At 36.0% G+C, this 144,179-nt stretch overlaps 3 protein-coding genes across 5 annotated transcripts; 1 reads left to right on the top strand and 2 right to left on the bottom strand.

Moving 5' to 3' along the window:
- Positions 1-2,974: 2,974 nt before the first annotated feature.
- Positions 2,975-49,379, bottom strand: NUP37 (nucleoporin 37). Of its 2 annotated transcripts, none has more exons than XM_001497500.6 (10): positions 49,290-49,379; positions 47,766-47,986; positions 38,710-38,834; positions 30,021-30,093; positions 28,884-28,978; positions 11,206-11,296; positions 6,825-7,006; positions 6,299-6,349; positions 3,954-4,047; positions 2,975-3,238 (listed from the first exon to the last, which is right to left on the bottom strand). In XM_001497500.6, the coding sequence occupies exons 2-10, from the start codon at positions 47,919-47,921 to the stop codon at positions 3,125-3,127; spliced, it is 981 nt and encodes a 326-aa protein (XP_001497550.1). In that variant the 5' UTR covers positions 47,922-47,986; positions 49,290-49,379; the 3' UTR covers positions 2,975-3,124.
- An 18-nt stretch (positions 49,380-49,397) lies between these two features.
- Positions 49,398-113,300, top strand: PARPBP (PARP1 binding protein). 2 transcript variants are annotated; one of them, XM_001497513.6, is made up of 11 exons: positions 49,398-49,516; positions 53,177-53,332; positions 62,248-62,481; positions 70,448-70,555; positions 84,187-84,357; positions 85,501-85,655; positions 94,423-94,606; positions 97,249-97,427; positions 99,750-99,831; positions 111,096-111,231; positions 111,720-113,300. In XM_001497513.6, exons 2-11 carry the CDS (start codon positions 53,180-53,182, stop codon positions 112,055-112,057), a joined length of 1,740 nt encoding a protein of 579 aa, XP_001497563.2. In that variant the 5' UTR covers positions 49,398-49,516; positions 53,177-53,179; the 3' UTR covers positions 112,058-113,300. The 2 variants fall into 2 exon arrangements, with proteins under 2 accessions (XP_001497563.2, XP_070110141.1); XM_070254040.1 differs by lacking the exons at positions 99,750-99,831; positions 111,096-111,231; positions 111,720-113,300 and adding an exon at positions 99,874-100,063 and having other exon boundaries at positions 49,400-49,516.
- Positions 112,229-113,647, bottom strand: PMCH (pro-melanin concentrating hormone). The gene is made up of 3 exons (XM_014736773.3): positions 113,302-113,647; positions 112,757-112,955; positions 112,229-112,471 (listed from the first exon to the last, which is right to left on the bottom strand). Exons 1-3 carry the CDS (start codon positions 113,548-113,550, stop codon positions 112,422-112,424), a joined length of 498 nt encoding a protein of 165 aa, XP_014592259.2. The 5' UTR covers positions 113,551-113,647; the 3' UTR covers positions 112,229-112,421.
- Between the last annotated feature and the right edge of the window lie 30,532 nt (positions 113,648-144,179).

Below are 144,179 nucleotides of genomic sequence, written 5' to 3' on the forward strand. Positions count from 1 at the left end.
ATGCATGAAAAAGAAATAGGTTATGTTGAGTTTGAGTAATGGAGATGTCATCAAATGGGTATTTGTTTTTCCTTTTGTAAAATGAGATCCTCAAAGCTGATATTCTAATTATTTTGTTGTATTACTTTGCTTAGTTAACAAACGGTTGCTATAAATTAAAATCATGTTAATAATAAAAAACCCCACATCTACGTATGTCTTAAAGGGATATTTCTTGAAATGTATAATTAGAAATGAATGCTGTTTTGAAATTCTTTTCCAAGGCCTGTTAAAACAAATGTTTTTGAATCAGCAAGGTGTTAGATTAAAGAAACAGAGTGTTCTCTCCTGTCCCTGCTACTGAGCACATCGACAGCTTGATGAAAGATATGCTGGAACAGAATGCTGCTTCTGAGGACTTGACCAAGCTCTCGTGAGGAGTATCTGGAAAAGGACCACCATAATGGTCATTTTTACTTCACAAATTTTATTTGCGTTCAGAACTAAGGCTATTACTATTATGGTATACAGTTGGGTTAAATTGAGTTTAACTTTTTGAGCTACAGAAAAACATGGGGAATAATCTGGAGCAAATACTTTTTCTCTCCTCAGAAAATAGTCTTGGGCACAATACCGTCTCATAACTTCCCAATCAGCATTTCTGGGATAATGTCAGATTTTGGACAATTACAAAAAACCAGACATAAATGTGCAAACCAGATTTCAATTTCTTCTCTACTGACATGAGATTTAAAACAGCAACAGGAACATTTCTAGGTCAGTGTCAATATGCAGTCACAAATTACCAAAGTAAGAAACAAGTTGGAGTGCATGGGTGTGCGATTTTGTGTTTTGGCATGGGAGATATTTAAATATTCACAATGTACAAGCCAAATCATAAAACTAAAATGGGACTTATGATCCCATCATTTTGAAAGAACAGGATTTAGTTCTGACATCTTGCAGATTTGTGATATCCTGACTTTTGCTTCAACAGTCCTAAATAAGAGAAGTTTTAGAACATGAGTACAACTTTTTTTTCTTTTCACAATGTTTGTAAGTGAAGCAATCCAGAGGAAAATTGAATTTCAACATAAGAAAAACCTTCTTAAGACATATTTGTAAACAAACATGGAAAAACTAAAACTAACTGGGACACACATACACACAATCAGATCTCATGTTATTTATCAGGAATTAGAAGTGATGACCAATAACTAATTCCCCATTAAACATTTCTGCCTGTCTTAGTCTAATTTAAACACAGTTTACTAAGAACAGTTTAAGGACGAAAAAGAATATCATTACACCACTTAAAGTGATTGAACACACTAAAGTAGAAGTGGGAAAATGTTTACCTGGTCTTAGGTATGATCTAAAGAAAGAAAGGGAGGTTAGCATTCTCAATGCTTACTCAGGATACAATGTATATCACTCCTGAAAATAAGAGGTAAAGACATCCCTCCCATTTCCTGAGAATGTCTTATCTTAGTCACCATATTAATTTACGAATGGAACCACCATTTTCTCTCTTTGAGGGTAACATTTCTTGCCTCTCTTTGGCATAACTGTATTTACGTGACCACTAAGAGTTATCTTTTCCCAGGACAGCTTCCCTTAACAGATAGTAGTCCTATTGGGTAATTTTATCAGACAAGCTTTTGCATCTGGGTCAGCTCTTATTCCAGAGAATCCATTTCCTAGACAACTAAACACCCAAGCCCAAAATACTCAATCTTCAATCTCCATCCCTAAACACAACTCACTCAATTCCTAAGTCAACTTTTCTAAGACAATTTTCAAATCCACTGTCATTTCAGGATGTATCCCCAAAGAAGGGAATACATCCTGAAATGAGAAATTCTTACAAATTCTTCAGCCTATCCTGATGCTTTTAGGGTTCTCTGTCCTATCACAGAGACTGTTAAAGAGGGCCACATCAAAATTCCCTGTCCTTTGCCTTTTGAATTTCAAGAGCTGCTTATGAAGGGCTAAAGGAAACTATTTCTATTATTTGGTAATAATATTTTACTGTATTAAATAATTGAGTTTGAAATTGCTATGCAAGTTTTCATCTGTACTTTAAAGCATATACGAGTTTATACCAAACATCTACATGATCACAAAATTTAGTGAATTTTCAAAAATTACTTGCAATTTCCCTCTCTCTTAAAGATAATTTTCTTCATTCCATAAGATACTTATTATAAGACATCTTGCGAATAGAAAACTTGAGTAAAAAATATTTATTGATATTATTAATTAAAAGTAAATTTCTAATTCCTCAGAACTAAGAACTACACATCCCTGAAATAAATTAGTAATACCTACAAATCCCTAAACTGTGTGGCAGACACTAGTTAGGTATTTTCATTCACTTTTACTTAATCCTCACAGTAACTTGATGAGACAGTGATTACTGTCTCCATTTTACAAGAGGAAATGCACTTGAGAGAGGGCATTCACGCACAGTAACACCGAGTCTGCAGGAATCTATTTAACTCTATACCTGACCGACAAGCAGCTACTCTTCTGATTACATCATGCTGTGTCACAGAATCATAATACGGCTTCCTTACATAATGCTGATTTCCGTGATCTTTGAGAGGGTGAATACAGTACTACTGCCACTAGGTGCCATCTCAAAACCATTAAGTTTCTTGCTAAGAATGGTGAAACTTTATAAAAGGCAGAGGCTGTTAAAGGAGTTAAGTTTTACATCATTTTTCAAGGTAAGCTTTACCCCATATTCTAGATGTTCTAAGAATGTTGAGACATCCAGTCAAAAGGAATTTGTGCCCCTGAAAATTAGGAAAACAGCATATATTTAAAGTATAGATGATAGAATACATTTTGGATAATTCTGTGATAAAACCAAAAGCATTATGTTTCCCTAGTCAATTCTTTTATGGAGCTGCTCAATCAATTACAGCCTAAAAAAAATATATATATACACACACACAGACACGCACATACACAGAACAAAACAGGAAAATAATTTTTCAAATCATCATTTTATTTAACAAAAGCAACAACTGGGACATTTCTAGAGTTTACCACATTTTTGATATAAAAATAAGGAATTCTCCAAAATATGTACTAAAAATACAAAATTTATGGATCTAAGGTACACAAAAAATTTATCTTACATTTCAGTCACCCAAAACAACAGCTTGTGGTCTCCTCCAATTGCACATAGTGGCAGAGTTCTATGCCAGGAAAGGCCAGATCCAACGGCTACAGAACCAATGAGGATGGGCTATAAAATATGTGAAGAATTAAAGAAGCTCAATAAATCAGCACAGCTGACAAATGAAAACTACCCTTCAACAGTAAGAATGCACTGATAAACTGTCTTTGTTTATAGTGGAAACAGGATTAAAAAATATGCTCCTTCATAGGTGACATACACATTATTCGTCTGCAGCTGGCTGGACTGAGGGATCCAAATGAGCAATGAATAACTGATGCAGCCTAGACTCAAACAGTTTTGCTGTCTAAACCAACCAAGCAAGATTATTATATTTAAATGAAGGAGGAAACATAAGAAATATTGGCAAAAAGTCTGTCACTACCAGTGATTTCTTCTTACATGAATATTGGCAAAAAGTCTGTCACTACTGGTGATTTAAACATCGAAAAATGCCTTCTCTTTCCAATTTAAGCAGATAATAGACAGTCAAAAATGTCTTTACAGAGGGGCACATATGTATGGTGATGGAGAAAAATGAGATTACTGGGGGTGAGCATGATGAAGTGTATTCAGGAATTGATAAACAATAATCTACACCCGAAATTACACAATGTTATAAGCCATTATAATCCCAATAAAATTACTTAAAAAAAATAAAATAATGAGCACACTAAAAAAAAAAAACCAGTCTTTACTTACACATTACAAATTTGGGGGCTATAAGGGGAAAAGTAGAAAATACAAATTTAAAAACACATGTCACAAAATGTCTCCACGTTACCTGAGGGTGTCCTAAATGATGGATTTGAAACTGGCTTGCCATTTTGCCAGGATAACCAGTGGTTGCAAACAAATTCTCATTAATTGTGGACCACCTAAGAAAAGACAAGGAAAAAAAATAAGTACAGTATCCTACAGATAACTACAAGCTTTTCTGAAACAGGTTATTTCTTTCTGCACAAAACAATAATTTTATAACCCTAAATTAGTTAATATGGCTTTATAATTAGACTGAGAATTCCAGGGAAGTTAGCAGTAAGTATTTTCTCATTCTGTGAATATTTATTAAGTGCTTATTGTGTGCCATTTTGTTAAATTCCAAAGTTACACAAGGTTAGCAGTTCCTTTTTTATAAAGAAAGGGCTGACAGTGTGGTAGGAGACACAAAGAAGGCATGAGACAGATACAAAATACTCACAGTACAATACATTAAAAAAACCCATTTAAGGTTCCTATTGACATTTGTTATAAAATTATTGATAAACTTATGTTTAAACTCCTTGGGATGATACAAACACCTAGAATATTTAAATATTTAAGTTTCTAGGCATCTTAGATACTGGAATACAATGAATCAACGAGTCACCAGGGGTTATAATGAAATTCCAACAACAGGCCCAGCATTATAATAAATGCAGTGGGGAAGATATAAGAGAAAAGAATTCGTGGACCAAAAAAAATGGCTCCAGTCTAGCTAATATTTTTAGGTGTAGCAGATATTATTAGTTGCTTGTCCAGTGTTGTTCTGCCCTTTTTCCATGTTAACTGAACTCCAACTATGTTTGGCACAGGGTGTTCAACTCCAAGGGATGAGACATAATTGGTTTAAGGCAATGATAGGAATCCCCATGAAAGGGGCTGCTTCCTCTCCTTTTTGGACAATGTGGCACGAGACTATGATGTCTGGAACTCTGATAGTCATCTTGTGACTGTGAAGCAAGAAGCCCAAAGCCTTGCCACTGAGGATGGCAGAGGGAAAGATCTGAACTCTCTCTCGTTTTTTTTAAAGATTTTATTTTTTTTCCTTTTTCTTCCCAAAGTGCCCTGGTACATAGTTGTGTATTTTCAGTTGTGGGTCCTTCTAGTTGTGGCATGTGGGATGCCACCTCAGCATGGCTTGATGACTGGTGCCATGTCTGTGTCCAGGATCCCAACCAGCAAAACCCTGGGCCACCGAAGCGGAGCGTGCAAATTTAACCACTCGGCCACAGGGTTGGCCCCTAGGTCTGAACTCTTGACAACACTGATGAGCTACTAAACCAATCCAGAGACTGCCTCCTTCAGACTTCTTGTTAAGTACCATAGTTCATTGATTTTAAAATGAATATTTGCTCACATCTCTGAAATTAAGATGCATCTGACAATCTATGGCATTTTTACACTTAGTTGAACATATTTTTTTCTTAGGAGTACATAAAATAACAGTGTCCCTAAATTCTACAATTTTATTGGGAGTATTTGAAATTTGATTGAATATTTTGTTGTTAGTGCTGTCCAGTCCATTCTGACTCCTACTGACCCTGTGTACAGCAGAATGAAACCCTGCCCAGTCTTTTTGTGCCATTCTCTTACCTTACAGTGCTATAATAGACAATGCTCTGGTGCTATTCATAGGGTTTTCATTACCGGTGGTATAGCTTTCAGCAGCACAGTATCACAGTAGCCACCATATGACAACTGACAGTCGGCGGGTGTGGTTCCTGGACCAGGAAGCCAAGCCATGGAGGTGAGAGTGCTGAATCTTAACCACTAGACCACCAGGGCTGGCTTGATGAAAGGAGCACATAATAAATGTTCTACTGCTTTCAGTCTCTTTGTTAATAAGCTTTCCTATTTGCTGAAAGTACCCTAATGACTACACTGTGCAATGGAATATTATGCAAAAATGAATGAAAAAGAAAAAGATAAACACGTATGTTAATTTAAGTGGAAAAAAGTTGCAGATATATACTATCGAGCGTGTTCTCATTTAAAGCACAGCAATGAGGTTTATATGCACAACATGATCCACCTGTATTTTACATCTGATGTCAGCACAAAAAATAAGGAAGCATATGCTTCAAATTATTGGGGTGGTATTGGTGGAGTGGCAACATGTTTCGTGTTTTATAAAATTTTTCAAAGAAAATATTGGAAAATAAATCACTCCCTCGCCCAGACCAAAAGACAAAAGCAAAGACTTAATTAGAAAAGCAAAATAACCATTTATAAAACAATCAGAAAAAAACAAAACAAATCCCAGTGCAAAGGGGAGGAGTGGGAAAGTATTCCAGGTGGCGGCACAGCACAAAAAAGTAACCAAACTCAAAAGATCAAATGATAACTCCAACGAAAATGGTACATCACCTGAATAAGCAGGCTCGATCCATGTGCACAGGTCTCTTATCTTGAGGGTAACTAAAAGATAATATTTTGCAATTTATGTATTATGGGCTGGTCTCAAGTAGAGGAACTTAAAGTTTAAGAAATATTTTCCCTTTAAAGGATACACTGCCCAATGTAGTTAAACTGTGACAAAATTCCAAATAGGCCCTGGATTATAATTGATGAAATATGATAAAGACATAAACGTGATTTAGAAGCATTACAGAACACCATCATTCAACAGGCCAGTGTTTTTCTTCTTTTTTAAACATAAGTAAACACTCTCAGATCAAAGATTCCTCCTCTGCCTTGTTCTTTCTGGTTACTCTCAAAGTAAACTTGCAAAGCATGGGTACCCCTCTCTGTTATGTAAAACCCCATAGCTTTGGACAGATTTGAGTTTGCTCGATCCATAGAGAGGCCCAGATATACAAGAATGGTCAACAGATCATTTAGCAACAGAGACTGATTTTTTGGTAAGCAACAGATAAATATACTAAGGAAGTACCTGGACCGAGTAATATCCCAAATTAACCAATCATTCCCGGCAACAGCTCCAACTCTGAAGGTGTTTTTTAAGCACCAGTGTGCGGACATTAACGGCATCTGTTCTGATTCAAGAGATAAAATAGCCTGTTGGGCCAAAAGATCATAAAACCGGATTGTTCCATTCTTCTCTGCAACCATCAGCTGTAAGAAAGAAAAATAGAGAAAATTCAACTACCTAATTCACTAGCAAAATATGAGAAGTAGGCACAGATTCAATGTTATATAATAAAATATATATATAAAATAAAATTTGCATATATTACAAGTGGGAGATCAAATGCAAAGGAAGTAAGAGAAGCCTACGTAAAAATCTCTATCAAGTATTAAAAAACCTTACAGAAAATTGGCAAAAGAAAGCCTGAAGAACATTGTGTACAGTTTTAAATGACAATGTATAGTCACCAGGAAAAAGTGATCAGGCTACAGATTCATTCTAGGGAAAGTTACCTTTAAGTTATGTTGTCTAGAAAGGACAGCTAAGTGTGTTTCTCTCAACAGAGATATTCACGTGTTACACATCCTTATGCAATGTAAGTTTGTTTCCTGAAGGGAAGGCAGCATGGCATAGTGAAAGAGCAGACAGGCCTGGGGAGCAAGGCCACCTCCTCCTCTTAAAAGCTGAATGACTTGGCCAAGTTACAAGGCTTTGATTGGCAGCTTCCTCATTTCTAAAATGGACATGTGAGGATAAGAGTAGCCACAGCATTGCTGTCATGATTAAATGAGTATTCTATGTAAAGCACCCGCACAATGCCTGACACATAGTAGCCACTCTCTCGATAAACAGTAGTTACTCTTACTTTGATATTTCCTTTATTCTAAAATACTACTGATTTAAGATGTTCAATAAATTAATTAGTTCCCTTCCTTCCTTTCCTTTCCCTCCCTCCCTCCCTAAGAAATACTTTATCAAATGTATAAATAATTATAAATTCCAATTTTACAAAATATTAAAATGTGAAAAAAATCTGTCTCTTAGACTCAAAGAAGTATAGCATTAGGATACCCATTTGTGGGAGTGAAGATACAGAGATTGCTGTGAATACATAAGTGCAAGGGTAGTTGCTGTCCGAACAAAATGGTTTGAAAAACTCTACATTTTCTGTAAATTTCTTACTTTTAAAGAATGTTCTTTTAATTATGCTTATATTAAGGTGAAAACATTCCTGAAGGTGTGAAGTAGCAGTGGTGGCCTGGAAAGAATGTGAGACTTAGTGTCAAAAATCACTTTTATATCTTTTTGTGACTTTTATATCTTTTACTATTAAATGCTAGCATTTGCTTGGAGCTATCCAGATATATGTCTCTTTTGTGTAGTTTATATCTAATCATGGACCCATCTCTCTCTTTCTTCTCTGGCTGCCTCATTTTTGTCAAGACCAAGCATAACAGAACAAAAATTCTGGACTTGATCTGATATGGCAGACCACTGAGAACCACTAGATTGTTCTAGTACTAATAATAGCGTCAACAATGACAAGCAGCTAAAACTGAGTGCTTATTATGTGTCAGGTTCTCTTTTAAGGTCTTTATACTACTCACTCATTTAATTTTCATGAGCTCCATTTTACAAGATGAGCAAGTGCAGGCAGTGACTGAGAGAGCTTTCCTAACTTGCCAGAGATCACACAGCCAGTTAAGTGGTGAAACTCCAGGCAGTTACCTCCAGAGTCTATACTCTTAACCACTTCTCTGTCACCTTTCTTGAGTTTTTGAGTTTAGTAGTGACATGATGAAACTGATATTTTAAGACTAACCTAACTAAAGTAGGCATGAAGAATCAGAGTGGAGAGCCAAAGACTTTAGAACCAAGCTAAGGTTTGGCAAAAGTTGTACTTGTAAGAACAGAAAGATGAAGAATGCAACTTAAAGACAGAGAGGAATGTATTCTAGTAACAGTGAAGGAAAAATTAAAAGATCTGGAAAAGTTTGCGTACAGGGAAGGAAGATATCAAACATGATTTTAGGATTTTGAATTTACATGATTTCGAGCAGGGACTTTCAAACATTCTGAAGCCATGGAAACAATAAAAAAAAAAGGAGACGGGGTGGGGTGAAATTTTGATGATATATAGAGGAAAAATAGAAATTACATTCAAGCATATAGAAGAAAGGGATATGAAATAACCACAAATTCAGCATTAAGATATAACTTTTGGGATAGAGGTTGTAATAAATGTTTTCATTTCTCATCTAGGTCACAGCTTTTAAAAAATAGCCTATTGTATTTATAGGGGCTGGCCCGGTGGCGCAGCAGTTATGTTTGCACATTCCGCTTCAGCGGCCCAGGGTTCACCGGTTCAGATCCCAAGATGCGGACATGGCACCGCTTGGCAAGCTATGCTGTGGTAGGCGTCCCACATATAAAGTAGAGGAAGACGGGCATGGATGTTAGCTCAGGGCCAGTCTTCCTCAGCAAAAAGAGGAGGATTGGCAGCAGATGTTAGCTCAGGGCTAATCTTCCTCAAAAAAAAAAAAAAAATAGCCTATTGTGTTTATATATGGTGACATTAATATTTTGGTAGAATCCTTGATTATGCTTCAAGTGGACTCACTGCTACAGGGGAGAAATCTAGGCATAAAATTAAATTTAGAACCTAGATTCAGAAATAATACATATGGAAATAATCCTGATATATGTGATATGAATAAATTAGAAAATTTCACTCATGCACATATACAGAGTATAATTCTACTGATGAAAGATCTAACAGGCCTGAAACAAGTTTCCATGGAACATCAGGGCTCAGACAGCACACTTACATAGTCAAGGACATCTCAGCTCAGGATTACTTCCTCTGTGAAGGCTGAGAGCAGACCTGATTAAGGCTTCTTGATGTCATCACTCTACTTACTAGTTTTTTTATTCCAACACTTAAAATCTGTGCTCCTGTATTTCCATGTTTTTCTTCCTTACAGGTCAGTGTGTAACTTAAGGGCAAGGACTTTATTCATTCTTTTACCCTCTATTACAATAAAAGGTACAGTGTAGGAGAGAACTACCCCTTGTAACAATTCACAAATATATAGTGAAAGAAGAGTTGGCAGAGGAGAAAGAAAAAGGGAAGACAGATGCAAAGATGCTCAAGTGGACTAGAATGCAGCTTTAAGATCAGCTGAGCAGGGTTTCAAGAAAGAAATGATCAACAGTATAAAAAGCTGCCTTAAGATTAAGAATGGAAGAAAAGCCCACTGGATTTTTAAAAAAAAATCATTGATGATTTCTGAGAGTAGTGGAGACTGAATGAGATTACAGAGTTAGTCCAAGAGACGGGGAATGAGGAACCGAAGTTAAAAGTTATGGGTGATGGGTTCAAACATTTAGAAATAAAAGGTTTGAAGAAGATAGATTAAAATTAAAAGGGAAGACAGAAGAATGTAATGGTCAAGAGCAAGAACTATGGAGCAGGCTGCTTGGGTTCAAATGCCAATTCTTCCAGTTAGTAGCTGTGTGGCTTTGGGTATGTTACTTACGTTCTCTGTGTTTTGGTTTCCTTATCAGTAAAATGAAGATCATCACAGTACCTATCTCATAAGGTTGCCATGAGGGTTAAACGAGCTAACATACATGAAATGCTGACAACGGGCCAAGGATACCTAAGTACTACGTACGTGTTCTCTATGATTGATCAAACTTACCTTTTTGTGCAAGTACAAGGACAGAAAGGAGTCAGTGTAAGAGAAGTAGGAAGACGCTAGAGGACTATGAGAGCAGGATGCGTAGGAACTAGCATGAGTCTAGGCAACTGAAGGGTTAACTTTAAGAAGACGAATGCCGTAAGTTCTTAGATTCCAGGGAAAGATAAAAATAGAGGGCTGCCCAAGAGACAATACTGGGAAATGAGAGAACTCTTGTTGAAAGGCTCCCATTTTCTCAATGAAATAAGAGTGAAGGCCAGTTGATAATAACTTGCTGTGTACTTTAGAACTTTAGAAAGCTCTACTCTGAACAGGAATTGAATACAATCGCAGCCAGGTCAGATTTGCCTTACATCCACTGGTGCTTTCTGTTTACACACATGGCGCACAAGCATGGATTTAACATTTTTTAACAAATACTGCTACTCGATAGTCTGGGCATCAGTTTTCAGGTTGTAACCTGTCAAAGGGCAGGAAAAGGATATTGTGAATAAAGGCCACTTATGGATGATAGTTGTCAAATAAAAACTTAATTATAGAGGACTTTTAAAGTACAGACTTCTAGACTAATCCAAATGCATTTGTGCCAATTAGAGACTCTGAGGTGGAAAAAGTCATTGATTAGTCTCCTCTATGTGTGCATGTATTGTATGTGTATACGTCTTTTCAGCTTGATAAAAGAAAGCTAAGTTATAAATAACCTTAAACGTTTCCTCAGGATGCCAGCACACACTCATCCCAGGGGAATGGAGAACAAAATGAGCTATCTGTATTCCTTCCAAGTTCCAAATCCTAATAAAAAAATAGGAGAATAATGTTAAATATCTTTGATATATCACTACTAAAAAATAAAATTTCCACGAATTTATTCAAAGCTATTAACTAGAGATTATAAGGTAGATATTTGTATTTAAAGTATATCTTTTAAAGAATATTATAATTACAATTATTTCAGAAAATGTGATAGAAGTATGAAGAATGTAAGTTTAACCATTACCACATTTTCTCTCTAATTAATTTAACACAGCAGCACAGTAACACAGTCACCAAATTTAATATACTCTTTATTTTGTGGACAGAATCTTGACGTTTCTAGGTTGCATTCCTACTTCAATGGTCATTTCAATTAACAATAATGCCTACCAGGGGTGCTTAAAACATGCCCTCCAAGTCCTCCTATTTTCAAAATAACATATAAAGAAGCTAGTAGGAGGTGATGTGAATTTAGGGAGACAGTAATTTTCCACAGTTGCTTATTCCTCATGCCTTTGGGTTTCCATGGCAGGGGCTACTTCCTATCTTATACCTTTTCTGATCTGGCTTACTTCCTCATTCTCTTTTTCAAAGGTGGTCTTGATTGACAGCTACTAAATTAAGGGTGGTGTGAAGGAAGAGGCACTTGGTTCCTCCCACTCTCCCTCTCCTCAATACTTACAAATCCATAGTAATAAGGATCAAGTTACTCACTGGCATGGCTTCCCATCACAGTTTCTTTCCTATCCCCAGAGTGGAGTCAAGACTCAGAAATCTCCACAATGGCACTTTGTTGTGAGAAGTGCTATCTCCCACCCAGACTGCTAGTTCTCCAGCCCAATCTTCACACTCAGCCACTGTACATCTCACTGGTACAGCGTGTGGCACAGAGTTGGCATGGCAGGAGACAGAAGTTGGTGGGTGGTTGGCAAAGTGTCCACAGAATTCTGATCCCTAAGAATTGAACTAATTCATTAGACATCTTTGGACTTTTTCTTCTAGGTTCCACAGATCACATCTCATTATGGACCATAAAACAATTTCAATAAACTTAAGGAAAATGTCTTTAAAGTCTAGGCAAAAACTTATTTCAAAGAAAATACACACATTTATTGGACAATGCTACTCTTCTGTGCCAAACCACACTATTTCAAATACTTTTTCTGCCTTGTAGAAATTATAGAGTCTCAAATCTTGAAATATCATAGCTAAACATGTAAACTAACAAAAGTTCTTCGAAATGATTATCTACTTGATTAAATAATTTAGAAGCATACTCTTTTCTCTTGCCAATACACCCTTTTAACAGTATTTACCATAGAAAGGAGACAATTACAATTTAATTGAAGAGGGGAATCACATTTACCAAGGGTTTATGCAATTGTGTTTTACTCCCCACAATGACTAAGATTATTAATTATGGCAACTGAATATTTCTTTCTTCTCTATTGCCTTTTGCATAATAAAGTGCTGGACTAGCATATATTTTACTACTTTTGAAATAGTAGGAATCTGTCTTGCGAATTCAGTGAGTCCCATGAGAGAATAGTTTAAAGGCTCCATTCTTTTGATCTTATTCTTTTGATCTAATTCTAATATGTATTTGACTTTTGTTTGCTGTTATATAAACTGAATAAATACATACTAGAATACTTTCATGATTTTTTCCTTTCAAATGGAGGAAACCAAAGAGGTAGAAAATATAGATAAAGATATTCTATAAAAACAGGTCAATTAATGAAGTGTATTCCTGCCCAATGAATCAAATTTTAGTTTAATTTTTAAATATTATTTTATCCTGAACAGAACCTAACATTAAAAAAAAAACTGACTTAAAAATGAGGAGGGTGATCCAGATTACTTTATAGGACTAGGGTAAAATGATTTATGATTTATAATTATATGCTTATTAAATAATTCTTAGTGGTCACACAATCCAAGTACTAAGTATGCAAAATACAACAAATTGGGTTGAAATGAGTTATCATAACTAAATTAGCTACAGATGGTACATATTACGTTGCTGTCTTATTTCCCCTTTTGATAGATTCCATAATTAAGCTCTTCTCAAATCCTTTTGTGGAGCTAAACTCATTTTTCTGTGTCTTTACTACATGGCTCATGTAGGTAATATTAGTTCCATCAGATAAAGTCACATGACTTTTACTTTTTTGATACCTTTTTTTGCAGTGCACCATACATAATAAAAACACAAAAATCTTAAGCAGACTGCTCAAAGAGAACAGCACCCAAATTAAGAAACAGAGTATTTCCAGAACTCCAGAAGCCATCTTGTGCTTCTTTCCAGTCATATTTCCGTGCCCTCTCACAAAAGGTACCCACTACCCTGACTTCCAACACCATAGCTTACTTTTGCCTGTTTCGAACATCATAAAAATGAATCATATGTATGTTCTTAGTCTGGCATCTTTCACTCATCATTAGATTTTGTGAGATTTATCAACATTGTTGTATCTTATTATACTTTGTTATTCTCATTCTGTATATAATATTCCATTAATTAAGTACACCGCCAATGTATTTATCTATTCTACTACTGACAGACATTTAGGTTGTTTCCAATTTTTGGTTATTACCAATAATGCCACTATAAACCTTACTGCACATGTCTTTTAGTGAATACAGACACCCACATAGCTACCCCTCTACTTACACACACACATGCACACCCACCCACCTGCTGGGTCCGTACCAAGGAGTGGAACTGCTGGATTATAGCTTACAATTATGTTCAACTACAGTAGGATTTGTCAAATTGTTTTCCAGACTGGCTGTACCTCATTTTTCTTTTTGTCTCTCATATTTCTTTTTAATTATCAACTAAAAAAGCCTAAACTTTCTCTGATAAATTTTCTGACAAAAATAATCTTAAAACAATCAATTTGTCTGAATGGCAAAAGGTACAACTTTTCAGTTGGTCTTATTTGTAAGGCAAATTTTTTAAATCATCCCTTTTTTCTTGTATTTTACATTATTTTCATGTATCGGTGTAAGGATAAATTGGCATCCGTTTTAAAATGTAGCGAACACAATGTGTAGTAAAAGCTCTCTTAATTGACCTACTTCTGACACACTCTTCCTTTATTCCTCTGTAGACCTGACAAGAACAAGAAGGCTATTTTCTAAAAGGCTAACACGTGAGTTTGTTGCAGGCTCATCAAGAGGGAATAGGGGTTTTTTGCTTAGCAAAACGCTGCTTGTAAGTGATGTAAACCCATGCTTATTAGTGTAATTACATAATTAATATTATATAAGCTAACAGAATATGAATTTGAAAGAGCTGTTTCAATGAAACTAAATTGATGGCAACTAACTAAAGATGTTTCTAATTGAAAAAAATGCTCTTAAATTAGGTATGTGTGAGTTACAAAAGATTAAGCAATAAAGATCATAAAAATCTACATATATTGAATTAAGACTGCTTTAGCAAGTGTTGTTTTCACAGTAGACACTGTATTAGGGGTGTGGTTCATGCAAAAAAGAGGTCCAATGCTAATCAATGGACTCCTAACTTAAGAAGAAGAAGAAAAAAGTCTTGGCCTAATATCAAAAGATTGGCATGATGGCAAATTGGTATACTTTGATATACATGTTGTACATGAAAATAATGTAGGTAGTCATTCTGACATTCTTTTAAAATGATTTCCTGAGTTTACTGACTATTTAGTTATCAAAGGAATTATGGGTTTAGACCATATCGGATAAGAGAGTTTCCATTGTAATCGGAAAAAAACCCCCAGAAATTCAGAAATTAAAATTTTAATATTTCCAAATTTATTGCTAATAAAGCTGTTCATATTAAATAAAATTACCTAAAAGTTAATTATAACCACAGAAGCAAACTTTTCAGGAAAGTGGTATATCACAGAAAGAGAAAAGCTATATGAGTTCATAGCCTTTGTAATACACATAATCAAACATATGGAAAGATAAATGATACCACTGAAGAAAGTATAAAAATATAACATTATCAAGTTAAACTACCTTGACCAAAAGGCAGGAGCTTATATTAAACATATATAATTATTATATATGATATATGATATATATATATATCACCTCTTTACAGATTTGCAAGGGAAATTTCAAAGAAAAAGCTTTTAAGGTAAAGTTAATCTGCCAACATATTAAGAAGCCAATAATATAGACTGAATCAAAGGGCAGTGGAGATAGACAGCATCACTCTTCAAGTAAAATAAAATGACAGTTTTGATCCAATCTGACTACAATTAGAACAAACATCCCCATCTCTCCCAACTCTGTAGTCCTAAGTAGAACTTTCAGATTTAGCTGTAAAATGTACAGATGAAGAGCTATCCAGATCTAAGATTATGAATTACACTTACTTTACTTTTGGTAGTTTATTGTTAAAATTATTGCCTCATTTCAGGCAGAGTGCTTTTCAGCAGAACATTAAGTATCCCTACCATATGGTATTTAAATGGAACTGTCCCATCTAATTAATAAAAAGGTCCCATAATTTGGATGTTGGCATACTGGGAATATCCTAGATATTCTCAAAGGTCTTTTAAGTTGACAATTAGTAGAGGGAGATGTTCCCTGTGAGAATTCAAAAGGAAATTTCCTCGCTAATACTCTGTTCTTTTTATTTGTTTGTTCTCTATTTTTTAATTGGTAGCTCATTGTCTGTTAGGGAGTTCATTGTAGAAGGAAATTTCTGCTACCAAATGTTTTTGACAACAGACAAAAGAAGGAATGGATGACATTAAATGACACATCTGTATCCACTTGGCCCTCTCTAACTGGTAAAGAAAAATACAAACCACAATCTTTCTAAAAGACATGACTGGATCACATGAGTCACTGTATTGATTAATTAAATATGAAAGCAAGAACAAAAGTAATACCGGGTGTAGTTACAAGGATGAAAAGGCACTTTACAATGTTACTAGGTGCAGGAAAGTGTCCTCCAACATTTTTAGACAAGAAACACGGTATTCACTGAGTTCATGATAGCAGAATGAAGAGTTTCCTCTCTGATTTCCAAATACTCAGTCACTAAGTTACTCATCATGCTATGAATGACTGAAAAAAGGGAAAGATGGTATATTTCCTTAGTAAGTAAACACACAGGAAGAAAAATGAAACAAATTACAAAATAATTTAGTGCTACCATATCCGATTTTAAGTGCAAAAAGAGTCAGAGGTAGGGAATCATATAAATGAAAACCTAGGGATTAGACAGACAAATCTTGACAGTCGGTATGGTAGGTTAGAGTGGTGACTAAACAAACTTTCTCAGCTTGTGGCTTAGACTATGGGGAAATTTGATAGCCAGGCAAAGCCTTAACAGTGGAGGCAACAAAATAGGACGATAGTAAAAAATAAGCATTTTGTAATGGGTACTTTCAGTATGTGTCAGTATTTCAAATATATTCAGAAATAAGATTAGACTAACTCTTTTTTTTTTTTTACTACTTGAGACTACTAAGCAAGTAGTATTAATGATAAAAGAAATGGATTCCCATAAATTTTACGGACTTGAGAATAAGAAGAATTATAAGGGTGAAAATGAGAAATAATTTCATATGCTTAATATTTTACCCTTCAGTAATTAAAAACGAGTCAAAAATAGAGTCGATAATCAAAGGCTGTGTGTGTTTTGGAGGGGAGAGGAAGTGGCCTGTTTCATACATAAGACTAATAAGCCAACTATATCATACAAAAAATAATGTACTATTGTACGTCTTCATGAAGCCCTGGAAGGGTTAAAAAAATCCTATAAGCTTACATGTTGTTGCTGCATTTTGATTTCTTGAAATTATAAACAAATTCAGTAGACACTAAAAGTTTATTATCACCGAGCTGAGAAACTACCTGAGGCCATCCCAGAGGAGAATTAACATCTTATTTAACTAACTTACAATTACACAAACAGATAGATTTTTGAAGGATAGGAATTATGAGAAATTTCATCAGATTTAAAAATAAAGCTCAAAATTAAACTCTCAACTGCAAAGAAACACCAGAAGGTAGTTTTCAAACAGATCATACGTAATGATTTCATCTTCAAGGAACTCAGAGTAAAAGAACTTTTCCTTTAACATAAACCTTAACACAAACATCAGTAATACTACTCAAGAAATATTAGCATTCCATTATTTCCAAGAAAAATTTTGATAGACTTTACAACTTAAAATTTGAACATATGCTATGAATGAGGCAAAGTAATCCTTATCAGTCACATAAACAGACTTTCAAAATAAACCTAAGAAATGTTTATGGATATGATTCTCATTTATATAATTCACTTACTGCAACCACATGAGGGCCACATGAAGCAAGCTTAAATTACTGCAATCACTGATATGGTAATACACTTTATGAAGTATTGGTTTCGTATTTCATCTACAAGGGCATATGAGAGAGAATAAAGAGCTGAATACCAGAGAGTGGTGTTACCAGTACACGATCATATACAATTTCAGAAAACTCTTTCATCACATTATAACTTTTACTCTCTTAGAAGCTTTCATTAACAAACTATTTCATTGCATTGAATTAAAAAAGTCTGCAAATGTGATCAACAGGTTTTAGTACAAGTTTTGGACAGTTCTTAATAAAGACACAGAATCTTTATGTTCCACTCGCTGGAGGGAAATGATTACCAAACTCAACACAAACTGCCTATTTTATCCCATTCTTAAAGCTCTTGTAAGAGCTAAACAATAATTGATCTTGATTTAAAATGTTACAAAAAATTAGAGGGAATTTTAGAAGACAAGCAGAGAACTTTATTTCTGAAATTCTTTAACCACAACATTATAATCAGTCATATAAATTCTCCTGATTTCACTTTGTACCTGGAATTATTGAGGTGCAGTTTATTTGCTTCTCAGTGGGGATTAACCTTCCAAGGAATGCTTCCTCAGCCTACCTTCAGAAGGCTCGGAGGCCCCTTCTTTTCTCTGTTTCCCACAAGGACTATTTTTTAAAAGATCACATGTTTTGTGATCCCCGTTGGGGCATGGGTGGGAGGGGAACACTCGATCCTAACTATGGATCTTGAAGACGCTCGAATATACATGAAGAGAGGTAATATAGAAAGAACTTAGCTAGCACAGGGCACACAGGAGACATCTGATAAACATTCTTTTTCCTGTTGTAAAGTTTCTCAAAAAATAATACTTTTGGCTTACTGAATATCTGAGATAATTCAGTATTCCCTTATCCAATGATTTGGTTATATTCCTGAAAAAAAATTTTATTCTTTATTTTTATATACCTCCACTTCTCCCAGTCTTTTTAAAAATGATGGCAGCTAGAACATGACAACTACTAACATCCCATGTTTTATGGACGAAGTGAATGGCACATTACATACCTCTATTATTTTAGTCTTAAACTAAGAATCCCTTGGTTTCTAGAAGCCAATTTTCCTTCACCATAAATTTTGTCTAATATTTTAAAAGATTATTAGGGAGGAGGAGGAGAAAAGGGGTTTACTTCTGACATCCTTTGTAGTTACAGTGAGTACTGGGTCTTCTATTTCTTTTGTATCCCCCAAAGTACTAAGTGTTGGCTATAGTAAACGTGTTTAATAAATACTTGTTGATCTGACTTGTTCTTACAGAACGGTACTGTTTTTAATATACAAAAACATCTGTTATTTGGCACTGACTGGGAAGAAGATGTTCTGTATTAGTGAGTTTTTAAAATAATAAACTTAACCCATTAAATACTTAAATACCATTTTTATCTTCTTTTGGAAGTAGGGGATAATAAATCTTTCTAAATGAATATGCACTTATTTACCTCTCAAATATAATTTTAACCTTCTTTTGATGATGCTGGGTCATAATTATGAACCTACTATTTACATTTTCCTGTGTATATGTGTGTATTTGTATATGGTGAACATGACGAGGGAGCATAAAGGAAATGGTGTAGAACATGAGGCTGAATGGCTAGCAATCCCATGATTTACTTGGGAATTTCTTTTCTTAAATACATCTCTTGTTGGATGCTTGCTTTGATAATGGCATCATTTTTATAAAGGCGTGGTGACAGATACAGAGTTGTATTCATTCTTTCACCTGCTCAAGCACTGAGCACTCTTCCACAGGAGCACTCTTCTAGGAGTTGTGATGACCTAGATAGTAAAGCATGGCTGACCCTGCAAAACACCTTATTAGTGAGAAGGTCAGAGCAGTCTACCCTAGAATAATTTCCCTCATGCTCTAGAAAAGTCTGTTTCTTTTTACTCTGCTTTGTCATCTGAAAACTGGGCTAATGAAGTATGAATAAGGAACATGACATCTTCATTTCAAGAATTGGTACTAGAGTGCTTCAGCAAAGATATCTTTCAAAAATTACAAATTCTTCACAAGCAGAAGATGGTAGTCATGACGCTTGCAGGTTATTGTTTTTTTCCCCTGACTTTTGACAGTTTTATTATCATGCGTCTTGGAGAAGGTCTTTTTGCATTGAGATAATCGAGTGTTCTATTAGCTTCACAGATTTGTATATACAATTCCTTCCGCAGGTTTGGGAAGTTCCCAGCTATTATATCTTTAAATAAGCTCTCTGCTCCCTTCTCTCTCTCTAGCCTCCTTCTGGAATACCCATTATCCTTATGCTGCCCTTCCTAATGGAGCCGAATAATTCTTTGTAGAATTTCTAATTTTTCAAAAACATCTTATTTCTCTCTCCTCTTCTACCTGCACCATTTCTATACCTCTATCTTTGACCTTGCTAATTCTCTCTTCCATAGGGTCTGCTCTATTTCCAGTGCTTTCTAGTGCATTCTTCACCTCACTTGTTTAGTTCTTCAGCTCTAGAATTTCTGTTTGGTTCTTTTTTAGAGTTTCTATTTCTTTGGTAAACTATTTCTTCTGCTTGTTGATTTTATTCCTGAGCTCACTGAACTGCCTTGCTGAGTTTTCTTGTAGCTTGTTGAGTTTCTTCATGACAGCCATTTTGAATTCTTTATCATTTAGATCACAATCTTCCATGACTTTGTTTTCTGGAGGACTGTTATTTCTGTTTTGTGATACTGTGCTATTGTGGCTTTTTGTGGGGACCAGTGAGTTATACTTCTGCCAGCACATTTGTGTAGCAAACACTTTTCTTATTTAGGTATAGCTTTGTTTGTTTTGATTCAAACTTTTAAACCAGTTGGAGATTAGAGGCCTTTCTTTTGTTTTTCAGTAGGTGGTGCCATAGTGCTAGTTTTTGGTTTCTCTTGCCTGAGCTGCCTCTGGCTACAATTGAGGATCTACACATTCCACCTTCCATAGTCTCTATCTGGGGTGTTGCTGGTACTCTCATCATCATGGCCTGTGCCTCTGGGGGTCACTGATGCCTTACTGATGACTTGCTCTTGCCTGCACTGCTGTGGTGCTGGCTTGTCACCAGGTGTACAGGGATGGCTGATGCCTCTGCCGTGCATCTGGATCACCTGGGTTGAAAGCTTTGCTGGTGTGGTGGGGGCAGGGGCAGGATGGGGAGGGAGCCAGGTTTGTGGGGCACTGCCTCTGTTGTTGCCTGTTAACTTGTGGCTGTAGGCACTGCTGTGGTTGGGATGAGTCCTGCATGCTTTCCATTGCTGCTACCCAGGCTCTGAGTCCTGGATGAAGACAAATGGATCCTCTCACACTGCCATGATGATGATGTCTTAAACACAACTCTAAGTACAATTCTATCAATTTTATTAAGCCCTATGTATCACTTGATTTTGACCAGAACACATAGGTAATATGAACATCTGCTTTTTCAATAATATAAAAAGATTAAAACTTCTTAAAGAACCTTAAAGTAGAAACAGTATAGCTGTAGTGCTTCAGAGCCAGACTGCCTGGGATCTGCAACTATAAAAAGGGAATAATAGGAGAACACACCACAAAAGGTTTTTGAAGATTAAATGAATTAATTCATATAAAACTTAGAATAGTGCCTGGTCACATATTATTATCTGAATCAATGATTCTCAACAGAGGGTGGTTCCAACACCAAGGGGGCATTTTTGATATTCCTAATGATTGGGGTACTACAGGTATTTAGTGGATGAGAACCAGGAATGCTAGTCTGTATGACTTTTGAATGTCAGAGTGAAATTAAGGAATACCTTAAAAGGTGGGGACATTTCAAGATAGGAGATGTTTTTGCAGTCTTTGTTAGTACTCCATCCCGTGGCATACCAGTGAATTATTTTAATGCTATCCATACAAAAACTGGCTGATTTGCAAGAATATTATCCTTCCTTATTTTTTTAATGTGACATCCTATAATTTGTCTTGTCATGTTATTTCTATTTTGGTTAACATTATTTCCCTCTTTCACTCACCATATTTAATTATTTTCTATTACTACTGACGTAAGTTTTTATTCTAACAACTGCAGTTTTGCTCAGGGCTATGACACTGCAGAACTCCAGATGGCACTATTTACATTGTGCTCTATGCAAACTACATCCCCGGAATTGTGCAACTTGGCAGCCTTGCCTCTACCTTACATTTTCCTGTTACTGTATTTTTCTGATATTCAAATTTATTCACTGTAAAGATGGACAAAGACTACCTCACTATGTCTTCTTGTATAGTTGTATCTGAGTATATACACACTGCACTGCTATTCTATAACAGTTTGTTTTCTTTTTATAGAAATGTATAGTACAATTCAAGTACTATAATAACTTTTTATAATTATGTATTTTGATAGATTATATTTTTTATGAGTTTAAGTTTATATAGTAGGCATTATAAAAGGTTTGTTAAAAAAAGGGAGTATTGGGGGCAGGCCCAGTGGCGCAGTTGACAAGTTCTGCTTCAGCAGCCTGGGGTTTACTGGTTCAGATCCTGGGTGTGGACCTTAGCACCACTTGTCAAGCGATGCTGTGGCAGGCGTCCCACACAAAATAGAGGAAGATGGGCGCGGGTGTTAGCTCAGGGCCGGTCTTAGTCAGCAAAAAGAGGAGGATTGGCAGCAAATGTTAGCTCAGGGCTAATCTTCCTCAGAAAAAAAAGGGACAATTGAGACTGATAATCGCTGACTTAAACGAGAACTTAAACTTCTTATAAACTTGTACAGATTACAGAATACTAAAACTAGATGGAATCTCAGATAAAATTTAATCTGTCATCTTCTATAATAACATTTTATATTATGAGTAGCACCTTGCTTCAGTTTGAATTAATTAAGTTATATTACAGAATGCAGAGAAGTAAGAAAGATCTAAAATATTCTTGTCTACAAATACCACCTTCTCAGGATGAACTTGAAAATTGCTACTCAGGCAGAAGACAGAAGGAGTGAGTTAGGAATGTAGGTACCAGAGCCAGACTGCCTGACATTCTGCTCCTCTATTAACAGCTGTGTCCCATTCTACAAATTACTAAGACTCTATGCCTTGTATCCCCATCTTATAAAATGAGGATAAAAACAGTACCTAAGAGCTGTTGTAAAAATTAAATAAATTTACAAAGGCAAGGCACTTAGAGTGGTGGTTAGCATACAGTAAAGCACTCAATAAAATATTTAGTAATATTTACTTATTAATATTATAACTCATTTACAGAAAATAAAATACCTTTGTCAGTCTTAGAGAAGCCTGAAACGGTTCTGAAATGTTTATTCACAGGTTTAAAAATGAATCATAATTACCGAGAATCTAGCACAGTGCCAGGTACATGGATACTTGATATTTGCTGACTGAATGAACTAGTCTATACATTAATTTATTCTCTATACATTTATTTGTTGTCTATTATAAGAGATAAACAAGTGACAATTTTTTAATGGACAGACTGACATACTAGTACAAGTGAGGACTATCTTTGTTCTGATTTAGAATTTGGCAGTTTTCAATAAAATATATAAACTTTATGAACCTGTTCAGGGGATAGATTGATTTGAAATGGTATCGCTAAGGCCACAAATGTCCTAGCTGATCATAATATTGTGTCTCTCTTGAAAATGCCAAAGCCAAACATCAGAAAACAGGCATAGATCAAAATAATGAATTTATTTTAAAAATTATTATTTTTTTAAGTTGTCATCGAGTCAGAGAGAAATATTCCTTCTGCTCTTTATAGGACAAAATGTTAAGAATCCATATTGTAGGACTGCTCTTATGATATAGTCTCTTTTGTTAATATATATCTCATAATGTAATATTCCTTTGCACTAGGGTATAGTATTTTACATCGTAAAGCTTAGTATTTAAAAAAAATTGTATTCACTTATTTTACTCATTTATTTTATTTACTCACCATCTTAAAGTGTACAATTCAGGGGCACTTAGTACATTAACAATGTTGTGCAACCATCACCCCTATCTAGTTACAGAACATTTTCATTATCCCAAAGGGAAATACCGTACCCATTACGCAGTCACTCCTGTTCTCTCCTCCCCCCAGTTCCTGGCAACCACTATCTGTTTATGGATTTGCTTATTCCTGGAGATTTTATATAAATAGAATCATAGAATATTTTATGTCTAGCATCTTTCACTTAGTAAAGTTTCATCAACTTGTAGCATGTATCTGCACTTCATTCCTTTTTATAGCTGAATAATATTTCAATGTATGGATATACCACATTTTGTTTATCCATTCATTCACTGATAGACATGTGGGTTGTTTCCACCTTTTGACTACTGTGAATAGTGCTGCTAGAAACATTCCGTTATAAATTTTTGTTTGAATACCTGTTTTCAATTCTTTTGGGACTATACCAATAGGGATAGAATTGCTGGGTTACATGCTTAACTTTTTGAGGAACTGCCACACTGTTTTCCACAGTGGCTGCACCATTTTATATTCCCACCAGCAAAGTATGAGGGTTCCAATTTCTTCACATTCTTGGCAACACTTGTTATTTTCTGTCTTTTGTTTACAGCTATCCTAGTAAGTGTAAAGTAGTATTTCATTGTGCTCTTGATTTGCATTTCCCTAATGACTAATGATATTTGGCATCTTTTCATGTGCTTGGTGGCTATTTGTCTATCTTTGAAGAACTGTCTATTCAAGTCTTTGCCCACTTTTAATAAGGCTTTTTATTGTTGAATTATAAGACTTCTTTGTATATTTTGGATATGAAACCCTCACCAAATATATGATTGGCAAATACTTTCTCCCTTCTGTGAGTTGTCTTTTCACTCTCTTGACAGTACCCTCTGATGCCCCCAAGTTTAACATTTTGATGAAGTGAACTTATCTTTCTTTTGTTCTGTGTGCTTTTGGTGTCATATCTAAGAAACCACTGCCAAATCCAAGGTCATGAAGATTTGCCCCCATGTTTTCTTCTAGACTTTTCTAGTTTTAGCTAGATGCTGTTGAGGATTTTTGCATCTATATTTGTGAGGGATATTTGTCTGCAGTTTTCTTTTCTTGTGATGTCTTTGTCTCGCTTTGGTATCAGGGTAATGCTGGCCTCATAGAATGTTAGAAGGCGTTCCATTCTCCTCTGTTTTCTGGATGCATTTGAGAGACTGGTGTTAATTCTTCTTTTAATGTTTGGTAGAATTTCCCAGTAAAGCATCTTGTCCTGGGCTTTCTTTGTTGGGAAGTTTTTAATCACTGATTCAATCTCTTTATTTGTTATAGATCTATTCAGATTTTCTATTTTTTCTTGAGTTTTGGGAATTCTATGTTTCTGGAAATTCGTCCATTTCATCTAGGTTATTTAATTTATTGGTGTATAACTGTTCACAGAATTCTTTTATAGGGGCCAGCCCGGTGGCGCAGCAGTTAAGTTCGCACGTTCCGCTTCTCGGTGGCTGGGGTTTGCCAGTTCGGATCCCGGGTGCGGACATGGCACCACTTGGCAAAAGCCATGCTGTAGTAGGCGTCCCACGTATAAAGCAGAGGAAGATGGGCATGGATGTTAGCTCAGGGCCAGTCTTCCTCAGCAAAAAGAGGAGGATTGGCAGTAGTGAGCTCAGGGGTAATCTTCCTCAAAAAAAAACAAAACAAAACTCTTATAATCCTTTTTATTTCTGTAAGGGTGGAAGTAATGTCCCCACTTTTTCTAATTTTACTAATTGGCATGTTCTCTCTTTTTTTGTTTGTCTAGCTAAAAGTCTGTCAATTTTGTCATATCTTTTCAAAGAACCCATTTTTGGTGTCAGTGATTCTATTATTTTCTATTCTCTATTTTGTTTATCTCTGCTCTAATCTTTATTATTTCCTTCCTTCTGCTGGTTTTGGGTTTTCTTTCTTCTTTTTTTAGTTCCTTAAAGTATAAACTCAGGTTATTGATTTGAGCTCTTTCTTCTTCTTTTTTATTTTTTTTAAGGAAGATTAGCCCTGAGCTAACATCTGCCACCAATCCTCTTCTTTTTGCTGAGTGAGACTGGCCCTGAGCTAACATCTGTGCCCATCTTCCTCTACTTTATATGTGGGATGCCTGCCACAGTGTGCCTTGACAAGCGGTGTGTAGGTCCGCAGCTGGGATCCAAACCAGTGAATCCGGGGCCACCAAAGCAGAACATGCGAACTTAACGCCTGTGACACCAGGCTGGCCCCTCTTTCTTCTTTTTTAATGTAGGTGTTTACAGCTATAAATTTCCCTCTCGTACTGCTTTTGCTGCATCCCATAAATTTTGTATGTTGTGTTTTCATTTTCACTCATCTCAAAATATTTTCTAATTTCTCTTGTGATTTTCTCTTTGATCCATTCATTGGCTGTTTAAGAGTGTAATGTTTAATTTCAATCTATTTGTAGATTTTCCAGTTTTCCTTCTGTTACTGATTTCTACTTCATTCTGCTGTGGTCAAAGAAGATATTTTGTGTGATTTCAAGCTTCTAAAATTTATTTAGATTTGTTTTGAGGCCTAACATATGGTTTATTCTGGAGAATGTTCCGTGTGCACTTGAGAAGAATGTGTATTCTGCTGATGTTGGGAGTGTCTGTTGTATGTTTGCTAGGTCTACTTGGTTTATAATGTTGCTCAAATCCTCTACTTCCTTACTAACCTTCAGTCTAGTTATTCTATTTAGTTTTTTTTTTTTGTGGAAGGAAGATTCGCCCTAAGCTAACATCTGTTGCCAATCTTCCTCTTTTTGCTTGAGGAAGATTGTTGCTGAGCTAACATCAGTGCCAATCTTCCTCTATTTTGTATGTGGGATGCCACCACAGCATGGCTTGATGAGTGGTGTGTAGGTCTGCACTCAGGATATGAACTGGCAAAACCCAGGCCGCTGAAGCAGAGTGCATGAACTTAACCACTATGCCACTGGGCCAGCCCTAGCATGTTTTTTTAAAGCATGGTATCATCTGCATATAAAACAACTTCCAAGGTGATACAGGCTTTGACTGTGATTGGACATGGATTTCACTAATGTACCTTTACCATCAACATGCAGACCCAGACTACAGCAGGCATTACTTTAGTATAGCGACAGGAATGATTCCTGGGATGCAAATGGCTATTTCCACTGCCCAAATTGTACAGTTACCATTTGGCTAGTGTCTTTATTTGTAACTTGGAAATTCTATACTTTGAGTTAATGAGGATAGTTGTATTGAAATGTTTTTCTATTGTAGTCTGTCCTCTTAGAATTCCTTCTTTCCTTTGTTACTAAGAGAATTTAAGATATTTACTACTCTTCCTTACTTTGAACTTCCTGATTTACTTATATTTCTGTTTCTCTTTAAAATCTTATCTATATTGCTTAGCTTTTGGCCCAAGCGGTTCGACTTTAATACCCAATTAGAATTGTCCTTTACTTCTGGTTGGCAAACTAAGCCGATGAATTCTAAATTTAGCTCCCCAGCTACCACTGCAATGATGTTATCAACCCCCAAATCCCAGAGGCTTACAAAAAGAAGAATAAATTTCTTGCTCATGGGTCTGTGGGAAGTTCTATTTCATAATGCCAGATGGGTCCATAACTGCTCCATGTGTTTCTCATTCTAGGACCAGGAGCTATCTAGGACATACTCATCTTATAGCAGAAGACAGAGGACAGTAGGTCAAGACAAACCAAGTAAAACATTTAAAGTGTCTGCTTGTGTCACACCTGCTAACATTACATTGGCCTAAATAAAATCACATGGCTAAGCCCAACAGAATGGGAAAATCTCCTCTTTCCATGGGAAGCGGGAAGAGAGAATAAGTATTTGCTGAACAATAACACCATCAACCAGTCTAGCAAAATAAGAAAATTAGGGGTGGTGTAGTGACTTTTCAAAGTTAAATCTATTCAAATTAAAGGACTTACTCTGAAGTTAAGCTCTTTTGCCTTTTTAGAGTAATAATGTTCTCTTTTAAAAAATGAAGGTAATAATAGAACGCAGTAGACCTTTAAAAATTCTTATTACTTGACAAAATAAAAAGTTGGCAACCCTCTGTCAGTCTCCCAAAATTTTAGGACAATTTTACTAGTCTACAAAAATCCCAACGTCTACAACCAAATAAAAGAATCACAGACCACTGACTGTAATCCCAGGTCTCCCTGGCTGTTGTTCACTATTCAGAGGCTATTCTTTGGCTTGCAAAGACACTCATTTTCCTCCCTCTCAGGTTTCATTATTCCAAATGTTTATGATTAGGAAAGTCCATGTGTTAAAGAACTAAAATGTCATTATTTATTTCTAGTGATCTAATCTTTCACCTAAAAAATGGTCCCATTCACTCTTCAAGTCTTCATACAAACTTGATTTTGTAACACTTGGGGCCCTAGAATCTTAATGTCAGTAAATCTTTCATGTCCCTGACATGAAAATTTTAACAGGCAGTATGTAACGAATAATGGCCAAAGACTCTATAACTTTAAAAAGATGAGCTATTAAGAAGATTAAAATTTAAAAAGTAGCTAGTGGCTTTACTTCCAATGTGAAAGGGCACGTATTCAACAGTTTTATATGTATATAAGTGTTTATAAATACTAAAGATTTTGTCATAGCCCTATCAAACATTCAAATCATGCAAAACTGCAGAGCTGTGGTTTTTTTTCACTCACAGTTCTGTTAAAGCAAATGAAGAAATTGGCACTCCTCTAATGACTGATGCCATCATTTCACTCCTGACTCCTCAGCTTATTTCCACCTCCCACTCTTGCTCTTCATCTTGTTCCTCATTTGTGATATTCTCCAGCTTTAGGCACTATTAAAATGTTATAGTTACCTCATCTGTTCCAAACTAGGGAGTGGGGTGGAAGAACGTGATATTGAAATGTATTATATCTACAGAAAACCTTATACAGAGACTTTCGAATTTGTGAAAACACAAAATTTCCCATCAGTCTTGCTTTTAACAAATGAGATTCGCAGTTCATTATTACTTACTAACGTATCAGACAGGATCTGTGAAACGACTTCACAATATGGCAACTGCCTTTCGTTATTCTACTGATCTCGTCCAATATTGGAGAATTTGACCCAATGTATATTTGGATTTCATAAATGTGTAAATCACATCCATGAATCAGCAAGGGAAGTTTGCATTAAATTGGAGGAAACTCAACTCACTGGTTTTGAAACTCATGTTTGTGCCATACTTACAATTTAAATAAAGTACGCTTCTTTTACAATAGTTTGTGGAGTATATATAGAAGTTATATTTCCTCTAATTTTTAAAATGGAATTCTCATTAAAATAAGATGAAAATTCAAAAATGTGGTGGTAACATAAGCAACATACCTGCAGGTATGATCATCACTCACACTTGCAATTTCTTGGCCTTCTTTGGGATCAAACACCAAACCATTAATGAAGTCTGAATGGCCCTCTAAAACCTGACATAAGCGGAAAAGTTAATAAGAACACAGGAAAATAATCTACAATGTTCCCACCTAATATTTTTACCTTGCTGCCTTAAAAGCTTTCACTGCATGCTTCTCTTTTCTATAAATATTCCTTAAGCAATCTGCTATTTTTAAAGCATGATTTATTCACCCACTTTTCTAGAAGGTTTATCTTGGGAAGAAGCTGATCATTCAACACATTGCTATTAGCTTGACTTTTCTTCTCTAGTATGCATTTCTTACAAAAACACACACACTTTTTTACTGTACCTGTCCTCACATCACCTCCTTTCTCACTTATTACATAAAGCTTAAATAAAAATTAAAGCCAAAAGAACTTTCTGGGGCACTGCGATAGAGTCCCCCTCGACTTTTTACTTCATACTTGCTATGCTGCACCTAATAAACACGGAGTACGGACGTCACCTTCTAAGGTCTTTATTCACGTGCTCAGTGGGACTGCCAGTACTGGCGACAGCTAGTACTGTAGGCCCATCATCACAACAATCCAGAAATCCTCTTCTGGCTACAGAAGGAACAAATGGAAAGTTGCAAGGTAGAGGCCTATGTGAGCAGGCAAGGTTCAACTAGTCTACATCTTTATCCTAAACAGCCTGTCAGATAGCAGATATTTAAACATTTTAATGGATATTGTTCTTGCTTCTTTGCTCTTCTCTACCTTGTAATCCTGCCTTGCTCTATGCTGTACTGACCATTTGTTCCCTTGAAGTTTGACTCTTACTCTATGTGTGTTCACGTCTATTAAACTCCTACTGTCCCCAACTGTGAATCTCTAATTCTCCCTCATTTGCTGTGCTTACCTAAATATTTTAATTTACTAAGTGATATCAGGTTTATAATCTTACTAGAACCTAGTTACTATAGCCTAAAACAGAGTAAATGAGACCCTAAATTACATACTTTAAAGATGACGATAAAAAAGTCACTTTAAATTGGGATAAATCTAATTAAAAAAGCAAAAAATAATAAATATGTTTTAAAATAGAATTCTGAATTATACCAGTCAACATACCTTGTATTCATTTTTATCTTGAAGATCTGAAGTAAATAATCTAATTTTCAAATCAGCAGCTGAAGTACAAAATCTGGAAGCAAGAAAAAACAAAAACAAACCCATTTTCAGTCTCTGTTAAATGAGAGTTCTCCCCTGCTTTTGCAATCATGGGTTTTTTGGGGAGGCAGAAGGAAGATGCTGTGGTTCTTGTAAAAAATGTTATATAGCTATTACAGACAGTAGGAGGCACTTAAAATTTTTTTGGAAAACAACCAAAAATTACATATTTTGGATTTTTCTCTTCAATAATAGAAGTATAGAATTTTATTATAAATCACCACATGAATTTAATTTTTAACTTTTCTTAAAAGTTACACGAGGATGGATTAAGGAAGTATCTTCATTTTAGCTAGGTCAATATTAGATGTTAAACATATTATTACACATCTACCTTAGTCTTTGCCTTCTTCAGTTATCCAGAAGCCTTCTTACCTTTTCTATTCCTCTAAATAAATGAGATGAAAGAAGATAATCATTTTATAACTATAAAAGCTGGTATATTTCTATCTCCTAAAAGCCGGAGTATTATTTGTACTAACTCTAACATTTAAGATACTTTTTAGTAGTTCATCAATGTATGTCACATTAAAAAACAAATCTAAGGGGCTGGCACCATGGCTGAGGGGTTAAGTTTGCATGCTCTGCTTTGGTGGCCCAGGGTTTCACAGGTTTGGATCCTGGGTGTGGACCCAGCACCGCTTATCAAGCCATGCTGAGGCGGCGTCCCACACAGCACAGCTAGAAGGACCCACAACTAGGGTGTACAACTACGTACTGGGGGGCTTTGGGGAGAAGAAGAAGAAGAAAAAAATCTAAGCAATACACAACTATCTTTTAACTAGTTCACTTTTGATCCTACAATTTTTAGGTTCTCAGCATGTCAGATTATGGCTGGGGAAGAAATACAAATTATATTTATATAGTGAAAAATAAAGTTTATTTCCAACCGTTTTTAGGTAAATGAGTATCATGCAAATCTAAATTTCTTTAGTTCTGACTACCTTAAAGTTAACCATCTTTTTCTCAACTAATAAATTTAATTTAAATAAAATTTAAGTTAAATAAAAGCAAAGCTTCTAATCTATAGACCCAGATGTGCTGGTAGATCTCTGCTGCCACACCTCCCTTTAATGATTTGTCAAGAGTGATTGGAAGAAACAGATCAAAGCCAGCACGGTAACTCCCTCTTCTGCCCAAGGCTTTCTCAGAGGGGAAATTAAAAATTGCAGTAAAATAAGGTAGTCTTCTTCTCTCCACGATGGGGACTATGCTGTTTTGAGGTATTCATAAACAAGGCTCAAATTTTCCAGTATTTTGCGTTTCCTTGAGTTCAGAGGGGAAGATGCATAAGCAAGGTAGGTGAGAGGTATGTGTATATATGCGTGTGTTATCTGGGTGCATGACTGTGGCGGGAAGAGTCTTAGGAAACATCCACATTTCCTAGAAATAACACTGAGTAATTTAGAGGTAGCTTTGTAGTTTTTAATTTTAGTAGTTTCACTATATACTTTCCAAACAGGAAACAAATTTTAACAAAGATTACTTTCTAGTGAGATTCTTTTTTTTTTTTTTTAATATTCAGAAGACATTTAATTTCTTTTTCTTTACATTTTTGAAATTATTTATGATTACTATGTTAACTTTTTAAAAAACTGTGGTCAGAAATACATAAAATTTGCCACCTTAACATTTTTAAGAGTACACTACAGTAGTGTTTATGCACACTGTTATGAAACAGATCTCTAGAGCCTTTTCATATTGTAAAAACTGAAACTCTATATCCATTGAACAACAGCTCCCCCTTCCCCACTTCCCTAGGTGCTAGTAGTCACTATTTTATTTTCTATTTCCAAGAGTTTGACTATTTTAGATACTCATATAAGTGGAATCATGTAATATTTGTCTGTTTGTGACTGGCTTATTTCACTTAGTATAACTTCCTCAAGGTTCCTCCGTGTTGTAGCATATGATAGGAATTACTTCTTTTATACACATATACATATATATACACACACACATACGCATTCTTCATCCATTCATCCGTTGTTGGATAGATTGCTTCCACTTCTTGGCAATTGCAAATAATGCTGCAATGAACACCAAAGAGCTCTTTGAGACCCTGCTTTCAATTCTTTTGACTATATATCCAGAAGTGGAATTGCTGGGTCATATGGTATTTTTAATTTTTTGAGGAACTGCCATACTATTTTCCATGGTGTGTGCATCATTTTACTTCTCACTAGCAGTGTACAATGGTTTCTATTTCATCACATCCTCATCAACACTTATTATTTATTTTTTATATATATATATATTTTTTAATTTTTTTTAACACATTATTTTTTTATAGTAGCCATCCTAATGGGTGTTGGTGATATCTCATTGTGTTTTTGATTTGCATTCCCTAATGATTAGTGATGTTGAACATCTTTTCACATGCTTGTTGGCCATTTGTGTATCTTCTTTGGAGAAATGTCTATTCAAGTTCTTTGTCCATTTTTTTTTTAAACATTTTATTTTTCCTTTTTCTCTCAAAGTCCCCTGGTACAGAGTTGTATATTTTTAGTTGTGCGTGCTTCTAGTTGTGGCATGTGGGATGCTGCCTCAGCATGGCCTGATGAGCAGTGCTGTGTCCGCGTCCAGGATTCGAACCAGCGAAACCCTGGGCTGCCAAAGCAGAGCACGTGAACTCAACCACTTGGCCACGGGCCCGGCCCTTCCTTGTCCATTTTTTAAACAGGTTATTATTTTTTGTGATATTGAGTCGTAGGAGTATAACTCAATTATACATTTTTGGAGATTAACTCTTTATCAGATACATGGTTTGCAAATATTTTCTCCCATTCTCTAGCCTCTTCACTCTGTTGATTGTTTCCTTTGCTGTGCAGAAGCTTTTAAGTTTGATGTAGTCCCACTTGTCTACTTTTGCTTTTGTTGCTTATGCTTTTGGTGTCATATTCATGCAATCACTGCCAAGACCAATGTCATGAAGCTTTTCTCCTATGCTTAATTTGCTAGGAGTTTTATAGTTTCAGGTCTTTAATCTATTTTGAGTTAATTTTTGTATATGGTATAAGGTAAGCGTCCAACTTCATTCTTTTGAATATGGATATCTAGTTTTTCCAGCACCATTTGCTGAAGATCATTTAACCATATATGTGAGGATTGGTTTCTCAGTTCCCTATTCTATTCTATTGGCCTGTATGTCTGTCTTTATGCCAGTATCATACTGTTTTGATTATTGTACCTTTGTAATACGCTTTGAAATCAGGAAGGGTGAGGCCTCCAGCTTTCTTAAGTTTTTTTTTTGGCTATCTGGGGTCTTTTGAAGTTCATTTGAATTTTAGGATTGTTTTTGATTTCTGCAAAAAATGTCACTGGGATTTTAATAGGGATTGCATTACACTGTAGACTCCTTTGGGTAATATGAACATTTTCACAATATTAAGCCTTCCAATCCATGAACATGGGCTGTCTTTCCATTTATTTGTGTCTTCTTTAACTTCTTTCAGCAATATTTTGTAGTTCTTGGTGTACAAGTCTTTTGCATCCTTGGTTAGCTAGTGAGATTCTTAAAGGATTTATTTGAAAGGGTACACGACGTTACATTAGTACACAGTCTATCTTGCATTTCTATGTATTTATAGAGTGCATATGAATGTTATCATCTGCAGTAGGTTGAATAGTGGCCCCCAAAAGATACGTCCAGTCCTAACACCTGGTACCTATGAATGTGAACCCATTTGAAAACAGAGTTTTGCAGATGTAATTAAGTTAAGGATCTCAAGATGATCATCCTGGATTTGGGGTGGGCTCTAAATCCAGTGATGCGTGTCTTCATAAGACAGAAAAGGAGGAACACGGGAAGTAAGGAGACGTGAGGACAGAGGCAGAGACTGAAGTGATGCATCAAAAAGGCCTGGTGGCATAACAGTTAAGTTTGCGTGTTCTGCTTTGGTGGCACAGGGGTCGCAGGTTCGGATCCCAGGTGACCTAGTACTGTTTGTCAAGCCATGCAGTGGCAGTGTCCCACATAAAATAGAGGAAGATTGGCACAGATATTAGCTGAGGGCCAATCTTCCTCACACACACACACACAAAAAGGGCAAAAAACATGAAGGACTCCTAGCCACCACCATAAGCTAGGAGAGAGGCATGGAACGGATTCTTCCTTAGAGCCTCCATGAAGAACCAATCTTGCCAACATTTTGATTTCAGACTTCTGGTCTCCAGGACTGGGAGAGAATCATTTGATTAATCCGCTTGGCCTCGTCTTGCCATTACCACTCCCTAGCTGTGTACCTTGAGGACGGCACTTACCTGATCTAGGTCTCAGTCTCCTCTCTTATAAAGTGAAGGGAATTCATTGACTTCTAATGTCCTTTCATAAACGTTTAGTTCATAAACATAAGCACGCTATTAATTCTGTTCTAAAATGCAAATGTACACCCCCATCTTCACTTTCCTTTAATTTAATCAATACCTGTAATTAACGGTGAATTCTGAAAACAGGTTCTTTGATTTCGGACATTATAGGCAGGGGAAAAAAAGGAGAGGGCTGAAATCAAACCATGTTCACTTAATAATTTAACTATGGTCCTGATGGCAACTAACATATTTCTTAAAACCAAAAACTCTCCTGTGCTGCCTTTGGCACACACGTGGTGTCATAGGTTACTAATGCCCAAGTTTTGACATCAAGGACTTGTCTAAATCAGCCCAACACCCCCAAGTCTAGGCTAGCCAACTTTCCTTTGACTAAGCCTAGGAAACTTTCAGTCTTGTCAGTTCATCACCTTATCCATTCTTCACATCTCTGTTGCAGATGGAAGAGACAATGAAAGGGAGAGGAGAAAGGGAAGGCCTAAGAAACACTGAAGAGACGTGTGCTAACTGCTACGGGAGAAGTATGTTTTGGGTATGTTAAGGAGATAATCATTTTGGAAAACAGTTTGGCATTATCTACTCCTAAATATATATTTAAAGAAACGTGAGCACATGCACACTATGATACATGTAAAGGGATGTTCAAAGCAGCATTATTCATAACAACCCCAAACTGGAAGCATAGTAGAATAAACTGTAGTTTGTTCATAATGGAATACTATATAGCAATAGAAACCAATAACCAAAGCTACAAGTAGAAACACAGATGAATCTCACATATACAACGTCAAGTGAACAAAGCAGGACAAAAAAAGGATATTACGATTCCATTTATAAGGAAGTCCATAAGTATGTAAAAATAAACTATATTGTTTAGGGATGCATAAATAGCTGAAACACTATAAAGAAAAGCAATAAGATCATTTTCATAATAATCATGAGAAGGCTTATCTTCAAGGGGAAAGAAGGTTGAATAGGGAGGGGCACATGGGGGGCCTTGGGCACTGGCAATGTTCTAGTTCTTCACCTGGGTGATCATTACATGTGTCTTTGTTTTACAATAATCACGTTAAACTGCACACATATATTCTATGCACTTTTTGGCATGTATGCTATATTTCAAACATGCAAATAAAAGATAAGAAAACTAAAAAACAAAGCTTATTCTACCTAATTCTCTTCTTTTGAATTTGTCCCATTATCGTTTTGGGTATTCATTATTTCCCTAGTCAGAGGAAACTCTAGAACAAATTTGCTACAAGAACATTACTAACGTGAGGTCCTCCTAAAGCAAAGTTCCTCACTTATGTCCTAAAGAAATCATTTAAAAATCTCTGTTCAAAATATGATCTCTAGAACATAAGGTTTTTATAAGGTTTTTATATTTTTATAAGGTTTTTAAAAGAAATATACCAAGAAAAAGAGTTTGTAAAGAAGGTATTACTAGCAGAATGAGGCTAAGTTCAGTAAAAACATCAGAAAACAAGGGAGTTACAGGGGTCAAAGAATATTTACTTAGAAAATTAATGAAAGAATCTTATTAGGATTAAAAGAAAAACAGAACCACAAAACTTTATGGCCAACCTTGTGCTGTTCCTTTTTTCTCCAAATCTTTGCTGCTTTAGTTTATACATGTTGAGGGTATTTAAGTCACCCTTTAATTAAACCAGAAAATATCAGAGAATTGAAGTAAGGTGAACAGTCTACTCTCTAGCAAGTGTAAAAGAAAAGCAAATGGGGATGAAATAAGAGTAGAAAGGCAGAGTGTGAGAGAGAACAGAACTTAAGGCAACTAAATGCTAAAGATAAAACATTAGGAAGAGTTTCTTTTTAACTGTAAGATAAAAGGTAACGATGGTAAGAGAGATATGAAGTTATACCTCAGTCATCTTGACAGACAACTATTTAGTCATGAAAAAAATACTGTTTACTTTAGAATACTATGAAAAAAATGTAAAGTTAACTAAGAAGTATAAATAGGGGCTGGCCTGGTGGCATAGTGATTATGTTCCTGTGCTCTACTTCAGTGGCCTAGGGTTCGCAGGTTCAGATCTTGGGTGTGGACCAATGCACCACTCATCAAGCCATGCTGTGGTGGCATCCCACATATAAAATAGAGGAAGATTCGCATAGATGTTAGCTCAGTGACAATCTTCCTCAAGCAAAAAGAGGAAGATTGGCAACAGATGTAAGTTTAGGGCCAGTCTGCCTCATCAAAAACAAACAAACAAACGAGTCTAAAAACTTAGATATATAGCTTATATAGTTTAATCACAATTGTGTAAAATTACTTATGAAAAAAATGGAAAGGGTATTGGGATGGCATTTTAAAAATATTTCTGTATATTCTAAATTTGATATAATGTGTATTATTTTTATAATAAAAATACATAATTTATTTGAAAACAACAAAATTGTGCTGTCAGCTTGCTTTAAAAATACTCTCTTTAAAATTAATGACCAATTAATGCTTTGAATTTATTATTTATATTTGCATAGTTCCAAAAAGGATTTGAGGCAGCTTATCAAAAAGCAACAACAATAAAAGATGAAATAATACAGCAAATCCATTAAAAGGCCAGAAAAACAGGCACCAGGCAAAACCACAGGAAGTAGCTGGTTTCTATAGCTTTCAAAATCTGCTGCAGAATGCACAGAGACTGACTGACTCTTGCTTAGCTCCACATTCTGTGAACGCTTCCTTTTAATATAAAAGGAAATGAATAGCACATTGGCTGTTGACAATGACATATGTATGTTGACAAGAGCTGTTGTGCAGATTATTTAAAACTCAGTTAGCTAAAACCTGTAAAAGCTTCTAGAGAAAAACAAAGAACATCTTCACAATCTCGTTGTAGGCAAAGATTCCTTAGATAGGAAATACAACTCACATGAAAGACTGCTCAACATCATTAGCCATCAAGGAAACATCAGTGTGGTACCAACCAGAATAGTTAAAATTTAACAGATTGACAGCAATCAATGTTGGAGAGTAGGTAGAGCAAGCTGAACATCCTTAGATTATTGGTGAGAACATAAAATGGGAGAAGCACTAAGGAAACTGGTACTTTCATAAAACGTTAAACAGACATCTACCCTCTGATTCAGCAATTCTACTCCTTAGAGAAATGAAACCACATATCCACTAAAAGCCGCACAGAGGGATGCTCATAATAGCTTTAGTCATAATAGCTAAAAACTGGAAACTGCCCTGGTGTCCATTTATAGGAGAATGGATAAACAAATTGTATCATACACTGTAACGGAATATTCCTCAAAAATAAAAAGAAATGAACCATTGGTATACACAATGTGGCTAAATCTCAAAAACATTAAGCCAGATACAAAAAATACATTGTGAATGATTCCACTTATATGAAGTTCTAGAATAGGCAAAACTAATTTCTGGCAATAGAAATTGGATCAATGGTTGTCTTGGCAGGGGATGGCTGCAGGGACTGACTGGGAAGGAGCACAAAGAATCTTTCGAGGTAACAGAAATGTTATGTATTACCAGAGTGTTGGTTATACAAGAATGCATCAGCACTGACCACACTGTACCCTTAAGAGTTGAGAATTTCACTGTATTTAAATTATTTCTTAATTAAAAAAAATTAGATTAGTAGGTTAATTTAAAAAAACTAGCTCAGTAAGAGCTAACTTACAGTTGCTAAATACTGTTTACTAAAAGAAGACATATCTTTTAGATTTGACATTTGTGGAAGCAAGGTTAGCGTTTTGTAACAAACCTTAAATAACCTGACATATTACTGCCCTTGTGAAGAAGGCCTCAGCAGGTGGTGATACGATTTTTCTCAAAGAGCAATCGTTCTTTTCAAATGCTGTCACAAAAACTGAAGCCTAAGCATTAGAGCTATAGTTTCATGTACTGCTAAACATGAAAATGTGACCTTGGCCTATGTATGGGGCAGTAAGGGTGATTAATGACTCAACCAAATTTAGTTATTTTAACGGAGATGTACTTCAATAAGTGGTAAACTCAACAAAGAATCTGTGAAAACTTCAAACGATTCAGATGAATCTCAGGTGAAGAGCTTTGTTCTTAGACCCAAACACACGTTCAAGGTGTATTTAAATCACAAATTCAGACAATAAGCCTAAATTATGAAATAACAGCAAATGTTAAAATATCTAACATCTGGAGTTGGGGAAGACGGAAATGGAGGAAAAAGGTCCCTATGATGAAAGTTTCAGATCACTTAACACAAATAAATATTGCACTTGATAATTTTAAACTTACTTGATTACTGGAGGCAATGAATCAAGTCTAGTCTCTGGGCTCCAAGCTATGCCATCCACCCTGACTCCATGGTGAAACGTCCGTAGTGTTTTATACTGAATTCCTTCAATGTCTGCTTCTTCCTCCTAAGCATACACAGTAAATGTTTTAATAAATTATAAGAATAAACAATATAATACTATTTCATTATAATGAATTTATCAGGTCATATATATTCCTTTGAGAAGTTCAAAAGATTAGATACTGAGATTTACTTGGTTCACTGAACAACAACAACAACAATATCCAAAGGTGTCTAAGCATCACAAAATAACTTCCTAAGGCAACTAAAAACACACAGTAAACATGTTATACTTTTTATCTTACTCAGGAGACATCTTAGTCCTAATAATAAATCAGAGCAAACACAATGAAAATGGAATGCTCTAAGAATCAGAATATTCTAGGCAAATGAATTACCATACATGGATTACCAACTGATAATATAAAAAAATATACAATGAACATAAAGTTTTGATCATGTGTAAGATCCTTTGGGACCATATGATGCCTCACAGTCATTATAATGAGTATCAGTGACTTTCATATAGTATTATATATGGCGTTATACATGGGTAAGATGTTACAAATTGTCCATCTATACTATTATGTCTATGAATATGAATATGCAAATAACAATCTGGTTAACATAGTCGTTTGGATATTCGACTTGATGTTTAATAAAGTCAGTTTATTTGCCTGGTTCAGTACCACTAAAATGATTTCAGTTTATCCTCATGGGAAGATGAGGGGGAAAAATGAATTTTGAAAAGTCAAGTCATCTAAGTCTACCAATATGGACAATAACGCGAAAAGCTTTCCCACTATAAAAACAATGTAAAAATCCAAATCTAGAGAAGCAAGCGAGCACCAAGGCATATAGCTATCTCAAGGACATTTGCCCACATCCAATAACTAATAGCTTCAGTTTGCAGGGGACCGAAGACAAAGCTTAGCGCCTGCACAAGGAAGGATGCAGATCAGAGATCTCGGCATAGATCCAGAACCTTTAAAGGGGAAGTAGGAAGAAACCCCAAAAAGCAAAACCGTCAAGCAAAATACCTACCATGGGTGAGGGCCAAGAAAAAGTCACTTGGAGAAATCTCAACCATTTGCTGGCCCTAACACGAGTTTGAGGTTGAATTCATATTAACTATGTGCTCCCCAAAATGACAATGTATTTCCAAATGGTCCTATGTTGGTAGTAGCCCCAAGCACTTGACAGACAAAGGCAAATTCTCTTTGGATGAACTACCTCTACCCAGGAATCAAAAAGTTCCCACAGATATAGTTCAATCAAATATGATCTTATATGCATGCACTCCTACACGAAAACAAAATACCACAAACACAAACAGAAGAGTCAAACCTGCAAAGACATTAGATAAAATAATTAGAGACAAGAGGGCCTGGCCCTGTGGCATAGTGGTTAAGGTCGGGCATTCCACTTTGGCAGCCCGGGGTGCACGTGTTTGGATCCCGGGTGCAGATAGAGCAGCACTTGTCAAGCCATGCTGCGGTGGCATCCCACATAAAAAACACAGAGGAAGACTGGCAGAGATGCTAGCTCAGTGACAATCTTCCTGAAGCAAAAAGAGGAAGACTGGCACCAGACGTTAGCTCAGGGCCAATCTTTCTCACACACACATACAAAAATCAGAGACAAGAACAGAGATATTTATAGGGAAATAGAATAGATAATCAAAAATTATGAATAAGCAACAAGTAATTATCAAAAATGACCAGGCAGATTTTAAAAAGAACTAAACAAAACTTTTAGATGAAAATACTGTAACAGAAAAAAAGAAAATCAATGCTTAGAGCAGCCAAAAGACAGATTTGAAAAAAATTACTTGGAATGTAGCAAAGAGAAGACAAAAAGAGATGTTAAGAGGCATTCACTGAGAAAGTTCCACCATATATCTAATTTGGGTTGTAGGAGAGAATAGAGGGAATGGGGGAAGAGGGAATATTTGAAAAGATAATGGCAAAGTATTCTCCATACTTGATGACAGGCACCAATACATATTGTTAGAAAGAACATTAAATCTCAGGCAGCTTAAATAAAAAGAAACCTGCAGCTATACTGAAACTTCAGAACACACACAAACTCATCATATATATATATAGATGGAGAAAGAGGGGGAGGAGCGAGGGAAGGAGATTGAATGAGAGGGAGAGAGAGGGAGGGAGGGAGAAAAGGTGGAAGAGAAGAGGGAGAGGAGAGAGAAAAAGAGAGGTCCAGGGAGATGGGGATCTTAGCAACAGCATCCAGAAAGAAAAGACAGGTTTCCTATAAAGATATTTCCTATAAAATAATTAGAACAACCATCGACTTCTCACCAGAAACAACAAATGCAGGAATAGAGTGGAATAATATCTTCAAAACGATGACAGAAAAAACTCTAGAATTGTAGACACAAAAAACTGGTTTTCAAAGATGAAGCTGTAGTAAAGATATTTTCAGAAAAACAAAAACCAAGAGTTAACCTCAATAAACTCTCACTAAAGGATCACCTACAGCAGGGGCTGTCAAACCGCGGCTCATGAGCCCAATCTGGCCCATGGCCTGGTTTCATATGGCCCACGACCTGAGAATCACTTTTATATTTTTAAGGAGTGGCAAAAAGCAAAGAATAATTTGCAACAGACACCTTAAGTGGCTGGCAAAGCCTAAAATATTTACTATCTGGCCCTTTAGAGAAAAAAGTTAATAGTAAACTTTTTTGTGTAGTAAAGGCTGTGCTTTCAGGTGAAGAAAAATAACCCCAGAATGAAGGCCTGAGATGTAAGAAACAGCGAGCAAAAACTCAAGGGAAGACAGGTGGGGAAATCTAAACAAATACTAGCCACATCAAACATCAAATTTATGGGTTAAAATGAGAAGAAAAACGATAGAGAACTAAAATATGACAATAATCTAAGTCTAGAGAGGGTAATAACTGTTCAAGAGTCAAAGGTCCTTGGTTTGTTCATTAAGAAGTTAAAGATATTAATTTTGGCTTTGTCTAATTAAGTATACATATTGAAGTGTCTTTGGTATAAAAAGAAGAGAAATAGCATGTAAAACTTCCAAACTATCAGGGAGGAAAAAAATTAAAGGAGGGGGTAACAAAACGCAAACAGAAGACATAAGAATATTCATGTTGGTAATGTTTTCAATTAAAAAACTGAAAACAAATGAAGTTTGGCACAAATTTAACAAATACAGTGTTAATAGCAACAAACTGTAGAAAAACATAACACAAAATAGTTTCATTGATATAAAGTTTAAAATATGAAAAACAATATATTGACTTGTAACACTTCCACATATGGTAACTCTATAAAGAAACACAGGAATTACCAACACAAAATGCCAGACATGGTTACCTCTTGGGGGTGAGAAGGCAAGGCAGTAAGGGAGGAATATCCAGGGGGCTTCAAAAGGAATTATATTCCATTTCTTAACGGAACTAGGTAGTAGGTATACAGGGATCTGTTTTGTTATTATTCTTCATATCTTATATAGATAAACATATTTTAAAATAATTTTATAAGCTTAAAATACTACAATTTTAAAAATAAATAAATCATTGTTTTGTTATTTAAATCAATACTCTAACTGGGTCTAGAGACTAAACCAAAACTTCTGCATGACAAATTTGCCCATGGAATCTTCCATATTAAGTGACCACAATTATTTTCTATAAAAGTTTATAAGATTATAAAACATCAGGGAAAAAAATCCAGAGCAGGTGAAACTTGATAGTTAATGGAATACATAGTCCACATAAATAGGAATTATCTGAAGTTCTATTCTAAGAATTCAATTCACTCTGAATCTAAATGCAGTTTTATAATGTATACTTTAATTGAATCCTAGTAGATGCGCTGATTTTTCCAGGATAGCCTTTGGGATCCTAGCAAACAGATTTCACAAATATGTTATACATGGCTTTCTCTACATAATTCAGATAGCCCTTGAAAATAACTTTAAATTTCAGGTGGACTTAGAGTTAACAGCAAAAAGTTTTTCCATAAATGAAAAAAGGAAATATAAATGCATTTATCAAGGAAAGAAAAACACTGTCAAATTTTATTACTTCATAATTAGTGTGTATAATAACTGTATAGCTAACAGCCAGATATGCCAAGGCAGCGACCACTACGCAATTTAAAAACAAGGTTAGGAACCTAATCATAGCTGACTTCATGGTCTGCGTTACACCTATATTTCCACACTTGACAAATCAATCTTCTAAAAATGAAGTTTTTACCATCAAAATACACATTAGTTTGCTACTGTAACAACAGTGTTGACAATTAGATCCTGAAGTTTGTTATCCAAAGTATATACGAATTTAATGGGTGGTCGTGGGGATAAGGAAATCCCAGGGACTGTATAGCCCGAGCTTTATATATTACCAATGAAACCTTTTTTCCTGGCAGCAATGTCTGTCGCTGAGCCAAGTGAAAGGCTAGGGTGTGTGTGTGGTATAGGCAGAGACGAATGCTATTTTGGGTTCAGTTTGGGGTGTAGGCAGTATTGTATAGGCAGGAAATTAAGATACTTTGGAAAACTTGCTATAATACAAATCATTATACAGGGCTCTAGCATATTTGAGGTTGGGGCAAAGCCAGGTTGATGAAAAGGCTATTCTAAGGGTTTGAAATTGGCAGGCCCTCCCACCACACCCATTTAAGGCCAAATACAGAATTTTAGTTAGATGAGACTGTAACGTTTACCTAGTCCACTTCTTCCATCTAACGCTTGAATCTCTAGTAGAATTTCTGGAAAAAGAGTTTGGACAACCCTTCTCTGAACACTTTCAGTGAGAGGGAACTAGCTATTTCTTGGAGGAGCTTATTCAATTTGGGTGTAGTTCTAACTATTAAAAGAGTTCTCTTTAACATAGTTCTAACTATTAAAAGAGTTCTCTTTAACATTAAACCAGGGGGCCAGCACCATGGCCGAGTGGTTAAGTTCGCACACTCTACTTTGGCGGCCCAGGGTTTCACTGGTTCGGATCCTGGGTGCGGACCCAGCACCATTCTTCAAGCTATGCCGAGGCAGCACCCCACATAGCAGAGGCAGGAGGATCTACAACCAGAATATACAACTACGTAGTGGGGGACTTTGGGGAAAACAAGGAAAAAGAAAAAGATTGGCAACAGATGTTAGCTCAGGTGCCAACTTTAAAAAAGAGAAGAAAAACAGAAAAAAACTAAACCAAAATCTCTTTCCATGTAAATTCTATTCATTGCTCCAAATTCTGCTCTCTGGAACCATAGAGAGTAAGTCTAATTCAGTAATGGCAAATATCTGGCTGCAGCTCATCTCCCGTAGGTGAATACATTCAAGGAAGCACTTTCAGCATCAATCTTAAAGCACTATAAGCAACAACTCCACTCAAATAGAATTGACAAATAACACAAAATATATTTACCATTGAGTTTAATTCCTCTTCCACGTGACAGTTTTAAACATTTTAATATCACTCTGAAATCTGTCTTCAAATACATTATCCCCTTTGAATCATAACACACTGCTGAGAACTGAAGCAAACATTAAACACTGCTTTCAATCTACAGAGGATATAGAGCTGTGGTAGCCACTAGCCACATGGGGCCAAGAAGCATGCAAAATGTGGCTAGTTCAAGTTGAGATGTATACACTTTATAAAGTGCCAAATGCACACCAGATTGTATAAAAAGAATACAAAATAGCTCATTAATAATTTTTATATTGGTTACATATAAAATATTTTGGATATGCTGAATATATTATTAAAATTAATTTCATCTGCTTTTTATTTTTCATAATGTGGTTACTACAGCACTTAAATTTATATTTGTGGCTCACATTATATTTCTATTGGACAGCACTGAACTAGCTCCCTTTGGTAGTTTAATCATTGCACTGATTCTGGTGAACATCCAGGTGACTAAAAACCGTAAGTCACAATTCTCCCTGGTAGCTCTAGCAGTCTACCATTTTAAGACTTTATATTCATCTTTATTAAATTTTAGCTTGTTCAACTTGGCCCATTAATCCAATCTATTAAACAATATTTGGATGCTGAGCACACAGTCTGGCACCCAACAGGTGCTCAATAAATATTTGTTAAATGAAGTCTGTCATCCAAGCATTAGGTATCCTTCTGTTTCATGTTCTATATAAATTGAATGCACTTGCCTAAATCAAGTGTTCTCATCCAAGTCCCAGCAGAGGCCTTGATTCATTATTGACGACTTTTCAAAGACTCAGAAACCTTCATGCTCTCTCTGCCCTTTACACATAAGACTTTTAAAGCTGTTTTCTTATTGCATTGCTTTACATTTAAACACCTCCTTGAAGGCAGGATGCCTGCTTGTTTTTTGCTGAGGAAAGTTTGCTCTGAGCTAACACCTGCGCCAATCCTTCTCTACTTTGTATGTGGGATACCTCCACAGCATGGCTGATGAGCAGTGCAGGTCTGCACCTGGGATTCGAACCCACACACCTGAGCCACTGAAGGGGAACTTTAACCGCTGGGCCACAGGACTGGCTCCAGGGTCCTTGCTTTTTTAATGGATGCATTACTAGTTCCCAGTAGCTGATCTGCACTTAATGAATATTTGACAAATACATGACACCAATCAACAGTAATATCATTCAGCTCAAATTTCCATCATATTCAAAAGAACACCATGAGATTCTGAAAAATGCTTTGTTGATATTCAAATTCACCATATCAACAGTGTTTTCCTAATAGTCGCAGAATGAGGATTGTCTTTCTGACAGAAAGGTGAAAATCTTTCAATTCAACTGACCTCTACTTAGTTTTCTCTCAAGACTTAGTTTTCTCTCAAAGTGCTATGGAACTTCAAGGTTCTAGCATGAGAGAACAGGAACAATATTTAATCATATTTAAGTAGATAAAAAATAACTTCAAAGGGAGGCAATAATTTATTCTGAATCCCCAAGGGCAAATTATTGGAACTCAATTCTCCTCCATAACTGTTTGAACTACAGCGTCAATCCATCTGAATAGCAGCATAGAAGGAAAAGAATAGGGGTTCAAAGAGTCTAGACCTTGTTTTCTCATTTACTAGTCATACAAATCCCTGCACTTCTTTGAAGTAGAACGGAAACCCCACGAGGACAGGGAGAGTTGTTCGACTGTATCTCCAGTATTTGGCACAGAATACAATTTGTGTTCACTACTTGTGAAATTAATAAAAATCCAATTCTTTCCTTATGTAATTTGAGGATAAGACCTACACTGCCATTCTCACAGGTCTGAGGATCAACAGGGACAACCCATACGACTACAAACCACAACGGAACAATACAAATGTTTTTGCTAGTTTTTTCTCATTTTGTCATTTTTCCCTCTTTTGCTCCCATTTTCTCTCTCTGCCACCCATCACCTCTGCCTTTCTTTTTTCCCAATTTTTTTCTCCCTTCTTGACTTTCTCCCTCAACGTTCCTTAGTTGAACATAAACCAGAGATAAAGCGTATTTATTTCAGTATTTTTGAACACAATTCTACATTCACAGCTATTAATTTTAAAAGTCATGAAGTAAAAAGTTAGTTTCACCTGTAGGGGGATGCTTTATTTTTCTGTAAGTTAGTAGCCTGCATTAGAAATATGGTTTCCCCTTAGTCTTTTTCAAGAGTGTGCTGTATTATTTCACTTAATCCTGTGACTTTTTATGATGCTAACCTCGCAGTCCAGCTGAAGCCAGGCTGAGGGTCATGTTTAGACTAAAAGCGAGAAATTCCTCCCCCAACTCTAAGAGACAATTTGGGATAATGTCAAAGCTCTTTTATTCTACTCAGATACCAACAAACCAAAGCCTTTAATTCATATTTTCCCCTTAGGATAAACATACATGCAGTCTAATTTTGTAAAACTTTATTTATTTACTGCACTGTAAAATGCTAAATTGCAGTTATGATGTCAAAATGCTGTAAGATACTGAACTGCTTTTTAAGTAAAAGAGGAAATAATGTTTATGATAATGTCACTTTACTGATAGTTATTTTAAATCTTTGAAAATTGGTGACTGAGAAATTATTTCCTTGATTAATCTAAGAAGTATTGTTCTATGAATAGTATTCCGGTACGCAAAGGACCAACCAGATTCTTGGGGTTGAACTCTCATTGTTCAAAGTCTCTCTTACATGTAGACCTACCCTTCCTGTGAGAAAGTATGGTGCGTGCTCACCACAAAGCAATCTTACCTTGGTGATTAAATATGGGGTTGCACCTGAGTGCCACCACTGACCAAGTCAGTGACAGCTAAAACATATATATGTATTAAATGTGCCAGATGCCTTCCAGGAACATTACATGTACTAACTCATTACACTCTCACAAAAACCTATTAAGTATTATTTTCCTCATTTTTATACAAAAGTGGTTAAGTACCTGCTCAAAGTCATATAGTTATTAAGTGGTAAAGGCCAGGCAAGAGTAAAAAGCTAGGCATTTTAGCTCCAGATTTCATTGTCTTAATGACTATACTAAACTGCCTGTTCAATTAATATGATCCCATACTTTGTACATGCTAGATGTATGCTTTAGATGTATAAAAAGTATGACAGCATATTAATAGAAAAGCTGAATATCATGACAGCTATAAAATCTCCTGGAGGATCATTTTTCAGGCTCTCAATCTTAGCTTATTTTCTATGTCAAAGAGGAATGTAGAAAAGCTGGTTTAAGAAATTAATTAGATCTCTTTAATTGGTGTTTTCCCTGTACATACCAATGTTCAGTTAATCATAAAATTCAATTACCAGAATATTGCATTTCTAATCATGACGCAAAAGAGAATCCTTATATTCTTTTTTTACTATTTAATGTTTGTATAAATCTCAGGCACATATTACTAGAAATATCTTTCTCTGTAGTTCTTCCTGTCTTTTTTTTTTTTACATTCAAACTCAATATACTTTTAAAGATTAGCCAAAATTTAGTAAAGTTTGTATGGTTTCTTATCAGTGAAATATCTTCAGTCATTCACTACAGTTTTGTACACTAACCTGAAATGTACACGTGCCAACGACCACGTAATTATTGCCACCATAGGCAATTAGGTTTCCTGAATCTCCACTCTCAAAAGGATTAAATTCTACCACATGCACATAATCTTCACAATCAACAGTGTAGGCAGCATTTCTTGTGGCATCTTGCTTCATCTTGTATGCCAAGACTTGAGCAGTTGTAAAAATTAAATAGCCTTCTACTGGACAAGGTCACGAAACTGTGGATTACAGCACATACACAGTTAGACAGAAACCGTTGGTGTTAGTCACTTTCAGCAAATGACTCAAAATAAGGATGGGGCATTGCAAACATCACAGCTCAAAAAAATTTAAAGTATTTTTTACTAAATTAAAATATTTTTATTAAATTTTTAATTAAATTAAATAAGTTAAATACTTTGTGAATGATACCTGCAGAATAAATTACCATAAAATTCTGTTTAGATTATCTAAAAGATACAGTGAGTCCTTGAAGATGGAATTACTTTAAGAGTAAATATATTCATAAAAAATTAGTGACAGTTAACATTTAGGCACCACTATTTGCAGGGGCCATGTTAAGCATTTTACCAACATTATCATGCTTAATATTTGCACAAAGCTAGGAGGGAGGTACTACCTATGGTCCCCATTTTACAGATGAAGAAATGGAGACTTCAGGAGGTTAACCAGCTTGCCAAACTCATAAGATGAGCCAGAATTTGAAAAGACTTCACTATGTGTTGGACACCAGTGCTAGAGCAGAAAAACACACCCCCCCTACCTTGAAGGAGATCACGTTCCAGGGATAGTTATGATTCAGCATGAAAAGTGCTATAAGACAAGCAGGTACAAAATACAGGATGTGGAAGAAGGAGTGCCAAAACGTGTGATACAAAAATAATATTCACAAAACCAAGCACAAAACTTTAACCTGTCAAGGCCCGGTGCGCACTGTGGAAGTAGCACTCTCAGGTAAGACTTATGGATTCTAAAGAGGTCTTTTAAAATTTTAATTGGACGCAAGAGTTGTCCTGAAACCAGTTGGGCTTGGTAACAAACACATACTGAGAATCAGATGAGATGAGTCCCAGCTCAGGGGGCCTATAACCTAGTAACCTTACGAGTGGGCATCCGAGACTGGACATTTGTTAAGGGTGACCAGCAGGTGAGACGCCCTTGGAGGCACAGCGGTATGGGAAGAGCAAAAGATTCGAGGTCAGGAAACTCGGTCCCCCATTGCTCTGATTAAAGTAATGCCCAGTCTTACTGCATTCTTAGGGTCTCACTGTACACAGCGGGCTGAACTTGCCCCTCTAACGCTGGAAGGGCAGAAGAGGGAGGGAACACAAGTCCCTGCATAGAGCCCCGATACCTCTCCCATTACTAAGCAGGTCCCGCGAGACCTTGCTACTCCTCTCCGAGCGCGAGATGAGAGTGAAGAGGGGTGGGGAACCACCGGGAGAGAGGAGGATAGGGTGGGAAAGCGGGGCGGCTGGCAGCAAAGCGACGTGGCCCCTTGGGCTCCCGCACGGTACGCACCAGAGGACACCGGGAAGCAGCCAGGAGGCAGCTGGTCTCTGCTGGGGACTGCCGCGGGGGTGCGCCGGCTCTGCTTCCGGGTCAGAGGGCGGGAGCGGCGATTGGCTCACGGGCCCTCCCGCGAGATTTAAAATGTAACCTGCGACGACTCGAACAGCGGCTGTCCTGCAGCCGGGCAGGACTTTTCTTCGGTGCAGTCTGTGCCTCCCGTGTCTCTCTCGAGCTAGGTGAGTCTCATCTCTTCCTCGGCCGCCTGTTACACTTGAAGTGGTGATTTAAGCTGCGGCTTGGGAGGGTTTTTAGGTGACAGCAAAGTGCCATGTGACCGTTTAGGTTATTAATTTGTGCAGTGGTTTCGCGCTGGAGCTTGGCTGGGTCTGGGGGTGTTGAACAGAGTCACTGTATCTAGTGATGGATGGAGCTGGAAGGTCCTGAGGGATCATCAGCAGACCGCAAGACAGGCCCATAGAGCCCTACTTAGGAAACCAGGGTTCTAGTCCCAAGACATACGCAGACTCCAATTCCACTGCTTTCGCCCTCTCCCTTTTATATCCTCCCAAGGGTCAGTTAGAACCTGCATTCCGACAATGACAGCAGCAACAACTGCCATTTTTTGCTGAGCACCTATTAAATGCCCACCAGTAGGTGGGTTATTTACTTGTCTAACCAATGTCTCATAATTACACGAGCAGGAGATATCTTCCCGGTTTCGTAAATGAGGAAATTTATGCTCATCAGAGATTTTAAATGCTAAAGGGCATACAGCTAATAAATAGAGGGGCCTGGATATGGACCCTGGTCTGTTTGACTCAAAAGTGTAATTCTTTTAACCATTTCGCATTGCGTCCCCAGTGACAATTTTCTGTCTCGTAATTTTTGCTCCAGCGCAGCTTGGAATCCAGTTTTTTAAAACAAATGTTTATAATTACTGCTGCCTTCTACTACTGTTTTTGTATAGTGCAGCCTGACATTCAAAGTGCTTGCATATTCATTGTCTCGTTGATTCTTGTCACTGGCTGGAAGGTGTTATTTCTGTTTTCAGTGTGGTGATACCTCCACCTAGGCAGTCAGGTATAAAGCTTATTGCCTAGCTCACACAGCCAGCTAGCTACTGGAGCCGAGACTAGACCAGGGTTGGCAAACCAGTGGCACTGCCTGTTTTTGTGCAGCCAGTTCCTGAGCTAAGAATGGATTTTGTATGTTTGAATGGTTGAAAAAAACTGAAAGAAGAATAATATTTTGTGACTTGAAAATTATATGAAATTCAAAGTTCAGTTCTTAAAGCACAGCTACGCTCATTTGTTTGTGTATTGTCTGTGGCTATTTTCACACCGCAAGGTCAAGTTGAGTAGTTGTGACAGAGATCTTATGGCCTGCACGCCTCAAGTATTTACTATTTGGCTCTTTCCAAAGAGTATGCCGACCTCTAGATGAGAATGTTGGCTTTTATATGTGCCAGGCACTGTTCTAAAAACTTAACTTGTATTTGTGTCATTTACTTTTCACAAAACCCCATGAGATAGGAACTATTATTTTCATTTTCAGTACCAGGAAGCCGAGGCAGGGAGAGGTGACGTAAGTTGGCAAAGATCTCGTAGCTAGTAAGTGGTGGAGCCAGGATTTAGAACAGTCTAATTCCAGACCGGTCTTCATTCTTAGCAATCTGAACTCATGGTGCTTTTAAATAGTACCAGTAAATAATTTACTACTAAAGATTTATTTCAGGCAAACTGATCATATCATTGAAGCTTTCCTTCTTCACTTTCTTTTCATTTTCCTTTTAAGAGAGGAGGGTGATAAGAGAAATCTAACTCTTAACTATTTACTAGGATTTGTCTTTATGTAGATATTTTAATTTACAGTCTTCTACCTGTTTCTTTAAATTGCATCACTGATTATGTCTATAAATTGTTATTTTGTAAATGGCATATGCCCATTTTCTTGATCATATAAACCCAAGATGCCTGGTAAACATCTGGGATTCTGTTTATGCTGCATAAAAAAAGAAGAAAAAGATAACAAGGAGTAAGTAAATGGGATGTGTACAGTAAAGTACTCAAAATAAGATAATGACGTGAATATGTTAGAGACTGGGGTACTTAAAACAAAGTAGGAAAAAAACTTTTAGCAGGCGTGTCTATAAACTCAGAGAAAGGAATTGGCTGCCTTACATAGGCTTGGGTATGTAAAACGTTGGAACTGCATCCAATTATTTTGAAAAGCTTTTTGTCTATCAGGATAAGAGTATGTAATATAGTGATTTAAGAGCACAGCTTATGGAGTTAGGCATCGTGGGTTTCGGTCTGTTTGGCCATTTGCTAGCTGAGTGACTTGGGGCATCACTTTCTTCCGATGTAAAATGAGGATAATAATAGACTTCCTTCTCAGGCTCTTGTGAAGATTGAATGAGGTAATAAATATTAAGGTTTTGAAAAGTATCTGGCACCAAGAAAGCTCCTAAATATTGGCTATTGTATTGGTTATCTCTTGCTGTATAATAAACCGCAAACCACCCTGAAACTTAGTGGCTTAAAAACAGCTATTTTATCTGCTTATGATTCTGTAGATCAGCAGTTTGGGCTGGACTCAGCTAGGTGGTTTTGCTGATCTTGCCTGGAATCACTCATGTGTGTCCAGTTCATCTGGCAGGTTGATTGGGGCCAGATAGTCTAAGATATCCTCACTCGCGTGTCTGTGAGTTGGTTCTCCTCCTTTGTTCTCCTCCATATAGCCTGTCCTGCAGGCTAGCTCGAACCTCTTCATATGGCAGTATGAGAGTACCAAGAGAGTAAAAGCTAAATCTGCAAGGCCTTATGTCAGGAGGCCTCCAAAACCACCCCCAGGTTGGATGATTTGTTAAGAGAACTCAGAGTACTCAGCATGTAGTCCTACTCATGGCTATAATTTATAGGAGCAAAAAGATACTAAGCAAAATTGGCAAAAGAAGTAAGTATATAGGGCAAAGTCCAGGAGAGATCAGGTGCTAGCTTCCAAAAGTCCTTTCTTAGTGGAGTCACACAGGACATGTTCCTCCAGCAACAAGTTGTGACAACACATGAAATGTTGTCTATCCAGGAAGCTCTTTAGAGACTCAGTGTCCAGGGTTTTTACTGGAGGCTGAACATGTAGGCATCTTCTGTCTATGTTCCAAAATCCAGATTCAGAAGGAAAGCTTGTGTTCAGTATAAACTATATCGTTTGTACCAACAGTTTAGGCACAGTGAGCCTCTCTTGCTGGAAACCCTCCTGAAATCTAAGTTCCCAGTTGCCGGCCAATGGCCAACCTTGTAAGCAGGCCTTTCAAAGGACAGCAATGAGGTCTGCTGTATTAACTCTTTTGCACAGGCCTTTTGAGGTCCAGGCTCAGAACTCCCATGATGCCATTGTTGCCACATTCTATTAGTCAAATCAAGTCACAAGACTGACCCAGATTCAAAGGGGTGGAAAAAATAGACCACCTCTTTTGGGACAATATAGGGATGTGAGGAAATTGGCTTTTTTTTTTTTTTTTTTGCAATCTACCACAGATATTACCATCTGTCTCAAAACAAATATTTTTTAAATACAGCTTTAATTAGCTGTGTCTGTGTCTATAATTATAAGTTTGCAGAATTTGCATATCTGTTTTGTATGAATTTTCAGACTGAAGGTTGGATTTTGTTATTTCAAAAGATTTGGCTTAAGAAAACTAAAGGAGAGGAGACTATGATTGGGCAGAAATTCTATTATTCTGTTTTCCTAGATTTAATTAAAAGCAATCTTAGTAAATATGAAATGACCTTTCGTTCACTACTTATTTTTCTCTAACTCTACTTGCTTACACATGTTAAATATTAATTTCCAATTAAAATAAAACTCTTTAACATTTCATTCTGTCCTACTTTAAGAGGATGGCTGTGCTTAATCAGAAGTCTGTCTTGGATATGATTAAAGAGTTCAGAAGGAATTGGCACACGCTTTGTAACTCTGAGAGAACTACTGTATGTGGTGCAGACTCCATGCTCTTGGCATTGCAGCTTTCCATGGCAGAGAACAACAAACAGGTTAGTAGAATATATTTATGTTAACTTTTTTTTTTAAAGTGAATTTTGGTTGCTTCCCATTTGAATAAGCTTAATTACATTAATTTCTTTGTACTATCTGTCCTCCTGTGATAATATCAATATACTGTTTTCACAAATGCCTCTGCATATCTGTGTTGAAATATTATGATTGGATTTGAAATGACTTGTTTCAAAATTAAGGCCTTTATATGTGTAATTTAACATAGGACAGGTACATTTGTTGTTTAATTTGAAGTCTTAAGATAAACATGCACCTCTTATGATTATTAGGGTTAAAAATTATTTTATTTTTATAAGACTTCCTTCCTTCTTTAAAAAGTTCTAGAAGGCACATGTAAATAATGTTTATTTAAGTATAATCAAAGTATTTTATGACTAATTTCAGACTCTGGTATAGATTAATTATTCCTAATCCAGGCTGTGAATCAGAATGATTTGGGATGGCTTTTAAAAAATACTGGCTCCTGTGCCCCAAACTTGGAAATTCTGATTCTCCTAATCTATGCTGAGACCCCGGAAATTGTCTTTTTTAATATCCCTGAAGTGATTCTTACACAGTTGGCTTGGGCCAAACTGGTGTTTGGCATGAGCTCTACCTAAAAGGCTAGAGGTATCCAGATGAGAGAAGAATGAATGTAGGCTAGAGTGGTAAGGAAGGGCTTCTTGGATTTTAGATAGTGTATTTAAAGGAAAGGAAGTCTTGGGATGGGAAGGATTTAAAGAAGAGGTGAAGGAAGGGAAAAGTTAGTTTAGAAGAAGCATCCAGAGGGATCAAAACCATAGTGGTTTGAAGATGGTAAGAAGACTGTCTTGACTAGAGAAGATTTTTGAATGGTGGAATTGGTTTCAATGGGTCTGTTGGGCTACATAGTGAAATGACATTCTGATGAATTATTTTAATCCTGTATGTCAATAGTTCTCAAACTTTTAGATTTCATATACCAGTAAAATTTCCAAAAAAATATTAGATATTGACAGATTTGAACATTTCTGATGTTGGCAAATAAGACCGTTGAGAAAAAATAGTTACTAGAATCATCATTTTGAAAAAGGAAGAATATTTTAACACTTAAAAATTAGGAATTATATAATCTTAAAACAAGACATACTCTTTCCTGTGTGCGGCAGTTTTACATATTTAAAACAATGTATATTAAGATAAATTTGAACATAGAAAAATTTTGACAAAATTCTATCTTATGGAGTCAGTCATTCTTTCAACAAGTATTTATTGAATTTTTGCTATGTGCCACACATTATTCTAAGCATTAGGAATATAGCACTGAAGGAAATCTCTACTCTTATGGGATTAATCTTCTAGTGAGGAGAGACAGGTAATACTCTAATAAATAAGATAAATAGTCTTGTAGGTCATAATAAATGCTACAGATAAAAATAAAACAGATGCAACTAAGGAGCGTATAGAGTTTAGGGTGGAGGAGTTCTTGCAATTTGAATAGGGTGGTCAAGGAAGGCCTCATCTGGAAGTTGCCATTTGGGCAAAGATTTGAAGAAGGAGAAGAAGGAACTAGTTTTGGGAATTTTTGTGTGAAGTAACTACCAGGCCTGAGGTGAGAGTATGCCTGGCATGTTCAAGGAACAGCAGGGAGGCCAATACAGCTATTTAAATAGATGTTAATTTCTTCTCTCTTTTCCCTCTTCCACAGATTTCTTTTCTTTTTTCTTTCTTTTTTTTTTTTTTTTAGCTTCTACTATGTGCTAGGCATTGTGGTAAGTGTTGGGGTTAAAATGGTGAGCAAAATGAGACATGGCTCCTGCCTTCATGAAGCTGATTGCCTCGTAGGTAAGGCAGACATTAATTAGAGAATAATACAAATAAATGCAAAATTATATCTGTGAGAAGAAGAGATATAAGATACTATGAGACAAGGGAGTTGACCTGGTCAGAGAGATCAAGCTCAGCCCCAAAGGAAGGAGAGGGTTAACTAGGCAGAGGAGTGGGGAACAAGAGGAGGATTGGGGAGCAGCATATGCAGGGGCCCGGGGGCAGGAGACTGCAGGTAGCGTTTGAGAAAATGCAAAAGGGCCCATGTAGCTGAAGGGGTAGTGGTGGTGGTTACACGTCCAATTTGTCTGTTCCTTGTTTTTAATCACAGTCATTGTTAAACATCTATTTTACAGAGGTATGTTAAAAAAACGTAAGTGGCACTTTTTTGACTTTTTATTTTGAAAAAATGTTAAACTTCCAGAGAAGTTTAGTATATTGAATAGTACTAAATTTTAGTTTTAGTACACTGAAAACTGCAAGAATAGTACACTAAACTGTATGCCCTTCACTTAGATTCACCAATTATTAACATTTTGCCGTATTTGCATCATTATCCTTTTTATATTTTTGTATGTGTATATAAATATAAGTACATATACACATATACGCATATTATTGTACACATAGATATATACATACATACATATTACTACTACTCCGTATGAAGTATTTGATAGTAAGTAGCAGACATTCTGAGTCTTCATCCCTAAATACTCTTAGTGTTGCATGTTCTATGGGTTTTGACAAATGTATAATGACATGTATTTATGATTATAGTATTATATAGAGTAGTTTCACTGTCCTAAAAATCCTCTGTGCTCCACCTATTCATCTTTCCCTCTCCCCAACCCCTGGCAACCACTGATCTTTTTATAGTCACCATAGTTTGACCTTTTTCAGAATGTCTTGTAGTTAGACTCATATAGTATATGGCCTTTTCAGATTGGCTTCTTTCACTTAGTAATGTTCATTTAAGGTTCCTTTATGTCTTTTCATGGCTTGGTAGCTCATTTCTTTTTAGCAGTGAATGATATTCCATTGTATGAGTGTATTAGTTTATTTATCCATTCACCTTGTTATACTTTTATTCCAACCAATATCTGATAAAATATTCAACATTTAATAGTTTTTTAGTTTAATAATTGTTGGATTTTCTGCATCATCCTCTTTATTTCCAATATCTCTTTTTTGTTCTCTTTTTTAGAATATACTATTTTTGCTTCCAGGGTATAATATTTTATCCTTTGAAACTATTAATAATATTTTGTTGAGATTTTCTTCTTGCGTAATCTTTTTCCTCCAAGCTCCTTGTTTTTGTTAGTTTTATTTGGGAAGGATTTCCTTTCTTCCTATTAGAGACTTCTTCATGATGATGGTCCTTGGCCGTCCACGTATATTTGAATAGAGCACTACACTGCTTATTGGAAGCTCTGTATGCGGGTTAGGGCTCGTCAACCTGATCTGACCGGGCCACTTGGGGAAGCTTTGATATCAATATCTTTAGGATATCCCTTTTGGGACAGTTTCCTTAGAAAAGGATCTCCTTTCCTCCTGCATGTATGGTGTAAGTTGAGCTGCCAATGTGTTGGGTACCTGAATGGAGTGTTAAAATTTAGATGATAAACTGTTGTGTGATTGCTATGGTTTTCATCCAGGTACTCTTGTCCTCAGCTGCACTTTTCAGTTCATAGATTCTGTTTTACCCTCTCTAGGGAATAAACTTCCAATTTCTGCCAAGATAGATGACTTGTCTCCTCTGTCTCAGCAGAAATTAATTATTAGGCAAAAATCTAAGTGAAGATTACCCAGAGAGGTAAGCACAATACTGAGGCTACTTCAGAAATCTCTTCACTGGCAAGTGTCTCCACCATTGCCTCTGCTTGGCAGATTTTTTTTCTAGTGGACATACTAAGAGTGTCAGCCTTTAGGGGCTTTGGGCTTTATATGGCAGGGTGGGCAGGGAGGGTCTCTGATCCAGCTTCTCACCTTTCTTATGCTTAGTTTTGCTTCCTAAACTTTGTGCCCAGGGTCCATAAATACAAGGTTCTGAGTGCCAGGGAGTAATAGATACCAGGGGAACACAGGTCCCACCATTTGCTTACCCCTTTGTATTGGCACTTTCTCATCCTTTTTGACCATTTATAATTTCCCTTCTCTTGTGGACAATTCAGTCATGCTTAAAAAATTTTCCTATTTTGTTCTTTAGTTTTAGGTAGTTTATACTAGGAAGGGTTTCTCTGCATTTTCAGTCGGGCAAATTGCCCTGTTAATATGTCTATTTTAAAGTTATCACAGATGGTATGCATTCTTTCTGCATCTTGTTTTTATCCTCCAACATTGTGTTCAAGACCTCTTCAGGTACTGATAGAAATGGTGATCTAATTTATTCATTCTAAGTCGTCCTTTGTATGACTGATACATTTTGTTGATTGATGGACCTTTGGGTTGTTTGAGGTTTTTTTGGTACTACAAACAGTTCTGCATTGAAATGAAGTATCTGTGCACTGCATAAGAGGTTCTCTAGGCCGCATACCCAGTGGGTCACGTGATAGGTACATCTTTAATTTCACTTGATACATATTGGTCTTCAACTTGGCTGTTAGAATTTACATTTATGTCAACAGTGTAGGAGAGTACAATTTTCTTATCTCTCTTTCTATATTAGATGTTGAACTTCATTAGAAAAGAGAAAAAGTGGTATTTTATTTTAATTTTTCTGATAACTAGAGCATTTAAACATCTCTTAAAATGCTTATTTGACCATTTAGGTATCCTCTTCTTAAATTGTCTGTGCATATCCTTTCCTTATTTTACTGTTGAGTTGCTTTTTTCTCTTTCTTACTCTTTGAAAACGTTCTACATGTATTTTAGGTACTCTGTCATACACTTTGTTGCTATCTTCCAGTGTGCTCCATTTTACCTACTTTCACTGGATATGCTTCCCTTATGTTGTTTCACCAGTATTTATGTGCCAGACCTCTCTACTGAGTCTTACTCTGGTGTGGTCAAGTACTCACTGGATATTTTACCTTGATGTTCCATTACTGTCTACGTAGCAGTTTTTAAAAGTAGACCACATTGTTTGCTCCCTTGACTTACCTTCCTATTTATATTCTTCATCTCAGTGGTCTATACCATTGTTCATTCAGTCACTGAAGCTAGACACCCAAGCGTCATCGTAGAGTCTCTTTCCTTTGCTTCCCATTGCAATCCATATCCATGTCTTGCCAGTTTTACTGTCTGACCATTTTTTTAAAATCTGTCCTTTAATAATCTGGAGAAATAGTACTAACGTAAGTAATAGAATCTGAGGATATTGTGTAAATGGAATGGGCTAGCCAAAGATTAAACTTTGGTGACCATACACTGGAAAATAAGGAGAGAGAGAGAGAGAGAGAAAGGAGGCAATTATTATTATTATTATTATTTTTTTTTTAAGATTTTGTTTTTTCCTTTTTCTCTCCAAAGCCCCTCCGGTACATAGTTGTATATTCGTCTTTGTGGGTCCTTCTAGTTGTGGTATGTGGGACGCTGCCTCAGCGTGGTTTGATGAGCAGTGCCATGTCCGCGCCCAGGATTCGAACCAACGAAACACTGGGCCGCCTGCAGTGAAGCGCGCGAACTTAACCACTCGGCCACGGGGCCAGCCCCAGGAGGCAATTATTAAGAATCATTATTGTATAGTGCTTGAGGGCTATTGTTCTGGAATCAAACAGACCATGTTCAGATACCTCCTATTGTTTGTTTGTTCATGAATAATTTTAAAAAAACAAATAAGGCAACAAGCTAAGTGAAATATACTCTGAAAAAAAATGTAGTTCTTATTGTAAAAAAATATTGAAATATTCAATCCAAGTCAGTTTTTTTTTAGGGTCTGTCTATGTAGCATTCACGCATAGTCTCTTTCTACTTGTTAATTTTCTTGTGAATTCACTTAATTCACTGTGAAAGTTCAGACTCTGGGTGGGAAAGAAGAGGAGCGGTGAATCGCACCTGAGCCTTTCACAGTTTGCGTGTGTGTGTGCGCGTGTGCAGTGGAGATGGTGAGTTACAGTTCAGTTTTACTTTAACTCTCCATGAACAGAGTTGGCTCAGGCATCCCCAGCTGTGCTCAGACTTCCACGTCAGTTATAGCAGTATGAAACAACATGCATGTATTCCTGCAGGTGCATTCATACGTAGCATATAGTAATAAAAGGGTAGAGCTGGTTGCATATATCCTTCACCTATATTTTTCACCCTGTCTTTGAGCTCTATTTAAGTTTTAATTCTCTGGAGTTTGAGAACGAGTCCCTAAAGTATAGTCCTTGTAACTGAATTCGACTACAATAGAACTTTGAATACCTAGTACAGTTGTTAGTCTGTCAATTGGCATGTTTGTTTTCTTAATTTCTTTAGTGGGGAAAAAAAAAGTGTGTTAAAATAATCTTTGAGTCTTAGGTTTTTGGCATGTTTTCTGAGGGGGAAGATTTTTATCTTAAATCATATGACACCTCTCCAGAAGTTTTATACTGCTAAAGATTTAACCTATGAATAGATTCGTTGAGGACTATTGACTTCATTATATGGCAAATATACATGACTTTGTTAGGTTGCAAATAATAGTCCAGCCTTTCCTTTCTTTGGAATTAGCTTCATAGTTTGAATCTTTCTGGCAGTTACATTATGAAGGCTATTTTTTGTCTTCAGTAGCCTTAAGAACATTACGAATATGCCATTGGATGAAACAGACAAAAATATTAATTTTATAACTTCATGAAAAGCAATCACAGCACCTGTAGTTGACTGTCGGATGTGAAATGACTTAACAGTGACATAAATAAGAAACTCCCTCCCCCAACAAAGAAACTAACAATTATCTTACTTTGAATAAGAAAAGAGAAAGGAAACTGACATTTTTGATTACCTACCATTTATCAGGTGTTATTTGACCGGTAAAATCTCATGTTATAAGCAAGGAAACTGACTCAGAGGGATTTCAGTACTTACCCAAAGTCACACAGCCAATTAATGCTCTTAGGTAGACCTGCTAGCTTTTCTCTTTGGATAACAACAAAAATTCTAGTTAGTTAAAATTGTAAAGTTTATTTAAAATTTTGAATAATTATAAAAATACCTTTGATAAAATATAAAACATACAAGTGCTCCAAAAAAGTGTAACTCTTTTTCTTATTTTATTCTGGTGAAATATAATCCTTCTTATGTCCATCAGAGAATTAAAGCATTGAACATTTTGAATTTCCTTCAAATATTAGCCAGCTGGCATGTTTTCCTAGCAAAACATTTTCTGATTTTTGACCACAGACTCTCTCAATCAGTTGGTACTGGTTTGAATAATAGAATATGCTATCATGGTGGGCACCTGATGATGAAAACTGATATCTGGAGTGCATTTTTATTTGGATTTTAAAATGTTTTTACAATCCCAATATAAACACTGTTAATCTAGTTAAAACCTTTTCTCACAGGATCAAGAGCTTACATAGTTTAACTAGTTATAGAGAAGACAGTGAGAATAAATTGTACATTTACATTAGGTAAAAAATCTTAATTTATTTTTAATGTGAAGGATCTTGTACCAAAATAGTTTTAGGAATTTTTGAGATAAAGCAATTTAGTTTTGAAACTCTAGATTGCTGGATTTATTTAACTTAAATACTATTTGGAAATTTTATGGGTTGTGGGATTGGGAAGTAATGTATACAATTTTTGGTGAAATGCTGAGAAATTACAAATCTATCTTGCATATTGGTTATGGATCCAAGGTTTGAGAGTTACTGGTTTTTTTGGTTGTTCATTGAACTAGTTTCATGGAATATAATTAATTTTCATAATTAGAATATCACAAGTCCCTTCTCTAAGGACAGTAAGGATAATTTTCTTAGTTACCTCCATATGGATGAGTAAAGAGTTAATTATTTTAAGGCAGTTTGGATACCTTGTCTTAAATTTGGATAGGAACTAGAAAATGTGGCTGATTTTTATAAAAGATATAGATTTGGAAGAGTCAGGTATGTAGAAAATGGTATATTATTTGGCTCTGTTTGATTTCTTTCTGTTATTCTTCATTGGCTAAAGATGATGTTGCAGTTTAGTTCCAGTGAATTATAGTTATATTTAAATACCCACCCATCTTTAAATGCAGTTAATGGAAAGGTCTTGGTGTTAGCAGAAAATGCTAACATATTAATGGAACTTAATATGAGAAGAGAACGACATAATACATTTCACAAAACCACATATGGATACTTAAAAATATTTGTTACTTATGCTGCATTGGAAAGGAGTAGTTAGAACTTTTTACTGAATTAGGGCTAGCTTATTTTGGAAGACACCATTATTAATATCTCAGTAAGTGGGAACAGAATGCAATCAACTAAAAGAAAACCCTTTAACATGTCTACTGAGATAATTTATCATGTGGATATTGAAGAAGAGACAAAAAGAACAATTTTGCCTGATTAGTAACATCTGACAACTTATAGAAAGAAACCTAACTATGGCTTTTTAGCACTTGTTTGTTACAGTTTAGTGTGTCCATGAGGACGGAAGAATCAAAATTCTTCTCTCACCCAAGGTTTTAGCACTGATATTCTGCTTTCCCTCACATGGTAATAAAATGAAGCATAATTTTTATGATCATATTTTAAGACTAACACTTGGAATAGTGTGGTATGTGGCAATTCACTATGGCTTTGATGATTTTAAATGAGGGATTAAAAATATAGTAGCTACAAGGAACTAAATATTAACAGAGTCAAATGTTTCCCCATTGAGTAGTACCTAAATACAGCTCACTGCTACTCATCTCCCCACTTTGAGTAGGAGAAATTAATGAAGTTCGAGAAATAAGAGATTTCATGTGACTGTCAAGTGCAGACTTGCCATAGTTGTTCATATTTTATAAAACATTAAAATCTCTTTCTTTTGTATCTTGTTTTAAAATTATTTCGTAGCTCAACTTGGATGTTCTCTTCAAATCCACAAGAATTAAATGTAGACTTTCTGTAACAAAATTCAGTTTATACTTCTCATCTTAATTGTAAGTGAATGTGTATTCTGGCATCCAACTTTATCTTTTTATTTTTGGTATTATGTCTTTTAGCGCAGTGGAGAATTTACAGTCTGTCTCAGTGACGTCTTATTGACTTGGAAATACTTACTACATGAGAAATTGAATTTACCAGTTGAAAATATGGCAGTGATTGACCATTATGAGGACATTAGGAGGACTTATGAAGATTTCTTAAAGAATAGTAATATGTTAGATCTGATTGATGTTTATCAAAAATGGAGTGTTTTGACTTCCAATTGTGAAAATAATGCCAACATATCTCCTGTAAGTATTTTTTTAAACAATTCTATCTTAATCAAATTAAAATTTGGCTAGATTTATTTTAAACTATGGTATCAGCATTTATGGTAACTTGATAATGCTTTTGCCTTTTAGATCATGTTAATAATGGAAAATTTAGCTACCTGAAACCTAGTTATGACTTGCAAGAAATATTTAGGTGGTAAATTTTGTTAAACTTGTGTTATTATTATTTGGCTGAAATATAAGAACAGCTTCTTCTTAGATCAAAAAAAGTTAACAAAGAAATCAGCCCCAAATATGTGATTTCTTTTTGAATTATATCAAGGATTGTTTCTCTGTTTTACTCTTTTGGTTTAATGTGCATCTGTTCAATTTGGTATGTGGCGTATAAATGATTGCTATGACTCTTTCCGTGGATTAATAATATTGTACTGAGATGAGGATATCATTTTGTGAGGATAGTATGATGCAATATACATTATTACAACAGTAATAATACACTGTTCCTTTTTTTGAACACATATTCATTGCCTTATTTTTTTATGGGGTGTAAATTTTAAAATTAATGGGATAGCATCCCTTGTAGTTTGGTTTTGTCTTCATTAGAATTAATAAACTGTTTTAGAATATACTTAGATATATCTAGTTTGTTTTAAAGTGTTGAAAATATTTTTCTTCATCTTAACATTTACTGAGAGCCAATAAAGTAGTCATTAAATAGTGGTAATAATTGTAGCTGTAATTAGAAGAAAATGTTTAGTGAATTTTCTAAGATATTAAAATATTTTATAAGCATTTCTACCTGATACTTGGGAATAGTGTTTTGACTGCTTATTACAGAAACCTCCACAGTAACAGTGGTTTAAGAAAATGGAAGTTTATTTCACTCTTTTATAAAAGACGTCTAAGGGAAAGCATCCAGGACTGATATGACAACTCCGTAGTTATCACATACTTAGGAGTTTTCTCTCATTCTGCTCTTGCTCTTAGTTCTTGACCTCTACCCTCAAGACCATTTGTGGTCCAAGGTCGCTGTTGGAGCTGCAGACATTATATTAGCATTCCTTGCAGCAAGAGGTAGTAATGGAGCACAGCACTCTCCCTTCCTTTTAAAGAGATATAGATATCACCTTACACCCGTCAGAATGGCTATAAGTAATAAGACAAGAAATAACAAACGTTGGAGAGGATGTGGAGAAAAGGGAACCCTCATACGCTGTTGGTGGGAATGCAAACTGATAGACCTACTATGGAAAACAGTGTAGAGATTTCTCAAAAAATTAAAAATAGAAATACCATATGATTCTTCTATCCCACTCCTGGGTATTTATCCAGAGAACGTGAAATCAACAATACAAAGAGATCTATGCATCCCTATGTTCATCGCAGCATTATTCACAATAGCCAAAATGTGGAAGCAACCCAAGTGCCCGTCTATGGATGAAAGGATAAAGAAGATTGGTATATATACACAATGGAATACTACTCAGCAGTAAAAAAAGACAAAATTGTGCCGTTTGTGACAACATGGATGGACCTTGAAGGTATTATGTTAAGCGAAATAAGCCAGACAAAGAGTAACATCTTATGATTTCACTCGTATGTGGAAGATAAAACAAACGCAAGGATAAGGAGAACAGATCAGTCGTTACTAGAGGGAAGGGGTTGGGTGGAGGGCGAAAGGGGTAAAGGGGCCCATATGTATGGTGACAGATAAAAACTAGACTATTAGTGGTGAACATGATGCAGTCTATACAGAAAATGATATAATGTACCTCTGAAATTTATACAATGTTATCAGCCGATATGACCTCAATAAAATAATTAGAAAGAGAGCGAGAGATAGCTCTTGTGCTTCCATCTCATTGCCCAAAGCTTACTCTCATGGCTACACCAAGATGATGCTAGGGAGGCTGGAGGGTGTGGTCTTTATTCTGGATAGTAGCATGCCAGAGTGAAAACAAAAGCTGTGTTACTAAGGAAGAAGGGGAGGGTGGATATTGGCAGGCAGTTTGCTCTCTTTGCCTCATTGGGCTATCGTGGAAACATTTGCCTTTTTGTAACTTTCTCAAAACACATGCATGTGTGTACAAGCATACCCACACATGCACACCCTCACTGTGGTAAGGATACTTGTGAGTGAAGATAGTTTTTTTTCCTTCCTAGCTATATTTTATTTGCTTGCGTGTGGAGATGATTTTTGACTACTTTTCACAAAGTTAGAGAGGCGAATCAAGCATCAGTATTGGATTGTAGGAATGATAAAAATCTTCTGATAAGCCCTTGAGAGTATAATATGCTTGAAGTCTTGTGGGCACATTGTTTTGATCTTATCGTTTGCCCCGTCTGAGTCCTCTAATTTGTTACATGCTGTCACGTCAACTCCGATCGCAGGCAACCCTATAACTGAGTAGCGTCCTGTCCTTACGAGCCTACTCAGCTGCTGTAGACTCATTCCTATGGCTTCCTTTATGGAGTCAATCCATCTCATATTTGGTTTTCCTCCTTAACTGCTGCCTTCTGCTTTTCCCAGCATTATTGTCTTTTCCAAAGAATCCTGCCTTCTCTTGGTGTGCCCAGAGTAGGACAGCCTCAGTCTTATCGTTTTTGCCTGCAGCGATAGTTCAGACGATTTGCTTGCTCTAGGACCCACTTGTTCATCTTTCTGGCAGGATATCTGTAGAGCTCTCCTCCAAGACTGTATTTCAGAGGAATCAGTTTTTTTCTTGTCAGCCTTCTTCACTGTCCAGCTTGTATGCTTGTACATAGTAATTGGAAATAAGAGGGTGTGGATAATCTTGGCCTTAGTCTCTAGTGACACTTGCTTACACTTGATCATCTTTCCTAATTCTTTCGTTGCTGCCCTTCCAAGTCTCAGTCTTCTCTTGATTTCTTGGCTGCAGTCTCCATTTAAATTGATGACTGAACCAAGGTAAACAAGATCTTTAATATTTCAGTGTCTTCGCTGTCTGTGTTTAAGTTGTGTAGATCTTCTGTAGCCATGATTTTTGTCTTGATCTTCAAATGCAGTCCTGCTTCGGCACTTCTTTCACTTTTGTCAGAAGTCGTCTCGAGTCATTGCTGCTTTCTGCTAGTAAAAGAGTGTCATCTGCATATCTTAGATTGTTGATATTGGCCCTAAAAGAATTATAGTGCCAAAATATAATGCAAACAACATTCTTGATGAATTTAGAGTCCACATAAAAACAGATTTGCATTGTTAAACTTAATTGACCGAGAACCAGAAAAACTATGGACTGAAACCAGAAATAGTGTTAAGGAAGAATGTGAAGGGTTGGAATCCTATCCTGAATGCAGTTTTTCAGTGACTATTGCTTAAGGCTAGAGAGAACTACTATAATGGCCAATGTAAAGAGATAGAGGAAAACAGCAGCAAAGGAAGAATAAGAGGTCTCTTCCAGAAGATTCAAGAAATCAAAGGGAAATTTAAGCTTAGATTTGGAATGCTGAATAACGAACAGGGAAGCACATATCTGATCAGGAGAAAATAAAGGGAAGGTGGAGAAAGTATACTGAAGATCTATGCAGAAGAGACAAAAGGATGACAGATTCCTTTGAAGAAGAACCCTATGAAGAAGAACCCATAATTTTAGAAAGTGAAGTGAAAGCTGCCCTGAAAGTACTGGAAAGAAATAAGTCACCAGGGGTAGATGGGATATTGGTGGAATTATTTCAAGCCACAGAGACTGAATCTGTCTAAATCCTAACGAGAATATGGCAACAAATATGGAAAATAAACCATGGCCTACAGACTGGAAATGCTCAATAGGAAAAGAGATGCCAAGGAGCACAGTGACTCCAGCACCATTGCTCTAATTTCCCATGCAAGTAAGATGATCCTGAAGGTGCTGCAACAAAGGCTTTTGCCGTATATGGAGCAACAAATGCCCGATGTCCAAGCTGGATTTTGAAAAGTGAGAAGCACACAGGATCTAGTTGCAATTATTCATTGGCTACTAGAGTGCTCCAAAGAATTTCAGAAGAAGCTTAGTCCATGTTTTATAGACTACAGTAAAGCCTTTGACTGTGTGGATCATGAAAAGCTGTGGGCTGCTCTAAAAGAAATGGACGTGCTCAGCCCTGGAGTGTCCTGATACGTAACCTGTATTGTGGACCAGAAGTCACTGTCAGGACAGAATATGGAGAGACAGAATGTCAAGTCGTCTAATAAGTCTCTTCATTTAAGTGAGTCAACTTATATTATGAGATATAGAAGGGTCTACTTTTGAGGGAGTTCTGTGTCTCCAAATATCACTGTGCCTTGTCTGCAGAACATCAGGAGTGAAGTGGCAGCTCCTGAGATGGTATTATATGAAGTAGAAAGTTTTGTGCATTTTAAATCTGGGAGACTAACAACTTGATCTCTGATACTTACGTTTGCTCTAGGGAAATTTCCAGTGAGGAAAAAGTGAGCAGCAAAATGTATCCCGCGATCAATTTCTCAAAAATGCACCAAATTTCAGAATCCTGAAATTTTATGATCCTGATAAGGTTTCTTATTTATTGTAGCCTAAATAAGGCAGGAATTATAAGGAATTAAGACAAAGATAAGATAGGAAGTTCTGGGGAACATGATAACTTGAACAATGTCCCTTTCTCCTTTGTTTCCACTTTATAATTCCTCTCCTGAGGAACAGGGATACAGGGCCCATGTGCATCTGGGAGCATATATGGCCTTGGATTCCTTTTTTTTTTTTTGAGGAAGATTAGCCCTGAGCTAACTACTGCCAGTCCTCCTCTTTTTTGCTGAGGAAGCCTGGCCCTAAGCTAACATCTGTGCCCATCTTCCTCTACTTTATATGTGGGATGCCTACCACAGCATGGTGTGCCAAGCAGTACCATGTCCGCACCCGGGATCCCGGCTGGCAAACCCCGGGCCACTGAGAAGTGGAACGTGCACACTCAACCACTGCGCCACCGGGCCGGCCCCTGGCCTTGGATTCTAACTGGAGTCTAAGTAGAATTTATAGCACTTGCTTTCGCATGAACTGAGCAATTATCTGGAGGACAACATCGGAGACCTGGGATGAGGAGCAGAAAAGGTAGATCCTCAGAAGAACTTAGCGGCTCCCAGAGATCTGGGGACTTTCTGGGGAGGGTCAACAAATGCCCTCTGTGAGTATGCCAGGATTCCCTGACTCTCAAGAGGCCAAGAAGTAACTGAATGGATGGGCTTACTGTTGGTGGGGCTTGAGAGACCAGAAGACTTCTTCTTGGTCTAAGCAGGTGACTGGCAGCCTGTTTACTTCTCCACTGCTGCTCCATAAAGAGTAGAGACCATTTTAACTTCCATTACTTGTAGAACTGTCATCACTTAGGGTACCTCAACAGTCAGAGCTGAGCTGCAAAACGCCAATGAAGAAAAACAGCAGCCATTTAAGGAGTCCCAGTAGCCAGAGAAAGATGAGTCAGCTGAGAACACACATGCCCAACAAAATAGAGCTAGAGGGGAATGACAACAACTTGAATCCATAAAAATAATAAGTACTTAAGGAAATGCAAGGAGACATCTAAACATAAGACTTTCTAGATCTTAAAAAAGGAAGAAAGAAAAGTTTGCCTAATGCAACAGATGAATTCAGACCCAAACTAGTATCCTGAAAGTCACATCAATAAATATTTAAAGCACAGGAAAAAAAATAAATCATGAGGGAAAAGTTAAGAAACTTGAAGCTTAGATCTAGAGGGTTTAACATGTAAATGATAGGAGTCCCAAAAGGAGCAGGTGCAGAAGAGACCATGATTAAATAAATAATATATTTGTTATAATGGATATTTCTCTGAGCCTGCTGATTAAGAATGTTCATGAAGTTCCAGGCTGTATTGATGAGAAAAGACCCATACCTAGGCATATCCTGGTAAAATTCCAGAACTCTTAAGGATAAAGGTAAATATTATAAGTTTCCTGGCAGAAAGAGCAAGTTATTTAAAAAGAGCCAAAAATTAAAAAGCCTGTCCTGAAAGAAGAGGACAGCAAGCTAAGAATGTCATCCTCAACCAAGATATCGTTTATCAGCCGTGTTAAAGGAAGGATTTGTGAGGATGCACAAAAACTTAAAGAATGTCATCTTCATACCTCATGTGAAGAACTTGTCTTTCCAAAGGCTGTAATAATGAAACAGATATCTATCTAGGGGAAGATCGTAGTGAGCAATAAAACTTGGAGTTAAAATGATAAGGGTGGACCGGGAATATGTGTGCTAAGATGGAAGGCTTACACTAAAGGAGATTCTGATACTAGTTTAGAATGAAAACTGCTAACTATTGTCGTTTGTTGGGGGTAAGTAGCAGGCATTATCACTTTTAAATAATAATAGAGAAATACAAGTGTGATTTGAGAACAGGGAAAGTGAAGGTAACCATTAATGAGATTGAAAAATATAGTATATCTTCCAAGTTAGTAAGAGGATAAAAATAGAATGAGTAGCAACTTATCAAATCAGTAAAAATAATAGTATATCACAGCACATATATTGCAATTTTTATTCTTACTTGAGAAAGCTTTATGCTATATTATGTAGAGTCTTTGTCAAATTTTTAGGTCTAGGAACCTCTTTACACTTAAAAATTATTTAGGATTACAAGGAGATTTTGTTTATGTGTTTTATATCTATTGATATTTAGCTTATTAAAAATTAAAATTGAGAGATGTTTAAAATATTTCAATTATTAAAAATACTGATAATAAACTTATTACATGTTAATATAAATAACATTATTTATGATGAATAACTATATTTTCTGAAAATAAAAAAATGTGAGAATGGTAACATTGTTTTACATTTTTACAAATATCTTTGATGTCATTTATGTTAGAAAATAGCTAGATTCTCATGTCTGCTTCTGTTTGATATGTTGTTTTGACTGAAGAATATCAAGAAAATTTGGATTCACATTGATACATAGTTGGAAAAAGAAGGACTTCCAGGATACACTGAATGGATCCTAGGGACCTCAGGAGTCCTGGGACCACACTTTTGAGACCCACTGATCTGATCTAGAATAATGTACTTTATGTGTAATTAAGTATATAAACAGTTTTTAACCAGCAGGTAATATTCTCCCATTTTTTAGGATAACATTGTATTTGTGGAAAAATAAATCTTTGCTTTCACCATCTCTTTTAAAACCATAAGAATCACAAGTGTAAGGACTACCTCTTTTCAAAATTTGTTAGATAGTAATTCTTTTTTTAGTGATCTTGAATTTTGAGATTGAAAAATCCTAGGCTTTCTAGTTTTTTTTCTTTTCTTTTACAATTGACTCCTTACAAGTACCAGCTCATCATGTCATTAGAGTTGTTGAGAACACTATTACTTTTTAAGAAGTATATATTGGTGAGTGATTTTAGTTATAACTTTGCAATAGCTGAGAGGAAGAGTGGTTTGCAATCTCATTGGGCTTTGTTAATTCAGTTTGTACCTTACCTCTAGGAGGTAAGTGGTGTACCTCAGGAGTCGTGGTGTGTGTGTGTACTTATATAGTCTTAGATCCCTTAGAATAAATGAAATAATGTTGACATGTTAAGTAGTATGGGAGAGTGAAAGCAAATATCTCTTTATAAATTATATTTTCATGGAAACTTATTTTTTTTGAAATATTGTACTGCTTAGGACACTAGCTTTACTTACATATATTACAAAAATGAAGCATTTATTGTGGGCCTTAGGTAAGACTTTTCCTTGTCTTTAATTTTCTTCTTCCATAAAAATAAAAGGCTCAGATTAAATTTCTAAGATCATCTTTTAATTCTAAACTTGTAAAACTCTGTGAGTTCAGGTGCCATTGGAAACAAATTAAAGCATTTTGTTAGGAAGTTTAATTCCATGTCTGCTTATTTACTGCCAACAGAGGTCAGGTGACACGCTATACACTGGAACATCAGTGACACTAAGTAGAACTAGGTGTGAAATATTTTTCATAGTTGGCATAGCATTTTATTAGTAATATCCTGTATTTTCTACAGAGTCAACTATCGGATTTTCTGTCTGGCAGACAGCATGCCGTAGATGATGAAACCGATCTTCATGTACCGACATCACCAATGAGTAAACACAACCAGGATAATGAAAAGGTATTGATAAATTGTGAGTAAATTAAAGCAGGATATGATCCTCTTCAAATCACTATGAATTTGATCATACGTTACAGTTACTATTTTTATAATTTTTAAAAGTTTTGATTCATTTAAATAAAACTATATTTGCAAAGAGTAATACTTTGGAGACTGACGAGAGCATGATAATAATTAGTTTCTTCACGGTTTTGGGCCAAGGTAACAGGCACTGTGCAAAAATAGGTATCACTCTAAGTATCAGAAAAGTAGTCGAAGGTCCGGGTTCAGAGAGTTCTTTGAATCTTTGTATTTGGTAAACTTCACAGTAACTGTTTTAAATGGTTGATTCTTGGGGGGTTGAAATTGAAATTGAAACCATTGAAAATCTGTTCTGTACCCTTTGCGGTTGAATAACTATGCATTATGAGTTTGATAACAGGATTTGTTGTGCAGACAAACTACAAAAAAGTAATGCCAAGTACAGATTTGGTCTAATATAATTTACCTTCAGTTGAACACAATGCTAGGTACTTAAATAGAGTAATCACTCACTAACCACAGGAGTTATGTTTATGAAAGTTTCCATGGTTAATAAAATCACCATTGACAAGATGAAAGTTTAAGAGTACTGGAAAAAGCAGTAAAATTACATTCAACATATCTAAAAGGTGGTATATAAAATGTCCAGAATATGCCTACTTCCAAATCTAACTGCTCCAGTAAGTTAACACATTTGATGAATTACCTTCATCTTTCAGAAAACATTGCTAAGGCAGATTCTCCCATAAGTCCTATGCTGTACAGATACCATTGGTAAAAATATAGTTTATCACTACCCTCAGATAAATACCTGTATACCTACTTCCTAGACTTAACAATGTGCTTTATATCTGCATCTAATATTGTTTCTCTCCTATTTGAAAGTTAAGTTGCTGACATTGTGACACTTAGTCTCCAAAATTTTTCAGCATATCATTTCCTGAAAATAAGGACATAACCACAATATCATTATCATATATAAGAAAATTTGAGTATTCCCTGTTATAATTTATTATCTTCCCTATTCACATTTCTCCATTTGTCCCCCAAATGGGTTGTATGTCTCTTTAGACTCTTAAAAATCTAGAAGAAGTCCCATCAGTCTTTTTTTTTTCCTTCTTACTTATCCAGTTAATTCTGACTGGTATTTAACTTGTTCCTCTATTTTGAATAAACTGGAAGTTATATGTAAAAGCTGGCTTAGATGGAGTTTTAGCATTTTGTAACAAATACTGCATAAATGATTCTGAGTATTTCATTTTATATCACATCAAGAGACATAAACTCAAGTTGTCCTGACTTGCCAGGTCTCTTCAGTATAAAGATGTAGTTTTCCCTTTGCTGTCAGCAAAGATCTGTGCAGTGACGCTTTGCCACTGTAGAAACATCCTGTTTCCCAACAACCTTTCACTCAATGGTTTTGTGCATGTGTTGATGATCCTTGTCTGAATCAATTATTTCTTTAGAGTTTGCAGAATGGTGAGTTTCTAACTCTATTATGTCTTTACACTAGTTAGCTGCCATTTCTCAATAAAGAAGAGCATTATCTTATCAATTAGGATGAAGTACAGTTCCCTAAAAATGGCAGGATGACTACTTAATTCTTTCTCTCTAATTAGCAGTTTAGGAGTTGGTGTTATAGTTATTTATAACATAGGAGGCAAAGTAGATATTTTTTTCTATTTATCTTTTTCTTTTTCATGTGTGTATATATGGACTCACGGGTTTTATTTATTCACAGTTTTGAAATCAGTTACAGTTATTAATCTTTGCTAAAATAGAGGGATCCCCTTCAGGCTGGTTTCTGTGTCTCTTTTATGTGCCCTGTTAAACTTTTGAGCACTTCCCTCTTTTCTGGTGTCAGAAAATATCCCAAGCCCACCTTTGAATGTTTCCTGCCTAGATGTGGTTCCTTTAGTGATTTGTAACTATTTTCTCTTGCTTGAAATTACTTCTTCACTTAAATTCTCCTTGGTTTTCCCTCCTGCCCTACATCTTGACAAAGTGCTTACCAAATTGTCTGGTCTTTTCTCAGTGGTATTTAAGAATTACATTCATACGTCAAGAGGAGAGGTCACTTACAGATCTCTTCTCTTTGATCTATCTCACAGGCTTTACAGGGAGGAAACAATAATTGTTATTGTACCTTTTAATTAAGAGGAATGAACTAATTTGTACGTGTGAAATGACCTAAGCTTTTAGAATTTTGGCTTACAGATATAAAACATTATTTTAAAGGGATATCCATGAAAAAGGATTATAGTATATAGAAACTGATGTCTTCACTGTAAGCATATAGTTTTCTTATTTCAAAAATGATAGTTTCATTGTGTTAATCCTTTATTTTTTGTAATTTGCCTTCCTGGATTGTATTTTCTAAGAGAATTTTGTCTACTGGTTAGCTGATGGATTAGATTTTGTGAGGACTATTAAAGCAGGAGCCATCCTTGGCCATTTTTCTGTTACTTGGGAGTCTCCTAATTTTTCTTTTTACAAAGTATTTTTGGAAGACAATATATTTCTATTAAAATTCCAAAGTGACTTTTTGGGCTCAGTCCTGCAAAGATATATTTGATCATCAAATATACTTACTAATGCTGCACCAGAGTCCTCAAGTAGGTTAATGGAATGAATTTAAGAAACAATATTTTTGTTTCCTTATTTTATTTTACTTCATTTTATTTTTCTTAAGGTGCTAAACTATTGCTTTAGAAATTCTGAAGTAATAAAGAGAAAAATACAATAAAGGCCCAAAAAGAAAAATCATCAGTTAAATGATATATTTACCAGAATATTCTAGTCAAACTTTTTTTTGGTCACTGTATGTAAGAATTTATATGTTGGCAAAGAATGTAGAAAATACCCGTATAAATTTTTAATCTTCTCAATTTAGAAAAACTAGTTTTCTTCGAATTGAGGTTGAGTGTCTGCATTTCAGTAATAATCAAGGGATAGGAAAAGAAACATGGAATTGTCAGAAAACTTAAATAGAATTGTTCAACTTCTAAACAAACATTGCAAATACTTTGTGGTGTGGATAGAATCAGTTTATTAAACAAATAAACAGAACAGTATCTGTATTTTTGGTATCTTGGTAAAAGCTTCAATCTTGTGGGTTTTTCAATTTAGGCCCTTGCTTCTGGACATCATAACTGTATTTATGTAGAATGCTTTTCCAGAGAGCCTCTTTAAAACCCACTTGCAAAGACAAGAGCAGGGAAACCATAACTGCCATGTTATCTGACCATAATGATGGGGATAGATTTCTAATTGCAGCCATGAGTTAAAAGAAACACTCTAACTGTGAAGACTCCAAGATATTTTTCCCTGATGTTCGCCTAGCATCGCAGATCAGTAAGACAAAATTTGCTAGCCTTAAAGAGCGAGTTGTAGATGTGGGAGTTCAAGCCCTGGTTTTTATCCAGTAAAGATCAGATATATATGTATTGGTAAATCCTCATTATTTTTGGACAGAAGAAGCACAGTGAAACAGAGATTGCATGAAATTAAATGTAAAAGAGTCAGAAAGTTTCTGATTACAATGTAAATGTCACTTTTTCTCTGTTTTGATTTTTGGCAAATTGTGTTACTCTTTCCAGATGTCAAAGGGATAGTGAAGAGATTCATATATTTTAGACAGACTATTGCACTATGAAGTTAAAATGGAAACTTTTGTATTATACTCTCACATGAAGTGTTGTGATTTACTGTGAAAGTAAAGATAAAATGACGTTTGAAATTAAGCAGAAAACTGTTATACTTTATTTTATTAAATTTTAGGACTGATCTTAAAGATGACTTTAACTTAGTTGTACCTTAGAGTATTTTTCTTTTTAAGGCAATGCAATAAAAATATATGAGCACTTATTGGATCCCAGGTAAGATTTTATCAATAGTTTCAGTTTTGAAACGTTTAAAAGGGCAATGTATTAATTTTTCTTTCATTCATCATTGAACAAAAACTGAGTGCGAACCTATTAACAAAAATGGGTTGATTACCTACTATAATGCCAGTCATTCTATTAGGCCCTAGGGATGCATCATTTGCTCTCATGGAGGTCATAAAGTAGTAGAAAAATTATGAAAATAAACAAAATATCAGAAAGTACTAAGATCTATGCTGAGGATTATAATTGGCTGTTACGCAGAGTTATAATAGGGTGGTAAGAAGGGGAGAATGTGAATTGTTACTTCATATTGGGAAATCAGGGAACCCCTCTACAAAGGTAACATTTAGCTAGTATCTTTAATATTTAAGAAAAAAGATTTCATGGGTTTAATATTTAAACGTTTTTTTTAATCAATTTTGCTTAAATTATATTTCGAGTCCGTATTTAAGATAACCTTTTCCTGTCCAGTGAGGTTTTTTTAAATTGACTCTGACTGCCTCTCAGCTTTCAAGAATTGTTTTCCACATGAAATTTAAATAATCCATAAGCATTTTATCTGTAAAAATGCTTTTAAGATGTGTATGAACTTGAGACTTCCTTAAACATTGTCTAAGTTACTTCTTAATGATTTGTAATTTTTTAAAATTATTTTTTATTTTTTTATTGAGGTCATAATAGTTTCAGTTGTACGTTATTATTTGTCAGTTACCATATACATGTGCCCCTTTACCCCTTATGCCTACCCCCCAATCCCCTTTCCCTCTGGTAACCACGGATCTATTCTCTTTGTCCATGTGTTAGTTTATTTTCTACCTATGAACAAAATCATACAGTGTTTGTCCTTCTCTGTCTGGCTTATCTCACTTAACATAATACCCTTAAGGTCCATCCATGTTGTTGCAAATCGGAGAATTTTGTCTTTTTTATGGCTGAATAGTATTCCATTGTAGATATATAACACATCTTCTTTATCCATTCATCAGTCAATGGGTACTTGGGTTGCTTCCACATCTTAGCTATTGTGAATAATGCTACTATGAACATAGGGGTGCATAAGTCTCTTTGAATTGTTGATTTCAAGTTCTTGGGACAAATAGTAGTGGAGTAGCTAGGTTGTATGATATTTCTATTTTCAGTTTTTTGAGGAATCTCCGTACTGTTTTCCATAGTGGCTGTACCAATTTGCATTCCGACTAGCAGTGTGTGAGGGTTCCCATTTCTCCACAACCTCTCCAACATTTGTTATTTTTTATCTTGGTGATTATAGCCATTCTAATGGGTGTAAGGTGATATCTCAGTATTTTTGATTTGCATTTCCTTGATGATTGGTGATGCTGAACATCTATTCGTGTGCCTATTGGCCATCTGTATGTCTTCTTTGGAAAAATGTCTGTTCAGATCTTCTGCCCATTTTTTGATCGGATTCTTTTGTTGTTATTGAGTTGTATGAGTTCTTTATACATTTTAGAGATTAACCCTTTGTCGGATATGTGATTTGCAAATATTTTCTCCCAGCTGGTGGTGTTTTGTTCCTGGTTTCCTTTGCCTTGCAGAAACTCTTTAGTCTGATGTAATCTCATTTGTTTATTTTTTCTTTTGTTTCCCTTGCCTGAGTATTTGAAAAGATCCTTCTCAGGCCAGTGTCAAAGAGTGTACTGCGTATATTTTCTTATAGGAATTTTATGGTTTCATATCTTACCTTCAGGTCTTTAGTTCATTTTGAGTTAATTTTTGTATATGATGAAAGATAATGGTCTACTTTTTGCATGTGGCTGTCCAGTTTTCCCAACACCATTTATTGAAGAGACTTTCTTTTCTGCATGGTATGTTCTTAGCTTGTTTGTTGAAGATTAGCTGTCTGTAGACATGTAGGTTTTTTTTGAGGAAGATTAGCCCTGAGCTAACATCTGCCACAAATCCTCCTTTTTTTGCTGAAGAAGATTGGCCCTGAGCAAAAATTTGTACCCATCTTCCTCTATTTTATATGTGGGACCCCTGCCACAGCCTAGTTTGCTAAGTGGTGCATAGGTCCGCACCCAGGATCTGAACCCCTGAACTCCAGATCACCAAAGCAGAAGGTGGGAACTTAACTGCTGCACCACCGGGCTGGCGCTGATATGCGGTTTTATTTCTGGGCTTTAAATTGTGTTCTCTTGATCTGTGTCTCTCTTTTTGTACTAGTACCATGCTGTTTTGATTGCTATAGTTTTGTAGTATATTTTGAAGTCAGGGATCCTGATGCCTCCATCTTTGTTCTTTTCCCTCAGGATTGCTTTAGCTATCCGGGGTCTTTTGTTGCCCCATATGAATTTTAGAATTCCTTGTTTTATTTCCATGAAGAATGTCATTTGGATTCTGATTGGATTACATTGAATTTGTAGATGCTTTAGGTAGTATGGACATTTTAATTATGTTTATTCTTCCAATCTGTTTGCATAAAATATCATTCCATTTCTTTATGTCATCGTTGATTTCTTTCAATAATGTCTTGTAGTTTTCATTGTATAGGTCTTTCACCTCCTTCATTAAATTTATTCCTAGATATTTTATTCTTTTTGTTGCAGTTGTAAATGGGATTGTGTCTTGAATTCTGTTTGTGTTAGCTCACAATCAGAGTATAGAAATGCAACTGACTTTTGTAAGTTGATTTTGTACCCTGCAACGTTGCTGTAGTTGTTGATTATTTCTAATAGTTTTCTGATGGATTCCTTAGGGTTTTCTATATATAAAATCATGTCGTCTGCAAACATTGCCAGTTTGGATACTGTTTATTTCTTTTTCTTGCCTAATTGCTCTGGCCAAAGCCTCCAGTACTATGTTGAATAAGAGTGGTGAGAGTGGGCGCTCTTGTCTTGTTCCTGTTCTCAGAGCGATGGCTTTCAGTTTTCCCCATTGAGTATGATGTTGGCTGTGGGTTTGTCATATATGGCCTTTGTTATGTTGAGGTACTTTCCTTCTATACCCATTTTATTCAGTTTTTAACATGAATGGATGCTGGATCTTGTCAAATGCTTTTTGTGTGTCTATTGAGATGATCATGTGGTTTTTATTCCTCATTTTGTTAATGTGGTGTATCACATTGATTTGCTGATGTTGAACCATCCCTGTGTTCGTGTATAAATCCCTCTTGATCATGGTGTATGATTCTTTTAATGTATTGTTTTATTCGGTTTGCCAATATTTTGTTGAGGACTTTTGCATCTGTGTTCATCAGTGATAGTGGCCTGTAATTTTCCTTCTTTGTGTTGTCCTTGTCTGGCTTTGGGATCAGGGTGATGTTGCCCTTGTAAAATGTGTTAGAAAGTGTTCTGTCTTCTTCAGTTTTGGGGGATAGTTTGAGAAGAATAGGTATTAAATCTTCTTTGAATGTTTGGTAGAATTCTCTAGAGAAGTCATCTGGTCCTGGACTTTTATTTTTTAGGAGATTTTTGATTACTGTTTGAATATCTTTATTTCTGATTGGTATATTCAGATTCTCTGTTTCTTCTTGATTTAGTTTTGGGAGGTTGTATGAGTCTAAGAATTTATCTATTTCTTCTAGGTTGCCCAATTTGTTGGCATATGGTGTTTCATAGTATTCTCTTAGAATCCTTTGTATTTCTGTGTTGTCTGTTGTAATTTCTCCTCTTTCATTTCTAGTTTTATTTATTTGAAGCTTCTTCCTTTTTGTCTTGGTGAGTCTGGTTAAGGCTTTGTCAGTTTTGTTTATCTTCTCAAAGAACCAGCTCTTAATTTCTTTGATCTTTTCTATTGTTTTTCTGGTTTCAATTTCATTTATTTCTGCTCTAATTTTTATTATTTCCCTCCTTCTGCTGACTTTGGACTTTGTTCTTCTTTTTCTAGTTGTGTTGGGTGTAATTTAAGATTGCTTATTTGAGATTTTTCTTGTTTGTTGAGGTCGTCTTGTATTGCTGTGAATTTCCATCTCAGGACAGCTTTTGCTGCATACCATATGAGTTGGTATGGCATATTTTCATTTTCATTTGTCTCCAGATATTTTTTTTATTTCTCCTTTAATTTCTTTAATGATCCATTGGTTGTTCAGTAGCATGTTGTTTAGTCTCCACGTATTTGTCACTTTCTCAGCTTTTTTCTTGTACTTGATTTCTAGTTTCATAGCATTGTAATCAGAAAATATGCTTGATATGATTTCAGTCGTCTTAAATTTATTGAGGCTTGCTTTGTTTCCCATCATATGGTCTATCTTTCTTTTTTTTCTTCTGCTTTTTCTCCTCAAATACCCCCAGTACACATTTGTATATTTTAGTTGTGCGTCTTTCTAGTTGTGGCATGTGGGATGCCACCTCAGCCTGGCCTGATGACCAGTGCCATGACCGTGCCCAGGATCTGAACTGGTGAAACCCTGGGCTGCTGAAGCAGAGCACGTGAACTTAACCACTCGGCCACAGGGCCGGCCCCTGGTCTACCTTTGAGAATGTTCCATGTGCACTTGACAAGAATGTGTAGTTTGCTGTTTTTGGATGGTGTGCTCTATATATATCTATGACATCCACCTGGTCTAGTTTTTCATTTAATTCCCCTATTTGCTTGTTGACTTTCTGTCTGGATGATCTATTCATTGGTGTAAGTAGGTTGTTAAGGTCCCCTGCTATTGTTGTGTTGCTGTTAGTATCTCCTTCAACGTTTCTTAATAGTTGCTTTATGTTCTTTGGTGCTCCTGTGTTGGGTGCATATATATTTATAAGTGTTATGTCTTCTTGGTGGAATGTCCCTTTATCATTATATACTGCCCCTGTTTGTCTCTCATTGCCTTTTTTGTCTTGAAGGCTATTTTGTCTGCTATAAATATTGCAACACCTGCTTTATTTTGTTTACCATTGGCTTGGAGTATCATCTTCAATCCCTTTCTCTGCGCCTGTGTTTGTATTTAGAGTTGAGATGTGTTTCCTCTCTGGGAAATTTTGTTGGATCTTGTTTTTCAATCCTTCCAGCCACTCTGTGTCTTTTGATTGGAGAATTCAATCCATTTACATTTAGAGTGTTTACTGATATATGAGGGCTTAATGCTGCCAGTTTATCACTTGTTTTCTGGTTGTTCTGTATTTCCCTTGTTTCTCATCCCATGTATTTCAGACTGCCAATTCAGTTTGGTGGTTCTCTATGTTGGTTTTCTCAGTTTTCTCTTTATTAATCATTTCTGTCTCTGTTCTGATTATTTATTTAGTGGTTACCATGAGGTTTGTGTGAAAAATCTTGTACGTGAGATAGTCCATTTTCTGATAGCCTCTTATTTCTTTAGTCTAAGCAGGTTCCATCCATTTCCTCTTCCCCTTCTAAGTTGTTGTCACAGATCATTCCATTTTGTACTGTGAGTTTGTGTTTAAAGTGACAAGATTATACTTATTTTTGATGTTTTCCTTCTCTTTATCTTTAATGTTATAATCAAGTGTTTCTAACCTGTTCTGATAGAGAGCTGCAATTTTCTGATTTTGTCTGCCTATTTATCGCCTTGCTAAAGACTTTGTAAACCCTTTCTTTTTTTTTCAGGTATGAGGGCCTTCTTGATCATTTCTTGTTGGGGAGGGTGGGTCTTGTGGCAATGAACTCTCTCAGCTTTTGTTTATCTGGGGAATTTTTTATTTCTCCATCATATCTGATGGATATTTTAGCTGGATAGAGTATTCTTGGCTGAAGGTTTTTGTCTTTCAGAATTTGGAATATATCATTCCACTTTTTCCTAGTCTGTAAGGTTTCTGGTGAGAAATCTGCTGAAAGCCTGACAGGGGTTCCTTTGTAAGTTATTTTCTTCTGCCTTGCTGCCCTTAATATTTTTTTTGTCATTGACTTTTGCCAGTTTTACTAATATATGTCTTGGAGAAGATCTATTTACATTTATGTAATTATTAGTTCTATTAACTTCTTTCACTTATAATTCCAGCTCCTTCCCCAGGTTTGGGAAGTACTCAGCTATTATGCCTTTGAACAAGCTTTCTGTTCCTTTCTCCTTGTCCTCTTCCTCTGCGGTACCTATAATCCTTATGCTACATTTCCTAATTGAGTCAGATATGTTTTGGAGAGTTTCTTCATTTCTTTTTAGTCTTAGTTCTCTCTCTTCTCCATCTGAAGCGTTTCTATATTTCTGTTCGCCAAATTGCTAATTCTATCCTCCATAATATCAGCTCTGTTATTCCAGGACTCCAGATTTTTCTTTATCTCGTTTATTGTGTTTTTTGTCTCTAACATTTCTGATTGATTTTTCTTTATAGTTTCAATCTCTTTTGTGAAGAATTCCCTCTGTTCATTAATTTTATTCCTAATTTCATTGAACTGTCTTTGTGAATTTTCTCACGAGTTTTTTTCTGATAGCTACTTTGAATTCTCTCTCATTTAGATTATAAATTTCTGTGGCTTCAGGATTGATTTCTGGGTGCTTGTCATTTTCCTTCTGGTCTAGAGTATTAATATATTTCTTCATACTATTTGATGGAGTGGATTTGTGCCTTTGCATAGTGATAGTTTCTGGTCGTAGATTCCACCTGCCAAGATTGGTCGGGGCAGTCAGGAGCTGTGTGTTCTGAACCCGCCAGGATCCCTAGCATCTATGACTATCCTTTCTAATCTATGCTGACAGGGCCCATCTGCGATTGCCTGCTCACCACTGCTGCTGTACAAATGCACGCACATGTGCTCTGTCGAGGGTCCTTTACTCTGGCCAACAGGCTGAGTTGGTGTCCCGGGCGGGGGAGTGGGGCACTTTCTTTTGCATGTGTGATCCCAGGAGTGTTTTTGCTCTGTCCTCTCTATCTGCCCTCCTGGGGTGCTGGCTTGATGAAGACACCTCTGCAATTGCTTAGCCTACTCTGTTTTGGAGCTTTCCAACAGCTGGTTGGCAACTCAGAGTGCAAAGGCACTCCCAAGAGAGCTGCCCTCCCCCACTCCTCTCATAGCTGCCTGGTACCACACCTTAGGTTGCTGCTGGGGAGGGAGAGGCGATTACCTTACCTTCTTTCTCTTCCTCCTGGAGGGTCCAGCATGTCCACCTTCAGACGTTTATCTGTGTGGGTCTCTCAGATATCTATTGTGTTGTATGGATGTCCTATGTTATTTTATGAATGTCTTTTTCATTCTATCTTAGGAGAGTCTAAGGTAAGAGCTCACCCCGCCATGAGGCTGATGTCACTCCACCTGATTTGTAATTTTTTATTGCTGCCTTTTAAAATCTCTTTTAGGCTTTCTCGTTTAAAATATAATTAGAATGGAATATGAAGAATTTTTAATTTTAATAAGGAAAATATTTTCTTAGAGTTTACGGATAATAAATTCCTGAGTCTTTAGCTAACTTATCAGTCACTGAAAGACTTATGAATTTCATATGTTTTGAGAGTGATTGAGTTTAAATTTGAGTCCAGTTTTCCAAGGGAATAGAGAGGATTTCAAGTGAACAGTCTGGAAGCAACGTCTAAGAGTTAGAAACGAAGAGGGCTGTAGAGCAGAAGGTGGGGTAAAAGTAGTTGAGAGGGTGAGAACAAGAAGAGAATTGCATACAAGGAATTTAATTTTGTTGAAATTGAATTTCTCAATTTTTTCCTATTACGAATTGTTTTTTTTGTGTCATATCTAATAACTCAGCCCAATTCCAAGTCATAAAGATTTTCTCCTATGTTTTCTTCTAAAAGTTTTATAGTTTTATATTGTACATTAAGATCTATGATCCACTTTGAGTTTTATAAGGTGATCCACACCTTATAAAAGGTCTTAAGTTAGGAGAAGTTCATTTGTTTTGCATATGGATGACCAGTTGTTCCCACACCAATTATTGAAAAGACTGTCCTTTCTCTATTGTTTCTTTTGCTCCTATGTCAAAAAACTAAATGGCTGTATCTGTGTTGGGTCTATTTCTAGACTGTCTATTCTGTTTTGTTGATCTGAGCATCTGTCCCTTTGTAAATTCTATGCTATCTTGATTATTATAATTGTCCAGTAATTTTTAAGATCATTTCTCAGCATATTTAATATGTTTTCCCAATGTTTTCTGGCTTTCATACTTCCTTTTTGATGACCTGTTAACCTTATTATTGTTTCCTTGTATGTAATGTGCCATTTTGCTCTGGCTACTCTCAAGACTTTTTTCTCATGTTTGGCTGTCAGAGTTTGATTATAATGTGTATAGAAGTGTTTTTCTTTGTGTGTTTCCTACTTGAGGAGCTTCTTGGATCTCTAAATTAGTGTTTTTCCACCAAATTTGGGATGCTTTTGACCATAATTTTATGAAATATTTTTTCTGCTTCTTTTATTGCTCTGCAGGATTCCAATTATGTGTATGTTGGATTTCTTTAACTTGTCCCACAGATCTCTTTCATTCTTTCTTCTTTTTTTTCCTCTTTTGTTTTTCATATTTAGTAATTTCTATTGCTATATCTGTAAGTTCACTGTGACTTTCTTCCACTTTCTCCATGTTGCTCTTGAGCCCACCCAGCAAATTTTGTTTCAATTATTTGTACTTTTCATCTCTAGAATATATACTCTAGAATGCACCTGTGCTAACAGCTGTTGCCTATTTCTTCCTTTTTTTTTTTCCTCTTCTTCTCTCCAAATCACCCCAGTACATAGTTGTATATTGTAGTTGTGAGTGCCTCTAGTTGTGCCATACACATCTTATCTCAATTCTTTTAAAATTTAATGTTCCTCCAGCTTCTGACTACCCCTGGACACTTTCCAGTGTTTTTAAATAGCATTTGTAATTTTTTATTTAATATTCCATGTTTGTTGTCTGTGGGGTTCACATGTTTACTCACTTCTCCCCCATTACTGGAATTCGTAGGGCCTTGAATAACCACAGACTTGGAATTCTTACCCTTCTTCTTGCAGTTCTTTTAAGATTAAATTCTCCAATTTCTGTCTTCTTTTTGGATGATTTCCAGTGTCTTTACATAGTTATGTTTTTAAAATTTTATCTAATATTTTATAGTGGGAAGTCACATAATCACTTCCCCAGTACTAGAAGTTATAAGCCCTTGAATAGCTGTAAATAGCTAGTTTTTATTTTTTTTAAAAAAGATCATTGAGTACCCTGGTTTATCATTTGACTGATGGACAAGTCTAGTATATTTGAAAACTGATGCTCATATCAGCTTCTCTCAAATATTTCTTATCTTGTATTTGAATGGTCTATGTCTCTGTTTTAGGCCAGTTAAATGTCAACATCAACTACTTGTTATTAATTGGTTTAACATTTGCTTGAACTTCATTTTAATACTTAGTTGGTTATTTGGTTTTGTCAAAGTTGGTAGGTATCTAATAATTCTCCAAAAATTTAACAACTTCAGCCATTATATTTAGCCCTGTAAAGGATGTAGGTATAGGACCAAATAGTGCCAGCTGGACCATGCCCTAAGCTTTAGGGGACTTCATTACTGGTTATTATTTAGTGGCAAATGTATACAGGGGAATGAAATCGGGCCTCATTAGAAATACAGACTTCGGACTGTATCTTTTATGTCATTTTTTAAGAGACATTTTCCAACAATTATGATGACTGTTATTTACTCATAGATTCTCACTGGTGGCAAGTTGTTTTAATGAGTAAGAGTGTGTTAATTGTCCAACCAGACTTTTGGTTGATATGGCAATTCTCTTTTTTCCGAAGAGCTGAATGAGGTATTGTCATTAAATGATCATAAGTATTTTTACTGCATGTAAAAAACCTTATTTATGGATTTGGAACAACTTCAATAAGGAAAATAATATTTTATTGTACAGGTGAAGTTACTAGCAAAGAAAATTATCTACTCATATTTAAACCTGCTAGTGAATTCAAAGAATGACCTGGCTCTGGCTCATGTTCTCAATATTCCTGATAGAGGACTTGGAAGAGAAGCCTTCACCGATTTGAAACATGCTGCTCGAGAGAAACAGATGTCTATCTTTTTGGTATGGACATGTTACATTTTCAAGATTTCTTAAAGGCTCTTTGAACAGTATATCCATGTACCTTAATATAGAATTCTTGTAACTAGGATAAAACAACTTTTGAATTGTTAGTATATGTTCTCTGTCTGTATTTGAAAATCCATGGTATTTTTAGTTTTTACTGTATCCTTCAAATTTCACAAGGGACCAATTTCTCTAACGTGGTGTTTCCTTACATGTATTCTGTAGAGTGCTAGCCCTATTAAATTCTCCTCAAATAAATATTCCCAAAGGCAAAAGTCCCTATTAAATGGTCTTTGAACAAATGTTTCCAAGGGCAAAAAACCTGAAAATAGTATATTCCCTCATTGAATATACATAATACATGTTTGTGTATCAAAAACTCCGAGAAGTCCTGCTGTAAAGAAATCTGCTTAAGTTAACCTTGTTATTTAATCTGTTGTTTCCTACGTTTTTAACCATAGAACTTTCCCCCAGTTATTGAAATTTCATTGCATTTGTGTTTCTCAGGATACACTTTGGAAAAATACGGCCTTAGAACGTTCATCTTTGATGGAGGTGCTCTTACGTATAGCCATCATATACATATTTTTATCATTGTATAGGCAAGGCCTTTTGAACTACACATGATCAAATAATCCTAAAATGTGAAATCTGGATGAGATTTAGTGACTATCCAGTTTAATCTGTATGTTACAAATAAAGAAGCTAAGGCCTAGAAGAGTTGAATTAATTGCCCAACCTTGAATAAATCAACACAATTGACACTGAAAAACCCCTTTGTCCCATATAACAATTCCAGTAGCCAGCAGTCAACCTAATAAGAATATATTCATAAACTAATTCTTTATAGTCATTGATATACTTTTATGAATATACTCTTATGCCCTTGGTTTGTCCCCTTACTTGACTCTTTAATCTCCATCCACCTGCATTGCCATCACCCTTGCTGGCATGATTTCTGCCTGGCACTTGTTTCTTTGATTATTTGCTTCAGAATCAAAGTGTGGCATGAGTCATAAAAAATGCTTCACTTTACCTGTATACTCAGAAATATAGAAAAGTACCTAGCTTCATAAAGTAAATTGTTGTTTAACTTCCTAAATCATTAAGCATAACTAAATCATTTGTTTTAATTCACAGGTGGCCACATCATTTATTAGAACAATAGAGCTTGGAGGGAAAGGATATGCACCATCACCATCTGATCCTTTAAGGACACATGTAAAAGGATTGTCTAATTTTATTCATTTCATTGACAAATTAGATGAGATTCTTGGAGAAATACCAAATCCAAGGTAATGATTTTTCATAAATTACAAATGTGTGTTATTAATCTGTCTTTAAAACTTCACCGAATCAGAGAGAGATTCAAATATAAGAGCTATTGAAATGATCAAGCATAAGACCAAATAATAGGGAGAAGCAAAATATCTAGATGAATAAATTATAATCACATGACCTATCCCCTTGAATTTCTGCCTATCTATGATTCCAAAAGTTTTGCCAAAGTCAAATGCCATGTTCAAATTAAATTTGACTGGAGAAGAGGGTTTACCATTTATCTTTTTTGGGAGAAGAAATCGATTTTCGAGTACTGGAAATGACTGAATACATAATTTCTTTAAACTTTTTATTTAGCAATAAAGGAAACCCATACCAAGAATGAGTAAGGAAATTGACAAACATGATGCATTCTATATTATATTTTTTGCTAGTTTTTTTTTTCATTTTCTTATGCATAAATCTTTGATTCATCTGAAGTTTGTTTTCTATATGATATTGGATGTAAGACTGTTTTTTGACTGATAGACTCCCATTTATAATATGAGGATATTGGATGGTGAGTAATTTTTCAATTAATTTGTGGGGGCAGAAGTAAGTTGTATATGCTGCAATCATGGTACATCACTGTCACTGTAGTTGGTATGTCATAGCATAGTACTAATAAAATAGCTGGTATTTATTGAACACTTACTATGTATCAGACATTGTACTAAGCTCTTTATGGGGATTATCATTTGATCATTACAACAACCTTACATTATAGGTACTATATAAATACCTAATTTAGAGAAGAAGAAACTAAAGCACTGGGACTAAGTAATTTAGTCACATTGTTATTAAGTAGCAGAGCTAGAATCTGAACTCAGTCAATTCTGGCCCTGGAACCCATTCTTTTAATCACTATATTTTATTCCATGAAACTTCTTTCCATTTTAAGATTTCAAGAAGAATTTTTTTCAGGATTTTGTTCTGAATTGCATCCTTCTATCTTCTTATATTGATATCCATTATGGGGAAGTAAATTTGAAAGAGAGTTTTGAATATGACTTATAGTCAATATTAGTGACATCTTCTGAGCTTTCAGATAATATATTCCCTGGCCATTTCTTCTGATAGCAGATAATTAATTTTTTTAAATATTTTATTCTTAGCAAAGCAATATAGGTACACTTTGTTAAAGTCAAATGGTACTACAAACATATAGTAAAAAAAGTCCTCCTCAGAGGAATTGACTTTAAATATTTATTTATGTTTGTTTTTTGATATTCCTCATTTAAATGAAATTTTTATGCTTCTATTTTTGATTTTTCAATTTTAGACATTACCTATTAGCTTTCTACCATTGGAGATGAGGATTTGCTACCCACTCACCAACCTCCTAACACGCCTTTTTCCCCTCTCCCCTCTCCTACCATATACACGGACACATGCACACAGTTCTCTTCTTTCATCTTTCTAATAGTAATGCCACAGTTTCAGATTAGGTCATATTTTAGAATTTATATTATTATGACTCTGTAAATATTGCCTACAGCTAAGCTATATGATGTCTTCCTAGGTCTGTTTCAGAGTGGCAACCCTAAAGCTTCATCATCACCTTGTGAATTTTCTTTGCCTCTGCCATGTTTCCTGGATCTCATGACTATTTTTAATTGGTAAATCCCTTATTTTGCTCAAATAGCTTTCTCAGAGAAAGTAAATGGGAGACACATATCTTTATTCTATTCTCACATTTGATTGTGGTCTTATGTCATGTTTCATTTGTCTCTCTAAGATTATTATATTTAGTTTCTAAGATTATTTTTATCTGCTTCTTGGTTGGTCTTTGCTTTATTTAAGTCAAATGTTCTTTTTGTTTGTTTTGCCCTCTTTCATGTTAGAGGTGCTCCTCAAATGTCTGGTGATTCTGGATTGTCCTTTCATATTCAAGAATGAGGCCCTAGAAAGCTGATTAGCAGCTCTGCATGGTGGATGTCATTATAGCATGGTGGCCCGTTGGCTTTTGTTGGGGCTTCTTCAGATCTCAGTAACCACAGGTCTTTTCTTTGGGACTTACCCAAAAATTTCTACGGAGGCATTCTTTAGTCTCTTTCTGAAAGCTGTAAGTCTGGCTGGCAATATTCTGGGATTTGAGCTAGGATGGTTGATGCTGAGTCTCCCAGTTCAGTGTGTAGACTTTTACTCAATCCCTGTGTTTTCGGTCCCTGGTGCCTCTAGGTCTGGAGGCTCTCTGGCTTGGTTTCTTCAGAGTATTCCTGCTTTCCATGCTGAAGTGAGAGAAGTGCACTAGTCTGACTGCTCAGAATAGGAGAGGAGATTTAGGGATCTTGGTGTTGCTTATACAGACTCTCACCTAGCTTTCTTGTTTGCACCCCTACCTTATCATAGCCTTCAATATTGCCTTCAGTTTCTGAGAATTTCTGTGGTTGCTTCTTCTTGTCTCTTTTAGCAGTTACCTAGGTTTTAGCTTTCTCTGTTCTGGATAGTCAGTTACTACTTGTCCATTTGCTTTTCATTTTTCCATACTTTCATGATGTGTTTCTGCTATCATTGACTATTGTCTCCTCTTCTGTTCTTTTTTTCTCTATGAATTTAAAATCCTCACTTTTTTGTCATTTGAGGGGGGTTTTAGGAAGGAGAAGATATAAATGCATGTACTAAATCCAGTGTAATTTGTTATAATTACATTCCCTTTGGAGGAATTTCTGGTTGCGGTAAGTTATCAACAGGTTAGAAGTACATTCATACGACAGGATAGAAGTACATTTCAGAGGCATCTAGGGTGAGAGAATAGACTTGAATTCTTCAACTTAATAGCCAGTTATTTTGAGTATCCTATCTGGTCATAGTGACCAATTATTCTATGTTCTAGGGAAGACACTGAAGAAGTGGGTGTCTAAATAGTGGGTGTATTCAAGTGGGTGTCTAAATAGTCTGCCTGAGCAATCTTCATTTCTTTATGGTGATTTTTGCATGTATTAAGTGTATATTCATTTCATAATCTAAAAAATTAATAAAAACTAAAAACATATATCCTACTTATGCAATAATAGAAGAATGTACAGAGGAGAGGACAATTAACCTAGTTTGTGGGAGCCTGGATGGTTGTACAGTTGAACCTAATCTTGAAGGATGAATTTGAAGGAGTTAGGCAGACATGGAGAATGGCGGTGGAATGAGGCCCAGATAGGGAGAAGAGAGGATATTTTCTACACTGAGTATATTATGGGTAAACTTTTGGGACATTATTTCATTGGTTATTCATTTTGTCTTACAATTTCAAATTCTCCTAGTACTTTAACCCAGTCTAAAAAGATTAAGAAAAAAATAACAAACCATCTTCTCTGTCTTTGTCAGTTCCTTCTCTTTCTTTTTTCAGCTCAAATTCTTGGAAAAAAATACTATTTTTTAGTCCATTTCCCAGTTTATGATTATTTACTATATATTTCTCACTAGGCTGTAAACTCTGTGAGGGCTTTACTGCTTTCTTCACCAATATTCCCTAACCCTAGCACAGCTTCTGGCACAGAGTAGAATATTTGTTTACTTATCTGTACTTAACTGACTCACACTCATTCACTTTTCCACTCTACTGAAGCTGTTCTGCCAAAGATCACTTATGATCTTCTAGTTGGCATAGTCTTTGGTCTCTTTTGAGTCCTCAAATTTGATTATTTTCTTCAGCACTCTACCCGTAACTTCTGAGATTTCATTCTCTTATTTTCCACGTACCTCTCTGACTGCATGTATGCAAATTCTAAATCTATATTTCAGTGAAATTCAAATCTCTTTCCTGAGTTTCAAAAATATATCTTTACGTACAGGTTGTTATCTCAAAGGCAACTCAAACTTAACATGTCCCAACTAAATCTTCATCTTTCCCTGCAAACTTGCTTCTCCTCCTGAACTGCCCAGCTTGATAAAGCCTCTCTCCCTCCAGCCACCCACGCAGAAATCTGCAACCTATCTTTGTGTGTGTGTGTGAGTGTGTGTCTGTGAGGAAGATTGGCCCTGAGCTAACATCCGTGCCAATCTTCCTCTGCTTTGTATGTGAGATGCCGCCACAGCATGGCTTGATCAGCGGTGCGTAGATCCACACTGGGGATAAGAACCTGCAAACCCAGGGCCACCAAAGCGCAGCATGTGAATTTAACCACTATGCCACCAGGCCAGCGCCTGGAATGTATGTTAAATTCCTCTTTTTTCTTTCTCTATCCCTTCAGTCACCAAGATCCATCAGTTCTTCTTACTTAACATGTTTGATATTCCTTCTCTTCATCTCTATTCCTATAACTACTATCTTATTTACATTTTTTATGAAAAGTCTGTTTTCAGACTTTCATCCTTTCTTGCCTGGACTTTTTCACTTATCTCCAAGATGTCGATTCTGCCTCCAGTCTTGAGTTACCCCATCCTGTTGTCCTTGCGGCTGCCAGTGATCTTTCTAAACAGCAAATGTTACTCCCGTGATTAAAACCCTTCAGCTATTCCGTATTAGGTACAGGATAAAACTCCAGAAACCTCAGTATGATGTACAAATTCTATATGGTCCAACTCCTGCCTGTATTTCACTCTGGTCTCTGTCTCTCAGCCTTAAAACTTAGAGATAAAAATGTATTTAACTCTTGTGACTGAGTATAAGTTTGTACTGCTTGTCTTTTAATGTGGTCGTGGTGGTAGGGAATCACAATAATCTTTGAGTCCAAGGAAAGATGGAGAATAGACAACAGGGAAGAAATCAAAGAAGAATGGATTTGCACACTTAACCTCCCCACTGCCAGCTTTTCGTCAGGCCATCTTAGCTATAGTTTGGCTGCATTTCTACATTTTGCCAGTAGATGCCACCATAAAATGCATACTATACTTTGACCTGAAAAGTGTCTTAAATTAGGGGTTTCAGCTTACGTAATTTGGTTAGTTCCCTGTTGCTCAAATGTTTAAAATTCTGTATTTCAAGTGTATTACACAATAACTTTTAATGCACACCTACATTATACTTATTGGCTTAAATATTATGCATTTATAGAATGTTAAGTCTTGTTGAAATTATTCAATGCAAAATCCTATGTTACATTTTTCTTATTTAAAAACATTTTAGAAGCATTTTTGATACATTTTGTGTGACACTTTTAATCACATTTAATTTTTAAAGATATAATTTATTTTAGCAAATAGTTATTAAATTCTTGAAGATGGTAAGGAAAAGCTAATCAATGTAAAGATAGTCAGTAATTACATTAAAGTATTGCCAATCATTTGTGTGTATTATTACTTATTGTTCTCTGTCAATCGCTATGTTTTGATAGAAGCTTGGGGATTTAATTGCATTTTTCCTCACTAGCTTCATTTTTCTCTTTTTGCCCTAGGGCTCTAATGTGACACATTTAGTAGTCAGGAGATGCAGTTTACCTCTTTCTCACCTGAATTATTCTGTTAATGTTTATCCAGAGTAGTCATAATGTGTCTTGTGGGATGCCTTCCTGGCTACCACCTTCTTCCCTTACCTCCCTACTCAGACTCCCTCTGTACCTTCAGTATCTCGCTGTATCATATGATCAATGATGACTTCTTAAAAAAAAATATTTTATTCATTTCATATCCCCTTTGCCTAGCACAAATGTCCTGGTGTCATATGAGTTAAAACCTCAGGAGTTTCTAGGCTCTAGAAGCAAGAGTTTGAATTATACCACCATGTTGCTGAGCAGATATTTGAAGAGCTGATGGTTGACCCTAGTGGTGAATGCACAGCAATAAGTCGACTAGTCATAGCACTGGTGTTTGGGGTATTTTGCCAAGGGTCAAAATGTTGAGCTTGGCAAGTATCTGAGATACAAATCTTATAAATTTCTTCCTAAATACTATTCAGTCGGGGAATTATATCATCTTTAAAATTTAGCATATTTGTTCTTGCAGAAGGAATGAGAAAAGGGGGCAAAGGTAACTTTTACCTAATATCATTGAAAGCTTTTTTTTTGTCCTTGTAATTGACACTATGACACTATGAAATATTTTATTATCCTTTTGAATCTTTTCCAAAACTCTTCCATTAGAGATTACTTCCCAGAAAAAGCACATAGTGTTAATTATGTTTTCATTTTGGCTACATTTCATCCAATTAATTTCTGTGCTTTCAATTGAAAATTAAGAAAAAACTAGTTGAAAAAGAAGGTGCCTATATAAATAAAAGACTTCTTAGAGTCTCCTCGGACTTCCAGTTACAGATAGATGGAAGACCTGGTCCCTTGATTGACCCTTGCATTGAAAATAATTAATGATGCTGGATAACATATTTTTTAAATGATTCTTATATTGATGAGTGGGAAAATGTAGTGAAAATACAGGCCAAAAACTTAGGGAAGGAAGAAAGCCAGAGAGGGAAGTCAAGAAGGGAAGCCAGCTTTTATTTTGAGAGTATTTGCTGAATTTGGTGATTTGGAGGATCTGTTATTATAGCCACTAAAGTCTGAGGTAGGAGGGGACTGACCAAGGTGAAGTCTCTTGGGCCATACCCACCCTAAATGGCTCCCTCTCAGTGTAAAATGAGCTAAGAAAACCTACTTAATGGTAAAATGTTTTAGCATTCTATTTAAGATTTAGAACAAGACGAGAGTTCCTGCTCTCATCATTTCTTTTCAGCATAGTATTGGATGTCCGATTCAGTGTAATAACGCAAGAAAAGCAATAGGAGATATAATAATTGAAAAGGAAGAAATAAAACTATTTGATGACGATGTGATTATATATGTAGAAAACTCCAAGAATCTAAAGGCAAATTATTAAAATTTTTAATAGTAAAGTTTAACAGTGGTGCTGGACACAAAGTCGATAAACAAAAAGCAATTGTATTCTATGCCATCACCAAATAGAAAATGTTAAAAAAAAATCTTCAAAAATATAAAATACATAGAATAATAAAAGCCATACTAGTGGTCCCTTCCCCCTTTGAAGGTTCAGATTCAGTGTGAAAGTCTCTGGTTGCCCTCTCCCACTCAGGACTTTCTGTCCTGATCACGGTGCTACTGGAGACTTTTGTCCTCAGGAAAACCCCATTCATCGTGCTTGCTTGCCACTCACAGCCTCCAGCTTTCCATTCCAGCTCTTGTTTATTCCTTTTTTGGGGAGAGATTGGGTGGTACTTGGAGATTTCCGCCCATTCCAGCCAAGCTCAGTGAGATGTTCTCCCAGAGTATCTAGTCTGCCATAGTGTAAATGGAAACCCCCTAAGTGCTTTTGCATTGCAAATAATAATAATATGAATAATAGTGAAATATATATTAAAGACTTCATATTGTTGTGTGTGATAATGGTCATTTATTCAACAAACAGGTCAATCGTTTCTTCTGTATGCTGAATGTAAACTGGTAGTATGAAGATTAGTCAAATATGGTTCCTTTCTCAAGGAGCTAATTTTTTCATGAAATGTTTCCCAAACTTATCTAGTCATAAGAATCACCTCTGGTACTTTTAAGACAATCCAGTTATTCAGTGCCCTTCTCTGCAGATTGTGATTCAGTAGGGTGGGAACTGGAGCTGATATTTTAAATAAGTACTGAATGTGATTCTGATGATCAGACAAATTTGGCAGACTTTGATCTAATGCATTGTCGTACATTATGTCTCTCTGCAGTTTTCTTCTGACTTTCCTTCTCTATTTGGACCAGCTATTTAAATGTGAACAATCATATTTCCAATGTTTGTTTGGGAACCTGGCTTCTTCCCCAAAACATAAAACCTGGCAGTAAGGCTGTGAGGATGAAAACTTCAATTCATAATTTCCTTTATGCCTCTATAAAAGTCACAGAGAGGTTAAATAGCATACCCAAGGTAGAAAGTGGGGGAGCTGTGATTTGTGCTCAGGCCATCTGACTCCATAGCCAGACCACACCACCTTCTCATTTGGGGCTGTGCAGCCTTTCCACGGATACCTCAAGGGATGGAGAGCTCCCAACTTCAAATAAGAGCCCTCTTCTATTGTTGGACACCTCTGATTTCTTCCTTGTAATGTATCAAAATCCTTCCTCCTATATATTTCTCACATTTTTTAGGTCAGCCTTCTAGTGCAGGAACTGCAACCCAAATCCACTTCGGTTCAGGCTTAGTATAAAGAAACAATTGATTTCAGGTTTTTAAAACCGTTGTCTGTTGGCCATAGATGGTCCAGTCTCTGGCTTACTTTAGATCAGTATTAACTAGCTTAATTTCCGCTTCTATATGATATCCCTTCTCACATTAGGATGAAATGTCAAGTATTTCAGGTCAGTCTCCTTCTTGACCACCTCCTTCCTAGCCCAGAACACTGTGTGTTCTTGGACAAACTATTTAACCTTTTTGAGACTCAGTTTTCTCATCTATATTTTAGGGGTAATAATACTCGTTGAGTTGGTTTTAAGATTAAAGTAATATAGGTTTCTAGGTATTCAGTGAGAGGTAGTTGTTTTTGTTATCTTAGTTGTATTTAAAGGTACGGATTTTAAGTATATTGTGTGTATATACCTGCATCTGAATCTTTTATCATATATCATATATAACTAAATTATTTCCCTTCAGCTTTCAAATCAAGGAAGAAGTAACTTGTTGAAATGACTTGCTTTTAGAAAAACTTTTTAATTTTATCTAATAGTTCTCATCCTTTTCTTAAATGTGTTGCTGCTTGATTTGTAAGATCAAAGCCGTATTCTTTGAAAAGTGTTGATTAACTCCGGGAATTATATTTTCAAGTTTATAAGCATATTGTCATTTCTAGTACTATCATAAAGGCGATTTTATTTCTATTTTCAGCTTTGCAGGGGGTTGTATTCTCTCAGTGATAAAGATGCAGCTGATTAAAGGCCAGAACAGCAAGGATCCTTTTTACAAAGCGGTAGAGAAAGTTGCTCAGGATTTGGATTTAAGGATTAAAAATATTATCAATTCTCAACAAGGAGATGTAGCTTTCAGTGCCACTGACATCAGTCCTGCACGGGTAATGAGCTTTCTGTTTATTATTCTGCTATACAAAACATTATCTCTTCTACTTGTTGTAGGAATTGTTTACTATTGCCTCTTAAGTCAGAAGAATATGTTTCCTGTGTTATAAAATATTGTTGAAAATTTAAGTTTCTCAATAGGATTATGGAGGATTATGTTCGACTTAGGTAAATCATAACATCTTTGAGCCAAATTGTCTTTATTTATTAAAGTAGGGCATTGGATAAACTTCACTATCCCCTGCAGCACTAGAAATTTGTAATTCTTGATGGATATTAAGGTGTTTTGTCGTCTTTTTAAATAGTTATTCTTATAAAACAATTATTTTCGCGTTTACTCAGATGTAAAATAAGAGCCTGGTTTCTCTGGTTCTGACCCCAGTACTAAGCACTCTGTAGAACAGCAACGGAAATGGTTTCCATTCGGCAGTTTATTTTTCTTTTATAGAATTTTTCCATCTCCATGGTCTCTTATTTTCTACCTCCATTGCCAGCCTAGTGCAAACATTAGGAATTTCTCCTCTACTTAGAAGTCTTTTAACTATGTGTTCCCAGAACTTTTACCTCTTGTCTTTTTATATAGATAATCAAACAGTATACAATATTATAACTATAGTATTATAGGAGAAATCGACTACTATGTTTTTAGCTCTAGAACAGAATTTTGGAGCATGTATTATAATCCATTTGTTGCAGTTTAATTATTCAAGTAACAAAAGCCCCTTTTCATAGATGTGGTTGTGATAGCCAGTATATGAAGAAAGACTTTTGCTTATATTTTAATACTTGTTTTAAAATGTGTAGCCCTCGAGGATTATTTTTAGCTATTTTTCTGTAACAATTCATGTTTTTAGATTAATTTGAAGGTGGGACATGGGGGAGATTCTAGGTTGTTGCCCCATGTATTTCGTGTGTGTTAACACTCCCTGTGACTAGCTTGGCTCAAATGACAACCAGGTTATTACTATAAGTATAAATCAGGAACTGTCACAACCCAGATAATTAAGAGCACCAATCTCTCCCATTTCCTGTCACAGGAAATAAAGATACAAACAATCTGGTTCTTAATCTTATGTTTTCAACCAAATCAGAAATCTTTGAAAAATACGATCCAATAATTCTCAGTGAAGTTAGTATTAAACAATATGGACTTCTCTGGTACTAATGAAAAATATATATTAAACACCAGATTGTGGTAGGCAATTTGTTAAAATTCCAGTGTAGCTGTACGTTGTAGTTTACCTGGTAGCCTGAGTCAGCCAAGTAGAGAAGGAGATCAACACCATGTTGATGAAAGCAATACAACTGCATAGCTACAGAGGGTGTCCCAGAAAGGCCAACTTTGATATCTGCGTCCAGTGTCCAATAATCCCATGGATTAGGTACTTTCATTACCCCTATTTTACCAGTGACTTTACTGAAACATAGCGAGGTTAAGCAACTCTCCCAGCGTTATACAGCACACACAACTAGTAAGTTGGTATCAAACCCAGCCAGAAATGCTTTCAGAGTTTGTGCTGACATGTATCTATATATAGTATTATATCATCGTATGTTTTCCCTTATTCTCCTATCTAGTCACAAAGTTTTTCCAGCTCTCTCTTTTTAATCTGCTTTTTCTTTATCTCCACTGTTACTATCATAGTTCTTCATTTCTAAGCTGGACTATTACAGTCTCTTAGTTTGTGGTCCTGTCTCCAGATTTAATAACATTCTTACCCTGGAATATATTTTACACATTTCCATCATTTTTCTAAAATCTAAATAAGATCGTTTTATTTCCTTGCTTAATAAAGCAAGAAATTTTAACTCTGTAACAGACTGACTTAAAACTTCTTTGCCTGATGTACAAAGCTTTCCCAGGCTCATCTTATATAACTCTTTCTCTATTACTCTGTTCTTCAGCCATATCATGCTATCTGTTCCCTGAAAGTACCATACCCTCTCCTGCCCCTGTGTGTCTCTTCTTACATGAAGCCATCCTTGATTCCAGGGTAAACTGATCGCTGCGCCACGTATATGCTCTGTTAGAAATCGCACTTAGCACTCTGTAATGCAATTAATGGTTACTTATTAATCAAGGAGACTACGGGTTCCTCGAGGCAGTGGTTGTTACCTTTGTAGCCTTACCTTCAAACACAGTGCTTGGGACTTAGATATACTTCTCAATGATTACTGAATGAATGAATGTCGACTAGTTTTTTGCTTGTGCCTTTGAGTAGACCTTTCAGCCATCTGTGGAGTTGATATTCAGATCACCAAAGCCCCGTCTCTCTTTGGTATAAGAGAGAAAAAGTACATAGAGAAGTTAAGTCATGAGGCTGAGGTCACATAGCTATATGGTAGCTAAATCTTCTAACTTAAAGCCTGATGTTATTTTTGACCAGAACCTAATGTCTTCCTTTGATGATACTATTTTCTGTATTCTTTTATGCTTCTGGAAGTTGATGACATTGATTTTAGTATGGCTTGAGGGAGAAATATTCACATGTGTTAAAGCCACTTCTGATGGCTGATGTTTTATTACTTAAACAACAGAGGAGAAAGGAGAACAGGGGCACATGAAATGGAAGAGAGGCAGGTGACTAACCCAGCAGGGGTGATTATTACATTTACTTAAAATTATTTTTTGTTCTAGCCAAAATCTTATGCCATAAACCATGGCACTGCGTACTGTGGCAGAGACACTGTGAAAACTTTACTAGTTCTTTTAGATGAAGCAGCAGCCAGTCCTCCTACCAAAAACAAAGCAGAGCTTTTATATGGGGATGAAAACACAATTCATCATAATGGAACTTCCGTTCTTACGCTTTTTAGGTAAGTACTGTGAGAGTTATATGTATGTGAATGTTAACTCTAGTCTATAAAGGAAATCTTTGAAAGAACACCTCATTGATTATGAAAAAGGTACATGCTATGGTAAGAAATTGAAGACTACAGCAAAACAGGAAGAGAGAAAACAAAAGTTAGTTAAAGGGAGATTGAACATTTGAATGTGAAGAAGTTACATATATGTGAAGGTAGTATTTTATGAGAGTATGACAGATGTTTTTATTTTTTTCTTGTTTTTTGCTTTGGAAATATTTGTTTTGGTATGTGTGTTAAGAAAACTTTGCTAAATGATTTCACTTATATTATCTCAGTCCTCATAACAACCTCTTTTAATAGTATCCCACTTTATAAGTGAAGAATTAGAGACTTCAGAGAGAGAGAGTAATTTGCTTGAGAACTAAGTTAGCAAGCAGCAAAGCTGTCTTTCTCTGAAGCCTGAGGTCTCTGCTCCGCGGATTGTGCTGTTCCGCCTGAGAGTGGGAGAGAGAGTATATACACCAAACTTAGATTGGAACTGACCTTTACTGGTTCTTCCTCACGTTATGGAGAAAAATACTTACTAAAGTAATGTTGGTATTCTGTGCAAGACATTGATACTCTCCAGTTTTAACAACAATTACGTCAAACGTTGAGTAGGTGGGTGATATTTTTAATTAATGAACATTCCTTTATAGGAAATTTTAAAATTTTAGAACAACGATTCTAAATTGTAGTTAGTACCTTGTGGAGAAGTTTTACAAAATCCTCCTATTGTTTGATCTTTTCTATTTTCTGCTTGAGCTACTTTTTAGAAATCTGACTTTTGTCTAAAATTATTCATATTCCTCCACGATTGCTTCATGCACACGCTCCTGTGCCCCACTATCTTTGCTCTTCTCTTTAAAGAGAAACTGTACAGGGTCTATCATTCGACGTTGTCCTCTAATTCCTTTAAATCTCATCTTCTTCACCAGCTTTCCATGATTATCCTTTTATATCTGGGCATTATATACTTCTTCCACATTCTACCTCAAAAATGCCCACGTATTTTCCTAACAATGAGCATTTATTTTATCAATGATTTTCGTATACCCTGTGTTGGAATCCCAGAAAAGAATATAAAGAAAATGAACCTTTGTTTTTTCTCCTTTTACCTTACTCTGTTTTACAAAGCTTGCTTTTAGGTAGAAATATAAATGATTTAAATTTTCTCTCAGATTGAATTCTACCATTTTCTTTGGTTTTTTTTTTTTTTTTGAGGAAGATTAGCCCTGAGCTAACATCCACTGCCAATCTTCCCCCTTTTTTGCTGAGGAAGACTGGCCCTGAGCTAACATCCATGCCCATCTTCCTCTACTTCATATGTGGGATGCCTGCCACAGCATGGCTTGACAAGCGATGCGTAGGTCTGCACCAGGGTTCTGAACCGGTGAACCCCATGCTCCAGAAGCAGAACTTGTGAACTTCTGCTGCACCACTGGGCCAGCCCCTCTCCCGTTTTCTTAGAGAAAGTTATTTTGTGTTATAGAATTTTTTTAAACGAAATTAATCCCCACATCCATTTTAAAGAGGTATTTTTCTGTACTCATTTACATGGCCAAACACATTTCAGTTGTTTACAGTTACCTTAGCATTTCCTATTGTCATTGTGCAGACAAGTGACGGTCCATGGTAAAGTAAATTTTTAATGGTCTGCGTTGAAATGATAAAGTTAAGGACAATGTGGTGTGTGAATATAAGTCAATGTAAGGTTATAAACTACTCTTTCTTAGAATAGACTATCCTTTATTCTTATATAATAGTCTTTTGAGTCAAAGGAGTTATAACTCTGGCTCTATTAGGCCAAAAAAGAATTTATTGAGAAATCCAGGTTTGTCTGGCTCCAAAGCTCCAGTGTCTCCTTCTCCATTGTGTCTTCGCTGACCCTCCTTTTTCTAAACTGTGTTCTTCTCTTTTGAATTCCCCTGCTATGGCGCTTGTCCTTTTTTATTTTGAATTTCAGTTATGTGAATGTCTTACTTTCCTTATTTAGACTTCAGGATGCCTGAATTCAGGACCAATGAATGAATCGACTTTCTAGCCTTCATAATATCTTATACAGTGCTTTACATATAGTAGAAGCTGAAATATTTAGTGACTGAATTAATTATTTAAGCAAATTATTAATATTTAAAACTCCCAGAATAGAAATACTGATGCTTTTGTATGGTATTATGAACAACTGGATTCAGTTGTCTTTTATCCCATAACTGCTTTTGGGTAGGGGATGGGTGAAAACTAGTTTAAAAGCTACTTTGGTTTATATATTTTTGCTTTTTTTGGACATAGATCTCCCACACAAGTGAATAATTCACTGGTGAAACCCCTAAGAGAACGCATCCATGAGTCAATTCAAGAGAAAAAAATTAAGGTACAATTTAATGTACTGTTATGAAAATTGTTTTATTTTTAGAAGAAATAAATATATGAAGCTGAGCTGGATATATTGTAAATATACCTTGTATGTGGAACAGTAGGAATTAAATGGAGCATGAGTTATGACAGTTGACATGCAGAAATTTACCTCTTTTACAATCTTGGCTAATCTGTCTCTGGCTTATTCAATCCATTGGATCTAAAAGAAGGAAAGGAATAAGCACCTGCTATGGTAAGTGTTCATTTAATATCTGTTCAGAGAAAGAAAGGGAAAATAAAGAAGACATGTTTTTCTCATTTGTGTTTTTAATATCTTAGTCTTGAGAGATTATATAATTTCAGTTTTGTTCCCTTCTGAAAATGTAATGGCAGAATATAATTAATTTTAGATCAAGACAAGAGATCATTTTGCCTTGTTCCTTGTCTAGAGCTGTCCTTATATTTTCATTTGTTTGAACCAAGTTTTCCTGTCTTCATTTGAAAAATGTGCCTATAAGTAGTCAATAACATGTCTTTCAAACATTTAAAATTTTCTTGGTCTTAGTTTTCGAAAATAAACTTGGGCTTAACTCATTTGTTTATTCAACATACATTTGAGTATCTACTATGTGCCAGACACTCTTCCATGGTTGGGAATTCATTCATTTGTTCAACAAAATTTTCATGTAAAATTTACAGTTATCCTTAAATTATCAAATAATTATTTATCTTCATACGACTTTGAGAACTCTAATTTGTATGTTCTTTATATTCCCCTTTGGAAAGTTTGGCCCAATTAGCAAAACTTTTAATTATCATCTGTTTCATCCCCCAAATCCATGTAGTTTATTTATATTAATGTCTTGTCTTTTTATTGGTTATTAGTAGTTGTTAGTAATTAATACCTGTGGAATACATCATTGAGTTTTACATAAGTTTTCTGTGAATAAGATTTGTCAACTCTTTTTTGTTTTAATATAAGTACTTGTATTGGGCAAATGATTTAAAAAGAAAATCTATCCTTTGGACTTGATTAGAAACAGAAATATAACATGTAAAATTCTTTAATTTTTTTTCCTGCTATGGATACTGACAAACTTTAGTATTTTTATTTAAAGACCATTGGGGTATTTTATTAGAACTAAGTAAATCAAAATGAAAAATATCTATCTGAAGAGTTAAAAGGTTTGTTTTTAGAAATTGATAAGAGTCAACTAATTACTATTAAATGTGTAGACAAATTTAGAAAGTTTTGGGAAGTAGAGGAGAGATAATCCTGAGAAAGCGTCTTATCTAAGATCTCATAACTACCATGAAATATTTTATGCCAGTGTGCAAAGCCATGGTTAAATACTAATGAGGTTATAATTACATTACTTCCATTACTTACTAATGGAGCTGTCTTAGTCTACATAGCTCTCAAACTAAATGGCGAAAGAGAAAGGAAAGAATTGGTGTTTATGATTATATTTTACAGTATAGCACTCTTTGTAAAAGCTAAGTGTGAAAATAATTGGTTTAGCCAAGTATACAGCTGAAATGCAACCAGGTAGAGTACTTGTTAGAATAACAAAAAATGTTGATAATATTTGCTACTAAGTAACTGTGGAAAAGTAGTTTAACAGCTTATTACTTTATTATCCTGTTACTTTTGCTCTTTTGGCATACAATTCTTTTTTTAGTCACGGAAAGAATATATGATCTACACTTGATATTGTTTTGGAAATAGCCCTTCAAAGGTAAAAAATGTTAGGGAACTTAGAATCTTGCTGTCATAGATGACACTTGATTGGGAAATAATTCATGTCATTATTACATGGGGCAAATGAATTTTTCTTACATTTTAGTTTTCCTCATTCATAAAAAGAAATAGATACTCCTCTGATCACAAAATTCTATGAAACCACATTGGGAAATGATCATTAACATACTCATTTTAAGTCCTCAAGTTTTATTTCCTACTGTAGCTTATTAGGAAACTTGTCTATGATGGTCAAAGAAATTCCCTTGCAAAGGAAATGAGAAGATTCTTCCTGAACCTTCACGGTTTTGATAAGAACCTTTAGAGAATGTTTTCTCCCCATTCTTACCTCCAGTTTCCAAGCAATTTGTATAAGTACCATTATACCTTTTTATTAAAAGATATTTCAAGGAGACACTTACCTCCTTATGTCCCTGTAAATTAATTAGTTTTCTGTCTTCCAGCTTAGTTTTGCTGTATTTTGTGTATCAGGCACAACTGAAAATGCGTATTTACAGGTCTTTTCCTTATTCTGAGTCTAATGCTTTCCCCCATATTGTATGTATGTCAGAATAATCATCAGCATTAACTGACTTAACAGCCTAAGTGAACTGATCAGGAAGATACTGGGTCTTTAAAACATGGAGTAGTGGAGACAGTGAAAATTAGGACTTAGGTAGTGTGAAAAAGTGGACTGGCTACAGCTTTGATGCCTTTGTAAGCAGCCAGGAAGTCTAATGCTCATGCTGTTAAAAATTCTTAATTAGATAGCCAGTTTAACCTTTAAGGTATTAGAAAACTCTGAGTATATCCAAATTAAAATGGTGGACAGAGTTCAACTCATAGAATTTCCCTCCCCTTACAAAATACAAAAAACTAGCAAAAATATTCACCAAGAGCAAACAACAAAGAATAATGTAATTAGATAGAATAAACTTCAAAACGATGGCCAAGGGAAGAAACTGAAGATTTCGTAGTGAAGAGGCACAGCATGACTTAGTGACTTACTCTGGGCCCAAACCCCAGGTACTGTACTAGTGAGCTGACAAAATCTTGAGAATTATCACTAATATTTCCCAAACTGAGAAGCCAACTAAGTGTGTGTGTTCTTCTTTTGTTTTCTTTTCTTGTCAGAGAAATGGTAGATGTGGCAACTGGATATTAATGTAGCTAAAATGTGGAAAATGAATACTGGGACTTACACACTTTTGCAAGTGAAGGCTCTTGTGAATTGGGGAAATGATCCCAAATTATCCCCTTCTACATGACTGAAATACAGTTCCTAAGTAGAGGGACTGAACCTTCTTACAGTACCTTTACTGCATGGTAAACTCTTAGAAAAGAGTGCGGAACCCAGAAACTTTTTCAAACTGCCTATTTCCTCAGCTGAACACTTCTTCATCCCCCACTATTCCTCAGGCTACAGAAAAATGAAGGATAACAGAAAGTATGTAGGCTTCAAAATGTACCTGAGGAAAAAATCAAATGCTCTCAAATAAGGAGAGAACCAAATCAAGAACTCGCTCACGGACTTGGAGGCTTTTTTTCTAACCAGGATATAGTAGGTCATGGCAGAATACCATTTCTGCTACAATAACAAAATAAAGGGCAGGTAAATTGGGGAAAATATATTTTAAAGACATAGGAAAGCTATGTAAGCAAAGCAGTTTAAATAAACTAAAAGTCTGGAGAGGGTAAAGTTCTTCTGAGGTGAGCAGTCTGTTATCAGCTGTTTTCTTCCCTACGATTATTTGCCAGTTTGGGGTATGAGCTGAGGATTGGTGTTGGCCCATGTAAAGGAACTCTACTGAGAGAACAAGGAACCAACAAAGATTTTGGGTGTCTCAACGGGCTGGCAACAATTTGGTAACTTCAGGAGCCCTGAATGCACAGTTATTTTCACCTAGTGCACATTTGCTGAATTTTGGAGCTGAGTGAGAGTCTCAGGAGCCTTAGTCCAGTAGAGTAAAATCAGTTGTGGTCTTGAGACAGCTATAATACAAGGCTCTGCTTGCGGAGTGGGACCTGCCTCAAACGCGTGGCTGTCTCCTCCTCAAGATATGTGCCACATTTGGAAATGAAGTGAGATGGGAGCACAACCTAAAAACCTCTGAAAGCCAGACTGAATCACTAGACTTTCAGGTGAGAGGTGATAGAGATCCACAAGGCTCTCGGTTGAATGCCTGGGAGGGACATTCTTGAGGAAGAGGCAAGAACCAGAAGTCAAATATGAGTTATGAGAGCTGCCACCCAGCTTTGACCCAACTCAGTCCCTGACGCAGTGGATGTCATCAGCCCTTCACTGTGCCTGCCTAACAGGGACAAGGGAAACCCCTCTTCGTAGAAGAAGTCTCTGCATCTGGAGCCTCGGTCGTTCTTTTATACATGATATCTAGCACGAAATAAAATATACTGGACATGAAAAGAGGCAGGAAGATTTATCCTTTAATCAAGAGAAAAAACTAACAATAGAGGCAGACTCAGATGATCGAGATATTAGAATTAGCTGACGAGGAATTAAAAAATTTTCAACATATGAAAGTAATTAGAGCAAGAAATGGGCAAACTAGATGAAAAATTAGGGAATTCCAACAAAGAATTAAAATCTATAAAACAGAACCAAATGGGCATTCCAGAACTGTCAAAACATTATCTGAAAAATAAGAACTCATTAGATGAGTTTAGTTGTAAACCAGACATAGCATTAGGTAGCATAAGTGGACTTGAAGATAGGTCATTAGAAAAATCTCCAAACTAAGGCAAACAGAGAATAAAGAAAAAAAAGCAAAAAAGAAGAGCATGACTCAGAGAAAAAGTCTAACATATACCTAATTAGAGTCCCAGAAGGAGAGGAGAAAATAGGATAGAAACAATATTTGAAGATATAATGATTGTAACTCTCTCCAAAGCTTAATTTGTCCTTTCACATCAGGTAGTAGTTAAAAGACATGGGGAAGAGTACAGTTTCCTTTACTAATGTAAAGTTGCATATGAATTCCAATATTAGGGACCCAGAAAATAAAAATGTCCCCAAGTCCCTTGAGAATCCATTTGCAGCACATGAATATGCCACAGGACATGGATTGTAAAGCTTTGTTCTAGAGCAGTGCTCTCCAGTAGAACTTCCTGTGGAAATGTATTTGCGCTGTCCGGTACTATAGGTGCTTAGCCACATATGGCTATTGAACACTTGAAATGTAGCTACTACAGCTGAGGAACTGGAACTTTAATTTTCATTAATTAACTACACATGGCTAGCATGTTAAACAGTTACAGTTATAGTGAATTAGAGATACCCACAAATGCAATAATTAGAGACCCATAATGAATAGAGGAAATGGCGCTGTGTCCATGAGAGATTAGAATAAATAGGATTTAAACAGGCAGAGAGAATGGAAGAGAGCATTTCAGGCTAAGCAAAGAACCTGATGAAAGTATTAGATTGCCTTACTAGTATAAAGAGGCTGTGTATTGGGTAGTTGTACAAAATAAGTGAATAAATACTGTGGGGCAAGGTTAAGGAAAGTGTAGCTTTTGTGGTTTTAAGGAACAGTTATTTTTTTGTTGGGCTTATTGTAAGGAAATGTGCATGAGAACCTGAGAAAGGTGGAATATTTAAGAACTTGAAAGGAACAGTGGATATAATGCAGCTTAAGGACTATAGCTGCATCGTTCTCTGTACTTAAATGTGATTTAGGTTTTCTCTGCATGTATACTTTTCTCTTGTTTCTGTACCAAGTGGTTTCATTACTTTATTGAACAGAGTAAAGTTTACCCTGTGCTTGTTTTTGTATCTCAAAGCTTTTGTCCTTAGGGTGATTTAGCATTCTTGGCCAGTCTACTTCTCTCATTTCTTATCTTGTTATTTCCTTAGTCTCTATTAAAGAGTAGACTCTATTCTGTATGTTTTTTTCTACCTCCAAGCTTTTGCTTACTCATTTTTCCATTCCCTCATACCTTCTGCTTGCATATGCCTATTGTAGTCTGTTATATTGTAGTCTGTTAACTTAGTTAACTCAGTTGACAAACATGTATGAAATACCTCTTGGATACCAGGCTCTGTCCTAAGTACTGGGGATACATCAGCAAACAAAACAGACAAAAACCCTTACCCTCATGGACAAGTCTTCCCCAAGTATTTGTGGGGCCGGAGTACAAGAATATAAATACAAGCCCCTGCCCTACTCTTGCACTCCTTTAAACCCTGGGTTCTGTTTCATACTCTTAGAGTCACTCCACCAAGAGTGTACACACCCTGCTACCGATCGCCTTTGCCATAAACAGGTAGCTCTTGAGCCTAGAGGAAGAGGCCAGCACCAGCTCGGTGCCTAGGGCAGTTAGAGCAGGAAATTCTGGGGTCCCAGGAACTCGGATCAGGATCTAAATGGGGGGTAATGGTCTCCTAGTGGGCAGTCCGAGGCCCTGTGGACTCCTCATCATGGGGAGGGGAGGGCGACAGGAGGGCCAGAGCAGGCCACCAGTTGTCATGGAGCTTACATTTTAGTTGGGAGAGGCAGACAATAAACAAAACGAACAAGTGAGTTATATGGAATATTAGAAGGTTGTCAGTGCAATGCAGTGAAATAAAGCTGGGGAGGGGGATGAGGAGAGTGTGTTCCTTTGTGTGTCTTGGTTTTAAATAGGATGATCAGTAGAGGTCTCTGTGAGATGGTGATGTTAAGCAAAGACTTTAAGGGAATGAGCAGCATTTTTCATTAGAATGAAAATAGGATGTTTATATTAGATTGAACTAAAATTGAGTTTGTTTTGGCTGAAGTAATGAAGTTGGGATTTATTGAGTACCTATTAAGTGTCAAGTGTTATACTAGACATTTTATGTCTTTCGTCCCATTTGATCCTTCTCAGCTCTAGAAGACATCACTTTCCAAACCATACAGCTAGTATGTAAGAGAGCAAGGGTTTGTATTTAGGTGTAAGACTTGAGAGTTTATGCTGTTTCCAAAGAGAAAAAAAGGCATAGTAATTATAATGAGGAGTCATAAAAAGATAGTGCTACTACTTAGGTCGAAAATATTATCTTTCTGCTATTTAGCAAAGTGGGTGGAGTTTCAGTGATGAAGAAATGGATTATTTGACGTATTTACAAATTCATATGTCATTAAGGGTAGTGAATTTCTGTTCTTTTGAAAATGTGATAATGTAAGAATGAAAAGATAAATTTAGAATATTTTTAGTTACATATTTGATAGGTATGTTGAGAATAATTTCCTTTTTCAAACGAAATGCTTACCTGTATAATGTGGGCTTAGAACTTTCATTTTCTTATTAATACAGCTAACTCTGAGAGTGTCTGCAACTTTTCAATACATATTTTGACTCATTCGTCTTAATTTAAGTGGAGTCAGGCTTTCCTATGTGAAGTACTATTTTCCTCAAACTGGGAACCTACTAATAATTTCAATTTAAAAAGAACTTGTGGCAAAAGGACTTTTCCAATTCTTGGCAAGTTTGAAGTTCATTGCAATTTTACTGTGAATAGAAATCTTTCCAAAGGGGGGAAATCACTCTACAAAGGAAAACTTTCAATCCTTTTCTCTAATGTGACTTGAACGTAAAATGATTTTAACAGCCATGTATGAATCTGGACATTATTCTTCGTTGTTTAGTACTTCAAAAGCACTTTCAAGAGGCAATTGTTTTGCTTATTTGTGATTCCAAATCAAATACACAGAGCGATTTGGAAGGGAAGTAATCTCGATTCTATGTAGCCACTAATCCTGTGCAGAAAAATTCAACTTTTATGAACAAAGGAAAAGCAATCTCTTTTAAGTTATAAATACAAGCCAATGTAGCTTGTATTGTTTTAATAACTAAAATGGAGTCACTGTTTGTAAGTTCATTTTTGAGCTGCGTTCCTAGAATCATTTTAGAGTTGGCTTGGTTCTGAGAAATCTAGTTCATCAGATTTCTTACTCTATAGAAATACTGGTTTGTATATGTTATTACATTAACAACTGCAGTCTCTATATAGATTTCTAAAGTTTATGTAGCCCTTTCATATTTTTAACTTCATTTAATCCTGACAATTTTGTGAGATAAATATTATTCCCATTTATGTTTGTATAAGTGAGAAGTTCAGAGGTTTACCCAACATCATCTAGTTAATAAGTGATAGGGCCAGTATTAGACTAATTAGTGTGAGTCTTTTGACTGAAAATCTGCTCGCTTTCCTATCACATCATTGAGTTTTTGGGCTCATTTCTTAACTGGACATCACATTGTTGACTCCGGTCAAGTTCATGATCAATTGAAATCTCGAGGTCTTTTCCATATATAGATATTTTTTTGGTTAGGAAGATTCACCCTGAGCTAACACTCATTGCCAATCTTCCTCTTTATTTGCTTGAGGAAGATTAGTCCTGAGCTAGCACCTGTGCCAGTCTTCCTCTATTTTTTTTTTTTTTATGTAGGATGCCTCCACAGCATGGCTGATGAGTGGAGTAGGTTGGCGCCGGGGGTCCAAACTTGCAAACCTGGGTCACCGAAGCGGAGCACATGGAACTTTAACCACTCGGCCACGGGGCCAGCCCTCATACGTTGTTTTTAAGTCAGGTTCTCCTCATCCTGTACATCTGTAATTGATATTTTGAACTTAAATACAAGATCTTGTTTATCCTCATTCATTTCATTATTTTGTACTTATGGTTCTAGCCTTCTGACATCTTTTCAGTCTTGATTCTGTTATCCAATTTATTTCTTATTCCTTCCAGTTGTGTGTCAACAACAAATTTTGTAAGTAGAATATCTTTGTGATTGTAGAAGCCATCATAGTGATCTCTTTAGTGTACCTATCACATAGTTGGAACTTAAATGGTAATGGATAAAAAAGAGATTTTTGTACAGGGCAGGGAAAAGAAATCCTATATGTAATCTTTTATAAAAACAAAAAGTACCCTTAATGTAATTACTCTCAGTTATTTCTTTTGGACATAAATATTCCAGGATTAACATAGAATTATTGTGGTTCTCTCTTATATTTTGTTTATAAATAGTATTTTTCATGATAAATAAAGTGGTTAACTATTTTCCTTTCACGTGTGAACCCATTCTCAGTATTTTAAGAATTCATTGCTTTATAAGTATGGTTTTCTGAAATTGCCCTTCTGTTACTAAGGGTTTGAGAGTTTCTCTACAGGGGCCTGAAGAGAGGAAATCTAGTTGTAAGGCAGGCTCTGGCAGTTACTGTGTGACTATATTTACATAGCAAAGAAAGACTTTTACTTAGATGTATGTTAAAAATTAGTAAAAATACAACTTTCTAAAGAAAGGTTTATTAATGCTAAACATGAGATTGAGAAAACTGAATTGTCTGTACTAAATAATATAATTATTCTATTTTTATTTAGAGTGTTTTGTGAGTGGCGCTGATGGAGGTTTTGTGGTGGGACCTTAAAGTCCTGCAAGCCTTCCGTAGGTGTCATCACTATCTAGATACAATGAGAGTGATCCCAGCCAGCCGCTTAGCATCCGTTTGCCTTCACACTCTTACCACATTCTTTATAACTCTTTATAAGCAATAAATTTATAATTCTCTATAAGCAATACCTGGTGAAATGGAAGAAACATTGTGTAAAAAGATGTTAACAGTACTGGTTTTGCAGATGGAAATAAAAATCTTTGGATAACATTACTATAGTAATGACATGATGTAATGTTTATTTTATTAACAAAATTTATTTTAATAGCTTTATCAATTGCTTTAATTCTGTAGTTATGGAATTAGTAAAGTCCAGAAAGAGCTAGTTAAAACTTTCAGTTAAAAAAAACAAAAGGGCCGGCCCCATGGCATAGTGGTTGGGTTCGGTGTGCTCTGCTTCAGCGGCCCAGGTTTGCAGGTTTGGATCCCAGGCATGGACCTACACCACTTGTCAGCCATGCTGTGGTGGCAACCCACATATAAAGTAGAGGAAGACTGGCACAGGTGTTAGATCAGGGCTAATCTTCCTCAGCAAAAAAACCTAAAAACCCTTCAGTTCTATTTTAGGGCGTCTCATGATAGAAACTATATAATAGTAGTTGCATTCATGTGGATTCATGAAGATATTGAATTGTAGTTCCATCCATTATCAATAGTCTACCCTATTTCACTTCTTTAAAAAAAATTTTGATCCTTTACATTTTCACCTTTTTTAATTTTATGTATTTTTGTGCTTAAATGAAAGATAGCAAAGTGCAATTGTCTAACTCTTCAAGCAAATTAAACATAATTTTTAGTGATCTGGGAACTGGTGTTCTCATAGACACCGTTAGTCTGAAAGATATAAAATTTTGTCATCCTGGGAGAACATGCTCTTATGAAGGAGCTGGACCAGATACTATTCAAATTTCTTCTGAGCCATAGTCAGTGGATTTCACTGTCATTATCTTTGCATACATCTGAATGGGTTAATGCAGTGGTCTCTCTGAATTTATAACACTATGTATGACTGCTGAATATATAATATAAAGTTGTGCTGTTTTAGACTTCATGGACTGTATCAGTAAGTGTCTGTAAGTAATGTTCAGCATAACGTAGTTATACTTTGAAGTGTTATACTTTTGATTTGTTGAAATCTCGAAATGTAAACTTTTTTTCTGTTTCTGAAAGGATTCGAGATGATTTCTAATTATTTGGAGAAATCTCTCCGTTATAACTGAGTGGCATTACACATCAGCTGTAATTGTAGAAATTTGTGTTATCTGTATAGATTACCTTGTTCTGAAATTAATGTCAATCTCTAAAACAGCCACTGGTTTTATGTTTGCAGAATACATTTTCAAAAGTACTTTCTTTGCATCTTTTTCAGGGGTTAAGAATTAAATTTAGTTTTTTAACTTTCTCCTATTTATGATGTTTGAAGATAAATGAAAGAGTATATTTTTAATATTTGACCACTAAATCACTTGGTCAAATCTTCCTAGAATGATATATTTGAATCATCTTTCTTATCTTCCTCTATATTTAAATTTTTAATCAAGAAATAATGTCTTCCAGTCACCATTTTGTTATATCTTTCAGTTTCTTTCTTAGTTTCCTATTTTCTGTCACCCTTCTTATTTCTTTTTCATCTTAACGTTTCTCCCTACCTCAGTTTCTCTAATTTCGTGAATTCCGCATGCTCTTTTTTTCCCTAAAAGAGTTGTATTCTGTAATCCTTAGGATGAAGAACTTGTATTTTTCTAGGAGTATGTATATCATGTATATTATTATTAAATTTATAATAGAACTCACTCTCCATAGCAGCTCAGATACAGGAAGATGTACCAAATGCCTCTGAAGAGTCTGAAATTGATTTTTCTAAACTGTTACAAAAATTATCAAAAATACACATAAAGCTGGTATTATTGAAAAGAAAAAAATGCTAGTTGTAGCAATGAATGAGTATGAAGCATCAAGGGTTAAAAGTTCCCAATGAATAATGGAAATTTTAAGAAAAATTTTTATGATACCTTGATTACTGTAGTATTTCTATCTAGATGAAAATATAAATCAAAATAAAGAATAAATTGTGTATTTTTCTCCTTCTTCCTGTTACCAGATGAAGCAAACCTTAATTAGATCCCAGTTTGCTTGTACTTATAAAGATGACTGCATGATAAGCAAGGATAAATGGAATAATATTAATTCAACATCAAAGCCTTTGTGTGTTCTTCACATGGATAATGATCTTTCAGGTAATTGTCTTTATTTGAGCAATTAAATGACAATTTAATTCTAGTATACTAACTGGTTTTAACTTAAGTAAAACTAGATTTTTTTTGCAAAGAATGAAATGTGAAATGTAAAGTTTTATATTTTTAAAGATCTGGGTTTGTTTAAAAGGTGACATCTAAGTACAAATTTATGGATAGAAATAGAACACAATTTAATTTAACTAAATGTATATGGGAAATAACTTGTAGCATTTAAGGGTTAAGTGTCATGCATTCAAACAAAGCAAATATTTGTTGTTTGTAGGGATGAAAGTGATATGGTAAAATGGAAAATAAAGTGATAGTAATATAGCTGTATTTGTTAATCCTGTAATTTATAGCATTATCTGATTGCAGATCATAAATTTTTGAATGTTCTTTAGCTGTTTTTAAAGCTTATTGTAAAATTCTCACGTATAGCAATACTAAATATTGTGTAATTCCTTTCCTCTTTTTATCTTGCAAAGCAGAAGGTGTAAATTCATCTGTTGGAAGAGCAACAATTGAAACAAGTTCTGGAAATGTTCATCTGGACAGAAGTAAATATGAAAAAGTAGCAAGAAAATCAAATAGTCAGACAGGAAATAAAGGCTCAAAAAGGAAACAGATGGATTTGGACGATGAAACTATTCTCTGTGATAATGGAAATGAACCACCTCGACATAAAAATGTTAAGATACCTAAGACATCAAACGATTTGCAGAATAAATTGGATGGCAAATTAGCTAGGGTAGCAAAAAGCAAGTGTACTGCCAAGGACAAATTGATTACTGGCCAGACAAAGTTAACTCAGTTCTTTAGACTATGAATTTGTCTTTCATGTACTTTAGATTTATGTATATATGAAAACATTCGCCAGAGGCATCTACTTACTTTTTAAGAGATCAACGTGTAAATTATGATGTTTTATTATTTAGCTCTGGAGTATATGTAAGGTTAGTATGTTAACCATTGTTTAAAAAATACTGGGAAGTCATAATTATGCAGAATATTCACGAAGTTTAATGCACAGATGAAGCATATCATTTAGGTTACTGATATATCTTAATAATACTTTCTTTTAAAACAGACATTTAAAATAATACAAGTCATAGTAACATTAAGGGCTTTTCCTGCACAGGCAATTAAATGATTTTGTTTTCTTCTGAAAAGATGATGCGGACCAACAGGTGTCAGACTTGCCAACAAGGCCGGTAGACTCTTCCCAGCATGCACCTGAGCACTGGAGGAAAAGAAAGTTTGAGTTGTTTAAAGGACTTATTATCATACAAAATTTATTACAAATAAAAGAATGGGCCTAGTATAGTTAATTCTGAGTAAATAAAACTTACAATAACTAATTAAATGCTTTTTAATCCCATATCTTCGACAAAGGTCACAATATCAAGAGTAATTGAACCATGGTCTCATTTGGATTTTGTTATGGTTGGATCCAAATTCAGTTGAATTCAGGGTTCTATTTTATGGTATGAAGATATAAGAATTGAATTTTAAAAAGACTACTCACTGTCAAAATCTCTCCTTCCTATAGGAAATTTAGCTGAGTTTTCTTCATCCCCAATTTCTCTCTTTTCTTGTGTTGACTCAGTATTCTGAACTCCATTCTCAGCGGGAAAAGCTACAGATCCTTTTAGTGCAAGATAGGGTTTTATAGCCAGATTCAGTGGCAGACCATGATTTAAGAAATTATGTTTGGAGCCTGCATTCTGTAAAGAAAAAGTTGATTCATGTTTTAGCTGTCTTACTGAGAATGGAAGTATAGTACCGTTGTATAGTATTTTCACTGATCAATTCAAAGATGCTCTGCACTGTTTTGACTCTTTAAAAATACCTTACATACAAGGTTTTTGGGAAAAACACCTTTGGGTAAGAGGTGTTGTCCAGGATGGAAAAACAACCTAGTATATATAAAATGTCATCAGTTGTCCTAATGCATACCGTGACTATTTGCACATACTTCTGTTTATAAATGGATCGACTTTACTTTCAAAAGATTCATAAAAATCATTCAAATTTCCATTGAAATAAAGGACAAGCCACATTGCTACTTACCTTTGCATTTTTGTTTTCCTCCTCATTCGTGAAACTGCTTTCATCAGTTTTATATTGTTCCAGGGCAGGAGCAGCAGCTGATCTTTCTACAGTATCTTCCTTCTGAAAGGCTTTTCCCAGCCTAAATGTATTAAATACCATGTCGTCTTCTACATTTCTTATGGACTTGGATGCTGAAAGGAAAAAGCCTTGAGAAAACAGAGAAAAAGTTAGTATTAATATGTAGGAGGAGAGACTCATTTTTGCCATTCTTAGTTTGATGTTTGCATAGAGTCAAACAAGTGTGTGTAAAATGAAGAAAAATTTCTCAGTCAGCCTGCTTCGTAAATGATTCCTACCTTTATATATTTTCCGGTTTGAATAGAAGCACTTCAAAGACTTAAACTTTCATCATTTTAGACATGACTCATCAGACAGAGGCAAACCTTTTGTATAGCTGTTAATACCTACATTGTTTTGGTTTTAGTGGCATATTGTTTATTTTGAGTGTGAATTTTCTCAGAATCTGATTAAGGTCCTCGGTAGAATGCTTTCTGTTGAGTAGATTATAGTCTCTTGAAAATGGGTTGTTATTAAGGAAGACCACAGGACATCAGGTTCTCCATATTCTTATTGTTTGTTTCCTTCTGTATATTTTTTGATTAAGATATTAAAACTAAAGTTATTTCATTCAAGGATGATAAGGATAAAAGTTTTATTTACTTTTAATCCTGATTAAATTGAAATAATCTCCAAAAAGGATTTTCTTTCATAAATGCTTGATGTAGTTTGGTGATTAAACTGTATGTCTGTCAGTGTGAACAAAAAGTCGTTAATTCTGTATCTAAAATTGACCTGTCAGGTGTATTTTACCTTTGCATTTACAAAAGGATATTGCTGATATTTATAAATGAATTTAGGAATTAACGAATGAGAAGTTCATGAAGAGAGTATTTATTTGCTCCATAAATATTAATTGTGGATGACTATGTTGTATAATTTTTAACATTTCAGAGTTTATTTCTCATTTTGACCCCACCAAGTAAGAGAATGCATTCTTATATATGTCTTCTGAAAAATATGTCCAATTTTTCTAGGGTGCATTCCTAGCTATGGAATTTCTGGGCCTGTGGAGTATGTGCATCTTCGGCTCTACTGATGCCAAAATGTTTACAGAATAGTAGTAACCAATTAAGCTCTCACCAGCGGGGTATGACAGTTCCATGTTCTAGCCAACACTTGCATATCCTATTGTCCTTTTAATTTGTATTTCTCTAATTACTAAAGAGGCTGTGTGTGTCTTCATATGTTTATGAGCCATTTATCTTTCCTCTTATGTAAAATACCTTTAAAAAAAAATCTTTGTTCATTTTTATATTGGGTTGTCTTTTTCTTATTGATTCGTGGGATTTCTTTCTATATCCTGTGTATTAATTTTTTCTTCGATATTATGTGTTATAAATATGTTTTCTTACTTTGTGACTTGTCCTTTTAGCCTCTTTATGTTCTTTTCTGGTGAACCAAACCACTTAATTTTAATGTTTAAATTTCTCTTTTTCTCTTGATGCTTAGTGCTTTCAATAAATTTTATTTAGAAATCCTTCCCAATCCTGAGATTATTAACATATTTCTATAAATTCCGAAAGTTTAAATGTTTTGACGTTCACATTTAAGTTCTTAATTCATCTGGAATTTTTGTGTGATGTAAGATAGAGATGCAGTTATGCTTTTACCAAATGTCCTTGCACATTCCTTGCATAGCTCATCCTGTCCCTGTTAATCTGCAGTGCCATCTCTGCAATATATTAGGTTTCTATATATGTGTGGGTTCTTTCTGAACTCTCTATTCCACTGCCAAATCTACAGTCTTAATTATTATAACGTTAGCATAATTTTTGATATCTGGTAGGTCAAGTTTCCCAACCCTGTACTCACCCATCCTTTTTTCTTCTACAGCAGTTCCCTGGCTATTGTCCATTTCTTTTCCAAGTAAATCTTAAAATCAGCTTTAAATTGAATTGAGACCTTTAAGATAATTTATTTTCTTATCCTTGACCTTGGTACTTTTCCATATTTATCTAGATATTTTTTAACATTTTATTGTTTTCTTCATAAGGTCTTGTATATCTTTTGTTGAAAGAATTATTATTCTTTATAATTTATTTATAATTAAAATAGTTATTTCTAGTTATTGTAAATGGTGTCTTTAAAAAATTTACCTTTTCTGAGGGCCAGCCCTGTGGCCAAGTGGTTAAGTTTGCACGCTGTGCTCTGGCAGCCCAGGGTTTCGCTGGTTCAGATCCTGGGCATGGACAAGGCACCGCTCATCAGGCCATGTTGAGGCGGCGTCCCTCATGCCACAACTAGAAGGACCTACAACTAAAATATACAATATATATATGATCATCACAATAGATGCAAAGAAAGCATTCAATAACATTCAACAACAATTCACTTAAATCAACCACTTCACTGTGTTTCTTTTCTATTTCATTAATTCCTGCCTTTTATTATTTCTTAATTTTTTTAGGTTTATTTTGCTATTTTTCTAACTTCTTAAATCAGAGGAATAGCTCATTTATATTTAGACTTTTTAAAAAATGTAAACATTTAAGGCTATATATTTCCCTACATATATGACTTTTGCTAAGTCCCATACTTTTGATAGGTAAAATATTCAACATTTAATTCTGTTTTTATAATTTTCATTATTATTTCTTCTTTGACCTGTTAACTACTTAAAGAGATATTTTTAACATTCCAAATATATGAGAATTGAAATTTTCAGGGAGAGAGCACTGAGTTCTAACCAAATTGGGTTGTTGTCAGAAATCTTAGTCTATCAATTACAGTCTTTGAAGTCTGTATTAAATTGAATAATACATAATTGATGATTTTCAACTGTTTTTGATATACAAATAGCAATTTCATATGGTTCAACATATAGAAACTTGCCTAATGGCCTATAATATCTTCACTTTGCATAAAAGTTCTGTTTATTGTTGAATATGTATACACTATTGTAGAGAGCAGGGTTCTATATGTGTCCATAAGATGAAACATGCTAATATGTTGTTCATATCTTGTACGTCATAGTGATTTTTTGTCAGGAAGAATTATCAATTACTGAGAGAGAGATTTGCAAGTCTTTCACTATGATAATGGGCTTATCTAATTCTTTTTGTAGTTTGCAATTTTGCCTTATTTATTTTAAGCTTATATTATTAGGACATTCAAAATGGAAATTGTTTCATCTTCCTCTTAAACCAAACCGTGTATCATGACCCTCTGTAGCATTAATAACGTGTCTATTACTATCACTTTTCCTGTATCTTTATGTATTAAATGTGTCTCTTGTAAATACAGCTGAATTTGGAATTTTTAGTCTGATAATCTTTGTCTTTTACTTGGAGAGTTTAGTCCGTTTACATTTATTCTGTTTACTGAATTACTGAAATTCAGTACTACTGTCTTATTTTGTGATTTTTTTTTTTTATGAAGATCAGCCCTGAGCTAACATCTGCCACCAATCTTCCTCTTTTTGCTGAGGAAGATTGGCCCTGAGCTAACATCCATGCCCATCTTCCTCTATTGTATATGTGGGACACCTGCCACAGCATGGCTTGATATGTGTTATGTAGTTCCATGCCTGGGATCTGAACCGGTGACCCCCAGGTTGCTGGAATGGAGTGCACGAACTTAACCACTATGCCACCAGACTGGCCCCTCTTATTTTGTGATTTTTATTTGTTCTGATATGCCCCCCACCTTGCCTTCTGGTTTAAGTTTAATCTATTTTTCATTCTTTTAAAAGGTACTCTAGACATTTTAATATAATTTTCAGTTATTTATGTTTAAATTTAATCACTATTTTTGCCCTCCTCCCAAATAATGTGAAGACCTTAGAATCATTTACTCCAGTCACCACTATTCCTAATTTATATGCTATTCTTTTCTAAGATTTAAATTCTATCTCGATTTTTTTAATCAAACAAATTAGAGATTATTTTATTGTTTTATACAGTTAACCTTGTTTAGATTTACCTACAATTTTCCTATTTTTTTTTCACCATTTCTTTTTACATCTGGGATCCTGCTTTGACAACCATTTCTCTTCTTTGTGAAGTATACTAAGTTAGATGCTAACTTAGTGGTGGTCTGTTAGTAATGAACTGTTTTGTTTTGTTTTGATTAAATGTATTTTGCTGTTGTTTTTGAAAAGTAGTTTCAGTGACTATATACTTATTCAGTTGACAATTGTTTTCTCTTACTGCTTTATTATTAGTTAATTTCTTCTGGTTTTCATTGTTATTGCTGAGAATTCAGCTGTCGATTTTAATCATGATTCCTTTATAGGTAATCTCTATTCTATCTGACTTCTTTTAAAATCTTCTCTTTGGCTTTGATATTCTGCAGTTTCACATGATGTGTCTAGGTATGAATTTCTTTTAATTTATGCTGGCTTAGATTCTTGCATCTAGGGGTTGGTGTCTCTCATGAATTCTGAGAAATCATTAGTTATTTTTTTGAATATTGCCTCTGCCCTCTTTTTCTATTTCTCCTTCTGGAATTCCCAATAGATATATATATGGGGCCTGCCTGCTCACTATCCTCCATATCTTATAACCCCTCCTTCCTATTTTCTCTTTCTCTCTTTGTGCTGCATTTTAAATAATTTCTTCAGAGTTATAGTCCATTTCACTGATGCACATTCATTTGTATCTAATCTACTGTTTAACCTATGTATCAAGATTTTATTTTAATTTCTTACAGGTCTGCCTTGTCACTTATGGTTTTCTATTTTTTATTCAGCACATTTTCAGTCTCTTCTTTTATTGTTTTAAATCTATTAAACATTCTTTTTTTTTTTTTTTTAGAAAGATTAGCTCTGAGCTAACATCTACTGCCAAGCCTCCTCTTTTTTCTTTTTGCTGAGGAAGATTGGCCCTGAGCCAACATCCATGTCCACCTTCCTCTATTTTATATGTGGGACGCCTGCCACAGCATGGCTTCATAAATGGTATGTAGGTCTGTGCCTGGGATCTGAACTGGTGAAACCAGGGCCACCAAAGTGGAACACACAAACTTAACTGCTGCACCACTAGGAAGGCCCCAGTATTTATTTTTATTTGTATCTAATTACTCCTATATCTGCTGTCTTTGCCTGTCTGATCCTACAGTTTGTTATTTTTGCTGATCATAGCCCATGGTGTCTTCTTCATGTGTTTAGTGAATTTTTCTTTTGTGTGTATATTCATTGAACTGTGTCCAAAGGAATTCTTGAAATTCCTGTGTTTGCTTCTGCCAGGCACCTGGAGCACTACCAATCCAGGGCCACTTAAAACTAAAATTTTGGCTTGAGGTTTTTCAGGCCACAGAGTCAGTGCAAATACCAAGCTAAGTGAGTACGCCTTTGTCGTTAGGAATTCTCAGGACAATATATAATATTTTCTTTTCCTCCCTTCTTCTTCCCAAAGCCATTCCCAACACAGGCACATTTCCTTCTGCTAGCTGGATTTTTCTCTCATTTACTTCCTTACTGGGGTTTCCGGCTTTACGGGGGAGTTCCTGATCTGATCTCTTATTTTACATGGGTCGTATGCTTTGTCTTCTGTCCCAGCACATGTAGCTATTAAAACCAGGTGCTAGGCCACCAGGAATTCACAGAATCTCTCAGACCAAGTGCTGGCTCTAATCCTTGTTAACCCCTGTGGAATGTTGCACTTTCTCTTTTCTGGCCTCCGGTGGTTTCTCTTATTTTGCCACCACCCCAGCCATACTTTATAAAGATATTTTCATCTAACATTTTAAGGTGTTTTTTACTGAGAGGTGTTCTCTACACAGTAGTCTGCCATATTGCTGGAAATGGATGTCTCAATCCATTCTTTAGTGGAAAGTTCTCTCCTCAAGGGAGTTTGAATCCATTTGCACAAAATATGTATTGTATATTAAATTATTTCCTTTTAACTCTTGTGTTACAGGGCTGTATTTCAAATTCTTTTTTTTTTTTCCTGCTTTATCTCCCCAAACCCCCCCTGTACACAGTTGTATATCTTAGTTGCAGGTCCTTCTAGTTGTGGGATGTGTATTTCAAATTCTTAAATGGTATTGTCTAATATTCTGATTTCTTTCAGTATATTTTATCAGAGGCATAGCTAGCTGCTGAATCTCTTGGGGACTACTTAAATCTTATTAGATTATTTTCTGAGGGTGTCTTTATAGGTAAAAGACTCTGAAATCCTTGGGTTTCTTTGCTCTTAGGGCTTCCTTATCTTTTTAACCTTGTTAGTTGTGCCCTGGTTTGTTTCCCAGGGTTTGAACCTGCTTTGGAGGTGGCTGTTTAATATACAAAAAAATCCTTGTTAATTGTAACCTTTTTTCTTAGCTGCTGTTCTGGAAGTGTAATAAATATTAATAATTATGTATCTTTTAAAAATTTCCACTGGATGAATTAGTTTGGCTGATCTTCACCCAAAATTGGGACCAAATCCAAACCATTTTGACAGTTTAGAAAAGTTAGTTAATGTTTTCCTTTACTTTGCTTAAATTGTCATAGCCTCTGAACATTATGAGGTTTTCCCATAAGCATTTAATTATGAAGATAGTTTCCAGTTTTTTTAAATGATAACTTTGTTTTTTTAAACATTGGTTACTCTGATGTGCAATGGAGCATAGTTGATTTCTTTTCCATTGATGCTGAAAAGTAAGTCCCCAACTGGTAGAAAGGAACTTTGAAGAAGAAAAACTATTGCCAGATGGGCTTGGGTGGTTCAGAAAACCTTGGAAGGGGAAAAGGTTTATGTCAAACGTGATCTTCATTTTCTGAAGCACTACTGCTAACACCATATATTTGTAAATCACTTTATTGAAATTTTCTGTCCTCAAATTAACAGATCTTTGCCATGTAATGCCAGTAAATCAAATAGGGATTGGTCATTGTTTTACTGAGAACCCTGAATTGCTTAATGGCTAATTTTATGAATCTAAAAGCCAAGATTAGCCGAAATCTTGCCAGCCCTGGTGATCTGGTGGTTAAGATTCAACACTCTCACCCCTGTGACCCTGGTTTGTGTCTGGTCAGGGAACCACACCACCTGTCTGCCAGTTGTCATACTGTGGCATCTGCGTGTTGCTGTGATGCTAAAAGCTATGCCACTGGTGCTCGCCCCCTGGCCGAGTGGTTAAGTTCGCACGCTCCGCTGCAGGCGGCCCAGTGTTTCATTGGTTCGAATCCTGGGTGCGGACATGGCTCTGCTCATCAAACCATGCTGAGGGCGGCGTCCCACATGCAACAACTAGAAGGACCCACAGCAAAAGAATATACAACTATGTACCGGAGGGCTTTGGGGAGAAAAAGGAAAAAAAAAGAAGTATTTATGAAAGCTATGCCACTGGTATTTCAAATACCAGCTGGGTCATCTATGGTGGACAGGTTTCAAGGGAGCTTCCAGACTAAGACACACTAGGAAGAAGGACCTGGTCACCCACTTCCAGAAAAATTAGCTTTGAAAACTATGAATGACAGTGGGAGCGCTGTCTGATATATTGCCAGAGGGTGAGAGGATGGCGCAAAAAGACCATGCAAGGTTCCGCTCTGCAGTACACAGGGTCGGTAGGAGTCAGAATCGACTCTGGCACTAACAACAGAAAGCCAAGATTGCTCACTTATATTAGCAAAAGATATGAGAAAACATAAAATTTCTTGTCAAATTTGTACAGTGAAAAACCCATATACCTCCACTCGATTCTACCATTAATATTTTATTACACTTGTTAGTATCTATCCATCTTTCTATCCCTCCATTAATCATCTTATTATTTTAATGTTTCGAAATATATTACATATATCAGTACACTTTCCACTAAATACTTCAACTTGCATATCGTTAACTAGAATTTAATATTTGTTTACAATTTTTTCTTTTAAGGTAAAATTTACCAAAAAAATGAAATGTACAAATAAGTGTACATTTGCTGAGTTTTGACAAATGCCTACACTTTTGTAACCCAAACTCCTTTCAAGATAAGACATTGCCATCACCCTAGAAAGTTACCTCTTGCCTCTTCATAGTGAACTGCCACTACTCCCCCACCTCCACTCCTTCCAGCACCCGGGCTTGTAGGGAGTGCTTAGAGATTCTTCACGGATTTGGGGCCCAGCTGAGAGTTGTGGAGGCCATAAAGCTCTTCACTTTGGCTCCAACATTGCGGGTGGGGAGGGTATCTTCTCACCGTGCTTGTTGCAGTGGATTTGTGGGATGGTGGATGGGAGATGGGGAGAGTTGATGATGCTTTACTGGAATTAGTCCAGTTAGTATGAGACCAGATGAGTAGGAACATTGCAGCTGCTAAATGTGGGTTAATTGATTTAAATATTCATATTGCTACAATATATATTTGAATTATGGGCCTGCCTTACAGATTTTCTATTTTTAGTTAATTGTATAAAGATTTGAATTCATCTCTGTCTAGGAAGTGGACTGGCTGTTTCCTTGAGTCTCATTCTTGTATGATATGTTGCTATCATTGTCATATAAGCAAAATTAATAAAATTATTTAAAGAGCCAAATGAATAGCTTGTTCTCTATATATCACCAGTTTTTAGAGCTTAGACTAATATCTTGAGAATATATCTTGCCTTAAAACCTTAATGCCACAAATCAAGAGTTACATGAACATGCTTGAGACTATATTTGTGGCCAGACTTTTCAGTTGCCTTGCAAAGATGATTCTTGGATATTGTTTTGATTCTTAGCAATTTCAGAGGCATCTGATAGCATGTTTCCAAAATAATCTGAAGATAGCTTTCAACGTTGGGTTACCAAAAAGGATTGTTATATTGTATACGTTGATTCATAATTTCAGGTTTGTTCACCGTTATGGTAAATACTGCATTGAGTCTTCATTGTCACACGTGTTAGGAATCTTTTGTTTGTACTCTCATGGCTATCTTCAGCCCTCAGACATTCCTGATTATCACATTGAGAACTCTAGACTGTTCAAAACATTTTGAACTGCAGTGGCTTAGAGGATGTAGTTGTAAGATGAATATGAGATTCATTCGTTTCTCTTCTGTTTGTGATAGAGATCGGATCAGATGGAAGCATCTTGATATTAGTATATGTTTCAGTCATTTCATTCTACGTATGTACAGTGCTCTTTTCTGCCATCATAACTTTGTTCATGATATTCTCTGCTCTTAAATTCTTTTATCTTGTCCCTACAGCCATCTAAATCTAAAATATCCTTCAAGACTTTTCTCTTTTTCTGAACTCCTGCAACATTTGTAATACATTATCATCCTATTTAGAAAATAATTGTTTCTTATATTTATTAGTTTGTCAAGGCCATACATATCTGCAGAAGCTTGCATTGATGGCTTCAATTGTTCATTGCTCCCTATATCCATACTGTAATTTTGCCTTCTCACTGTCATAAGGGTGACCTGCCCACTCCTTGACTCTGGCCTCAGGCAGGTGACTTGCTTTAACTACTGAGATGTTACCAGACATGCAAGAAGAGGCTTGAACTGGGCTCGCACACTGGGGCTTCCCTCTTGAACGTCTGCCATCACAATGAGAACATTCCTTTGCTAGCCTGCTGGAGAGAGGGCCACATGGAGCAGAGCCCCAGTGGCCACAGCTGAACCCATCCTGGATCAGCAGACATCCTTGCAAATGCCAGACATTAGAACAAGTCCAGTTGAGGTCAGCAGAGCTGCCTAGCTGACTTCCAGCTGACCCCAGAAGTACAAGCTATAGCATGAAGTTCTGTGTATGCTTGGCACACAGCATTATTGTAGTAGTAGATAATGGATGCCAATGTCCTACATGGCCTGACCTGTGTCTTCCTTGCTAAGTTCTTACTATTCTCTACCTCTTACCTCACTCTCCAGCCATATTGGCCTTCTTTCTGTTCCTCCGAAATGCCGAAATAATTTGTGACTAAAGGTCTTTGCCCTGCTGTTCCCTCTGTCAGGAGCATCTTCCTCATATTATTTGTGTGGACGTTTACCACTCATCATCATGAGGCTCAGCTCAAATGCCTTGATTTCTCAGAGTGCTTCCTTGACTCCACTGCCTAACGGAGCCCCCTTCCCAGATATTCCCTATTCCATTTCGCTCTTTATCTTCTTCACTGTACTTATTATTTTCTAAAATTATCATATTTGTCCATCTCCCCCAATGTCCATGAAGGTAGGGACTTTGTTTACTTTTTTATCCCCAGTGTCAAAAAAAGAGTCTGGCACATAGTAGACTTAAAATAAATAAGAGATAAATGTATGAGTAGTCTTTTGTTAATCAAGAGAACAGACAGTACAAGGTATGATGGATTCAGGAATATGACAGCGTATTATATTTCTAGGACTGCTGTAACAAATTACCATAAGCTTGATTCCTTGACACAACAGAAATTTATGTCTCGCAGTTCTGGAGGCTGGAAGTCTCAAATCAAACTGTAGGCAGGGCCACACTCACTACAAGAGAATCCTTTCTTGCCTATTCCAGCTTCTGTTGGCTGTTGGCATTGTGGCTGCATCTCTGTCTGCTCTGTCTTCACGTAGTCTTCTCCTCTGTGTCTATCCTGTGTCTGTCCCTAACAGCTCTCTGCCCTCAAGGATTCATGTGATGGCATTTAGGCCCACCAGGATAATCTAGTATTATCTCTTCATCTCAAGATCCTTAACTTAGTGACACCTGCAGAGATGCTTTTTCCAAATAAGGTATCATTCACAGGTTACAGAGATTTGATATGGATTTGTTTTGAGCGCTATGTTTTGGCCTACCACAAGTATAGATATGATCAACTCTAGCATGTGGGAGGCAGAATAACATAGTTTAAGAGCTTGTGCTGTGGAGCCAGAGCATCTGGGTTTGAATTGCAGTTTTGCCACTTACTGTATGCACATGACCATGTTATTTAACCTCTGTGTGTTTGTTTCCTCTCCTGCAAAATGCAGACAACAATAATACCTACTTCAAAAGGTGGTTGTGGGAATTGATGTGTAACCACTCCATAGTTCTTGGGACATAGCAAGTGTTCAATAAATATCATCACACTTGTAAAGCAGTATCTCCTGAGCGTTTCCTATGTGTCCAGCTTTGACCTAAACACATTTCATGCTGTAGCTGATTTAATCCTCACAACAATACGATGAGGTAGAGACTAAGCCACTTGCTCAATCAAGGTCACACATTTAGCAAGTGGTGGAGGTGAGAGTCAAACTCAGACTGTCTCAGGAGTCTGTGCTCTTAACCACCACATATACAGCCTCTCTGTATGCTGCTCTTGTTGTCTTAAAATAACTGCTGTGAGATTTCTGTTGGCTCTTAACATTTCCAGGAAAACCGAAGGTTTCTGGGTGACATATGAATCAGAGTAGAAATCATGAATCCTTATAGCTTTGTTTTAAGCTGACCTTGTGGTAATATAATAGTTGGTTAGTCAAGACCTTTTTGTGGAACATGAATTGGCTGGGGCAGATAAAGGAGACACTCACTCCCTCTTTAGAGATTTAAGTATGTAGAACCAGTTAGCTAGCCTCTGCCTGTTTCTCATCTTGCTGAATGCAGAATATGGCTGACAAATGTCCATCAGAAGCACCTGCTTATGTGTGTTTGTGGTTGTTGCACGTATCCCTGAGAGTCGCTTTTCAGTGTTGTATGCAGAGTAGATCTTTGAAAATGCAAGTCAGATCACTTCACTTGTTGATTCATAACCTTCCGAAGGTTTCCCATTATTCTTAGAATTACAGGTAAGGTCCTTATAATGGTTTCCAAGACTCTCCTTGACCTGGTACCCTCTCACTTTTTTCTGATCTCTGCACTCCTAACCTTTCTTGCTCAGCTCAGGCACACTGGCCTATTTGCTGCTGTTTCCAGAAGGTGCAAGTTCCTTGAACTTGCAGTTTCCTTGCCTGAAACTCTCTCTCCTCAGGTATCTGCTGGCTTGCCCCTTTACCCCCAAATCTTGTCTCAAATATCATCTTTTCAGTAAGGTCTTCCCTAGCCAGCCCTTTCCCTGTATTCCCTGCCCGTCTTCCCTGTTTTCTTTTTCTCTGTAGAACTTAGTACCACCTGACATGCTATATATTTTACTTATTTCTTTGTTGACTAGCTGTCTCTATCCACCAAAATATAAACTCCATGAGGGCAGGGGCTTTATCACTTTGTTCATTGCTGTATTCCTTGTGCTTTAAATAGTGTTTGGCACAGAGTTAGCACTCAATAACTGTGTATTGAATAGTTGAATGAGTATTCTGCAGTGGGCCAGTCCAGTTAGCCATTCAGCATGCTCAGGCTGGGAGATGGTCTGCCTATCTATCTAACACTATTATGGAGATATTACTTCTATAAATTTATTTGTATCCTAAATGTTCGATTTTGTAATCTTAACTTTTAATATTGTGCACTTGAGGGGGCTGGCCTGGTGGCTGAGTGGTTGAGTTCCCGCGCTTTGCTTCTGTGACCCAGGGTTTCACTGGTTTGGATCCTGGGTGCGGATGTGGCACTGTTCATCAAGCCATGCCAGGGCAGCATCCCACATGCCACAACTAGAAGGACCAACTAAAAATATACAACTATGTGCCGGAGGACATTGGGGAGAAAAAGGAAAAATAGAATCTTTAAAAAAAAAAATAGGGCTGGCCTGTGGCGCAGTGGTTAAGTGCACACGTTCTGCTTTGTCAGCCCAGGGTTCGCTGGTTCGGATCCCAGGTGCGGACATGGCACAGCTTGGCAAGCCATGCTTTGGTAGGCGTCCCACATATAAAGTAGAGGAAGATGGGCATGGATGTTAGCTCAGGGCCAGTCTTCCTCAGCAAAAAGAGGAAGATTGGCAGCAGATGTTAGCTCAGGGCTAATCTTCCTCAAAGAAAAACAAATAAAAAAATAAACAAACAAAATTTTGTGCACTTGAAATGTTGTTAGTTCTCTCTATAGTTAAAGATAGCTAAACTCTCTTTTACTCTTTCTTTAACTACAACTGGGTAGAATGGAGTTCCCAGGAAAACAAGCTATTAACCATCTTTGTTGGATTTCTTTTAGTAGTGTATATTTTTGAAATAGCGGTAGTAGGGGAAAAAGGGCACTTTAATGCAAAAGCATAATTTAGGATTCCCCATTCTCTGCTTCAAACTCCAAGAAATTCTTAATTGAAATTTCAATAGAAATCAAATGAGGGTAGAAAGCATAAGATGAGGATAGGGTGATGTAGTGTAGTTACATTAGTTCACATTTCAAGTGCTCTGTTGCCACATGGCTAGTGGCTATCATATTGAACAGTGCAGTTACAGAACATTTTCATCGTTGCAGAAAGTTCTATTGGACAGCACTGCCCTAGACAGTGGGAACTATGAAGATTAATCTAGACAATAAGATATAATTATTTTATGTTTTGTCTCCTTAATAGGGAAATGTAAGGATTGTGTCTTGTAATTCTCCTGTACATTTATGCATTCAACAAATGATTATTGTGCATCTAATAATATATGCCAGGTACTGTGCAAGGCACTGGAGATTCAGTAGTAGACAAGATAGCCTCAGGCCCTTCTATATGAGGCTTATATTCTAATTAGAGTGGTAGTCATTAAGTAGACAATCATACAAATATCTCTAATCTGCATAGTGCTGGGTGTATAGTAGCTGTTTAAATAACTGTTGATTAATTAACCTGCAGAGTTTTAATAACTGTTGATTAACTAATGTGCACAGTCTTACTTGCTTTTTAGACCCTGACAAATTGTAGGCACATAAAGCTGCGTGGTAATTTTGATAACATCAAAAGTTTCAGTATAGTCAGTGAATTTAGTAAAATTTAGGCTGTTTTCTGTATTTTTCTTATTTCTGACCTAGAGCAAAGATTATGTCAGTTGCTCTGTGGTTAAAGCCACAGTTATTCTGGGAGTACACAGTTGCCATCATTGAGCAGTAGTGGATCCAAAAGAATTCCAGCCAAGGTCTTGCCAATGATGGAAAGAAATGATGTGTCCTGGAAGTTGCCAACAAGTATGTTTTTCTTGATGGCAATCCTTGTCTCTTTGAAGCTCTTCATATGTTATGACGTGTGCATATATGAATGTTTCCTAGGAGGCAGAGATCGTGCTGTCAAATTCATTTAAACAGTACTTACCTCTGTATAATTTGCAGTTATACAGATGCCTAATAAATGTTTTTGATACAGCTGCTGCTGCTCATGTTGCCAGTGACATTCCATAGAAAGTTCCAGAAGATAAACACTGAAGATTGGTGTTTTACTATTGTTTATTATTTTAATTTCATTTTTCCCTTCAAATCATTGTCTTGTTCATGCTAATTCCTAGCAACTCTTCTTTAAAATGGAAGGAGACATGAAAGTTAATTTCTACCCCAGAGAATTATTTTTTTTGTTGATCTTTACAACTTCATCCAGACTTCTCTAAAGTGGTGTATGTGTGTGTGCTTTTTATTGTGGAACACTGACGCTGTTGATACTCATAATCAGAGAGATTATTGTATCAGTTAATAATTAGCTGACTAATACAGATTCGCAATAGAGGCACTTAAATAAACTGGGAGACTTAGTTTTCCTATGTCTTGGAATAATCAGAACAGGGCCAGTATGGCGGCTCTACAATGTCCCCAGAAACTAGGTTCTCTCTTTCTTCTTGGCCATGCTTAGGACTGTATTCCATCCCCAAGATCACCATGATAGTTGCTGCAACTCCAGTCATCACATCTGTATTCCTGGCTGGAAGGAGATGGAAGTGGGGAAAGGCAAAAGGGGACACATCAGTTGAAAGGCCCACTAGGTGATGTCTACCTACCTCTCACACAATCACTCTTTATGGCGAGGGAAGCCAGGAAGTAATTTTTAGCTAGATCCAGTTGGCACTCCCAATAGTATTGAAATGCTATTGGTAAGGAAAATTAGGAGTATGGATATTGTGTTGGTAGCTTGCAGTCTTGCCCACTGCTTAGCACCTATTATTATTGGTGAATAGTGGGCAGGTGGAAAAACTCTGCTGTTTTAAGAGGGTGAAATTGCTGAAGGGTCAGTTTTCATGAATGTGACTTAAATGTATCTATATGGAAAGCTAGAAAAAGACAGTTTCTAGTTTTATAAAGAAAAAACTGGTTAAGATAATGAAGTATTTTTGGTAAATTTTGTTTGACTGTAGCTAGTAAAATATTTCCTGTGTCCAAAAGTATCATTCATTCAGGAAAGAAAGACAAAGCACATAGTAGGCACCCAATAAATCTTATTAAAATGAATCATATTGACCTTTCTTCAGTGGAAGTCCATCATGTGGCTTCCTTATTAATCCAGGATAATGTTATGCTAGTGTGAATGAGTAATGCCATTTGATGAAAGACGTCATCAGGCAAATTGGAATTATTTCCTCATATAATTCAGTTCTCATTTTAAAATATGACAGTAACATTTGCTAAGTACCTATTTTAATAAGGCAATTCATATTCAACCAATAAAATATATGCAAATAACAAACATTTTGCCATTTTATTGTAAAATGACACAGAAATACAGGAAAAAAAACCCCCACAAATGTATAGCTTAATGAGTTATAAAATAAAATAACCACCACCCAGGAAAAGAGAAAGAACTTTTCCTACACCCTACAAGCCTCTGCATGCCCAGTCTCCATCTCAACCTCCCAGTTACCTCCCCAGTGTAACCTCTATTATTTTCAGAGTAACTAGTTCTTTGAATTTCTTTGTACTTTGAATACTCAAGTGTACATATCTAGGCACCATAATTTAGTCTTGCCCATTAAAAAAAATTGATGTGTCTTTGAAGTCTTTTTCAATATATAGGTTTCCTCTCCATCTGTTTCTTTTTCTTACAGTTTGTCTGTTGATTAACCCAAGATATTTAACCTGTAGAGTTTCTCATGTCAGGATTTTGCTGATTATGTACTCATGGTGAAGTTCATCATATTTATTTCCCCTCCTTATTTCATGCAAATTGGTAGTAGGATCCAGAGACTTAATAAGACTCATGTTTTATCCCCTGGCAAGAGTATAAGTGAATTATTGTTTTTAATCAAGAGGCACCTAATTATTTTTTATTATCAGATGTTGGTGCTCAATTGGAGGTTCAAAAATGGTGATATTCTAATTTTATCATTTTTTCATTTATTATTTGGAATACTTTTATAAGAGATGTTTCTCCTTATCTAATATTTTGTTACCCAGTGGTACAATGTATATAAGAAATCCAAGATAAATGCTTGATTCTTTTCCCTTGAGTGTTCAAAATAATGCATTGGTTCCCTCTCATTCTCAAAAGGTGATCATTTACTTTCTTTTCTCTAAATATCAATATGAACTCATGGATTTCAACATATTTACTGTTTCAATCAGTTGAGCTTATTGCCCAACCTGAAGCTCAAATTGTCCCATCTTTAGCCAATGGGAGCATCTTTATGTGGGCTCCTGAGCCTTTGACAGCTTTCTTGATATCTGATATGACAGGATCTTCCAGGTTCATATCGTGTATTTCTTTCCCTAGACCTGGAATTTTTCATTTCTATAAGAAGTCTTGAAATGACAATTGGAATTTTAGTACCACAATCTGGGTAGCAAAGATGCTCATTGCTACTAGGTTGGTCATTTTTTCTAAGCCTCTTCAGTGGATAGAGCAAATAAAAACAATATATGAAATAAAGCATTTGATGATTTCATACTGATGCTTTCAGTTCAAATTCTACTATAGGAATTTTTAACTTAATATCTCCTGTGTTATATTTCTATCTCCCCACCCCACCCCTGAAAATCCTAGTTCTTAAGGACACAGAGGATATTAGAATAACTCACAATTACTAATTTTGTCTTAAATTACATACATAATCTCAAAATATGAATCTGCTACTAATGCTTCCACTGCCAAGATAATTACAGTCATGTGTCACTTAACAACAGGGACACATTCTAAGAAATGTGTCATTGGGCGATTTCGTTGTGCAAACGTCATAGAATGTATTTACACAAACCTAGATGGTATAGCCTACTACACACCTAGGTTATCTGGTACTAATTGTATAGGACTACTGTAGTATAGAGATCAGTCATTGACAGAAATGTCATTATGTGGCACATGACGGTACTGAGAAGAGTTTTAAAAAGATGTGTTTTTTTGCATATGCTCACTCTATTTTTTGTAGTTGTACAAGAGTTGACCATTATCTGAGCGTGTAACCATTACGCACTGTCTTTTAACACGCATTTAGTGTTAGTTTTACAGGTAACTATGTATTTAATGACCATTACTAGACTTACTTTGAAGTCTCTCTAGTCATTTTGGTTGTATGAAGCTAATTCACTGGTAGATTCCTCAGTAAGAGCTAATGGGAACAGTCTTCCCTGAGTTTCTGCATATTGTTAATCATTTGTACCCTTTATTATTAAAAAGATATGCTTTGCTGGATGTTAAATTGCTAGTTCACATTTATTTCCTTGAGTATCTTAGATATGATTATCTTGACTGATGCTCCAAAAACATTTGATTAAATTCCACAGCTGTTCATAATAAAATTTTTTAGGGGCTGCCCTGTGGCCGAGTGGTTAGGTTTGTGCACTCTGCTTCAGCAGCCCCAGGTTCACCAGTTCAGATCCTGGGCGCAGTACTACACACTGCTCATCAAGCCGTGCTGTGATGGCATCCCATTGAGAAGAAGTAGAATGACCTACAACTAGGATATACAGCTATGTACTGGAGCTTTGGGGATGAAAAAAAAGAAGAAGATTAGCAACAGATGTTAGCTCAGGGCCAATCTTTCCCCCCCTAAAAATAATAAAAAAAGAATCCTATTAAGATTTTTTTTAATAAGGAATAATATGCAAAAGAACATAACTCAGAAACCAACACCAGTGTAATAATCAACATTGAAACATTTCCACTATTGTCACGAACAACACTTGATGCCCTTTGTTTTCATTATTATTCATCATTGTTCTGGATATTCCAGCAAATGCATTAATAACAAGAAACAAAATATATTCTGGTATTTACCAGACTGGAGGAGACAAAATTGCCATTGTTCACAGATGATATGACTGTCTGGCTAGAAAGAGTAGAAAAATCAACAAAAGGAATTGGAAACAAATATGTTCCGGATGATAACTGGGGCCAATGTCAATATACAAAATCATTAGCTCTCCTGTTATGCAGGAAAGGGTTAACTCAGCAGGCTTGCGTTTGCTCAAACGCTGCACATTCCCAATAAATGTCCATTTTTAGGACTGGCCTTTGGCTGGTTACTAAGAACTGAGCTCTTGGAATGTTCTGTCTAATAAGAGTGTTTTTTCGTGCCTGAGGCCTTGAGCCATGCTGTGCCAGTTTGTCCAGATAGTGTATACTAACAATGTGATTTAGGGTGAACATCTGCTTTCTTTTTGGGATCTGGAGCTTGGGTAACTGAGATCTGTCATGCAAGTGTTGTATGCCTACATGAATGACCCCCAATAAAAAACTCTGGACACTCAAGCTTGGGAGAACTTCCCTGGTTGGCAATAGTTCACATAGGTTGTCACACATTGTTAGTGGAGGAATTAAGTGTGTCCCATAAGACTCCACTTGGAGGAGACGTCTGAAAGCTTGAGCCCGGTTTCCTCTGGACTGTACCCTGTATGTGTTTTCTTTTTGCTACTTGTACTCCCTCTTCTTTCACTGTAATAAACCATAACCGTGAGTATAATGACTTCTGAGTCATATGAGTTCTTCTAGTGAATCATCAAGCTTGAGGTGATCTTGAGGACCCCTGACACTTCTATATGCTGGGAATAGCTCTACAGAAAATAAGACCCCATTTTTCAGGGTGATAAAGTAGAATACCTAAAAGATATATTCTACCTAAAGAATATTTTTAAAAAAACTTTTAGAAGACTTAAAAGACTAATAAACTGTAAAAAGACTTCAATGAAAGACAAAAATTTTACTGAGAAATTTAAGAGAAGATGAATAAATGGAGACATGGCTTATAAAAATATCAATTCTCCCTAGATTATTAAAAATCTTAACATAGTTCTGATTAAAACCATATTTTTTAAAAAACATGATCACCTGAGAAAATAGCCTTTACGTATTGAGGAAAAGAGTTCTGAGTAGGGCCTTACCTCCGGATAATAAATTTTATTTTTTTAAAAGCTATAATAATCAAAATAGTATGATACATACAGAACCAGGAATAGATAGATAAATGAATTTAATGGAAAGCTCAGAAGTATACCAAAGTATTTATTAGAATTTAGTATAAGCTAAAGACTGCATTCAAATCAACGAGGAAAAGAAGTTTACCTGGTGTTGATAAAATGGGCTAACCATTGGGGAAAAAGTAAAGTTAGAGCTCTATTAGTTCTTACAGGAAAATGCCGTCCAGATATAAGTAAATATTTAAATTATGAATAAACCAAAGGACTAGAATAAAACATAAGAAAATGGGTAGATAATCTTATGGTAGGAAAAGGCCTTTATATAATCCTAAAGATACACTATTAGAGAATATATTTATATCTTGTAAATATTCTAATCCGATTTCTGTGTGGCAAAGCAACAACAAAACTGCAAAGAAACAAAACAGTACACCCCACTAATAAAGAAATGCAAGTTAGACTCCAGTAAGTTCCTATAATTTTCCTGTTTGGTTGGCAATGACTTAGAATAATGATAAAGGCTAAGATTGGTAAAGACATGGGTAAATAAGGACTCTCATATGCAGCTAGTGGAAGTATATGTTGATATAACATTTCTGGGAGGTAATTTGAAAATCTATACCAAATTATGTATCTTTTACCAAGTAATTCCATATCTAGAAATTTTTTCTAAGGGAATAATCAGAAAATGTGCCAAGAGGAATATACAAAAATGTTTTTTGAAAAATTAGAAACTATTTAAATGACCATGAATAGGGAATTGGCCAAACAACTTATGGTACAGCCATTCTATGTGGTCACTAAGAGTGATGATGTAGGTACATATTTGTGTACATGAAAAGATGGGATGTTTTTAATATATTATTTGATGAAAAAAAGTTAAAAAAACCATTTTAGAGTATCTTTTAAAAACACTAAGCATATATTTGTTTATTTGTGTGTATGTATGTGTGCCTCAAGGATTATACATCAAAACATCAACAGTGTAATTTTGGGGTAGTAGGATTATAGGTAGTTAAAACAGAGGTATTTACTTTTCTTTGTGCTTATCTGTATTCTGAATTTTCTATATTAAACGTTGTTACAGAAAAATAATGAACTAAAAACAAAACAACTAACTCCTACTGCTTTAATTATATCAGGATCCATCTGGGGGATATGCTTAAATGGAGGAATAGCTTTTAAAAAAATGATTCATAACTCACATAGTTTATTTTATCCCTTGCCGTCCAGTTGCTGATTCCCACTGATTCCACAGCTGCACATTGAGACTACCCTCCCCCTGCACCAAAGCATAATTTGATCTACTTCCTTGATTTTCAACATTCCTGTTTTGTCTGTAACCAGCAGTTTCCCTTTTGTCATGACCCTCGAACTCTCCACACCTGATGATTGCCCTGTGGTCAGTTTTGTTTGAACATTCTCCCCTTCAGAGAAGAGCTTTGACTGCTCAAGATAACATTTACAAAGATTTGAATAAAAATATTTTTTATGTCCAAATATTGGTGGTGAGAGGGAGATGAAGAATCTGCATCTGATGCACCAGCCTTGCCTTAGTTAAGCTCTGTAGAGAAATGCCCAGGTTATGCTTGGTTATGGGGCTTCTATGGGGAGAAGTGAGGAAGCCTAGGCCCCAGTACTTCCAGGATCAGGATGCTCAGCAGGGCTTGGGGAGAATCTCATTCAGAATTTGGCCTGCTTGCAAATGACTCCCTTTACAGTTCCTACGACAGAGGCTCTGGCTGGGTCAATATGGTGTTTGTTTATTAAGCAAAAGTTCAAGCAACTTTAGATGCATTTGACTTCATATTTAGCTACAGTGTGGATTTCTGCACGAGCAACTTATCCATCATAGTGATGATAAATGGGACAGTGCTAGTGATGCTGTTTTCATCCTTGTTACAGTGCCCTTTTCATCCTTGATTTTGATGGGTCAGTCTTCCTCGAAACTCTCTTGACATGCACCATCAATACGGAATTCTGAAGCTCTCACTGATGGAGTTGGTCTCTGAGCTGGCATCCACCAAGCCAGGAATAGCATGCAGTACGCTTACTGAGAATGACCCACTTCTTGATTGTATGTCTGATCCACAGCTTACACTGACTTCACCGTGCCAAATGGCTCTGCCATGAAGTCTTATTTCTCCTACTTCCTTTACTTCTTGCACAACTTCTTTCCTCACACAATTCCATTCTGTTTTCACAGATCTATAGAATTCAATGAATCTTCTAAGTCCAAAGGCTTAAATCTGGACATGCCCTTCTCTTTCATCCAGTTCCTTTTCCAAGATGACATTGAGGATGTTGCCATATTTGTTTAATGCTCAGTTATTATAGTTATGATAGGTAATAGCAATCTATTTCAATTCTGAACTAAAATTGCTGGCTTGCTTTTTTCATTATGCTGTGGTTTTTAGGAACATTGCACTCTAGCTTTGCTACTGAATGTTTTAATTAAGTGATAGATATTAGGAGAATAGAATGTAAGAGAAGCCTTCAGAGAGACTTTTAGAGAACAGTTTCAGAGTTGACCATCTTGCTATATTCCTATCTAGGCCTATCTTCGCTTCGTGCAGTTGGTTACAACACTTGGAGGGCCGCTTCTAATGCTGGCACCAAAGAGGTCAGTTTTTCCACTCTCTCTCCCAGAAAAGATCAGGAAGTGCAATAAGGTTCATGAAAATTTAAGCTTGAAGTTTAGAAAACTCAAAACAACCCAAACCCTCAAACATTCAGTTTGGTTTGAATCTTGGACAAAGGTTTGCTATGCAGCTAGTGGAGCCATTCCAGTTTAAGGGCTGTAGTAACTTCATTTCAGGGCTGGTGACGGGGAAATTATGAAACCATAACTTGGATCTTATTTTAACAAAACCAAGAAACAAAAACACTTACTGGGGAATCTGCATGGGAAAGGGGGCCTACCTAACCCCAATTGCTGCTATTTTACTGTGGCAGCTCCTCTTACTATAGGAATTATGAAACCATTCTTTCCAATTCCTTCGGAGAGAGCTGACTTTTGAAAGTGATTGAGTTGCCTGCATCCAATTTATAAGCCTCCTGATGTGCACAACAGGGAAAGCTCTTTCATAGGTGATTAAATCCAACAGGGTTAAGGCCTGTCATAGCAATCTCCCTTGTGGTCAGCTTTCATTTCAAAAGTCATCCCAGGAGAACAACTGTAGTTCTTTACCTAGTTGACTTCTGAAACAAATTTTCCACTTCAAAGAGAGCCCAATAATTTAGACCCTATCCTCCTTGGATACCATTTATTTGTTCCAGGGATAAGAATTCAATTTAATGACTGTTTCTTGAGTGGCTTCATTATATCTGGCACAGGAGAATATATTCCAGGCAGGGGTATACAACATAGGAAAAAAAATTGTCCCCAAAGATATTATGGACTAGTCTATAATCAACAATGAAAACGTCTTAGAACAAAAACGAAAAGGATTCATTCTGAAATAATTTAGAAAACTTCAGTTGATTTCTAAACATACCCAATAGAGTATCTCACCTCATTTACTTCACTTATCAAATACTGCAGAGCAAAATGAGGTCAAGCCTCAGGCTCTGCAGATGTGAAAGACAGCCTGGAGGGGCAGAGAATCACAGAGGCCTGCAGAAGTTCTGAAGCACACGATCTCAAAGGATTTTGGAAAGATTTGGGAACTCAAAGCACTCAGAGATACTGAGAATTTAATAAAGTACGCATTTTCCTATTTAGGTAGAGGCTTAGATTTTTCCCCATAATAGAAATGACTAAACTGACAAGGTTCCAGTTAGCAAATAGCATATCTATTCCCCCAAAGTATTGATATTCTTATCAACTGGCTGTTTCTCTTAATTGGGAATATATTTAGTTAGTGATTTAAGTTGGATTATATTAAGCATTCACCATCCTTTTAAGTGATTGTTTTTGCTATTACGTGGAATCATATTACTGTGAAATTTAAACTAATTCACCTGAAATCTGATATGAGTCACAAGCCAATGAACTGTGGTTAATGATATTTGTTGTAATTTGAAATTTTTCTTTTTTGTTTTTCTATTAAAATAAAATATTGTTTTAAATATTATGATTTAATGACATCAATGTCTAACTCTTTTCCTTCTTTATGTTTGTACTTTAGAACAACAGGGAGCAAGTCTGTTTCTTAGGATATGAATACATCTAGTTAAGTTTCCAAAATTTGGAGACTTCCCAGAACTATTTTCTGAGCTAATAATGATGCCATAATGATTACAGTTAACAGCAGAACTAGAGGAGTATAACATTGTTTGATAACTTGGAATTTAAATGTTTGAGTCTGAGTATTTATAAAAGCTATTATCGAAGTCTTGGCCATTGAAAGGTATGAGGATTTGGGAAAAAATAACCAAATTGTTTCAAATGTAAGGGACTGATGCATCAGAGACTGGAAAATGCACAAATTGTATGGGGGACAGAGAGTTAATGTAGGAGACTAGTGGGAATTAGAGTTTGAGAGGTAGGATAAAACCAGATTTTGGGAGACTAAGCCAAGGAGTCTGCGCTTTATCCTGTGGTTACAAGGAGCTATTCTAAGTTTTTGAGATGGGGAATGAAATGGTGAAGTAATGGTTTAGGAAGATAACACTGGTAGTAACCAGTAGGACAGATGCAAAAGAGTGGCCAAAGACAGAACAATTGATCAGAAAACTTTTTTGCTTACCTAAAAAAAGATGATAAAAGTCTAGAGTACAGTACTGGATACAGTAATGGAAAGAAAAAACAATAGGAAGAAAAAGAAGAATCAATATAACTTTGAGATTATTAGATGTGGGGAGTGAAGGACAACTTAAGATGACATCTTTTGGTTTAATGTATGATTTGGGACCTGGGTATTAGGAAGAATGGTTGCACAGTTCTATCATAAGTGAGAAATCTGGAAAATCAGTGAGGTTGGGGTTAGAGGGAGAAAGAAGGATTTGTTTTAGGTGAATTGTTCTTGAGGTGATGGCATGCCCTTTAATAAGCACTTGGAAATACAATATGCAGTTTTAGGAGAGAGAAAGAAAAAAGGTCAGGACTAGTAATAAAGATTTGGGTATCATTTGTATGTAATAGTTGAAGAGTTGAAGTCAAGGAGGTAGATAAGCTCACCAAAGGGCTTAGGAATGGAAGAACAAATGTCTGAGATATGAGCTATAGGATACACTCACACTTAGGTGATGAAACGTGGAGAGAAGACAGTGAAGGAGACAGCAAAGAAAGCAGGGAAGAGAATCAGAATATGGTAGAATAAATCAAAAAAGTAGAGTTTTAAGAATGGTAGTGATTGGCAGTATCTCATGCTTCAGAGAGGCTATAGAGAACAGAGAATGGAAAAAGCCATTGATTTTGACAAGTAGGAGTCTTTGGAACAAATTAAGAATAATTTTCATAGAGTGGGTAGAGCAGAGCCAAACTGTATGAGTAATATAAAGGAAGGGGTGGTATTAAAGTAGAGACATCAGGTATATATAATGTCTTTAAATAATTTGTTCTGGGAAGAAAGGAGAAAAAAAAAAAAACAGTAGCAAGATGAGTTCATCTCCTTTTCTCACTCCATGTGCTCTCCCCAGGCAGATTCAATCTCTCTCTCATAGAATTGCCATTTATATGTCAATACCTTCCAGAATTATATCTTAAATCTAGACCTTGATCCCTAACTCCCATATATCAATAACTCTACTTGGGTATCAAACAGGCACTTCAACTTCAACATCTAAAACTAAACTCATGATCTACCCCACCTCCACCAACTGCAAAAACAAAACAAAATACAAATAAACATAAATAAACAACCACCAGATCCTCTTCCAGCATTCTCTATTTCAGTAAATGGGCATGACATGTTAGCCAGTTGCTCATGCTAGAAACCTTAGTCTCATTTTTGATACCTCTTTTCTCTTCCTTCCTCTCATCTAATCCATCACCAAGTTTTGTGGGCATACTTCTCTCCATATCTATTGTCCACCCTAGTTGAAGCTACTGTCACCTGTGATATCACTACCTGAACTACCTCAATAGCTTTCCAACTGGTCCCTCTGCATCTGTTCTGGCTCCTCATAGCAGCCAGGATGATTCTTTAAACCCACAAATCTGATTACTGTCACCCTCCTGTCTATCACCTCCCAATGGCCTCTTGTTTCCTTAAAGCCAAACAGCTGTTAGAATGGAGCAACTAACTTTGTATGGAGGAATTGGGAAAGCTTCACCAAGAAGGTGACATATGAACTGGCCATAAGAGTTTGCAAGTGAAGAGTAGTGTTAGGGTGGACTAGGGGGTGAGGGTGCAGAAGATCGTTCTTGTTTGAGGAATATCACGTGCCAAGGTAGCAAGTCAGGTGTTCAGAAAAAGGTGACAGGTTCAGAGTGGGTATTCTCGGATGTCAGGGAGCAGGGGGTAGCCATTGAAGCCAGATTGTGAAAGCCCCTTCGTGTTTGGATTTTATGGAGGTTTTAAAGCAAGGAATGATGTAAAGAGCCAGGCTTTTTGCTGGATAACTTTATGGCAGAGGGAAAGTGGACTGGAATGCTTGAGAGGCTAAGATCAGGGAGAGCAGTTCAGAGCCTGTTTCAGTGACCCAAGAAAGATGATAGAGGCTAGGACAAAAGCCGTGGTGCTGGAGAGAAGAGGGAGTCAAGACATATTTTAAAGTAGGATCAGAACAAGTAGTGCAACATTTGGCGATACGTCTCCTTGAAAAGTGTTATTGTGAGTAGGTTTCTGTGCAAAGCCTACCAATTGACCCTGGATCGATGTTACTCTGTGATGTTTAACTCTGCACAGTGTATTATTTTTGTCATATATAAAATGTCCTGGAGAGAAATTTAACAATAAGTCTGTGTCTCGGTCAAATCTGGGTTAAAAACTCAGCCCAATAAAAATATTTTTAAGAATTCAGATACCTGGGTTCTCCCTGTTTCTACCTCTGATAAATTTTCTGAACTTGGTCAAGCCATATAGCTAAGTCTGAGGCTTAATTTCCTCATCGGCTAGAATCACTGGATGATCTGTAAGGTCCCTTCTAGTTCCTTGATCCCAGCATTGATTTCTAGGGTATTTCTCTAATTTTGTTGATTGATTTGAATCTTACCAGCAAGGAAGCAAACAGTTTCTTGAGGACATAGCTATCTCCCTAGAGAACTGATGGTGTAGGGGGTATGTGAGTAGCATTCATTGACCCACCTTTTCTTGGAAAGTGCTTTAGATTTACAATCCTTTTCAAAGACTGTTCCAGTCTCCAATAGCTGGGTATATAAAAAAATCTTTGAGTTAATGAAAGCTGTTTGTGATGAATTAGTTATAGTTCTACTTGGTATGTTCTCTTTTCTACCCAAGGCTTCCTCTACCAGAAGAAGCTTAAAAGTAGATTCATTATCAAGTCTTTCTAGAAGTTTGATTTTAAGAACTTATGTAGACTAATGAGTGTATCTTTTTTGAAGTACAATCAATTCGTAGAAGATTGGAGACTTATAATTTAGTTTAACAACTTTTAAGCTTCCACCAAGTATGAAGCATTGTGGAGAGAAAGGAGAATGGGTAAAGGAATGTAACAAAATGAGTAAGGGATAATCTCTGTCTTCAAGGAAGGATATTATTTAATAGGAGAGCCTGGAGTATAAAGAGATACTCTGCATGAATACATGAACAAGTTACCACAGTAGAGGGAAGTGCTGAGTGTAGGATGAGTACAATTCTGTCCTCGGGGTTGCAAATTGGAATAACTAGCTTCTGGTATGTGCTATTCCTAAGTTCTGCCTGAGCAGGTAAATTTTAGTGAGTGTCACTCAGATCTTGGTCTAGAGAAATTTATCGACCTGTCTTTTGCAAATGTATGTAAAGGATTTTAGTCAATCTCATTAACCAATTTAGATCATAGCATATTGTTCATGCAAGACATGCTAAAAAGACTGACTCATTGAAGACGGTTGATTGGTTATAAATAGACACTGTCTAGATTTTTGGCAAGACCTAGACGAAAGCTTTTATGAAGTTATGCAATTGTGGCAACATATTGTCAACTGTTGCACTAGCAGTCAAGTCTTTAGAAAATCACATCAACATCGTCAGTATACTACTTAGCAGACAGGCATGCTGGCGTAAACAGGTTATCAAGATGCAGACTAAACTGAAGACCTATGAAAGAATGATGCTTTGCAGCACATTCTATGGGTATTACATTTGTTATGTACATCATATGTGACTTCACGATGAGTGTCATCTTTGGATTATCTGTGTTGAATTTAACATAAAGGGGACAAGATTAGATTTCTAAATATAGGGTATTTATGTCATTCAAAGTGCTTGCTAAAATATTCTTGTTCTATAATGTTACTCATCAAAGATGACTGTGTTTTCTGGCAGTGAAAAAGGTGTGTTCTTTCCTGTTTTGTCTTTGTACATTTTTTCACTTCAGCACATCAAAGGACAGAATTAGAATACTGAGGATAAATAATCATAGGTGCTTTGAATAAACTTTCAGGTTTAAAGAGCACAAGAAAGCTAGTAAGCCAGGAAAGTGATTTTTTGAGGGCATTGGAGTGGGTTATAAACTTCAGCTAATTATGAAAGCCCGTTGAAAACTTAGATTATTTAATGTAGGGATGAATGTGTCTAAACTATGGTAAAACTTCTGATCCCAGATTTGTGTCACTGGATTTTGAGTAGGAGCAATCCTACAAATAACCTGAATGAGGGCATCGAAAAGTCAAAGCCACCCACAAGGTGTGTTTTCATTGGCTCTAAGCCACCATACCCTGCCCCCAGTGATTCTTTGTACTTCAGGCATCGTGTTGAAAGAACCCTTGTTAAGAGAAAGCATATTATCTGGCAGGAGAAACACGTTAGTAATATTAGCTAACGTTCAAGTGCTTAATCTGTGCCTGGCACTGTGCTAAGCACTCTATATTGGTTATCTTAGTTACTACTGAGAATAACCTCGTGAGCTTGATACTATTATATTTAATCACTTTTAAAATGTACTTTTTTTTTCACATTTTAACACTCTGAAATTGGGATGTATATTACAATCAATAATGTCTAACAAGCATAATTTAGAACATTCTTTTCTTTCCTAGTGGTGTGCAAAATCCCAGTGAAACTGACAACAGAAGGCATCATAGACCAAATGAAATACAATATTAGCCACCGTCTCCCTTTAACCAATCTTACCTGAAATGAATCTGAGACATGAAATAAGCTGTTCAAGATGACAGAACTGGTAAGTGTTTGAGCCAGGATTCCACACAATTGTCTAACTCAGTCCAGGACCAATCGATGCTTATAGCCAGCATTCCATGCTGCCTGCTGGTAATCTAGCAAAATTGGTGCATCTGAATAGCTATCCTTCAGAGGGCTGTACGCTTCGGAAAGCAAAGTTGGAAAGCAAGGGAATTTGCAAGGACCATAGTGGACTGTTGAGTGAAAGGTACAGTACAGTAGAGGACCTTGGCAGCCAGGGTAATCATGAGTGAAATGGACCCTGAAAGGACAGAAAAGCTACAAGAGTGTCAGGAAGCCCTGAGTAAAGGCTACTCACCTCTCTATTTTGTCCAGGGCCAGAACTGCATGTGCAAAAACTTCTAAATGGGATGCAGAAAGAAAATCCTTGCATAGGAGGGAGTTATTTATCTATATCTATCATCTGTATCTCTTTATCTGTATTTGTTCCTATACCTATATCTAGATCTATGTATATGGAAAGAGAGATTTGTACTGTGCTTTTTTAAAGGGAATGTGACATTATTAACAAACATTTTCTTATCCTACAGTTAGATTTTAAAGCTTTTATATGTTATGCTTTGTTTTTTTATTTGCTTATTTTATTTATTTATTTTTTAACATATAAGGCACTATTTTTTTTCTGGATATACATCATTATATTTTGACTTCTGTGTAAACTACATCATGTTCACACCAAAAGTCTAATTTCCAGCCATCACTACAAATCTCCCCCTTTTGCCATTCCCTCACCCCTTCCCCTCTGGTAACTATCAATCTGTAATCTGTATCTCTGTGTTTGTTTGTTTGTTTGTTTGTTTGTTTGTTTATCTTCCACATATGAGTGAAGTCATATGGTAATAGTTTTTTTCCCTCTGATTTATTTTGCTAAGCATAATACCCTTAAAGTCCATCCATGATGTCACAAATGGCAAGATTTCATCTTTTTTATGACTGAGTAGTATTCTATTGTATATACCACATATATACCACATCTTCTTTGTCCATTCATCTGTTGATTGGAACTTAGGTTGTTTCCATATCTTGGCTATTATAAATAATGCTGCAATGAACATAGGGGTGAACATATCTTTTCTAATTAATGTTTTCATATTCTTTGGATAAATACCCAGAAGTGGAATAGCTGGATAATATGGTAGTTCTGATCTTAATTTTTTTGAGGAATCTCCATAATGTTTTTTGTTGCAGCTGCACCAATTTATATTCCCACCAGCAGTGCACGAGAGTTCCCTTTTCTCCACATCCTCTTCAACACTTCTTATTTCTTATCTTTTTAAAAAATTATTTATTTTTAAAAATTTTTATTGAATTAGCATTGGTGTATAACATTATGTAAATTTCAGGTGTACATCTTTATGTTTTGACTTCTGTATAGACTGCATCATGCTCACCACTAAAAGTCTAGTTGCCATCCACCACCATTTATTTGCTTATTTTATTTTTCACAGTGCCTAGCACAGTTCTATGTAAATGGAGGTCAAACACTTTTTGAATAAATGAATAGTAACGTTCTTACCTCAAATGCTACACAGAATCTTGGAAGCATATTTGGATTTAGAAGAAGGATGCTTTAGTTGGGGCTGGGGAACCTCTTAAAGACTTCTATCAGCTGCAGAAAAAACAAAGAGTACTACAATTTCTGTTCCTGCTTGTGAAGAAATGAGGTAGGCAAATTAAAATCAGTCAGGATCTAGCACTGCTGTTCTGCCTCCAACCATAAAGAGGAGCCAAGGAAAAGACAAGCCAGTGAAAATACTCTGTCATTACTCCCAGTCAGCCCCAGTGACCATTCGCGCAAACACAACACAGACCAACATGTACACACACACATATATATATTTTTGTATTTTCTTTTGCCTATGTGTCTAGTCAGCTCAAATGGGTCGACTCGTGTTTTGGCTCATATAACCAAACCAGACTCTTTGGCTCAGCTCTACCTGCAAAGTTTCTGGCCTGCTTGGGTATAGTGAAGTGGTTTGAGTTTCTGAGAACAAATAATTAGGCTCTAGGAGAAGGCCAGGGTTATACAAAACCCATTCGTTTCTGCCTCTGTGGATTCTGTGACCCTGTGAAAAGGAAAACAAAGTTAGATAAGGACAGTGTTCGGCTACATGGGTTTCATGATATTTTTCCTCTTAGTGTTATCAGAACATTTATTTAATTGTTGTTGTTCTGGACTTGATAAGCTTAGGGATTAATATTTTTAAATTCTATCTCCTTTTAATCAACCACATACGACATCTTGGACTCAGAATGATGTCAGTGTGGACCAGAAAGCTGACCTTGTCTTTTTTATTTATACTCATCCTTTGGGCTTCCGAGGTTTTGGAGTTTTAAACTAGGCATAAGAGCATCGTCAACTCAAAGAGGCTGTGAATAAGATATTTACTTATTTTATTAAACTTACTCCACCATTTTTCTATGTCTTTTTATGGTATTTTTTTTTCATTCCTTAAGAACATTAGAAACATGCTACTGGAGAGATCGCTCAGTTGCAATGCAG

The sequence above is a fragment of the Equus caballus genome, chromosome 28 (genome assembly GCF_041296265.1).
Source record: "Equus caballus isolate H_3958 breed thoroughbred chromosome 28, TB-T2T, whole genome shotgun sequence".
NCBI lineage: Eukaryota > Metazoa > Chordata > Mammalia > Perissodactyla > Equidae > Equus > Equus caballus.

Coding starts and splice junctions, on each gene's coding strand:
- NUP37 (XM_001497500.6), bottom strand. CDS start 47,921: ATGAAGCAAGATGCCACAAGAAATGCTGCCTACACTGTTGATTGTGAA. Junction 30,094..38,709: donor TCATTGCCTCCAGTAATCAA/GTAAGTTTAAAA, acceptor TCTTGCTTCCAG/ATTTTGTACTTCAGCTGCTG. Junction 4,048..6,298: donor GATCGAGCCTGCTTATTCAG/GTGATGTACCAT, acceptor GTCTTTTCTTAG/GTGGTCCACAATTAATGAGA.
- PMCH (XM_014736773.3), bottom strand. CDS start 113,550: ATGGCAAAAATGAGTCTCTCCTCCTACATATTAATACTAACTTTTTCT. Junction 112,956..113,301: donor AGGAAAACAAAAATGCAAAG/GTAAGTAGCAAT, acceptor TTTTCTTTACAG/AATGCAGGCTCCAAACATAA. Junction 112,472..112,756: donor AGGAAGGAGAGATTTTGACA/GTGAGTAGTCTT, acceptor CTTTTCCTCCAG/TGCTCAGGTGCATGCTGGGA.
- PARPBP (XM_001497513.6), top strand. CDS start 53,180: ATGGCTGTGCTTAATCAGAAGTCTGTCTTGGATATGATTAAAGAGTTC. Junction 53,333..62,247: donor TGGCAGAGAACAACAAACAG/GTTAGTAGAATA, acceptor TATGTCTTTTAG/CGCAGTGGAGAATTTACAGT. Junction 85,656..94,422: donor GGAGAAATACCAAATCCAAG/GTAATGATTTTT, acceptor TTCTATTTTCAG/CTTTGCAGGGGGTTGTATTC.